Source organism: Dryobates pubescens, chromosome 1, assembly GCF_014839835.1.
Source record: "Dryobates pubescens isolate bDryPub1 chromosome 1, bDryPub1.pri, whole genome shotgun sequence".
NCBI lineage: Eukaryota > Metazoa > Chordata > Aves > Piciformes > Picidae > Dryobates > Dryobates pubescens.
Window position 1 is genome coordinate 46906614 of NC_071612.1, and position 117745 is coordinate 47024358.

Below are 117745 nucleotides of genomic sequence, written 5' to 3' on the forward strand. Positions count from 1 at the left end.
GAAACAAGGTTACCAGGATTGCACACTACGGCACTGCTGCCACCGCTTGTTGCTAGAGGGAACAGAAAACAAGAGCATTACAAAATAAGACAATGTTGGGAACTGGATCAGCAGGAAAAGAGCCAGGTTTGCTCCACACTAGGAAGGCGATGCTTGCTAGTGGGACTGTGCTACATGTTTCTTGCCAGGATTCAGCCTGTGACAGAGCGGTGTTGCACCCGAGACAGAACATTCCCTGTTTCTTACCATTCCCAAGACACCTGTTTCTCTTTGCAGTTCAGTTTCAGGGTGTACCCTGGTGACAAAAGCAGCCTGGCTGCATGGAGCTGCTCTGGCAATTACAAATACAATCGGAAATTGCAAGGGTCACACATTTTGACCCTCTTCTCTGTGACTACGGATGACAGAAGGGACTTGCTGCTTGGTTTAGACAAACCAGACTATTCTTATTATTATTAAAATAATACTAATTAATAAATAAATAAAAATCTCTGGATGGAGTCTATTTAAATATGTAATTAATGATTAAATGCATAAATAAAGCAAGGAAGGAAAGATATGGTTCAAGCAGGAGAGAGAATCATGCCCCAGGACAGGGAGGGAATACACCTTTTGGATTTCCTCTGTGTTCTTTTGTCTGAAACTGATCAGGAAGTTCTCATGCTGCTTCTGCCAGTGAATCATTTTAAAAGGTTGTGATTTATCAGCCAATCTTTTCAGAGAGCTTGTTTCTTTTAAAATGAGTTATTTGCTTTTCTGTGTGGGGTTTTTTTTGGTGTTCTTCGTTTGTTTGTTTGTTGGTTGGTTGTTTTGGGTTTGGTTTTTTTTGGTTGGACCATACAGAAATTTCTTTCTTAATCCATCTACCACCTTATTTCTGTATCCCATCCAAATTTCCCCTTGCATGCCTGGACTCCAAACCTTTGTTTCAACTTAACCTGCACTATGTAAAGCCTTTTGGTACAGGGAGGAGCAGTGTAGTCCTCTGGACAAAGCTAGGACTGTTTCAAAATCCTCTCTTTCCTTCACCTTGGTTTTGATATCTTCGCTGTTGCCAGCTGGTAGCAGAAGTACAAATCCAAGCCTCAAATGTTGTAAGCTCCTTTAAGCTGATTTTTAACTGCCCTGTGCATCCAGGGAAAGATGATGGAAGAAACAGTAGTGGAGGAAGGAGGAAGATATAATTATTCATGTTTCATAATGGATAAGCATATGGTACAACACTGCTTCCTCTTGTGTAACAATTATACCCAGCCATGTGTTGTGTTTGATACTGTAATGCAGCCTGGCTTCTGTGCATTAGTTCCAGTATTTTATTTTGGGAAAGGGTTGACAATATCACCAGACTTCTGCTGGAGCGCAGTTTGGTTTGTGTGTATTTTGTGCTCTCCTCTGCTTCATTCCCCTGTTGCATGATTTGTAAAGCTCAGCATCTGTGTTATCTGTTCAAGTCCTGTCATCTGTGCTGAGAAGAGGCAATCCCAGTCTGCTGGCACGGCAAGGCTGGGAAACCCCCATGACAGGGCTGCAGAGTGGGTGTTCCTTGTAATCAGGTCTCTGCACAGGGCAGAGATGCCATCCAGCATCCTCTGCTGCTGCCATCAGGCTCTGCGTGTGATTACTGCTGGAAAGGAGCAAGCTTGCAGCTCTGATGTCTGAGTGGCCTTTTCCCTCCTCTCAAAACCTCCCTGCCCCTTGCTCTTTTGGAAGGTAACCAGATCTGCATGTCAAATCTTGGTCAGGAAATCCAAGCCGAGGGCACGCCTGGAACTGGAGGGATCCCTGAGCTGATGTCCCAAGGCACATGTGTCTGCCGTGGTTCAGCATCAGGCTTTGCTGCCCGCCTCCATTCTTTGAGAAGTGCAATGCACACAGTCAGTGATGCTGGGGTCCTGCCGCAGCCCCAGCTGGGACCCCAATCTGTTAAGAAATGTGAAATTAAACATGTGGCTACTGCTCAAATAGGAAACACAGGAAAGATGAAGCATGCCCTGGCTGGAAATGCAATACAGGGCATGGGAAATGATCCATGTCTCTGTGCAGTGTTCTAGAGCCCCATACTGTTGTTTCTGTTTATTTGTTTGTTTTTTTTAATAAACCCACTGTTTTCAACTTTGACTTGTTTTAGGCAGGACTGTGGGAAGCATGTGGAAAGCCAGCTGGATAAAATTGTTTAGGATGGGAAAACTGGGCCATAGTGAACAGGAAGGGTTGCTTGAGTATACTGGCATGTTGCACGGAGGATGTTGAGTAATCGAAGTGTATTTAGAACCACCAGAATAATTTAGAGACCTGGAAATCCTGTCTTTTTAGGTTATTAGATTGAGAGAGCTGACTCTTGTGACCTGTTCTTTAGGCACTGGTACTGTTTCTAATGTCCTTTGGTGAAAAGGGCAAGGCAGAGAAGAGCCACCTGTACCCCTGCAGTCACACATGGTGGAAGAAACGCTAGGAAAGCAGGAGAAGCTCAGGTTAGCTATAAATCAGGATCCCACAGCCTGTCACAGGCACAAGCTGTTCAGCTCTTGGGGTGGAATTTTACTGAAATGGGAGAGTTTGACCCTAGCAAGTGTTTTCAGTATTTCTTTGGTAGAGTGGGTGGTATTTTAATCTGTACAGGCTGCAGCCAGAGCTTCAAGCAGCTCATAGGAAAAGAGTGAGATGTAAAGCAGAGATCTTTCCAGGCAATATTAGCCTACCCGATTGTAGCATCTGAAACAAGGGCAGGATGTCGCTTAAGCGGCAAACAATTTCTATTTCGGTGTGCCTGCTCAGGAACTGCATTTTACATAAGTCACAGCGGTGCGGAGAGGAAACGAGGCGCTCTGTGCATCTGACTTCACCGCCATGCTCAGCTCAGCAAAGGCAGCAGCCAGCGCTGTTGCTTGGAGGAATAGGTGTGGCTGTGTGCGGTGGACCTTGGACCTCTCCGAGCAAAGTCCCATCTCTCTCTGAGTGCGGGAATGGTAAGGCAGCTCTGCAGATTTGTGTTTAAGTGATGGGAAGAAGACAGAAATGCAACAGAAATGCACCAGCATTTCTTGGGGGAGGTTGGTGGGGGAGGAATATATTAGGGAACCTCTCGGCTGTGCGGATTGAGAGTGGCTCTCTTGCAAAATCTTCTTCTTTTCTTGTGGATTCAAACGCTTCCTTGATTCTCGACAGGTTAGGTTACCTTCATCGGTGTGCACCATGTGGATTTCCCGCCCCCCACCCCCCACAAATTACTAAAATTTTAATGTCTGAGAAAGTTATAGGATGAAGATATAGCTTTATAATGATTTTTAAAGGATTTAAGTCCAGTTGGTTGCTTTCAACAGCATTAATTGTAACAGAGCTAAAAACCTCTATGTGTGTGTCTCTCTCTCATTCTTTATTTCTTAACTGTGACCTGTGTGGTGTATTGTGAAGTTTTTTATATCGTCTCCAAGAGGCTTGCCGTGGTAAATTCATCACTGGTACAACGACTCTGAGTTATATGTGAGGTGGTTTTTAGAGCCTTATTTTCATCTGCCCCTGAGTATTTTTAGATCGAGGCTGCTCAGGCAAATGAGGAAGTCTGGCAGAAGTTTCTTCCGGGCTTCTCATACACTCTGCTCTCCATGTGGTAGTGTGGACATGAGAGTAAGTGCTTTGTCTGGATGGGGAACAAAACATTTCTCAATCTTTAAATAAAAATTGCTCATAGCATCTGCTGTACTTGGGAGTTTTGGAAGAGAAGGGATCCTCTGTGTGTGACCAGGGTGCCACAAGAAAACGGTTGTGCATGTCTTTTGTTTGTCTTTCTCAGTAGCCATTCAGCCGTCTGATTAGGAAACAATGGATACCTTCCAGCAAGATAGCTGGTGCAAGTCCTTTTTCTTTTTATTACACGTTTGCCACAAACCTTTTTGCATTCTTAATCAATGACACGTTGAATTTTATCAGCAGATTGGCAGTTTTACTTAAAAAATGTACACTGATAACCTTCATTTGCTGGCCAATAGTGAGTCTGAACTGGAGCAAAGCTAGCAGTGTTTGTGCTCTGGTGTGCTGCCTGATTTCAACAGTTTCTGTTGTTTTCAGGGGAGGGAAAAATGAAGAAAATGCAGGGGAAATTCTTTATCTTAGGAAAAAGTCCTGCTTGCCTAAAACTAATCACTTAAACTGTGACTTGGCAGGTTCTAAGCCCAGTTTATGGTTTATTTATTTATATTTTTAGATGGAAGCTGCAAGGAAAACTGTAAGATTACGTTAGAAGCTGCAGGGTAGGTCCTGAGTTTGGCAGATGCTTGTTTTCTGCAGAAGTGCTGCTTCTTTTGGAGAGAGTCAGTGGTTACTGTGATGCCCTGGGGAGCCGACAGCGACTATGGATTGACTCTTCTTATTCCTCTTCTGTGACGGAATTGGGTTCTGACACCTAGCCTCACCCTGTGTTTCTGTAAAATGGGAAGGGCGATGCCACTCCCTTCCCTTGAGAAAATTACTGAAGGCAAACACTGGTGGGTCCCCATTTCCCAGTGATGATGGCCAAGATGGGACATGTTCCAGGACCCGACATGTGCTAAGCAAAGGAGGCATATACTGGGGCTGCATGCTGTTGGCTCAGTGGTTCTCTCTCTGCACAAGCTCAGTTAGTTTGGCATCAGGGGCTGGCATGGGGGCTGTAAGCCTGTAACCTTCTAAGTGTTAGTGAGACACGATCCCCATGTGCCACAGAAAGAAGAAAAGCTCACAGGAATGAGGTGCTATGGCATGGTAGAAGGGTGCACAGTGTCTCTATGGATGGGCAGGGATCAAGCAAAGGCTGCTCTTGGCTTGCGTTTCCATGGACAAGTGCATGCAATGTATCCTTGGCTGTCTGTCTTCTGACTCTTCTTTTTCATTCTCTTTAGGAACGCTCTGAAAATGAACCCAAATAACACTGAGCTGGAGAGGGTCAGCAACAGCTCTGCTGAGAGCCTCAGCCCACCTTTCAGGAGTGTCCATGTCAGCTTCACAGCTGGCTCCAGTGACAGCCTTGACTCAGACACACAGACCGGCAGTGATGGCAGTAAGTGACCACTGGGTGTGGGAGAGGTAGCGCTGCCCTTTCTGCTGGGGCAGCATTTTCAGAGGAGGGATCGCAAGGGCCCAATCGCCTAGCTCCCCCAGCAACCCTTCATCTTTATTCTGCCTCTTGATGCACTTAAGATGAATGTGGCAGAGTCAGGCAAACATCATGGGCTTTTTTCTATTCCATTTGGCAAGTGCCAAAATCATTCATCCTGCAGCTCTCCTTTTGTCTGTATGAAACCTCCACCTGAAAGCAATTGTCCTTATCCTGCATGCACGTCATACACTGTGTGAGGTCACAGGTAGCCTTGACATAGAAAGTCCTCCATAGATTTGAGGAGTACCAGAAGGAGTCTCGTGCTGGAGGTGAGCTTTCTTTATCTTTGCATTCCCAGTTAATTCTTGAGGGGGGAAAAAAAATCTGCCTGCACTCGTTTAACTGAGATTAAAAAATACTTACTATGAAGTCACTATTTTTCACCAGTGCGTAACTTAGACATGCACTAACATGTTCAGCAGCTCAGAAAGTGTTTCTTTTGCAAAAGCAACTTTTGTGTAGTGGAAGTTCTGTCGTTCCAAGAGCAACAATGTGCAGCAATAAAATTAAGAGCCAGAGCTCTGGAAACTCCATTTTTCCACCTCTACCTTGGAGTTTGAGAGAGACCATGCCACAAAATTGTAGACAGGGAAGAAAAACCTTGCATAAGTTGGATCTTTACATGCTGGGCACAGAAGCAATTTGCTGTCAAAAATCATATGGGATGAGAGAATTTCTGTGCCTCCACTAACAGAAGCAATTGTTTCAACTCATCTCAGGAATTATGAGTTTTTAAATTAATATCCTGAATGTATTTCTTCTTGCTCGTGCAAGGAAGAAGCTATGCAGTCAAGTCACCGAATGAGGTGAGCTCAGATTAGTTGGCTGTGCTGTCAGATGTTAAAATATTAAGTGAGGAGAAGCTTTTAAGTCCCTGACATCCAGAAGGACTGTTAGCTGAAGGTGCAGAGCACTGTTAGGAAAGTTGTGGAAAGGTTTAATTCATTACTTTGTGCTTGGGGCAGAGCTCAGGAGCACGTTTAAAAATGCTAAGAGCAGTTTGGCATTAGTGGACTAGGTGTGTGGACTGGTTGCCAAAACTTCCAGCACTGACATTTGTTCTGTCAAGTAAATCTTGTCTCAAAACAGGGATTCAGTTGCATGTTCTGGCAGAGGTGACTCTGCTGCATTGCTTTTGGGCTGCATGATGAGGAATGTCTCTTGGCTGTGTCCTCTGTTAAAGCACCTTGGACTGGAAGTGGCAGGCAATGCCACACTGAACGATCCCTGCCTGTGGATTTTGACAGGGTTTTAACAGAAGGAATCTTTCCTGTGGACCTAGCAGGGTGTGACACAGATGTCTGGGTTTTAATTAAGGCTTTGGGACATGCATCTCTGTTGAGCCATTGGCTCCAGAGCTAACTGCACAGCTGCAGAACAGCTGAGACTGGAGAACAGTCAATCGCTCAGCAGCTGGGTATACAATGCAGGGAGACACCTGGAGCAAGGGCCCAATAGGTGATAGCTCAGCACCCAAGAACTGGGGCAAAAGAGATGTGCACTGCTTCACAATACAGAGCAGTTTCTGAGCATGTGTTCAGCAATAGGGTGCTGAAACCATCTTGCACAGGAGGCTCAACTTCTACAGAAGCTGAAATTGGTGCTGCTCATTCATGGGGTGTCTCTCGATGCTGTGATTAGGGATGGGGTGTATTGCAATGGGGACATACAGGCAGCACTGGCACTGAAGGAGGACAAATGAAAACTGATGTCATAGAATCATAGAATTGTTAGGGTTGGAAGGGACCTCAGGGATTATCTAGTTCCAACCTCCCTGCCATGGGCAGGGACACCTCACACTAGATCAGGTTGCTCAGAGCCACATCCAGCCTGGCCTTAAAATCCTCCAGGGATGAGGCTTCCACCACCTCCCTGGGCAACCTGTTCCAGTGTCTCACCACCCTTACGGTGAAGAACATCCAGCCTGGCCTTAAAAACTTCCAGGGATGAGGCTTCTACCACCTCCCTGGGCAACCTGTTCCAGTATCTCACCACCCTTACGGTGAAGAACTTCTTCCTAACATCCAGTCTGAATCTACCCATTTCTATTTTTGTCATGGTACCAAACTCTGGTTGGGAGGAGGGTCAGGAACAGAGCATGTCAGCATCCACTGTGGTAACTGACAACTAGAGGACCTGCCTTCACTTTGTTCAGTCTCAGGTGGTGAGCACCTAACAGGGATTGCTGTTCTGGCACAACTGGTGTGTCTTTGAGCCTGCAGGTGACATGCCACAACAGGTTGGGAGCTCAAGCCCCTGCCCTTGGAAGTTTTGCGTCAGAGCTGGTGAGTCACTAGGGCTGTGACAGAGACAAGTGCCTGCTGCAGGCTGACATGAAACTGCCCCCAGGGTGTTCCTGTGGAACAAGCAGAATGCTATTGCGAGGAAGTGCCTGCTGGCCACTGAGCCCTCACCAGCAGCCTTGCAAAAAGGATTGATGGCAGCTTTGGAAGCTGGGTTCAAAGAAAGAAATAGATCCCAGTACCTGTTGAGCTTGCTTGTAGTAAAACCCCACCAAGCACCTTTCAAGGTTTACACTTGCATGCAAGGTGTTAGCAGAGGTCAAGTTTATCGAGGGTGCTGCCTGTCATTCAAGTGGTGCAGAAAATTCTTTGAAATAATTGTTGCAGCTTTTACTTTCCCCTGCAGACCCCTTCACTCCTCATTCGTTATGTCTCCATGACCTGAAATTACTACTCTCTATTTCAATCTCAACTAATCTTTTTTCTTTGTTTTTAACCCCTTCCCCCTCCTCCATGACATGCACCTGTATTACCTGTCTCCAGTGTGGCTAGAGTAGGAGAACAGCTGCTACAGCTGCCCAAAATGAGCCAGCCATTCCAACCCATCCTATGTGTTGATTTCATGTGGAGCTGCTTGAAGTTTAGGGTTTTGTAGTGGGGACAGGCAGAAGTGGGGAGGCCAGATTTTTTTCAGAAGGATGGAAATTGACAAAATTTTAGGTCTGGCCCAGTAATCCTTATTGATTGTGAGACAAAGTGACAGGTTCAATACACTTCATGGGCTGCTCTGGTACAGTCAGAGGTCTGGAGCTGTGTAGAGTGAGTCACTCCTTATCATGCTGTGCTGCTGAAGCACTGGGTGGCAGCTCCCAGGTGAAACAGGCTGTGTTTGAGTTGTCCTGTCCCTAGTGCTTCATTCTCACCTCCCCGTGGATGAAATCACAGTTTAAATATTTACCCTCCACTAGCCTTTCACACTGTGTATGCAGTTCATAGGTTTTGGGGGGTGGGAGGCATTTTTCTAGAAGGCTGGTTGCAGCCTGCTTTGCAAGCCTGCTGTATTAGATGGTATGAAATCCCTAACTCCTTCAGTTGTGAATAGGTGTGTACCATGCAGAGGGTTCTCATGTAACTGTAACCCTGAGGGGGTGGCAGGGACATAGAGAGGGACCTGCACTTCCAGCCTGCAAGGGCCATTCATGGCATCTTCTTATGTGTTGTTGTCTCCTAGGGCATTCATCTGAGCCAAACCATTCGCCCCCTCCATCTGAGAGCCAAGTCTTTCCCTCTGTCCCTTTCCTTCCCGACTCTGGTGATGACAGTCCCTCCTCTGCTCCCAGCTGCCCACCCCCTCTGCCTCAGAAGAAGACAGTGAGCAGAACTGTGTCCTCCCCAGATGGCTTTTTTGGAGGACAGGTGTCTTCAGGCAGAGCAGCTGATACTGCCAGCCCCAGGCTGAATGTCAGCCACTCTGAGAGCAATGTCTGCCTCCGAGAGGAGCCTCCCTTCATCCACCCGGCCAGCCTGGGGGGCCGTCCCAGCGCCTTTTCTTCTTCTGAGTCCTTGGAGAAAGGCTCCAAAGGAAATGGCTACTGGGGCTCAGCCACTGGTAAGAGCACAGGGGCTTGTGCCCCCAGCAGAAACCTCCAGAACCTTTCCTCCTCTCAGCTCAGTGTGTCCAGCCAGGTGTCATCAGGCTCTAGCCTCCAACTCCACAACCTCCTGAGCAACATCGACAGCAAGGAGGGGGTGTACGCCAAGCTGGGGGCCCTCTACGCCGAGTCTCTGCGCCGCCTGGTTGCCAAATGTGAGGACTGCTTCATGAGGGAGCAGAAGAATGAGCTGCGCTTCAGTGAGAACAACTGGTCACTGTTCAAGCTGGCATGTAACAAGCCCTGCTGTGATTCAGGAGATGCAATATATTACTGTGCCACCTGCTCCAAGGACCCTTCTACCACCTATGCTGTAAAGGTAAGCCCACGCCTGGGAAGTATCCAGGCTTATCTTCAAGGTGGGAGGATGAGGCAGAGTTGCAGGGTCCAAAGCTGCATGGGGGTCTAGAGTTGAGCTGGGGCTGAAAGTTTAAGGTTCTTTTACACCCTTTCTGGTGTACAGATTTGAATTAAAGTGTGGGAAGCAGACTTAGTGGTATACCTCTGAGAAGCACTGTCAGCACAGAATGGCCTGTTTTCTCAGCTTGTCTTTCTCACAGGTGAAGCTTGCCACTTTTCCTCTACCACTTGAAAAGGTTAATTTAGAGAAGCAGTTTTTGTTGTAACAAATGCCAGTCAGATGCTTATTGCTGCAGACTAGTAGGGTGTGAAACTCAATGAGTTTCTCTCTAAAAAGTCTTTGTGCAAATACTGTGTTGTAAACTCAGAGGCATTTGCCCCTGGTGGCACAAGCTGATGAAAGGCTGTTCAAAAGACAGCATTTTTGCTTCTGTCTGCCTTTTAAGTGGAAGGCCTGACCCAGAAACCGTGTGAGTGCTTATATGATCTTGAAGCTACAGGCATTAAGATATTGCAGATCTCAGTTAAACAATGTGAGGCTGACCCAGACATGCTGTGTAAGGTCAGGTCTAACATATTTTCTGATAACTCCATGGAATCCATGTTTGAAATGGAAACTTGGGGTGTGATAGTTCAGCTCTTTGAAACCTGGATAAGTGAGCTTATCCAACCTGTTCCATAGACATCCCATGGATTTTGTGTTGAATAGAGAGCCTTTCTGTTCTGACTTAACCCTAAGGGCATCTCATTGCTGCTTACTTTTCAGGTTGTTTTCAAAATCTAAAATGATTCCCAAGGAAGCACTGTCAGAGATGCATTAAGCAAGAAAAAAACAACCCCCAAAAAACCTCTGCTGAATCGTTTCCACCTTATGAACCCCAAGGGGATATTTTAGTGAAGTGATAGTTTTAATGCCAGCTCATATTCTAAAGGAGGAACAGACTACTCAACAGGGAGGCTGTAAATAACCAGAATGGAGCTGGATGACATCTTGTACCAATACCCCTAGTCACTCAGAGCTGCATCTTCTCTTTGTGTGTTATATCTAAATCCACTGCAACTTTACTCCTGAAACCTGAGAGCTGTGTGGTGAACTGGTGTGCTCCTGTTCAGTCTGCGGTTCCCTGTGGCATGCACACACCTTTGCTATTGCCTGCCGTGTTAGGTGGGGTTCAGAGGCTTAGCTCTATGGCTGTAGTGCATGAATTCTTGCCAAGGCAGAAACAGGATGTTTCAAACTCTTAACGGGACTGCACTTGTGTCCCTGTGTGTGATGTGGGCTTACTCTGTGCCCTTGGTATGCTGCAGAGTGCCTTAACAAAGCCAAACCCACTCCACCAGGGCTGTGCTCTGTGCCAGTGTAAAGTGAAGTTATGTATCTGTTTACATATGTGCATGCTCACACCTTCCTTTTGGCAGCTAAGTGGAGAATCATTGTGAAACTTCACAACTGGCTGATTCCTAGCTGCCACTTCTGGTACAGATTTTCTGACATGAAAGAGATCAAGAGTTAAAATTAGACTTGAAGACTTGAAGCTTAAAATGGGCAGGGGATCTGACTTGAGTCAAGGAGCCTTCTAAGGAGTAGGAGCCAGAGTTTGGGCTGTTAGAAGGAGCCAGGGTTATATAAAATGGCATTAGAGGAATTAAGCCAAGATATGGTCTACGCCTTGGCTTCTTTCTTCACTTAAAGATGTGTGACTAAGCCAGACCCAGGCTCTTACTTGGAGCTTGCTGTGTGGAGGGTGTCTTTGGTGCAGCCAAAGTCACTAAGGCCAGGAAAGTTGCAATTGTTCTTGCTGAGACTCCTCTTTCACAGGAGTTCCTCAACTTTTCCTAAGCGCTGCACATCTTCCCTGTGGTGGGAGGAACAAGCAGGCTTGTTGGGCACAGGGCTGGAAGGCCTTCCCTGCCTTTGGGGACCTTCTGTGTCTTTCTGCAACCCGCTGTGTTAATCTGCAGTCTGCCTAGCCCTCCAAAGCTTGTCTTTCCACAAAATAAGCATGCAGCCACAGCAGGGTATTTTTGTTTAGAAAAGAGAGGACAATAGGGATTTGAAATGCCCCATCTCCACAGTATTGTCTCATCTGAGTGGATTACCTGCAAATGCCTAGATTCAGACCCTTGCTAGAGCAATACAAAAGAAGCAGCCCACTTCTCCAGCTTCTCTCTATTCTTGCACTTATTTTAACTCGGAGGCAAAATTGATTTCTTGTCCGATTTTGCACGCATGCTGTGGCTGGCAGTGGCATGCTCCAGGGTTTGAAACCTTTTATGCTGAGTTTCAGCCTGTTGCTGATTCCTGTGGGTGAGATCTAAATACATTGCTAGATAAAAGAAAAAAAAAAAAAAAAGAAGAAAAAAAAAGTGTATAATAGAAATGCCAGAAGGCCCTATGAGCTAATGGGTACTCCTATAATAAACCCGGGTTTGAGTTTATTTAGTTTTTAACGCAGTTGTAAAGCTAAAATCCAGAACAATGAAGATGAAAGTCATGTGAGTTTAAGAGAATCCAGATCATAAAATGTCCCTTGAGTTTGCTGCACTCTCATTTATTTCTAAGCCTGTTGTTAGCTCCTGCTTTCTCCTGTTTATTCCCTATGTTGACATCTACAGCTTATTGCTGGCTTCTTACTTCTTCTAAGCTTGTTGATTAGCCATTGATCAGGGCATTGAGAGTAGCTGCTGACACAAGGAAGTAGAGTGGTTGAGGAGGATATGAAAGTGACTCCAGGACTTAGGACCAGGAAAGGATTGGGTGGGAAGGAAGTGCTGGAGATCCACTCCGCACTCTAAACGTGGCCATGTTTGCAACCACATCATGTCACGTGAAACTTCATCTAGGTAAGGGTTAACCATCTTCAGAGATGGAGGCAGCATGTCTTTCTGCCACAGGCTTTGTTTTTCCCTCTACAGAATGTCTCCTGGGTTACAAGGGAGTCATCAATTACATCTGCAATCTAAAAGCTAGGTGCTTCTGTTAGGAATGAATCAAAATCTGCAGAAGTTACTCATGGGAGGACTACCCTCCTCCTTTTCTGTAAATACTGGGCTTATCCTGGCAAAGGATGCGTGCCCAGAAATGTGACCCAGACATCTGGCTGATCAGGAGGGGGTGTTACAGGACAAGAAAGATCCTCAAGCCAGGAAACAGTACTAAAGGTACCAATGCGCATTCCGCTTCTACTCATTTCTTCCGTAGCATCTGCAAATCTCAACTTAGGAACTCATCTCTGAACTTCTGGTCTCTGCCCTGTCTCTGTCACTAACTGATGAGACTTTTCTTTTGGTCTTTCCTCACAGATTTGTAAAACCCAAGAGTCCAAGGTGGCTGCTTCATATAGCAGCCCTGCAGTGCCAGTCCACTTTAACATCCAGCAGGACTGTGGCCATTTTGTGGCCTCTGTCCCCTCCAGCATGCTGCTGGCCTCAAATGTGGGGAAAAGCATGGCCGGAGATGGCCTCCATCCTACCCGCACTGCCAGTGAGCACGACTGTGTGGTGGTCATTACCCGGGAGGTGCCGAGCCAGACCACTGCCGATTTTGTGAGGGACTCGGTGACACTGCACCAAGCCAAGCCTGAGCTGTATGAACGTCGTGTTTGCTTCTTGCTCCTCCAACTCTGCAATGGCCTGGAGCATCTCAAGGAGCATGGCATCATCCATCGTGACCTGTGCCTGGAGAACCTCCTGCTTGTTCCCTGCAAGCCCCCCATGATCTGTGTGAAAGCCAAAGATGACAAACACTTACCCCGCCTCATCATCAGCAATTTTTTGAAAGCCAAACAGAAGCCAGGAAATGGAGACTCCAAACTGAAGAAGAGTCAGGCCCGGCTGGCTCCAGAGATTGTGTCAGCTTCTCAGTACAAGAAATTCGATGAGTTTCAGACTGGTATTCTCATCTATGAGCTGCTGCACCAGCCCAACCCCTTTGAGGAGAAGGTTCATCTCAAGGAGCGGGAGTACAGCCCTGAGGACCTCCCTGCTCTGCCCAGCCTGTCCATCTACTCCCGGGGGCTCCAGCAGCTGGCCCACCTGCTACTGGAAGCAGATCCCATCAAACGTGTGCGGATCACTGAGGCCAAGAGGATGCTGCAGTGTCTCCTTTGGGGGCCCCGGAAAGACCTCACTGAGCAGCCCTTCAGCCACGAGGAAGCCCTCTGCCGGGTGCTTCAGAACTGGGTGGACATGAAGCGTGCCCTGCTCATGATGAAGTTTGCAGAGAGGGCTGTGGACACGGAGCGGAGCATTGAACTGGAGGACTGGCTGTGCTGCCAGTACCTAGCGTCTGCTGAGCCAGCCTCCCTCTCGCACACACTAAAACTGCTGCAGCTGCTCTGATCTTGGCTGTGTCTTGGAGGCAGCTGAGGGCTCCTGGTTTCTGCAGTGAAAGGTGCACAGCCCCTTTATACATGAGAGGCTTGAATCTCGTCTGGAAATGCACATCCAGCTCCTGCTCCACACTTCAATCCAAGGGCATCACACGTTTGGTACCCTCAGCACTGCTGATTTGCGAGCAGGCAAAACTGGGAACCTCCTCCTCTTTGGGGGGATTTTTTTTTTGGTGTGGTAAGTCTGTGGACTAATAAACTGTGTGTGTGCATGTTTCTAATGAACTCGGTGTACTTCAGTTGATTCCTCCCTCCGTGGGACAGTCCTCTGATCCCCACTCTCTTCAAGCATCAGAGCTTTTGTGCCTGGGAACACAACTGCTCTCCAGAGTGGGATGAACGATTGGCTGCTTCTCTTGAGGAGCAAGAGCAATTCATGCAATGCTCCTTTGCAAAGGAGAAGCAGGAGAAGCTTTCAAATTCACATCTTTTGTGATTTTTTTTGGCATCCATTTTGCTTTTCACTTTAAAAACAAACATTACTGCCTGTTTCTGTGTTTCCGCTGTATTTTCTGCTGGGGGCAATTCAGCGTTTCAGCTGTATTTTCCACTGTGGGCAATTCAATATCAGCTGCCTATTACTTTCATTAGATACTAATACAGCATGGCTTTCCTGTCCAGTGGTGCAGCCCCATGGGCTGCTGATTGTGAAAGGGCGAGAGAGCCCAGGATGGGTCTGTTCATGAGGATGATGCTACATGCTGGGAATTACCCCTTGTAAAGTTAATGAAATGGAAAACCCCCAATTCATATCCAAGGCCTTGGGGGAAGTGAGGGCTAGGTCTGGGAGGGTCTTGTTGCTGATGGTGCCTGAATTAGAAATGCATAGTGCTGTGTGCACTGCGAACATGCTCCGCTAATGGATGTGATGCAGAGGAAGGAGTTGGCCTGACTCCCTCCAGCCACTTTCCCTCTATCCAGACGTATAGCAGCCACTTAGCTTGGCAGAGAGGCCATACTGCTACTCAGAAAACCTTGATTTTCCAAGAGGTTGTGGGCTGCTTTTATACTTCCACCCCAGTGTGAAGCAGAGATGAGCTGCCTTGTTCCTGGCACCAGTTCTGCCGTCCTTGGAGAAGGGATAAGTCTGGGACATATGGAGAGAGCCCAGTGTCAGCTTAGCTGAGACATGATGTCATTAACTGAGCTACCCCTCTCCACCTTCAAAATAGGGAGAAATTAATGAGTGCTTTCCTCCAGCCTTGATTCACCTCCAGATCCAACCTGCTCTCTCAGAAGAATTTTAATTCCCCAGGGTTTTTTGACACTTCATACACTTTCTGTGAATCTTTTCCAGGCTTCTCACCTGGATTTTTTTATTATTTTTTTTTCAGTCTGGCTATGCTTGCTGCTAATGGGAGGGGATAGTTCTTTGGCTGGGCACCCATTTGCAATGAATTTCCCCTGATCCCCTCAGGGAAGAGGCCATGCACGTCTCTGCCTGCTGAAAGAATGTGGGATGGCTCCAATTCCATCTGTCAGGGATTTTTTTTTATATATATATATACACTGGCTTTCTTATGTCTGACTCTTGGGTCCATTTCTGCAAACCATCCTGGACACATTGCCCTGGAAAGTCTGGCCCTGGCTTGCTCCATGTGGTCTCACATGAGCCAGTGGAGTGATGAAACAGCTGGAGAACCTGCCTGAAGGAGCTTGGCATGTTTTTCAGAGATAAGATGAAGAGATGAGTCAGTTTCCAAGCATGGACATAGAGGATAATTTGGAGGTAGTTCTGCAGGACAGCACTGAAGGAAACAGAGCCTGCCCATGAAAAATCCAAGCTGTGTTAGCAATGGGGACATTATATGTGGAGTAAGTGGCCTACAATGCTTGGGCTGGGTACTCAGTGGCACTCAAGAAGTAGCCAAACGTCCAACTAACCCACATGAAATCAAGGTTAGATCCATTTTGCTTGTTTAGTTTCAGTCTAGTGACAAACACTGGTACAAATATTGGAACGAGACCTGCACAGTTTGGGATGTTAACCTAATCAAAACTTTTTCCCTTAAGTTGGAGCACTTCAGACTGATATTGGTCCTGGTGCCTTGCCACCCAGCAAATCAGAGGCCAACAGTAGTTTAGTGGCATTTTCAGCTACCTTGAAATTTGGTAGGTGGCTTCTTGTTCTCACATAAACAGAAACAATGCTTTCTTGATACCTTCCCTTGTGGTAGCTCGTGCTTCTTCTCCAATCCAAACAGTCGTACGTTTTTGGGTCCTTGGCCAGTGCATGAACTGGAGAAGAGCTGTGTATCTGTAGGGAAAGTGACACCTTATCCTGGTTTGAATGCCATGGCCAAGTCTAAGGACTTTGCTGACTTAGTCCCCCTTGCCCATGCTGCCCTCAGCACACCACATGCAGTAACCCCCATTCCCTTTTTCTAGCAGGCACTCCTGCCCCAGGTTCCTCTGGTGGAGGGAGTGGGTCATCCCCGTGTGGCAGGGAACACAACTGACCCTGTGCCCTGAGATTGAAGCATGTCACCCATTTGGTGGGGTGCAGATGCTGCAAAAGACATCTAATTGGGAACAAAGTTTGGAATCTACATGCCATAGGGACAGTGCTGAGGAGCAATTGTTGGAAGACAACCACAGACCTGTGCATCTTGGTAGTACTGCTAGGTGGGGAATGGGGTGTTTCTTGACTTGTGCTGCCCCCAGACAGACTGCCAGCCCCTTTCCCTGTGCTCTGGCTCCCAGTGGTCCATGCACACAAGAAAGGTGGCAGGGCAGCTCTCTGCCAGTGCCTGCTATTGCCATGGAGGATAGATCCCCACAAGCTGGTCACAGTTGCTGACTAGTGCATCTGTAGCACAGATGAGTTTGGAGAGGAGGTTGTGTGCTTCCTATGTGAGATGAGGCTGAGACCCAAAGCACCAAGACAAAACACTTGGCAGGCGGTGCTGCTAGAAGCCCTCATGCTTTGAGACCTTGCCTACTTGCTTCAGAGCATTCCTCATAGCTGGGGGATATTCCAGGAGCAAAATCAAATCTGGTTCCCTGGAGGCACTTTTACATGAGATTGGTTGGCCAATAGCAGTTCTCACCTTGCATGCTCATGTGTGCAAAGGATGTGCACCACCAGCCACACAAATGAATCCAGGACCAGCTCAGTTCTGTGTTGGCTTCTTGGCAAGCAGGAATAGCACACAGCCACAGGATATGGAAAGGATGCTGCTGCAGTAAGTCCAGAGCAGGCAGAGTATGGAGAAGCTCTTGGTCTCTACAGTCACCAGGATGAAGGCAATGATGAGCTGAGCAATGACCCAGTTTTCACCATGGTGGAGGAGCTTCACAGCCTGAGTGCAGAGGAAGGGATGGATGCAGTAGTCATCTTCAACCATGAAAGCCCAGCACAGGAAACCAAAGACCTGCCTGAGTCCGAGACCATGCCAGCAGGTGGAGAAGATGAAGGTGGCAGGGAGTGGCTGGGCCAGGCAGCACTGGAAGACAAGTCTCCTCAACCAGTGGAACGTCTCTTGTTCCAGGTTCTAGTGAAGATGCCCAGACAAAGGCTGTTCTCCAACATCCACAAGTTGTAGGCAGGTCTCTCTGGCCTGCCTTTGGCCCAAAGCCTGCCAGGTCCAGGAGGGCCTCATCCAGCACCCAGTACAAATAGCAGGGCAGGCACAGGACCCACACCCAGACATGAGGCAGGCAGCCCATGGACAGCCCTCTGAGCAGCCCCCACCAGGCCAGCACACTGAGGCAGCATTGGCTGGAGTCCCTCAGGGGAGAACACCACAAGACTGTCTAGGACTGAAACCTACTGAAGGAGCACAGGGGACCTCCCAGCAGGGCCGGGATAAAGTGCAGGTAGCATGATGTTGGAAAGCTTACTACAATGTTTGAATGGGTTGTTTGGTTATAAGAAGGTGGGAGACCAAACCCCCAGTGGAAAAGTTGTTAGAGCAAATGCTGCATAGAAATCAGCCGTATTTTGCTGTATTTGTGCAGGGTATATTTTCAGAATGAGTGACAGCACTGAAGAGAAGCTTTGTCCATGTCAGTTTTGACATGCATGGCATGCAGCAACAGCCTGATTGCACAGGACCCATTCTGCCAAACCCATGGGATCCAGTATTGACTCTGCTGAGTAAATATTTTTGAAGGCTCTTTGCAGCTCAAGCGATTCCCTGCTATGGTTCTGCAAAAATGCCATTGTTTTTCAAGGAGCAGAAATGAATTTTCATAGCAGCACTGGAAATGTTAACACACTGCTCATACCTCTCATTTTATAGTGTCTGGGTAGTGGAAGTGTGATCGTAGCCTGGGAGCTGCATTGAAGAATGTGAAAGAGCATTATTTACCACATTTGCATCTACTAAGCAAGTAAAAGCCTGGCTTCTGGTGAAGGAATGAATTGTTTGGTAATGCAGCAGGTGAGGAGGCTGACCACTGTCAGAGCAAACTCTGAACATGAAATTTGAGGAGCTATGGCTTAGATACTAGCTTTGAGCTAACATCTAGAAAACATACAGTTGCTTTCTTGGTGCTGTTTCGGGACCATTTTTGGTCACCTGTTGTAATGCAGCCTATACTGATCTGCTGCAGGACACACTACAAAGTGAAAGGCATGCATTGAGAGCAAGTATTTCTTTTAAAGGAAAAACCAGTCTGACAATACTTCTCTCCAGGGAAAAGCATGTAAATGGGAACCAAGGCCGCTAAGTAGGGTTCAGGAGGCCTGAACGGAGCTCTTCTTGTCTGCAGCCAGCAGGTGGAGTGAGGTGATCCTGCTTCTCTGCTCAGCCATACTGACACGCCTGGAAATGCAGGACTCGGTGATAGACTTCTCAGTACAAGAGAGACATGGATACATACTGGAGAGAGTCCAACAAAGGAGTGATGATGGTGAAGAAGGGACTGCAGCACCTCTGATAAGAGGAAAAGCTGTCGCTGTTCATCCTGGACAAGAGGAGGCTTAGGCAGGTGGAACTTAGCAGTGTACCAATAAGGAATGAGGACAAGGGAGCCATGTTCTTCTTAGCAGTACTCAATAACAGGACAAGAGGTAAAGAAACAAGCCAGAAGACATGAAATCCCACCCAAACAAAAGAAAAGACTTGTTTGTGTGTGCCTGTGCACGTGCTGTGAGTGGTGCTTGTGTGTTGTGTCTGCGCTGTGTGCATTCATGCTGTGAGCAGGGTGTGTGGTTCTGTGCTGGTCTGGAGGGTCTTGTCTGTGTGTGTGTGCATCTGTTGCATTCTCACATGTGCTCAGTGTGCATGGGGTGGTGCTTCAGGGCTCTGTGTGGCACCAGCCAGTGCTTGGATCCATGGTGGTGCCAAGGGGTCTCAAGAGCAGCCTCGGCCCCAGAGAAGTGTTAAATGGGGTTGAAGGCATGTGGGACTGTGGGGCACATCAGGGTTTATGGGGCAGGAATGGAGGAAGATGAGGGTACCCAGGGGGTTGGGAGGCATGTGGAAGGTTGGGAGATGCTGTGGGAGCTCTGGGGCAGCCAGGAAAGCAATGTGATACTCAGAGGGTCACAATACTGGGAGAGAGAGTTGAGTGTACATCCAGGGCATCAGGAGAACCTTGGTGGGGGTTATGGGGCATAGGAGTGGTCAGTGGGCTGTGGAACACCCAGGAGGCTGGAAAAACCCAGAGGTTTCTGAGGCACAGGGGGAGGCCAGGTTACACCTTGGACAGGGTTGGGAGCACCCAAGGGGGATCACAGGCACACAGAGAGGGGTAGGATCACAGAGTTCCATGAGCTGATGCCAGAGCCCAGGCCTTTGGCACCTCCTTTATTGTGGGTCCTAATGGGGGCCCCAGAGGGAGGGAGAATCCACATTCCCACCTGCAGCTCCACCACATCAAGCCTCACTAAACTGCGGGCGCATTGGTGCCAGCAAGGTGCACGGGCAGCCCGTTAAGGCAGGCAACGCGCACGTGGTGCTGGACCTGCCGGGCCCGGTAGGCGCAAGGGGGCCGGGTGTCTCCCCCACGCAGGCGGCAGGCTGTGAGGTCCATGGGTACCGAGGTGCTGTGGAACCCTGCCGCGTCAGGCGTCTGCGTGCAGGCAGCCACCAGGTCCTCTGCTGGAGCATGCACAAAGGTGTTGGAGGGCTTGCAGGGCCGGCCTGGGGCTGTCACTCGCCGGCGGGCCAGCATGGTCTCGCAGTAGCGGTGTGCCGCCATCGTGGGTGTCCGGGGGTAGTCCACATGCTGCCGCAGGAACTTCTCATAGCGGCTTTCGCCCTCTGCCCCTGCCAGAGCTGCCAGCAGCAGGGCCACGCATAGGGCCCAGCCTGCCATGGGCACCTATAGAAAGAGGGGTCAAGGCCATCTAGACTTTTGGGCTCCCAATATTAACTCCCATCCTGGGCACATGGGGCACTCACAAATCCTCTCAAAATGCATGATGCCCTCCCCCACCCCGACAGCTGGGCCATCTCTGGATCCCACCTAGATGCCTGGGTTCCCTACAAAACACCCATGAACACCTGGCTCCCCTACAGTTCTGCACTCTCCAAAAGCCTGGGTCCCCTGTGGAACACCTTCCCCTGGACCCCCAGATCCCCTATAGATCCACCCTCTGCCCCAACACCTGGATCCCCTACATATCCTCCCTTCTCCCTGGATACATGGGTTCCTCAAAGTCCCCTCCTGCAAACAGTTTGATCCCCTACCCAGCCCTCACCTGTGTGTATGCCTCAGTTTTCCTTATGGCCTCGGGGTCTCCAGGGATCCCTCCCACTCCTCCTTGCTGCTTTTATAGTGGCCCCAGCTGGGCCAAATGGGCAAGGATCCAGGAGGAGGGGCAGAGCAAAGAGCAAAGTCCAGATTTGTGTGGGGGAGACAGGTGTCCAGGAGATCCCACTCCCCCTTGTGGTCCCCTCAAGGTCATTAGGTAGTCATTAACGAGCCACATGACTGTCTGTTCATGTCCTCTCAGGTGCCTCCTGCCCATGCTGTCTTGGATCATAAATTCTGGCCTTGGCCATGTATCCCATGGTGGGAAGAACACCTAGGACCCCTTGGGTGGCAGGGCAAGACTCCTAGTTACCTGGTGAGAGCATCACCTCTGGGGCAGCTAACAGACACTTCTGTCTATCTTGGACAATGTGGTGTGTCCATGGCTGCATCACATTGCTTCAGGAGCTACGTGTCCCTTCCCTTTGTGCCCCCTTGCAGGCAATTTAATACACCTGGGAAATTCCAGGATACATTTTGCCCTGCTGTTACCTCACATGCTCCTGGCTGCTCCATGAAGATGAGACAAGCAAAGAGCCAGGGGCCACCTGAACTCATCACAAACTCAACCCTCTGCCTCAACCATCAAGGAGAACCTGATGCAGTCTCAGGGAGACTGTGTCCCTTCCAGAGGGAAGGACATGCAGCACACAGGAGAGGCTGTCACAACCAGGTGACGGGTAAGTGATCTCCACCTTCTGCTTCAAAGACATGACAGAGACTAGGATGAAAAGCAGCAAATCAAAGATAAGGAAGAAAGTGGACAGGAATCCTCACCTGACTGTGGTGGGTTGAGAGAGGGCTTAGCTCTCCCTCCTCCACAGAGTAAGAAACCACAACTAGCCCAATCGAAGAGCAAGCTATATATTTACAAGCATATATGGAAAGCAGGTTATATATGACACAATATATACAGGTATTTACAATATATACACAGAAATACACAGCAAAGAGAAATAACACAACAAAAATCCCTCCCTGAGGGAGGGATCCCCTCCTTGGAACCCCCTCTCTCCCCCACTACCTCCCTTTTTCTCCAAAAAGGGGTTAGAGAGAGAGAAAGGCAAGTTACTAAGGAAAAGAGTTGTTAGTAAGCTTCAAAAGCCCATGCAGGATTAGTGTTTGCTTATCTGAAGGCCAACTCCAGCAGTTCGCAGAAGAAGCAGGCAGGGAGAACAGGCTGAAAACCTCCAACTCCCCCAACTCCCAAACCAAACTGAACTGAGGAAAAAAAAAATTCCAACTGCTTCACAATCTAAAGCTGCATTTTTGTTTATCAACCAATGAAATTCATTTAGAATATCAGAATGTTTTGGTTCTAGTACCGAAAACATTAGCCAGTGTGTTCCAGCAGTGTTTGTTCTTAAAGGCACAGCCTCAAACGACCACACTGACCTTCTGCATAAGCAAACAAGTTTGACTCCACCACTGATTGAAGGAGGACAATGATACTAGATGTGGACATTCCATGAGTGGGCCTCAGCACTTGGGTTGTGCGCTGCTGGAGAGATGCACCCTTTGTGCGTGTGTCACCATCAAACGTGATACACTTGTCCTCAAGAACAGCACAGAGCTGTCTGTTCCAGGCCCACCATGTCTTTCAGCTTGGAGCAGGCTCGTTCCCAGCCACCACTTTCCCCAAAAGAGCTGGAAAAGGTCTAAGACTGGCCACGATGAAAGTGCAGAGTGCCCTGCCCTTGGCTGTGGGTGGCATCTCTACAGCTCTACAGGCCTCTCAAGAGTTCTTCCTTAAAGTCATACAGTGGGAACAGCTCAGGCACCTAGGCAAAATCTTGCGGACATGTCTAGATTTAATGGGAGCTGTGGCCTATTGGCTGCTCAGAATCCGCAGGAGATGGCACCTGCCTTTTGTGCTGTTGCTCTGTTTGAGCAGATCCAGAGCAGCAAACCCCATCCCAGGGTGCTCTGCCTACTGGGGACCCACATCTGCACAAGCTTGACAGCCAGTGTCATCCCTGGCTATCTGCAGGACAGCTGTAATCCCCAGGTGTCTCCCATCCCCACACTGTGCTTTCACTGAGTACCCATGAGTTCAACCAAGGGGCTTGCAGAGCAGCAACCTGTGTGTTCTGAACACCAAGCACCTTGCTGGCTCCCTGGGGACCCAGGGATATACTGGAAGGCAGAAGAAGGAGGTTGAGTGTCCCAGAAAGGAGCTCTGAGGGACATGGGGCATTGTGTGGTGGGGTAAGGAAGAGAGAGAAGCAGTGCAGGGCTCTTTCCAGATCTCAGCGAAATAGGTCTGGCAAACAAATAGCTTAAGAAGAGAAATACTTTAATAATAGTAATAGTAATAGTAATAATAATAATAATAATAATAGTGGTAGTGAGCAAGCTTTAATAGCTCATGGAAATCATAGATGTAGCAAGAAAAGGTGTGCTGAAAAGCAACCCTTTGGGAAGAACAATGGGCAAGGAGAAATACTGATTACACCAAGGTAGAGTGTTTCCAGAGAAGGTGGCTACTATGAACAAACTACTAAGTTTGTTTCATTCAGCTTGCCCAAGAAACAAGAAAGTGCACACACAGGCCCAAAATGGGTGAAAATACCTCTTTCTGAGCTAGTCAATTAATAATATTTTACTACTGCCTTTTGTTCTAAAGTTTATTGCCTTACCATATTGCCTCTGGCAATTGAGAGGATTACCTGTTACCTGACCCTCCTCCCACCACTAGTTTCAATAGGTTTAAACAATCATCCCCAAATCTGATCAGTGTGGGATGCAGAGTGTGGCCTCTGCATGGCCTCTCTCTTCCCCTTCAGCCTGCACCTATCCCGCCAGGGCCACGTGAGAAAGGACACTGACCTTTGTCCCAGCTGGGCTGTGTCATGCTGCACTGGGACCAGTGTTGATTTATATCTTCATCAATGACAACCCTCAGCAAGTTTTCAGATGACACCAAGTTGAGTGGTGCAACTGACGTGCCAGAGGGACATGATGCTGTCCAGAGGGAGCTGGACAAACAAGGGAAGTGGGTCTGTGTGAACCTCATGAGGATAAACAAGGCCAAGTGGAAGGCCGTGCACCTGGGTTGGAGATAGTATCCATATAGGATGAAGGGATTGAGAGCAGCCCTGTGGTGAAGGACCTGGGAGTACGGGGCTAAAAAACTGGACACGAGTTGGCAATGTGCACTTGCAACCCATAAAGCCAACCATATCTGCTGGTGGAGGGAGGAGATTCTGCCCCTCCAATATGATGAGACCCCACTCAGAGTACTGTGTCCAGCTCTGGAGTCTTCAGCATAAGGACCTGTCGGTGTGGGTCTAGAGGAGGCCACAAAACTGATCAGAGGGCTGAAACTCCTCTCCCATGGGGACAGCCTGAGAGTTAGGGTTCAGCCTGGAGAAACCTCCAGAGAGGCTTATTGTGACCTTTCAGTACTTAAAGGAGACTTGCAATATAGGGACAGACATTTGAGCAAGGCCTGTTGTGATAGGACAAAGGGTAATAGCTGTGAACTAAGGGGGTAGATTCAGACTCGATGTAAGTAAGAAATTTTTTATGAGGGCAATGAAACACTGGAAAACGTTTGCACGAAGTGGTCGAAGCCCCATACGGGGAAACAAAGTCAGGTTGGATGGGGCTCTGAGTGACTTGATCTAGTTGAAGATGTCCTTGCTTGCTTCAGGGGGGGTGCACTAGATGAACTCTAAAGCCCAAATCATTCTATGAGTCGAGGACGGGTTTATGTTTTTTATTGCCATTCCCCTCACAGAGAGCTTGGTCTGGTCCTCTGCTGCCTGCTCACCGAAGGCCTTTCCCGCACTAGACCGGGGGGAGGGGCCGGCCTCGACACGGTGGCTGGTGCCTTGGGTGGGCTGCGTACTGGGAACATTAGGCCCTGATTTTGGGGGCTTTAATTTTTTTACAAGGTTTCATTCCTTCCTTCGCTCCTTAAACCCTGCCGCTAACTCAGCCGCTCCCCGCTTGTGCCCGCAGCTCCGCCCCACCGCAGCTGGCTCCGCCCCCTCTGCTACGCCTCCAGGGGGCATCCGCCCCACCCTCAGAGCCGTGGTATCGCTCTCGCGGGATGTCTGCAACCTCTCGCAGATCTCGCGCGAGCCTCACTTTCGTATAATCTCGCGCGATTGCCGCTTCCGGTCTTTTCGTCGGTGGGGCGGGACCATGGCGGTCGGCAAGAATAAGCGTCTCACCAAGGGAGGCAAGAAAGGCGCCAAGAAGAAAGTGTAAGGGGCTGGCAGAGGAGGGCAGCGGGTCTAGGGATGTCGGGCGGGGCGCCGCGGTGGCAGGATGCCGTGGATGCGAGGCGGATGGGGCTGCGGAGAGCAGGCCGCTGCTGTCATGGCGCCGGCCGGCCGCGGGCCTCGCCTGGACACGGGGCGAGCTGCGTGGCGCCGGGAGGGGGTGCCGCGGAAACATCTCAGGGAGCCGCTGTCTGAGCCTGGGTGCCTGCCGAGTTCGGCTCTCTGCATCCCAGCCATGTGACCTGCTGTGGGGAGCACTCCGCGGCTTGCGGTGGGGCCGGGCCCGCGTCAGCCGGAGTGTTCCAGTGCGGTGGAGGCCCGGGCCTGGCGCAGTTTGCTTGGTGTGGAATCCGGGCTTCTCGGGTGGTGGTAAAAGTGCATCGCTTGTATCGCTCCTGAGCGATAACCGGGACTGTAACGTAGTTTGAATTTTTGTCATAGGAGTTTTTAGGATGTCTCTGCAGTTGACTTGTACCTTTCTGAAGTAAATTGCAGTAAATGTCTGTCTCTGTGCAATGGGTAGTGGCCACCGTCTGTGTTCACAAACTTAGCAATCTGTCCACGTTAAACTTGAGAGCGCAGTATGTTAACATTTGCATTTCCGTTCTGCCGAGCACATGGGGAGGTTCAGTCTGAGAAAATCAATAAAAGTCTTTTGTGCTTTATTTAAGGGTTGATCCTTTCTCCAAAAAGGACTGGTACGATGTCAAAGCACCAGCAATGTTTAATATCCGAAACATCGGGAAGACACTTGTCACCAGGACTCAAGGAACTAGTGAGTAGTGGGGCTTTATGCAGTAAAGGGAGGGGTATTTGTTCCGTGTGTTAGGTCCAAATTGAGGCTTGCTCAAAGAACTGCTAACAGCTACTTTTTGCTCATTCTGAACAAAACACCCCTAAGTTAATTATTTCGTTTGAGTGACTTTATAAAATTGGCTGAATTGTTTAAATGAATGGGCTTAGAATCACAGAATTGTTTGGGCTGGAAAATTTAAGATTGAGTCCAGCTGTCAAGCCAACACCACCCCTGCCCACTAAACCATGTCCCAAAGTGCTATGTCTACACATCTTTTTTTAACACTTCCAGTGATAGTCATTCCTACAACCTCCCTGGGCAGCTTGTTCTAATGCTTGACCACTTACAGTAAAGCAGTTTTTCCTGATACCAAATCTGGAGTCCTCTGGTGCAACTTGAAGTAATTTCCTTTTGTCCAATCATTGGCTGCTTGGGATAAAAGACATGATTTACAACCTCCTTTCAGGTAGTTGTAGAGAGTGATAATGTTTGTTCTCAGCCTTCTCTTCAGACTAAACAATCTCGGTTCCCTCAGCTGCTCCTCTTAAGACTTCAAGGCCCTTCTCCAGCTTCACTGCCCTTCTCTGGACATGCTCCAGCAACTCACTGTCTTTGTTATAACAAGGGCCCCAAAACTCAAGGTGCAGCCACACCAGTGCCAAGTACAGAGGCATAAGTGCTTCACTGCTTTTGCTGGCTACACTTCCTGATCCAGGCCAGGATGCTGTTGACCTTCTTGGCCACCTGAGCATTCTGCTGGTTTGTGTTCAGACATCTGTCAGCCAGTACCCCAGGTCCTTTTCTGTTGGCCTGCTTTCCCACCACCCTTCACCAAGCCTTTAGTGTTGCATGGGATTATTGGGACCCAAATGCAGGACCTGGAACTTGGCCTTGTTAAATGTAGTACAAAGGACCTTGGCCTGTTGATCCAGTCTGCCCAGGTCCTTCTGTAGAGCCTTTCTACCCTCAAGGAGATCAGTTGTCCTGCCCAATTTATTGTCATTGCAAACTGTCTGAGGATGCACTCAAATCTCCTCCTGTAGATAACTGATAAGGAGTGGCCCCAGGCAACACCATGTGTGATTGGGTGCCAACTGAATTTAACTCCACCACAACTCTGGGCTCAGCTGTCCAGCTGTTTTTTACCCAGTAAAGAGTACACCTGTGTAAGCCATGAGCTGACAGTTTCTTCAGGAGGAGTCTGGGGGAGGTGGTGTCAAAGGCTTTAAAACATCCATAGCCTTTCCCTCATCCGGTAGGTGGATCATCTGGTCACAGAAGGAGATCAGGTTGGTCAAGCAGGACCTGCCTTCCCTGAACTCATGCTTACTTGCAGGGGAATTAATATAGTCTGGTCTTGGTGCAAGAGTACAAAGTCACGGGTATGATGTGAAGGACATGCCTGAAGCTTCTGATCAACTGCTGTGGTAACCTGATGAGTCTGAGGAAAAGAAAGAATTAAAGAGTTAGTCTGGTGGTCAGAGGGAGACTGCTACAGGAAATTTTGGTCATAATAGGGTCTCAAAGACCATTGTGTTAGGCTGAAGTTTGAGGCTTTCAGGTAAAGAGACCTCTCTGTTGGGAGAATTGCCAACTCAATGGGTACAAATGTAGGTGTATCACTGAAGGGTAAAGGTTTCTTACATACTCTGTCGCCTTACTAGAAGGAAGCCTCTTAGGGATCTGGAGAGAGGCAGAGTATTTTTGGAAAGTTGGCTGTGTAGAATATCTCAATAGTTGCACTATGCTTTTGGGCTTGCACAAGTTAGGAAGTTGGGCAGCATTTTGAACTGTGTGTGTATGAAAGAAGTAAAATAATGGTCACTGTAAACCAAGTACAAGAAAGCCAATGTTAAAACAGTTACTCGTTAGAGTTTCTGTGAATTGGCTGTGCTAGGGGGTGTGTTGGTGCTTTTTTATCTCTGATGTGGCTTTTTATCTTTTCATTGTTGTTCATGATTTCCCAGTCCTTTTTAACCTTTTCCACTCCAAAACGAGTTCTGCTGGAGTCTGTGGTGTAGTGGTATTTGTATTAAGATTCAACCAAATACGACACTTGGTTCTGTGAGTTGATTTGTTTGTGTGAAGCCAGTAGCATCACCTTCTATGGGAAAACAGCAGATAGAAATCCAGTGTCTGAATTGAGCAATACTTTTCTAATGTTAATAAAAGGTGTTTTGTTTTGTTTCATAATACAGAAATTGCCTCTGATGGACTGAAGGGCCGTGTATTTGAAGTGAGTCTGGCTGACCTGCAGAACGATGAGGTTGCATTCCGTAAATTTAAACTGATAACTGAGGATGTTCAGGGCAAAAATTGTCTGACAAACTTCCATGGGATGGACCTCACCCGGGATAAAATGTGCTCCATGGTCAAAAAATGGCAGGTGTGTAAAGAGCAAGGTCTGCATTGCTGCTACTGCATTTAGGAAAGGAGGTGGCCACTGATGCATTGTGAAGCTGTGTTCGAAGTGGCATCAGCAGGTATCCATGACTGTCAGGTGCATGGTTTGAGGAACCCATCTGTTGAATTGATAAATCACTTTCTTTTTCAGACAATGATTGAGGCCCATGTAGATGTCAAAACTACTGATGGTTACCTACTGCGCCTCTTCTGCGTGGGTTTTACCAAGAAGCGTAACAACCAAATACGCAAGACCTCCTATGCCCAGCACCAGCAGGTGCGACAGATTCGCAGGAAGATGATGGAGATCATGACCCGCGAGGTCCAAACCAACGACCTGAAAGAAGTTGTCAATAAGCTGTAAGCTTTGCCTGTGTTTGTTTCCCTCCCCCTCCCCTTCTGCAGTTCAAATAGTTTTGTTCTTCAGTTGTTACTGAGTACTTGAGGAACACTGGTGCCTCACATACTGTTCAGCAGAGACCAGGCAAGGTGCCTGTCGTGTGGAAAAGCTAATGTGTCATTTTCTTAGAACACACTCTTCATCTCTGTCATACTTTACTCCCATCAACTGTTATGTTTGCATAGATGTAAAGTCAGGCTCTCCAGAGGGTTTTGATTATCATGTTTCTGCATGAATCTGTTGGGGTCACAAATGTTCTGTCTTTTGCTGATAGAAGGAAGTATTGTGTGCTTGCTTCTGAAAGTTCAATTGCAGGTCTGCTTTCAAAATGGGCACACTTTCACCCAACCTCTTTAGAGCATTGCAAGGAAAATGCCTTTGAATCTAAACATACTTGAAGAAAATTGTCAAAGCTAGTACTGATGCAGATTTCTGTGGAATGTTACCATTCCTAAGTTTTTTTAAGCCTGTGTTTGTGAAGAAGCAGTAGGCACAGTGTTCAGCATTCTGGTACTGATGGTGTTCTCTGATATCTCAGGATCCCAGACAGCATTGGCAAAGACATAGAGAAGGCATGTCAGTCCATTTACCCTCTTCATGATGTCTATGTCCGCAAGGTTAAGATGCTGAAGAAGCCCAAGTTTGAATGTAAGTCAGTTACTGCAATCACACTGTTCTTAGGGCGGGGTGTGGGAAGTTGCTAGTATAAATGTGTTTGCTTTCAGTTAAAAAAGTATCAAAGCAGCATCATAAGCTTGTAGCTGTGGTAGGGAAAAGGCTTGTCCTTCTAGTCCTGTGTTTGGCTTTCAGCCTCAAAAGCTGAGCAGTGATCCTTCAGGTCATGGCAATTTTGAATTCTTGCCTGAGCCTGCTGCTGAACATTCAAAAGCTTTGCCTTGGGAATGAGTGATGACAACTTGTTTCGGTCCCAGATGACATGGAGTGATTATATTTTCCCTATTTTCTGACATTCCCATACAAGGCAGTAGTAGGTTTTTGACTTCTTTTTTTCAAAAAAGCCTTAATTTGCACTTTCACTGCTTGTTGCTGTCTGTCTGGCAGTCAGCATCTCCTTGCATGAGATTTGGGGATGGACTTGGTCGTGTCCATATTACATGTGCTGGTGGTTTAATTTGTGTGTGATGAACAATTCAGTAATTTAAAACTGTTGCAAATGGGTGCATCTCTCATACAATACTTCTTCTTTTTAGTGGGCAAGCTGATGGAACTGCATGGCGAAGGTGGTGGTGCTGGAAAGCCTTCTGGGGATGAGGCAGGCACAAAAGTAGAGCGAGCTGATGGATATGAGCCACCTGTGCAAGAGTCTGTCTGAAACTAAAAATCAGTGGAAAATAAAAGTTTTAATATACAGAGCTAATGTTTGTTTGCCTGTTGCTGCTAGACAATATCAGTGTCACATATGTGAATGGGTTTTGAGGAAGGTAAACTTACTGCTGTGGTTTGAAAAAAGAAAGAAAAGGCCGAAGTATTTAGTTTGGAGATCTGATTTTTGTGGTGGGTGTTGTGAGATGGGCAGAAGAAACTGGGGTGTCCTTTTTGAAAGGTGGAAAGGTCACCACCATGGACTTTGTACACCTGTCTTTCCTGGTAACTTTCATCCTCACAAATGAAGTATTTTGGCTGTGTGCAGTGGTTACCTTGGTGAAAGGTGTTTCAAAGAGGAGCATTGTACAGGGCAACTTGGGCCGTGCTGGGAGACTCCCTGTCTCAGAATTGTTTATTATAGGGAAGGCTTGGGGGTTTATCCAGGCTACGTAGTTCAGAATTGCGTGTGTGTAGGTTTAAGTTTCTCTCTGGTGATTTGATGCAACTTGCGGGATAGATCTAGTCTCTTGTTGTCAAAAAGTGTTGAAAGCTCTTTAGTCTTGGAAGCAGCGTAGAAATGCAGAATATGCTCAAGTGTGGGGTTGCATGTAGTTATTCAGCCTGTCAGAACTGAGGGTAGAACTAATAATCACATTGGAAAAAACGAGCTTCAGGGAGAAAAGAAGGCAGTGGTCTGTGTTCTGAAGACATCTGCTGACTGTGTTTTTTCCATCATCTGATAGCATTTTTGCCACTTGTTTAGCTTACGCCAGCTTAAAAATTGAAGAGTGTGTTTTTCTGGCTAAGATGTGCATTACTTTATCAGCATGTTTTGTAAGCGCTTAGCACAAACCTACACTTACTAATTTGTTGGCAAGTTTGTGATTAAAGCTTGAGAACAAAATGGCACAGACCCATTCGGTGAGGTTGCTCAGGTAGTGGTGACTTGAAGTGAGCTGGGAAATGGCTTAGAATGAGAAGTGAAGGAAAGAAGAAAGTTCCTGTTGCAACAGAGATACTGGAAAAAGTAGAGGGATGCTCCTGTGGGGGCCAGGGATTTTTTACCTTTTCCTAGTTGGTAATTCTGATTTGGAGGAAGTGATAATGCAAAATGAAAAGAATGTATTCTAATTCATTGAGAAGATGACAGGTGATGTGATTTCATGGTGTGATTCCAAGTTTCTGTTTTAATAGGAGGGATGATACTGAGAGTAGTGCATGACTTAATGTTCAGGTAGCCATCTGCACTGGGTTGTAAATACAGGCCTGCTTGTTCTGCCTTTTCTAGCCTGCAGTGGAAGGGTAGCAAGTGTCTGAAAACTGCCACCATGCTGGAACAGGAATAAGGAATAGTGCCGCTTTTATCTTCTCCTCTGCTCACTCATACTGTTGAAGCAGGGTGTCATTGTTCTCCGAGTCCCAGACAGTCCTATTTTTGAGGCTATAAATTGCAACAAATACCTCTTTACTTTTGTAGCAAAAATGAGAAGTTTTCATGGGAATTAAAAAAACAAACTTGATTTATTTAGTGGTAAGTATGGTGAGGCTGAAAATCCCTGAACCTACTACAGTAAGTAATGTACATGTGTACATATGTATGAATACATTGAAGCTCTGCATTAGAATGGTGGGGGTTGAAAGTCACCTGGAGATCATCTAATTCGAGTTAGCATTAGAGTAAGATCTGTCAGAGTTTTCTGGTAATGTGTGTTAGCTGCTCTGATTAGCAGCAGTTCCCTCAAACCACAAGGGGCTGCAACTGGCCTGCCTGTACTCCATAGAGTAGGAGAGTTAGAAACTCTAAGGTGCTTTTGTTACTGCAAACTCCTCATTCATACTTTCACTTTTTCCTTCAGCTGTACTTCTGAGGAGTGTATGTTTCAAAAAGGCTTTTTTCAGTTGCAGTTCACTTGGGTTTTTAAGCAGTAGAGGGTTGGCATTAGCACACAGGGGCTCTGGGTAGATGTATGCTTTATAAAACTATTTCACATGGGGGGAAGAGTAAGCAGGAGGGCAAACCTTGAGTGTTCTCTGTAGAGATCTTGGCTGAAAAGCCACAGTGTATGGATAGCAGCAAATAGCTGAGAGTAGGTTCAGAATTGATGAGCTCAGGGTCAGACCAAGTCTTCATCCCAAGTAATCTTGCCGCAGCCAGGGTAGTCTGCACCTTGTGCGATTGCCTGCAATGAGTGTGGTTGCTGCCGGTAGCAAGTGTCACAGATTCTGCAGGGGACAAGTGTGACGTACCTGAGGCTGAAGACTTCCCACTGCTTACAGCTGCCAGGATTCTGGGCAGGGGCTGGACTGCTTGCTCAGGGATGCCACACTGCTGCATTTGTCTGCAGGTGGGTAGAGGTTACTTGCTGTTGGGTTGAATAGGTAAGCAGAACTAGACCATGAAATTGTCAAGTGGAAAGCTTAAGCCATCATGACTTAATTACAAAAAAATTTATTGGTTAAATACATTCTTAATTTACAGAGGTACCATAAACTTACTGGACTTAACAAAGGTTTTATTTAGGACACCATTAATTGTACACAGGACAAAGATGCCTTCCTGAAGGGATTTCCAGCGGGGGGGGAGGAGGGAGGGGAGGGGAAAGAACAGATCACGTTTTCATAAATGAGGCTTTCATTTTCACATGAATGCGTGGGGGTCTAGCTGAATTTCAAATTACAGCTGAAATTTGCAGTTAGGATTTGTACTCCACCTCATTCTCAGGGTTTGGGGTTTTTTAATTATGTATACTGTACACCTTACGAATGTCACGTTCTGCTCTGTATGAAGTTTCATGGTGGTATTAGGCATATCATGTATTAAGAAAATCCCTTCCTGTAAAAGCCAAGCCTCTAACTTGTTCCAGTTGTAGTAAGTGTACTGCTTTAGCTGCCTGCAGTAATGCAAGCAGCCTTCAGATGGCACTCCTTGCTCTGAATATAAGGCTTTGCTACTCTTCCTGCCCTGCTTAACAGGGCGGAGGCGATTAAGAGTGGTCTTCGCTACTGACAGGCACTGACTTTAAACATTCAGTGGAGGTTACAAAAACAACTGCTCAATACACAGTTATAAAAATGAGAAAGAGGAAGTTGAAAAAAATTATAAAAACTCAGTTCTACTTTTGAGAATTGTATCAAAATCTTAGAAAACTGCCAGACGAACAGTAAGTAAACATCATACACTTAAGCCTCACTTGCTACCACAGCAATGTGGTATGTGGGTATTGTGTTTGTTGGTGTGGGCTCTGCTTGGTTTTGCTGTCCCCCCCTCCTGTGCCCCCTGGAGGTTCAGGAGTTGTTGGCACAGGTCGTGGGGGAAGAAGCCTGGTTTAAAAGGGTGATCCACTGGAAGTTCATAGCTGAAAGTCTTTGCATGGGCTTGCAGGAGTCAGGAAAGCTAGCTAGCTATGTATTTGTGTTGTCAGATTTCTCCAGGAGGAGGTATCTGCATTACTGGAATAAAAACTGAGCTGTTGGAATCTCCTGGCAGGAGGGCTTGGAGAGTGGGAAGGGTTGTCCTCTGAGGTGGACTTGCATTAAGGTTTCATTCCACAGGAGTTCTGGATAGGCATATTTGGGATAGCAAAACTGAGTACAAGCTGTGAAGATTGTCACGTTTCCATCTCTAGAATGGCATATAACTTACTGTTTTTATAACATTAATTGCCTTAATGAAAGTAGAAATCCAGTTCTCAGCTCATTAAACCTGTGTGATCTTCCTCCCCTGGTGACGGGACTGGTGCTGGCATACTTTAAATACTATTTCATGGAGCTTCTTGAGGAAAAAAAAATAGAGGGCTAAGGCCTGTGTCTGTATTTGCATGTACTGAGGCATAACAGTGACTGTGGAGTAAAATCATGCTGCAGGTTCCTCAGGCTTGTTTCATGTGAGCTCAAGTCTGCTACCAAGACTGGATGCTTGTGTCATGTCGGGGGGAGTCCTTCAGTTCACTTTTGCCTGACCCATAGTGCAGTACATGGGGAGGGGAAGGCTACCCTTACCAATTTGGATGCACCTTGATCTTTTCACAGTATCACCAAGGTTGAAAGAGACCTCAAAGATCGAGTCCAACCCATCACCACAGACCTCACGAGTAGACCATGGCACCAAGTGCCACGTCCAGTCTCCTCCTGAACACCTCCAGGGATGGTGACTCCACCACCTCCCTGGGCAGCCCATTCCAATGGCAAACAACTCTCAGTGAAGAACTTTCTCCTCACCTCGAGCCTAAACTTCCCCTGGTGCAGCTTGAGACTGTGTCGCCTTGTTCTGGTGCTGGTTGCTAGAGAGAAGAGACCAACCCCTTCCTGCCTACAACCACCTTTCAGGTAGTTGTAGAGAGCAATGAGGTCACCCCTGAGCCTCCTCCTCTCCAGGCTAAACAATCCCAGCTCCCTCAGCCTCTCCTTATAGGGCTTATGCTCAAGGCCTCTCCCCAGCCTTGTTGCCCTTCTCTGGACACGTTCAAGTGTCTCAATGTCCTTCTTAAATAAGGGGCCCAGAACTGGACACAGTACTCAAGGTGTGGCCTAAACAATGCAGAGTACAGAGGCACAATGACTTCCTTGCTCCTGCTGGCCACACTATTCCTAATGCAGGCCAGGATGCTGTTTGCCTTCTTGGCCACCTGCAGTAGGTATTTGTTGCTGTAACACTTAAGACTTCCTACTGGTAAAGCTGTAGGCAGGCACATAACTAAGTCAAAACTCAGAATGTCAGTCATGATTCTAGTTTCTAGTCTTCAGCTGCCACTCAGCTGTTGGCCTTATCACAACTTAAACTCACAGACCCACAAAGAAAAATCTTGAAAAATCAAGGGTATCATGGTGCCTGATGACCTGCATCTCTCTGAAGTAATGACTCATGCTAGCAGCTTAATACTTGCTTTTGCTAAATAGTACAACTGATGGAATACTGTTAGGAGTGAAAGAGCCAGCTGCACAGCCTAATTTTTCTTCTATTCCAGACTGATGAAATTAGCAGTTAATCAAGATACATTTAACTATTTTGTCAGAAGTTGAGAGTTGCAATATACTGCCAGGAGCTCCTATAATGTGAAGCTACCTCAGTCATGTCTGTGTTAGTTTGTTGTTCAAGTCATGCTGCTGCTTTTGGAACTTCTTGAAGTAACCTCTTGCTGGGCGTCTTTTCCTTAAGGGCTCGACAGACCCCTTACAACAATGCTCAGTATAGTTGGTGTGTGGCTGAAAGCTAAAGCCAGGGCTGTATAATACCCTTCATGTTAAGGATACGAATAGTGTTGCTGAACTATGCTCCAGTGCATGAGGGATAAATGACACGCAGGCTGAGTGAAGACTGGCTTTCCACTTACATGAAGGGGGTGGAGGGGGCAAATAGTTGGAATAATGCAGCTACTGCATGGAGGGGGTCTGAGAAAGCTCAGTAAATGCTGTCTGTTACAACTAACTTCAGCTGAGAAAGAAGGGTGTGACTGATGACACTCAAAGGACAGTGTGCAGCAGAAAAATCTAAACCTCTATCTGGAAAGGGTTTGGGAGCAAGGGAGGAAGGTCTTCAGATGATTCATACCAATTCATGAAGAGGCAAAATACTTTAAAAGTTTTACTTTTGTGATCTTCCCCTATGAGAGAAGAACACCACACCAGTATTTGCTTCTGAGTTTTCCCTCTTACCAGTATTAGGTTTGATATTTTTCTACTATGAAATAGCAGTTATCTTCCTTATCCTCTACATCAGACACCAAGTGGGTTCTACTGCTAATGTGGAAGTTGAGCAGTAATGAAACCTGAATATCAAACTTGATCTACATACTGAATGCTGTATTTATATCTTTGAAACTATTTTTTTTTAAATTTTAAAGTTTTTAAAGACCAAAGAACCTTACTTTCTGTGGCTTTGTGCATGATAAATGTAACACCAGATAGTAAACATACTAGAATGCTATTTAAGTTAAAATGGTGTTGCACCACAGTATTTCCCTAGCTGGAAACCACTGAGAATCCTGCTTGTATTTGCTCTTGGAGCATTCATGAAGCATGACTACATACACTGTCACAGAAGACTTAACATGTTCTTATTTGACTTCAAGATACTAGTATGACTGTCTAGAAAAAGTAGTGCAAAACATAGCCAAAACAGGTTGATGTTTTTGCTGTGCCTTTAGGGTAGGAAACATTCTCTCCCATGTGCAGGGAGTACGAAGAGAGGCAACACTTCATGGCGTTTTTAAAATGTGAACGAAGTTCTTGGGAAATATCCCAGACTTTCCTTGTATCTCTCCACTCATCCAGTCTTCATCTACAGATTCCAGCTCTGTTATTGTATCACCTGCCTGTAAGAGAAGGAGTTAAGTGAGTCACTGCAGCTTAGCTTGCAATGTTCATGCATACATAGCTGATTTTATTCAGAAGCAATTAACATCAATCAAATGGAAGTAGGACATGGCCAGTCTCTCCTGTTGTTCACATCTCTTTGAGGTTGTTTGCCAAAACCAGCTGAAGCTTTTTTGCCTATGCTGAAAAATCACCTTTGGGAAGGAAAAACTAGCAGTGCTGTGTAACTTCCTGCATTGCCTAAGCTGTCCAGGGTGGTGGGTAAGTAAGAGAGCAGGCCTGCGGCCCCCCTGCCTTTCCTGTGATGTTTTGCTCTGTTATAAGGGTTTCTTAACACTTTTGGCTTTTTTTCAGTTTAGTCCCAATATTTTCTAGCACTTAGAAACTTTTCCTTTGGAAAATTTCATTTCCCCAAAAGGAGAGCAATTGTCTAAGTAGCTCAGTGGTGCCTGTTTCAAATAAACTGCAGCCTCCTACGTTTGATCCTTGTTTCTTTTTCTGTTCCATGTCCTCCCTTATCTGAAGTACTATCATGGCCCTGACCATTCTTCCAGTACCTCTGTTCCTCTTTTCTGCTTTAAAGCAGCATCCATCCTTTCAGCATTGCAAGCTGCTAATGCTGAAACTAATTATGTGGCTAGTTTTAGAAGAGGACATAGAGTATTTCAGCTGTTAAATGCTATTTTTGGCCTGCTGTGAAAGTCTGCTCTGTCTCAGAAACTTCCTTTTGGGGACAGTTACCTAAATCGTGACTTTGAATCTACAAGGGCATGCTGCTTCTTGTTCATGCTTCATAATATTATCTGGGCATCCAATGAGCATTTAATTTCTCCTCTTGTTCCCATGGCAATTATGTATTGTGCTGCCAGACTTGGTAGATTGTGCTGCGATAGGTGTCCCTTATAGGCACTGCTGCTCCAGCACTGCCAATCTTTACTATTATCCTCCTTGTTGGTGTTTTTCTAGTGAAAAAAAGAGGCTCTCTTGACCATATCAGCTGATCAATATCCTCCCAATTGAGGTAGGTTTGTCTTGAGTTTACTATATCAGAGAAGCTGGAGTAACTCTGCAGCTTCTGACCTCTTTTTCGGTGTCTCCAGCAAAGACTTTGGCAATATGAAACAGAAGCAGTAAGGGCAAAAATCCTTTTTTTTTTTTAGAGACCATTTATCGAATGTGTTACTATCTGTGCCTGTTCTGTGCTTCATTCCTTCTGGTTCCAAGCTGAAAATAGGCTCAGAACATTTTTTTTAAAGCAATCTTTAGAAGTATAAGAGCTTTTGTAAAACGGGGCCAAGAGAAATACTTACTTTGAAGGAAAGCTCATCTTCATTTTCTCCATGAAAATCATAAAGAGCTTTGGCTTTTCCTTTCTTCACTCCTACAGCTTGTGACAGATCTGCCCTGGCTGCAGAACAGACAAGGCAAGTTATTTGGATTGGAGTGACACAAATCTGGTTTTGGAGAAGCTTCCTGATATTCTTGTATTTTCTCCCCACTGGAGTCCAGATGTTATTGCTACTGCTACTTAGTAAATTCACTGTCCTACTGGAATAAAAATTTACTGACACCAGTTCATTTGACAGTGTTAACACATTTTCATGGTTCCACTTCTAAGAGGACTAAATTTAAACTTCACTTACTTGAACTTTCAAATGATGACATCTAACAAAAGCCATCTTTTCCTCTCTGGACTTGGAGATGAGGTGACACTTGCTGTGTGCTATGTGCCAGGTAGGTGGAATTTATTTCCTGTCAATTTCACTGATGGCTTTACTTGCAAAAACAAGGGGAAGTTTTTTTAAGTTTTGTTTTTCCCTCTCCTGAGCCTTCTGTGAAGGTTTTGACTGCACTGATTTGGGGATCAAACAGAAGCCTGAGGAGAGGCAAGTGTTCATTCTTTACTTCACCAAGGGGATTAAAATAGTGCTGTGCCAAGAGGCAGCAGGTGTAGTTAGTCACAGCTCTTTGCCTGTGCTGCAGTGTTTGTCCTCAGCTGAATGAAAACCTGGCCCCTCTGCATTTTCTGACTCAATTGCTACACTATAGGCAGCTCTGTGGTCCTGTTTTGTTTCTGCCCAACCCACACTTCAAACCATCCCAGAATCTCTATCACCTCCCAGATTATCTACTGTTTATTGCCATTATTAGAAAGAGTGGATCAACAACTAGCTTTAGGATGTAAAGGACTGTTGTGTGTGTTTTGTTAGTGTGATTGGGTTCTCCTAGAACTCATCACAGCTGTCACAACCCAAGGGATAATGAATTCCCATCTAGCTGGGGCCATGTACCTGAACAGGTCTGGACAAAAACTGCTGGGAAAATCCCCTCCTTTTCGTTCAGTCTTCCTCTATACCACTGCAAATCTACTTGTTCCAGTATTTGGATGTAGTCTCCCTTTTTAAAGGATAAATCATCTTTGGTTTCTGCTGTAAAATCATGAAGTGCTTCACACCACTCTGCAGAGCATCTGTTGTTCTATTAAAGTGAACAGAAGAAATGCATTAATTTTAGAAGCATGAATGGAGCCCATAAGATGATGGATACCGGTGAAAGCAGCTGTAGAGCACACAGGTGCCCTGACTGTCTCTCACGCAGTAGTGTCACTGCAGATGTAGACTAGAATGGCATTTCAGCAATTACCCCAGAATTTTGTCAAGGCTCAGACAGTCCTTTTTATCATTGCTGTCAGGGGACAGGATTAATAAATTCAAAATTAGACCACTGTAGCAATACTTAAAATAGAGATAACAAGAATTTGCTTAAGCACAAAGGATGAAAATTTACTGATGTTATTTTCCCAGAAGCTATGAATTCAATCAATGTAGGCCAGCTGTCAGAATTCAAGACATGAGTAGCACTGTGTGCTCTATTCAGCTATAAAGCTGTGCAGCTGACCTGACCCTGCCATAGAAAGCTTGCACCACGCAAATTCTGCGCTCACCTGTAACATTTTATTACCTGAGGAAGGGAAGAAGCAGCCTCCACCTTGTTCTTCAGTGCTGCTCCTGTACCTATGTAAGTAAAGCACAACTTAGAATAGCAGCAATGCTTATATGCATGCAACACAAAACCATGCTAACAAAGATCTTTGCAAACATATTCATACCTGTTCCAGGCAGATCTTCAATTACTTCCACGAAGTTCAAGGGGAAAATTCCAGATGTGCCTCTGAGCTCTCCTTTAGCCCATTCTTCATTGACATATTCTTTAAGGATAATAGTTTCACCTTCTGAAAAACTGAGCTCATCTTTCTGATCTCCAATATACTCAAATCGTGCTATGCATCTTGGGCCTCTACACAGACAAAAGAGAAACTTACTTTGCTTGTTATTATCTACTTAACAAGGCAGCTTTGTGCAAAATTCAGATTGATATCTTTAAAATGATGGACTGTGCTGAAGATAAAACAGTCAGAGAATTGAGGTCTAGCTCTGCCTCTCATCTCTGCTTTCTGAGGAGGATGAATATGGAGTCTGGAGGAGCTGGAAGCCACTTCTGCATCCCAGGTCATGGCTGTTACAATATTTTGCATAAGAGTCTATTTCTCTTCTGAACATCAACAACCACCACCATATCATTTTGGTCTGGGGCTACCTCTCCCACTCTGTGTTTTCACCTATATCCAAGTAAGGGTGTTGACACTTTGTTAAGGATTTGCTGGTTTCTTGAGCTAGCATCCAATTTAAATGCAATCAAACTTGCCAATTTAAATACAATCAAACTTGGGTGAGGGCAAGTGTTGTGTATTTGTCCCAAATCCCAAATAGATGGGGATGCCACAGGGGGAAGCTAGTGTTTGTCTATTTTCCCAGGCATGGGGAAATACCCATTGAAGAAAGAAACATCACTGCATCTGATACCAAATTCTGTAATACTGAAAAATGGTTTATTCCCCGCCCCCCCTTATTAAATCTATTTCAGAAATTACTCAAAGTTTTTGATTTATCAGAAATAACATGCCAGGAAAAAAGTTACAAAAAGCATTGCTATAGCATCATAGCATACAACCAGTGTAAGCTTGATTCCACCCCCATGCCTCACTCATATGCTAGTGAAAGCTTCAGGACAGAGCTAGCGCTTTGTGTCTTTCGTAGTTGTAGAAGCAGCTTTTAAAAATAAAGTTTCACTTAAGATAAACCAAACTCATTGTGAAGAACAAGCTGAATGACCCCATTGATACTTGTAGTTCCTGAATTTGCTCTCATTGCTGCAATTTAATAAATCATCACTGAGTGAAAACACCATGCAAAGTTGTTCCCTGCTTCCAAATGTTAGTACAAGTTGGTTTTGAATCAGAAGTTAAAGTGCTTGAAGTGCGTTTGGTAATTTGATCTGGGGTACTTTAGATTCACTTGTACAGTCAGACACCTTATGGTTTAGATAGATCTCTGTAAAGTACAGTGATATCCTGTCCCATTTGATCTTGTTCTTTCAAATAAGTAGGAGCCGTACCACGTTACATCTTATGAGGACACTGGAAGAAAGTACCAAGGCCAGGAGTAGAGAGGAGATTGTGATGCTGCTGAGGTTAATCAGATTGGGTCAGTTTCTGTAACCAATTTTCATGAAAACTGATGGGAAATGCTGTTCTAATACAGCTTGTAAGAGGAAGGAAAGTAAGTGCACGGGATTGCATCTACAGAATCATTTATTACAAAGATAAAAGGTATCTACCAACTTTTTTTTTAAACCATGAAGTGAGTTTTTAGGCCTTTTTTTTTTTTTTGCCCCAATATGAGTCTTAATAAAAGATCAAACTTTCAGTTTTGAAAGCTTCATTTAAAAAAAAAAAATTTATTTCAGGGGAGAAACTGTTAACCACATTACCCTCAGCACATACGACACATGCTTCAAAGTTATCTTTTTACTTCCTAGCTGAGAAAGAAAATAAGACTTATCTGACTTACTTAACATATTGTGGTGAACAGAGTATTTTCTTCTTTCTGCCTTCTTCTGGAACATCAGTCTAGTAAAGAAAAAAAAAAAGGTCTTCAATGTCAGAATTAGGATTGCTATAAATTTGATCCAGTTTTTGATGCAGTGAACCATTTTGTATCTTTTTTTACAGATAAGGCACTGAACTAATAGCTATTGGGCTCCAAAACAGCACCTGTCTTGCCTTCTGTTTATTGTCAAGTGTCACATTCAGTAACAGGATTGCTTTAAGATGCTCATTTGCAACAACAGAATCTCCCTGTGCTGTGCCAGTACAACATTTGTGTAGCACTTAGTAAGCCACTTAGGTGAACTGATCCAGCTGGAAAAAAATATTTGAGGAACAAAAAGCCTCCTGTTTTGTTGGGCCAAACTGCTATTCTGACCCAGTTTACTGTATGGCTATAAAAGTGGTCATTTCAGCACAATCCAAGGGTCAAGAAAATGAGAGAAGCTGGGGGGTTGGAGGAGGTGCAAATAGCAACCACCTTACTGGGTGTTGATTCTTACAAGCACCTGTGAAAAATAATCTGCTCTGTATACCCTGAGAAACTACTCAGGTTAACAAAGAGAATCTGGTAAGGGCCATGATTTTCTCACTTGGCTCCAAATTAACAGCAAAATAATCCCCATAGCACAAGTTGGTTGTGCCAAATCAAGCATCGTTCTAATACCATACAAACAAGTCAGTATGTCTTCTGTGCTGCCAGAGGGAAAAGAGATTATCTGAATACAGAATGGAGTTTAACATACAGGAGCTGTAGTAAAATAGAACCAGAAAATAACTGCAATAGGACCCTATGCAGCAACGCATACAAAGCCCACATACAACTACTTTAACGAAGCTGGCAGGAAAGATCCCTGTGCGATTCCCACATCTTCCTCTGTACCACTCGCTATCGATTTTTTCCAAAAGACAAACAGTGTCTCCAGAATGAAGGTCCAAGTCATCAGCATGCTCTGTAAGACAGCATCGTTTCAGTTACTGCACTCACACTCAAGGATTCTGTCTAAGAAAAAAAATCTTAATCCAAATCCCAGACAAAGCTGGAATGCGTTTTCAAAACAAGTTTTCTTAATTATACTTGATCAGCCAGTTTGCTTGAACCAAAAGACTGGCCCAGCTAGAGCTAACCCCATGGATTTGAGCAACTCTACAGGCAGACCTTACAGGCTGAGCTTCCTCATAGCTTTTAAGTTCTAAAAACTAAGAAAATTCCCATTTGAAAAATCTCTGAGTAAAGCAAGCTTCCGGGATATTCACGTTTACTTACCCGCAGGAAAATCATGCAGGACTACAGCGTGAGGTGCACTTGGGTCAGAAACCTTTGGAGGGTAGTTTGAATCCTGACAACAACAAATAAATCCAAGTACTTTATAAATCATCAAAGATACTAACATATTCTCTGATGGGTACTGTGAAAGAATTTTCTGGCTTTGGAAACAGTGTTGTTCTGGTATCGGAGAATCACCTCTGGAAGTAACAGTTAGTACTGGTCACAGAGCGAAGGATCTGAATCCCTTTGCCACTGTAGACCAGAATGCATTTCACTAAATTCTGCTTTGAGCTCATGAAAGAAAGGGAAGACATGAAACTTTTCCTGGTATAGGCAAAGCCTCAGCTACCTTTGTGGGTCAGAAATCTGGAGCACTGATAGCAATTCTCGTTGCAAGAGTTGTGGGCAAATTTTGCACTGCTGCTCTATACTGCATGCCACCACTTGCTCCTCCTTGCTGAGGAAAAACAATCCAGCCCAACTCTCCCCAACACATTCAGCATCAGCACATCTGCTGACTGCCAAGCGGTTCAGAGGAGTGAGGAAACCACTAGGGCTTTGCTTACAGGAAGATAATGCTGAGGAGAAATGACAATTTTGTTATGAGATCTTTGTAAAGGGAAATTATATTCAAAATGCTGAGCCTTCCTCTATATCCCACCCACTAGGACCTTTTAGACTGCTTTCATGACAATCACTGTGCATGAATTACATTCAAAGTAATTCATTGCTACAAAAAGCCCAACCGAAAAATCCAATGTGGACAAAGATAAGGCCAGAATAATATGAATGACAACAGATAGCAACAGATTGCATAGAAATTTATTTCAGCCATGTAGGTTTCTGATCAGCAAGGCCACTGAGTGATATAACTGATACTAGCTGTTTCATATGCATGCAGTCATGCCATAGAACCTGGTTAGGCTCTGCAGAAGCAAAGAGAGGAAACCACTTTGAAATCTGTATGTCAAAGCCAAGTTCACGGATACATCATGTGCAGCACTTCCTACAACTGCTTGCTTATCTTTTGCCCACTTTTTGGATACTCAGCCAAGGGAGTGATTATCTTCCTATGAGACAGAGGAACATTACCAGTTTCCTCTCCCTTCTGGCACTCAAAGTAATTACAGTTGCTCTACCTCATAAGCAGAATGTCCCTGTGCTAGAAGGCAAATCAACATTATTGGGTTTTGTTTTGGTAGTCATTTTATTTTTATTAAAGAAGCTCTAGGATTTAATAAACCACTATTACATTTGTCAGTGTAACTTTTAAAGCCTAGAGCTCTTGATAATTTAATGTAACAGGAGTCTTGCTCATTGTAATATTTATCAGCAGGGAAAAATGTCTTACCTTACAGGACAGTTCTCCAGTATTCCTGGGAAGACAATCTTCCTTGGCAGCTCCATGAGGCACAGGTAGCTTGTATAAAAACAGAGGCAAATAGGAAAGCTTGCTTCACATCAAAGCACCTGAAATTCCTACTGCCATTGAAAATGGTCAGATGATGGAACTATTAAAACCACCTACTACAGGAAACTAATTTAGGAGTCAAGTGACAAGGACAAGCTCCTTGGCATTCAGAATGGACTGTTGTTGATAGGAACTGCCATTTAGAGAAACCCAGGTGTTATCATCTGCTTTAAAAGTATCTTAGCTACCTAACTGGTATCACACTGTACAGGACATGACATTCAGAAGCACACTGACAGAGAAATGTACTCATTTGTCATGGAGGGCACCGCAAGAAGCCTGGGAGGAAAATGTCATTGTAGCACTTGAGGGCAGGGAATTACTAGTGTTCTGCTCCTGAAAAAAAAAAAGTGTTACCTACAAAAATATGTCAACACTTTCCTTATGTTGACAAAAATATGTCAACACTTTCCTTACATATGGTGTGTCTACACCAGAGAGGAAGCAACACGCTTTCCTTTATCTCAAAGCTGTTCCTATTATCAGCTTGGGTACATCTTTCTCTCTCTTGTTCTTCTTCTCCATCAAGGAGCTAAATGCAAGAGTGAAAATCAACAAGAAGGCAACAGAAACCCGCTACTTCATGCTGGATGCCAATGTTGTTCGTGCTATGGTTGCGAAGGTGCCTTTTTTGACAACAGTACTGGTTCAAGCAGTCATTAGCTCTGATCACTGACCAGTTTCAAGTATCTGGGGAAACACTCTCTGCTTTTTATCTATAATGTTGATCTATTTATATTTAATGCTCCTTAACAACATGCAATGCCAAAATAAAACACATTTATAATGAAAAAGGATAGCACCAGTAAGATGAAAATGTAAGACAAGTGATGTTACATTCATCACTCCTTGCAGACTTGATGAGCAAGGTAAACTACTTTTTAAGTTCTAATGCTTCCCCAATTTTCTTTAGCATTTTGACATACATAGCAAAAAGCAATATACAAACACAATTGTTTAGCATAAATTTACATGATATAATAGAATTCAGAAATGGTGACTGTAAAAAGAACCCCCAACCCCAAAGCTATCCATAATTTTTATATATGTATGTATATACACACAAGGCCACACATGTGTCTGTAGTTTGCATATTGCTTTCTCCAGTATTACCTTACAGTACTTATTACCATTTATCTATCTATTCATATTTTCTAAGGAAGATTATGATGACAAATGCCCTTTGAAAGCCACACCACAGTAACCCACACAACTACCTTTTCACTACTATCTTAACCAGCACTGTTATATAAACAACAGTCTCAGACAGAATTTCTCGTCTCTCACCATGTATTTATTGTAGAGAGGATGACCTGGTTTAGGTCTAGGAGGTAATGCTGGATCTGGATTTTTGAAGACTTGGCTTTTTGCTCTCTTGGGTCCCAGTTTGAACTTGCTGGATTTTTTATCAGAAGCAATGTCAGAAATAGATCGTGACAGAGCATCCTTCTTGGAGGAGGTCTTGGCTGCAGAGAGTTTTGGGGGAGGTGGCCTTCCAGGAACACCTTTAGGTGGGGGAGGTCGAGCAGGTATAATTTTTCCATTCACAGGCCTAAAAATTGAGCAAACCATCAGAGAAATCCACATATTAGAAAGCTTCTGCCACAGCTCTAGCTAGAGAGTATGCAATAAAGAAATGTGACTCATGCTGTAGAGTGTGCAGTATTTGAAGCTCTCCAGGAATACATGAACTCTTCAGATACTGGGCCTGGATGATCAAGTCCTTATACCATTTGAATACTGAGTTTCAAGTCTGCTCACCACTTATGCTTATCAATAGCACGCCAGCTTCCTTGGGAACCCACTACATAAGCAGGATTTCTGTCAGCAATCTGCCTTTAGAAAGAGCTTTTTCTGAAGCTGCCTCAGGATGGAGTTCTTCTAGTGGAAAGCTTCAGTGAAAGACCTGACAAGCTCTGCTGGTATTCAGGTATCAGCCTAGCTCATTCCCTGGGATGTCACTTAACATGAAGTGACTTTTGGGCCTCTGCTGAAACTCAAGACCATATGACAGCATTTTGCACAATGGCAGCAATAGCAGAATTTACCATTTGTATGCCACAGATGTCTACCACAGAAGTAAAACACCACTGAAAATACTCAAGTTTTCCAGCAGTACAGAAGGTGCCACACTCTCATTAGTGTACCAGTAGTTTAGAAACCAAAATCAGAGAATAGTGACAGAGTTAATAAAAAACCACCCACCCTCTTGCTAAGCACTGATAAAAAACCCCTCCTCCTCCACACCTGCCTATACAGCTAATTAAAAGACACCTTTGTTAAAAACTACCAATATCCAAAAAAACCACCCACAAAACCCAAACAAAACAAAAAACCCAAACCAAACCAACAACAATTAAAAAAACCCAACCAACCAAAAAAACCCCAACCCCCCGAACAATATTGTTTGATTGCTACTGGGAAATCTTTGGCCAGTTACTACAAGTTACCGCTACAATTGTCCCTCTTTTTTCAAGCGTTGTAATTCAGCATAATTATTTAGTCTCTTGAACTCCTCAAGGGTCTGTAAAAATTATCAACCACAACAAATGTGCATTAGGGTTCTTTGGAGTATGCTTCTGACACATTTTTTGAGTGTCACCACCACTTGAGAAGGTAACAGTGTTCTACTAATGCTCCTGATAAGAGTTCTGTATTACTGTTTGAGTATGAAATAGTTTTTTAAATTAAAAAAAAAAAAAATTAATGTCAAATTCCTCCTTTGCCATTTCTTGGCCTCATCCTAAATTAAGCATTTTAGTATTAACAAAAGGGGAAATTCCGAGTTAGTCTGCATTAAATCTGGAAACAAACTAACCCACACGTTTGTAAGGCAACTCAAGTAAACAAGAAAAATGTAGGAAGCTATTAAGAGAATTATTACTGCTTACTTACAAAGAAATAATCCATTTGAGCAGAAGAATGAAAGGACAAAATGTTTACTGCCCTTCCAGAAACCCAGGATGCTGTTCTGCTAAAGATGGGGGAAAGCAACAAGCCCCTAGGGGGCAATAATGCAGCGTTTCCTCGTGGCTGCACCAACGTCCTTTACTATTAATGAATGCTCATTACTGTCAGTAAATTAAGTTTAATAACAGAATCATTCTCTTGTCCTGACACAACAGATCAAACTCTTGTGTTTGAACCCACAGATTCAGAGCACAGATGCTGAAATAGTCACACTGGGCTAGCTGACTCATGCTTTTATCTTCCTCCAGCTTGTCAAGAGCATTTAATGGACCTCAGCTCAAAGCTGGTCCAGTTACTTCTGTCTCTACAGACCTCCTTCCTTGTCAGTTAAAAGAAAACAAAGAAGAAAAAAAAATGTTGTGGTTGTAACTGAATCTTCAATTCCACAAGCATTTCAGGTCTGAAGTTAGTGGTATAAACTAGCCAGAAAGGTGCCAGTCCAGTATTTGCCTTTCCAGGGTGGCAGCATCTGCCACTTCCATTCCTTCAACACTCAATCCCAGCCACAAGTGCAAGTGCTGTTGAACAAAAGGTCATCAGCATGCAGAAGGGGATGTTCTACGTTCAGCTGTGGGTGAAGAGGTTAAAGATGCAGAAAGGAATGACTGTCAACACTGTATGTTAGCTGAAGAGCCAAACAGCTGTCCTCCTATAATACTCCTGCTCATACTGATAATGGACAAACAAGTCCTAATCAACTGGCAACTTGCTCCTGGCTATTTATGAGTGAGTATACTAACTACCTAAGCCTGTTGCATTAAGACTGTCTACACTGAGACTAACTAGGCAAACTAACCCTGAAACACCACTTTTAAGTGAGCCACTGCAGAATTGCACTTACCTTGGGAGCAGTACAGGTTCTAACTGAGGCACTCCACCTTGTTCTGAATGATCCAACTCCTACAAAGATTCAAAAGAAAAGCCTTTTCTTTAAGTTTAAGAAACAAAAATTATCTTGTTTAAATCATGCATTTCTTACATTAATTATATCCTATAGACAGAAAACACTAGAGTTTCTGGAGGCCTGGGAATAAAGTAATAAACATTCTGGTGTGGTCTAGCATTTCAGAGGGAGACACAAATAATCTGCCTAACTGAATCCCAGACTAGATTTTCCGTTAGGTATGATCCAGCCATCTTCTCCTTCTACATGATAGTCAAGACTTAAAAGACAAATTCAAGACAGTCACAGAAATGTACAATTTCACTACCAACAGGATTCCAACTGCTCCAGTCACATTATCAATTTTTATGTAAATTTGACAGATAGAAGACTTTGAACAGGATAAAGCAGAAAACATGACATTGATGCAACTCACAGAAGACAGTGTCCCTTGCAAATAACATTATCCCTCATTAAAGAAGGGATGCAAGTACGTTTCCTAGAGATCTAACAGAAAACCCTGAAGAAACTTATTTTGGCAGATTAAGGAATCACTCCTCCCAGCTGTCTATCCTGGCCCTGCCAGATATTAATACCCTTTAGCAGAGTCTGCAGAGGGAAACATGTGCCATGTCTGAAGGGCTTGGACCACAATAATGAAGTAACAAGTTACCATCCTTTCTGCCTCCTGCTGTTCATTTTCCTGCCAGTGCCAGAAGGTCCTGCCAGCACAGCTGCTTGTGTGGTAAATCAGAGTGCTGAATCTGGGTTTTTCAACCAGTAATTTCAAATAGGTCTGAACAGACTGGTTTACTTAATTAGGGACACACGTACTTGAAACAGGTAAGCAATTTCTGTTTGGAGGTTTGGGGGTTTTTTTTAACCTCCCATCTAGAAAATACCTAAATGTATTTTGTGTCAAAATTTTGACCTTTGATTAAGTCCCCAAGTGAATGTTCCTGATTAAATGATTCTGATTAGAAAGAAAACAATCTACCACTTTCAGGTGGGGATGTTATCCTCATACAAAAAAATTTCACATTCCATGTGAAAAAGAAATGCCAACTACTGCTTATGGTCAAGAACTTTTACTGTTCATGGCTAGTCACTTCCACTAACAAACAATGCCAGTTTTAGAAACATAGGAGTTCTTATCTTTCCAAAACCAAGATTTAAATATTTCTCTGGATCTTAGGGGAAAAAAAAAAAAAGAATAAGAATCCTCTGAAGCTTACACATGCCTGTCAAAGTAACCTGGATGACACGGTAAAGGCTTTGGGGTTGCGCTGATTAAAATGTTATTTAACATCTTGTATTGGAAAGAATTTTTTCAACATTATCCAGAAAAGATGGGACCTCTATGAATATTGTCTTTAGTCATGACATTTAAAACCCCTTCATCTTATTAGCAGAGTAGCCTCAAAGACATTTGTTGGCAGCTGCCCATCTAAGTGAGGGCTTTTGATTTTACTTCATGTGATCTTTTTACTGCCTGTGGTTTCCACAAGATGCTGTGCCATTTCTGCCATCATAACACTCAATATTTGGAATTTTACTGTAATTTTCTAGTGTAGTTTGTTTCTCTTTTGTAAATCTGTGTCAAAGGGCATACAGGATATTACAGCTACAATATCTACCATCAATATGTGCTTAGGAATGAGGAGCAGAGCCTCACTTTACAAAATAAATGGTTCTACTCAGGCTCTGACAGAGCCACTGGAAAACAACTAGAAGAAAAGAGCTGAAGAAAGCAAGCTTCATTCATCTACAGAAAAGTTTTCTCTGCCTGGAAATTAGCAGAGACACCAAGAGGTGCTGTGTGTATATGAAAGCAACCCCCCACATTTGTGAAGAACTTTGACAATATTTCACTATGTAAATTCATTGTACTTTGAACCACTGTGCAGTGCTTTTGAAACTAAATTGTAGAATATCCTCATTCCAGCTGCTAAACACAGAAAATTGAAGACAGATGTGATCAAAGTTTAGTAAAATCAACAAGGTGCTTTTCAGAACAGACAGCAGTATAAATTGCCTAATTAGAGAAGACAATTAAAAGAAAAAAGCCTTATAGTTTTGAGTAGTCCTTTTAATCCTTTAGTCCTTCAGACAGTTTACTATACCAAAGCTTGAGAGTTACTACAGGTCTGTTAACCAAAGCAGAAAAAGGAACATGGGAAAATAGTTCTAACTTACCACTCTTTTTACTAGGTCACCACTGTTGGGTTTTCCCACTGTGATATCAGAGGTGTTCCCAATGGGCTTTTCAGCAGGAAGTGGTGGAGGACTATGCATGACTTCATTTAAAGCTGTAAAAAACCCACAAGTTCCCAAATGAAAGTCTAATTAAGAGCTTCTTTACATGAACCAACAATAGGTAAGGGAATCCACCTTGATTTGGGGCATTTTTGTGTGAATGCAAATTCCTTCCTCAAAGCCAAGCCTCCAGTTGGCAGGACCACTTAAGGACTAGTGAAAAGAAAAGGGACATGAAGGGAACACTGCAACTCTGAAGCTAATTTCAGTTCTTTCCATGCTGTATAACAGATCTTCACTTTAGACTCAGGACACCAGCAAGTTATTCTAGGGTTTCAGCTGCAATACTTGTTGATACAATATTAGATAAGTAGAAGAGTTTCTTATCCTTGGGAATGTCAGACTCATTACTGGACACCTGAAACACCATCACCATCTCAGCCACATTTCTAAACTGGCCCACTTTTTTCGGCTGTCAGCTGCTGGTATATCCTTCAGGCTGGACAACAGCTGAAGGTTATTTCAAGTAACCCTGAAAGATCAGAAGGCTTGAATGGCAGAATCTCCAGAAAGGTAAAGGCAAGAAAAGAAACCACTGCCTGCTACAAAATTCAGGAAGCTCCCTGGTAGTCTTTAAGGAGATAAGCACATTTAGGCCATAGAAGATAAAACAGCACAGCTCTTACTAGGGAAGAGAATGATGTCCTCAGTCTCAATAAAGACCATGAGAACCTGCTAATTATATGAGATTTTCTTTGTATGTCTCTGCCATTGAAACCTGGGAAGCACTTAGACAGGTTTTGCCAGTATATTTACCAATAATTTTGTCTTTATATAGTGGGACCCTGACATCTATTTTACAGCATACTTGTATACCATGCAAATTCATTTTCATAGAAAGAACTTTAGACACTTAAGCTTTCTGACTTCCAGCCAGTCTTGGAATTATGTAAACATATGTGTAGACAGCCTGGACATTTACAGACTCATGACAAAAAAAAGAGAAGTGATTCTATCCAAATGAAAAATTTCAGTTGCCCATTTAATGAAAAATATGCTGAACAAAGAAGCAACACATAGGAAGGAGAAGTCTTTGGTATTAACACCTCAGCTGCATTACTATGATCAGAAACACTATGTGATGTTTAAAAATGGATCAGTTCAAGGATAAATCCCTTATTCTTAGGAGCAGGTCACAGTTACCATACTGGCAGTGACCAAGCACTGGACAGTTCTTCATACCTCTAAGCTCTTATGATGGATGAAAAGTAAAGACAATACCTGCCAGTAATTGTAAAAGAAATCCTCTTTTATCATACCTTACTGATATATAAAACAGCATGAGAGATTCATTTATTCACACCACTTCAAATCTTAATATATACACAGATGGCCTATTTTCCTCATCTTTACTCTTTGTAAAACCAAAGTTAAAGGAAATTAAAGGAACAAACCATCCTTCCCCCAGAACTAGAAGGCAGGTGCTAGTGTCAGTGATTTCCAAGTATAATCACTGAAGTGGAAGTTTAATGCTTCCTTTCTAATCACATCTCAATAAATGCTAATGTTAAATGAGTACTTTACTGCAGTTCAAATTCTTGAGAATTTGAGTGGTTTGGTTTATTTTGTTTATTGGGATTTTGGGTTTGTGCTGGTTCCTGACAGAATTAATCTCTCTCCATAGCCACAATGGTGAAAGACCCTTTGTACCGAGAATATGTGACCCTCTTACAAGGTAAACCCTGCTATATCCATACATCTTGGGCCAGTTGTATTTTTCTCATCTTTCAACAGATCACATTTTTGCAGCAGCTCCTATCTGACAAAAGACTACTTTGCTTTTTAGAACTTAATTCTGCTTTTCTACATTCCACGAACCTTCCAGCCAGAGCCTCCCATCAAGCAGTCCTTCACACCTCCCCGACAATTGTAGCGAAGTACTATATGACCAGCAGTCTCCAGTGGAAAGTACAATTGCCACTAGAGAGCAGCAAGGGACCAGTTGTCTACAAGCTCACAACTGAATCCAGATCAGTTCTTTTTCTTGGCGTTTGTTTGTTTGAAGGGTATTTACAATTTCCTTCATGGAGTAGAATTATGTCAGCTGGAATATATTATTCCAACTGAAAAAAAACCAAACCACTTTTATTTATGACCAGGTAATAACAGAAAGACTTCCCATCATAGCTTTATCTTCAGTCTTCTCTGTGTTTTTAATGATTTCCAGTGCATTTCTCACATATGCAGAGGAAAAGAAAATCTAATATTTTAGTACTGGGGTGGTGGTGGTGAGGAGAAAGGAACTTGGGAAATAAAGAGAGACAAACTCAGAATAAAAGTCACCTGGACATTTAGTTGCTACAAGCTGGCTCTACACCCACTCAATGCAGTAAAACATGATTTTGAAATATGAGTTTTAAGAGCCATCTTGTAATATTTCTCCCTAAACTTTGAGAATAAACATGAGACTAAATAGAAACCAGTGCACACTATTGCATACAAAGATCAACAGAACCTTGTGCTCTGATAAATTTCCACTCTTGGATACTGTCAGTGTTATTTGTAAAGCTGTAAAGGACCAGAGATGGAAGACTTTAAGGATATGGTAACTGTCAGAAAACTATTGTCAAGACCTTGACAAAATTAAACACATCAGGGTTTTGCATACAAGTTCTTACATGCTTTTTTAATTCCTTCAACTGCCAGGAAAATGCTGTTGCTGAAATGGCCACAGATATAAAACCTAGCAAGGATCAAGGGAATTTTTTGATGTAAGCTGTAAAACTAGGCTTACAACCCAATTCAGCTGTGTTTGAAGCAATGTTTAATACATTAATGATGGTCCTTTGACAATGTGGGCCCTCTTCCCAGAAAGCTCAGGAGCAGCATTAAAATATCCTCAGCTGATGTCATAACAGAAGTCAATCTGACCAGAGGTACAATTCAGTGATATGGTTTAGCTGATGAAACAAACTTGCTTCTCCTGAAAAGGTCTCCTCTAGCTCTTTCCTGACATCCTTTAGATCCTCTTTAGACCCCTCTTAGTGCAAGGGAGGGAGCCAGATGAGGTAGCTAGGAGGCAAGGAGGAGAAAGGCACATGACAACAAGCTATTTCTCCATCCCACCATAGCCCTTAGGTCAGCTCGTCTGTCTTGTCAGACTGTACCACGAGATTTCTTTGGCAGCTAATATAGCAAGTAAACAGCAACTGTATTAGTAAATAGCAAGTCCCAGTAAACATTATTTTCTGACAAAGATTTCTCAGACTATTTGGGAGAAGAACTTACATTTCCCAGGTTTGGCTGGGATTCGGATTACAGTGGGTTTTCGGGCTAAAGCTGGTTGAGCTGTCTGTTCCTTTGCAGGTTCACTTTTGGTGAGGAACTGAAATGGATCTAAAGGGAAAAAAACAAAACAAAACAAACATACCATATTTAATACTTACTTGTTGAGCACAAATCTCACTTCCATTATTAAGAACATTCATATTTCACACCCAAGAAAATCATTAAAAAATAGCTAAACAAGGCTGATGCAAATAGTGTACTCAGCTCTTTGTAAATAATGTCTTTTCTGTACATCTGCATTCATAGCTGACTTAACATAAACATGCTCCAGATGCCTTCTAGGATTATATAAGCTACAGACAAGAGGAACTGAATTGCTTGGTAATGGAGACCTAAACTCAGATGGCTTTAGGGAAACACTTTCAAAGCAGTTGCTCTAGCATGCAGGCATAGCTGTGAACACACTCACTTAAAAGTTATAGTCAATAAAATCTTGCCAAAGCTAAACAATCAGCAATGCAGCAGATAAAATGCCTACAGAAACAAAACAAAACAATGCAAAGCATTTAAATAATCATTATTACAAAATGTATTTTCTGTAGAACTGGAAGACTATGCATCGTCTTGTTGATTATAGATGTGGTGTCATGGGGAAGACTGGCTCAGACCAAGGGCTGGGAGTCATGCCTGAACTCTGCCCCTGCCCGTATCACTCATTGCTCCCGTCTTTCCAATGGACAGGCTGGTAGAGGAAAGTTTTCTGTGCTTAATAAACATAAGCACTGGCCTCTTATGAATAGGCATGGGGACACACATGCATGCAGAAAGCAGCTGTAAAAATACTTGTACAGAAATAAAATCCAAATCCACTGGGTTCTTTCTCAAGTACACCTGCATGTCAGAGAGCAATAACTGGTATCTTTTTCTCTGACATTACCAAAACCTGCAGTAAAATGGCAATACTTAATCATATAGTAAACATGTAAAATAGAAACGGGACAAGCACTCCAGACAATAAATTCTCCATGACACATATTCATAACCTCAACAACCAAGTGTGGTCTCCTCTGGTAGGCTATAGCTCAATGAGATGTTATTTATGGGGTGTCAGAGTCTCAGAGAAGAAGTATGCTGGGTGTATCCTTAAATTCCTCAGGACTTTTTATTAAAAAAACCCTTTCCCAAAACTACCACCACATGGACCTTCTAAGAAAATTTTATCTTTAACACTTTTTAAAAAACAGTTTAAAAAATTATGTATTATTAAGCCATGCTTTCTTACAGATAATTTTGGACAGCATAACACAATGCAGTTAACCAGGACACCAGAAATTTGTGTCTGGGAATACACATAAGAAAACTCCAGAAATACACTATTAATTTATGAAGCACTTCATTTAAATCTTTTTAGCATTTTAATTACAAAAGCCTTGGCATTTTTAGAGAGAGAGGAAGAAGACCAAGTACATCGAGCTCTGTTTGTTGGGGTGTTTTTAATAAAAAACAGGCCCAAAGTCATTTCAGAAAGAGAAAACCCTGGGTAATAACAAGCTGCTGAATTAGATAATGAACTGCTCTCCCACAGGCACACAACTTGTTTGCTGCAGTTCCCCCAGCCTCGGCTGCTGCTCCTCCTTGCTGGGTGATTCTGCATGCAGCCAGCCCCCTCTGCCAACGTCCCTGGCTCTCCTCTGCTCCTGTTGCCAGAGTACAGCTGTAGCAGCAGCAGAGGCAACATGCTGCAGGGCCTGTGCACACTCATCCCTGCTGAGATCTCCATCTCCTGCTATCCTCTTGCTTAAGACTGTTGCTTCAGGTAGAAGGGATCATGACAGGTCAATGATATGTCTGCAGCTAAAGATATAAGCATTTGGGCAGTACAGTCATTACAAGAAACAAAAATCTCACTCTTAGGTCAAGCCTGCAGTCACTTTTTTCTTTTTTTTTTTTTTTTTAATTCATTCTTTTATACCTATGTCTGTTAGCTACAATGCTAGCACTTGAACTGCACTTAAAGAAAGATTTGTCTAGTCTTACAGTCTGAACACTGGCATAAAAGTTCATTAGTGGAGCTGAAAAAAATCAAAACTGAAAGTGGGCCTTATTTTTCAGTGATCTGGCAACTCTACAATAGATTGAGGAATAACCCTGGCCAGGTAGCAGGACCTCAAAGCTGCACTGACCCACTGGCTGAGCAGAGGGAAGGTGAGCCGGGCTAAGTCATGGGCTCTTGACACACCCAGAACATAGGGAACACGGTGGCATGCAGAGCACATCTCTAGGTAAGTTTCTGCAGAGGTTAAGGAAGATTCTGCATTAACAATGAGGAAACAATTTTCCAAAGTCTCCATCTTATAAAAATATAGACATCATGAGAACAAGTGGTAATGCTCTGAACACCCAAAATAATCACAGATCTATATTCTTGCGAATCTGCAGGAGATTTAAAATTGTACAAAATGACTGCTTGTCAATTGTTAATCATTGCTGTGCATAGAAGTGCTTTTCTTGACCATTCAACAGTCAGCAGAGGTCTCTAAATCAATAAATTTGAGAAGTAACAATGAAGTCCAAGGAAAGTAATTTCTAGGGCTGACAAAACCACTCGGTGAATCTTAGTTTTCCACTCATTATCTAATGTTCAATTATACTGTTGTCACCTCATTATTAGTTTAAAACTCATTACCTTGCTCGTGTTATTCCATTCCCCCCGTTTTGAGTTTGCAGCAGAAATTGGCTGTGCTGCTTTGTGCAATGGGACTGACAACACATCAAATTTTTATGTTGTTTAACAACAATTGGGCATCATCCGAGCATATTTCAATAGAGGTGTGAAAACAGAATTGCTAATATACTCATTTAAAGCTTCTCAGCTCAAGGAAATGAATCTGCAAGGCATTTGCCACAACATATCAACAGACTTCAGTCGATTATTTTTTTTGTATCACACTTTACAGGGATGCTTAAAGCCTGTCTTTTCCATAATCTTGCTTCCTACAGTTTTTGTTTCAAAGGCTTATGGGTAACATATTACTGTGCTTGTTCACAGGGAAGACAAATGAAAGCTGTGTATTCAAATACAGCACATACCATCTCTTTCTTGCATTAGTTTAGGAGAAATGGTTTTTTTTGCCCTACTCTCATTTCTACCCTTTTGTTTAAAACAAAATTTAGGAGGTTACAGATGGCTATCTTCCTGAAATATGTAATGGTAGTCTTTAAATAAGTGGTAGTAAGATTGTAACAGATACCTTAGCAGCAGTAAGGGAAGTCTCCAAACAACACACTGGGAGGGCTAAAAGCACACAGCGGTAATACCTGCTGTGAAGATGCTCAGTCCAGCAAAAAGTACTCTCAGTGCAAAAGTAGTACAAAAGTTGCTGATGCTGACATTACAACACTTGCCATTACAGAGGTATGCAACTGTGTGTACTTTCAATGCTTAATTAAAAAACTTCTACATCATCTGTTAAAGGCAAGGTTTGAACATTCTCTTCACACAGAACAGTACTCTTATTGGGGTCTTCCAGGAACAGAGAATAGAGCCAAACCTCATCAATAAATGGCTTTATTATAACCCAGCCCCATATCCTGGTTGGAGTCTGTTATAGACCACCCAACCAGGAGGATGATGTCGACGAAGCATTCTATAGACAGCTTAAGGCTGTCTCAAGATCTCCTGACCTTGTCCTTATGGGCGACTTCAACCTGCCTGACATCTGCTGGGATCTCAACACAGCAGAGAGGAGGCAGTCTAGGAGGTTCTTAGACTGCATGGAGGACAGCTTCTTATCCCAGGTGCTGCGTGAGCCTACCAGGGGCAAGGCTATGCTTGACCTCCTCTTCACCAACAGGGAAGGGCTGGTGGGTGATGTGGTGGTCGGAGGCTGTTTAGGGGCCAGTGACCATGAAATAATAGAATTTTCAGTATTCAGTCAAGCTAAGAGGGCCAGCAAGAAGACCTCCACTCTGGACTTCCGGAGGGCGGACTTCAGGTTGCTCAAGGAAATAATTCAGATGGTTCCTTGGGAGAAAGCCCTTAAAAATAAAGGGGTCCAGGAGGGCTGGACCTGCTTCAAGAAAGAGCTGATGAAGGCTCAGGAGCAGGCTGTGCCAATGTGCCGGAAGAGGAGCCGCCGGGGCAGACGGCCAGCCTGGCTGTGTAATGAACTTTTAATAGAACTAAGGGAAAAAAAGAGGGTGTATAATCTGTGGAAGAAAGGTGAGGCAACCCATGGAATGTTTAAAGAGGTTGCTAGGGCATGTAGGAGGAAAATTAGGGAGGCAAAAGCATATTTGGAACTTAAACTGGCCTCTGATGTGAAGGACAACAAAAAGTCCTTCTATAAATATATTAATAGCAAGAGGAAGGGCAGGGACAACCTCCACTCCTTGGTTGACATGGAAGGAAATGTTGTAACACAGGATGAGGAAAAGGCAGAGGTACTTAACACCTTCTTTACCTCAGTTTTTACTAGCTGGAAAGAATGTCTACCAGACAGCTGGCCTGCAGAACTGGCAGAGGGAGCCAGGGAGCTGCATGGTTTCCCTGTGTTCCATGAGCAAGTGATAGGAGCTCTCCTCAGCAGCTTGGACCCCCACAAGTCCATGGGACCAGATGGGATCCATCCTAGGGTGCTGAGAGAGCTGGCAGATGAGCTGGCCAAGCCACTCTCCATTATTTTTCATCAGTCCTGGCTCACTGGAGAGATCCCAGCTGACTGGAAGCTGGCCAACGTGGTACCCATCCACAAGAAGGGCCGGTTGGATGAGCCAGGGAATTACAGGCCTGTCAGCCTGACCTCAGTGCCAGGAAAGATTATGGAGCAGGTCATCCTGAGTGCAATCACGCAACACTTAGAGGATGGCCAAGGGATCAGGCCCAGCCAGCATGGGTTTAGGAAGGGCAGGTCCTGCCTGACCAACCTGATCTCCTTCTATGATCAGGTGACCCGCCTGGTGGATGTGGGGAGGCCTGTGGATGTAGTCTACCTGGACCTCAGCAAGGCATTTGACACCGTTCCCCATAGCAAACTCCTGGCCAAGCTGTCAGCCCATGGCTTGGATGGGAGCACACTGAGATGGGTTAGGAACTGGCTGGAGGGCCGAGCCCAGAGAGTGGTAGTGAATGGTGCCACATCCAGCTGGCAGCCAGTCACCAGTGGTGTGCCCCAGGGATCAGTGCTGGGCCCCATGCTCTTTAACATCTTTATTGATGATCTGGACGAGGGCATCGAGTCCATCATCAGTAAATTTGCTGATGACACCAAGCTGGGGGCAGGAGTTGATCTGCTGGAGGGTAGAGAGGCTCTGCAGAGGGACCTCGACAGGCTGGGCAGATGGGCAGAGTCCAACAGCATGAGATTTAACACATCCAAGTGCCGGGTTCTGCACATTGGCCACAGCAACCCCATGCAGAGCTACAGGCTGGGGTCAGAGTGGCTGGAGAGCAGTCAGGCTGAGAGGGACCTGGGGGTGCTGGTCGACGGTAGACTGAACATGAGCCTGCAGTGTGCCCAGGCAGCTAAGAGGGCCAATGGCATCCTGGCCTGCATCAGGAACAGTGTGGCCACCAGGAGCAGGGAGGTCATTCTGCCCCTGTACACTGCACTGGTTAGGCCGCACCTCGAGTACTGTGTCCAGTTCTGGGCCCCTCAGTTTAGGAAGGATGTTGACTTGCTGGAACGAGTCCAGAGAAGAGCAACAAAGTTGGTGAGGGGTTTGGAACATAAGCCCTACGAGGAGAGGCTGAGGGAGCTGGGGTTGCTTAACCTGGAGAAGAGGAGACTCAGGGGTGACCTTATTACTCTCTACAACTACCTGAAGGGAGGTTGTAGACAGACGGATGTTGGTCTCTTCTCCCAGGCAAGCAGTACCAGAACAAGAGGACACAGTCTCAGGCTGCGCCAGGGGAGATACAGGCTGGATGTTAGAAAAAAGTTCTATACAGAAAGAGTGATTGCACATTGGAATGGGCTGCCTGGGGAGGTGGTGGAGTCACCATCACTGGAGGTTTTTAGGAGAAGACTTGACGGGGTGCTTGGTGCCGTGGGTTAGTTGCTTGGGCAGAGTTGGATTGGTTGATGGGTTGGACGCGATGATCTTGAAGGTCTCTTCCAACCTGGTTTATTCTATGTATTCTATGTATTCTCTGTTGTTTGTGGAAGTATCCTTAACCCGTACTTGGGGAAAGATTTTCAGCAACAGGCCCCTCTAGTAATACAGCTCAAAATTCAATGGAAACTTGACAGATAACATCCCAAAGAGGAACAGGGCTCATACTCAAGAAACACTGTGAAATGCTATATCCAAAAGTCTGATATTCCCTCAGACATTCTAAATCTCAATCTATTTAGAACTGTAAATAGACACTTTAGACAGATATCCTACCTAAATTTCAGCATCAGTGATTTTCCTAATCTCAGTTGCCCCCGGTATTTTTATTCACTGAAATTAAGAGGTCACATTTCTTGCAAATGACTGAGATGTAACAATATGGACTACACCACCTTTCTCAAAACACACAATTTGCAGCTCTTTCACCATGGGAAACTGGCATGATGTGGTCAAGATCATATCTCTTAGAAGATTGGGAATTTGAAAGAAAAAAAAATAAATTAGGGAGAATGGGGTTCAGACTGTTTCAGGATGTAACCTGTGCATAACCTGAAAATAAGCTCAGGTGAAACTCAAGCTTCTCAGCATTTTCCAAACACAAGGAGAGTAGACCACCAGCTCACTCAAATCCAAGAAATAAACTCTTCAGGAGTAGACTTAGTATGGCTTCATACTTCAAATTGGAGCAGAGACAGACAAATTTGCTACCATAATGTTCTAGGATTTCTTTCTCCCCAGTCAACGGACAGTTTTTTCATGACCTGCCCAGTTATTCTGGTAGAGGCTATGAATGGACTGTGTGGTCCTGCTTCATTCAAAGATCAGGCCAAGGAGCATTACTTTAAGCAATATGGCACATTCAGCCAAACAGGTACTTGAGTGGGCATAAAAGTTTGTTATATGTAATAACCTTAACATATCTATAGCTTTTCCAATGTGGGTCTCAAAGCATTATTTTTTTCCTGTGCCTGCTTGTGCTCTTGTATCCAAAGCACACAATGCTGGAGCAAACACACAGTAATTTCAGGAAGTTTTATCTCAAGGATTATTTTTCCTCCCAGAAACATTATGTCCAGAAACCTCAAACTTCTCACACATTAACAAGATTTATTTTTTTTAAGTGTGTGCAGAGACTTTAGGACAGGAAAAAAAATATGCAGCAACAATTATTGCTACTCTGAGCAGTGAACTGCTTGCTCCCTGTTCACTGCTGACATCTGATAGATTACCACAAAAAAGCAAGGTAACTCAAGGCCAGTTTTTGAGGAATGAGTCCAATCTAAAGAATGAATGATGGTTACAGGATACATATGGAGCTTGCAGAAGGAAGTTAGCCATCAACATGACAAAAGTGCACAGTCAAAGGACTATGCAGAGTTTGATACTCTCTGGAATGTGCTGAAAAGTAAATTGCTGAGATAAACAACAGAAGATCCAATCAAAATGTACTTGTTGCAAATGCAAGATGTCCTTAACTGAGCAATGAAATATCTCTTCCAGAGCATTAGAAAGTTGGAGAGTAAGTAAAATCTACCACTAGAATAGCACAATTTCTTGGGCTATTGTAACACTTAGTGGCACACAAGTACTTAGGGGACTGAAAACTACAGTGCTTCATCACACACTGAGATAGATATAAATGGGCCCTTTCCAAGATCTCAGCACTTCTCTCTCAAGCTGCAGAAATGCCCATACTTTTACTATCTGTGTATATCTAAAAGCACAACTGTCAGGTGCATTGCTAGCCAGTCCATACTAGTAAGGTGATAGCAATTACTGTGCCTTTGACTCAATGACTACTTACACCAGCACGAGCTTTTATGAGAGAGTAAATCTATTAATCTATTTTGCTAGTTGAAGGAATATATTTTGCTAGGATAAATGAGAATTTGAGCCTTCAGGAAGTCTCTAATTCAACCTCCTTCCAGAACAGGCCATGACATTGTGTTCTTAGAAGTTAGTTGCATAGCCTAGTTTGACTTAAAAAATGGGATGCTGAGGGTATTTGGACATACAACGAGTTAAAAAAAACCCAAACCTGCGATTATCCTGAAGACAAAGAAACAGCCTTGTCCATTCTTGCCAGGTGAATGAACGCTCATTTGTTGGCAAGAGATTCAGGACAGAGCACAGACCTGTACCTCCACTACTCCACCCAACAGTAGCATGTCTTCAAGTAAATCTGGTTCTGTCAGGAGCTTAAGATAAACAACAGATTCAAATGGATAAGTTTGCTCACTCTTTCCTGAGGACAATCCTTTTGGCAGAATGTAGAAAAAGGAGACAGGTAACTGAAATGACCACAACAAGAGCCATCAGAAGTAACATAGCAGAATCCTGAACAAATGCTGCATTATTTTAACATGTGTCCTGGACTAATCTATCAGTTAGAAATATTTTGCTTCCTTTTTTTCTTTTCCTTCCTGAGGAAGCAATTAAAACCAAGCAGCTGGGCAATATCCCCACAGCAGGCATATTTGGAGTTACTCAAGAAGCAGTTTTTGTGAACTGACAACAGTATTACACAAACTCCACCATCAACACCACAGGAAGGAATAATGCATATAAATAATAATAAACCAGGTTGGAAGAGACCTTCAAGATCATCGCATCCAACCCCTCAACCAATCCAACCCACCTAAACAACTAAACCATGGCACCAAGCACCCCATCAAGTCTCCTCCTGAACACCTCCAATGATGATGGCTCCACCACCTCCCTGGGCAGCCCATTCCAATGGGCAATATCTCTCTCTGTATAGAACTTCTTCCTAACATCTAACCTAAACCTCCCCTGGTGCAGCCTGAGACTGTGTCCTCTTGTTCTGGTGCTGGCTGCCTGGGAGAAGAGACCAACCTCCGCCTGTCTACAGCCTCCCTTCAGGTAGTTGTAGAGAGTAATAAGGTCACCCCTGAGTGTCCTCCTCTCCAGGCTAAGCAACCCCAGCTCCCTCAGTCTCTCCTCATAGGGCTTGTGTTCCAAACCCCTCACCAACTTTGTTGCCCTTCTCTGGACTCGCTCCAGCAAGTCAACATCCTTCCTAAACTGAGGGGCCCAGAACTGGACACAGTACTCGAGGTGCGGCCTAACCAGTGCAGTGTACAGGGGCAGAATGACCTCCCTGTTCCTGCTGGCCACACTGTTCCTGATACAGGCCAGGATGCCACTGGCCTTCTTGGCTGCCTGGGCACACTGCAGGCTCATGTTCAGCCTACCATCCACCAGTACCCCCAGGTCCCTCTCTGCCTGGCTGCTCTCCAGCCACTCTGACCCCAGCCTGTAGCTCTGCATGGGGTTGTTGTGGCCAATGTGCAGAACCCGGCACTTGGATGTGTTAAATCTCATGCCGTTGGACTCTGCATGGATAGCAGCACTGGTTTGGTTGGCTTGTTTGTTCTTGGTTGTTGTTTTCATTTCATAATGTGATGGGAGTAGGTAGGTAGATAGATGGACAGACGGGTGGATAGACAGCTAAAATAATTAAGAAATGCAGTAGCCATATTACTGTTATGATTTAAATACACTAATATGAAAATATAAAGAGAGAGCTGTCTCCAGCTGGCAAGGTAAGGCTCTCTCTGAATTACTTTTCAAAGCATTTGGTTTAAATCAAGATCTGGGGTATCAGACAGAGAGCAATCAGTGAATCATAGGCTGTTTTAGAGAGGGAAAATGAGAGAGAGGAATAACTCTCCACAAGCAAAAAGGAATTAAAACATTCCAGCAAGAATGTAATTTAAGCGTGTGCTTTAAATGCACTCTAACCTTATTTTCTTTGTCCAAAATATACACTCTCAGAACATTTAGCAAGCAGGCACACTTTAAAACATGCTTTAACACAGAAACTAATACAAACTGTCATGGATCTTCTGAATCCATGGAATTTACACTCAGTTCAACTTGCACTGGAATTCATTTCCATGCCTTTGTAAAAATAGGTCAGTGAGAAGAGTCCAGCTGACAGATTACCAAAACTTTTAACCTTCAAGAACTGCACAAATGCCTGTCAGAAGCTGTAAGAGAAATGCAAAAAATATCCAAGGTGAGCCAAAATATCACAACTGTCATCAAAGCATCAACACTTCAGGATTTAGAGTCCCAAAGAGATGCCTTTGCATTCTAAATGACTGACTTGAACAGGAGTAATTTCATTAGGATACAGATTACTCTGAACATTATCTCTAACCTTTGAGTCCAAAATTATGGCACTTAAAATTGGCATCAGCGTTGGCTGCTCATGAAAGGTGCAGTTCTACAGATCTGTCATTCCTGACTTCTCCTTCCTGGCACTTCTCTTGGGCCAGCATCAGACATGGGTTGGATGCAAGGTTCTGCCACAGTCTTCCTCTGAATCTCAGAGCTGTTGAACTTCCAAAGCTCCTACAGACTTCAACTGGCCAACTGGATCATTAATGTTTGGATAAGGCCAAGTTCACTCTACTAACAGCTGTGCTGTTGGAGATGCTGTCAAACACTGATGAGACCTATGGGATTGCCTGAGGTAGACTTGAAAGAATATCATCCAGACACCTTTGGTAGTTAAACTGCCAGTTAAACACTGACAGTCAAACTGGTGGAACTATAAACCGGTTTGTTGCCAACGCTGCTGATCTTAGCAGACAGATAATATTCAAATATCTTTCCTTCTGTGGAGATGGCAGACTTCTGATACAGAATCACAGAATTGTCAGGGTTGGAAGGGACCTCATCAAGTTCCAACCACCCTGCCAAGGGCAGGGACACTTTCCACTTGATTGGGTTGCCCAGAGCCACATCCAGCCTGGCCTTAAAAACAGTTAGAGGAAGCTGATGTCTTATGTCAGTCAAATAAATTGCTGTGAAGACTCTGTATTTGTTTTGCCTGTTTTACCTTTTCAGTCATATGACCACCTCAACCTCTCTGCCCTCCCCATCACCAGAAGGTGAAGGATGCTTCTCCTTCTTACTTTTGCCTCAGGTGTAAGCCCTCGCAGCAGCCATTGATCTCTCCATCTCTACATATATCTATACATCTGAGTACCAGATGTGTTTGTGCTGTGTCACAAAAAAAATAAGTATTCTGAATGGTGTAACACTGCTCTTTGACAATCAAGCTAGTGGCACTTCGTTTCAAATACCACTGCATAAAAGCCTTCTTCCTTTCCTAGGGTTGACATAACAACAAGCAGAGTGCTGTCATTTTGGTAAGTAATGACAATGACAAATAGGTAAGAAATTCAAAGGTCTGGAGAACTGGAAACAAGAGCTTCCCTTCCTAATTTTATAAAACATTTTTCCTGTGGATTGATCTTGCAAATCCTAAGCTGCTCCTATGGGAACACGAGAAATAGCTAGAGTTAGTGCTCCACCTTGCCTCATTTTTCAGAAAGCCAGTGCTCTTCTTGTGGATGCTTTGTCAGGACATAGCACAGCATTAATAATCGTAACTACAGGATACGATCTTGAGCCTACAAATGTCTGCAAAACACTGGCATGAATCCTAATTTTACAATGTAATAAAGTGATAATGCTGTCAGGAGTTTTTCTCTTTAGTATGAAAGAAAGAGTTGCAGCAAAGATGCTATTTTATTGAATCAATAAAATCACAGGTAACTTAATAAGTCAGGAAACTATTATCTGAATAATTCTTCTGTTAGCCATGAGAATGGAAAATATTTTCTTCTTAATTAAATCCAAAATAAAACCTAGGACACCAACCAGAATGATGAAGACTGATATTCATACCATTTCATGATGAAAGCTGTATGGGTTTGTTTCAGGCCACTTTTGTTTGAGATCACTCAGCCTCTGATCTAAGAGTAGTATTAATGGTATTTATTTTCTCCAAGCTGGGAGAAAGGCTTTTTTTTTTTTGTGTATATAGCAAAACTCTACTCTGCTCTTGTGAGACTCCACCTGGAGTACTGTGTCCAGTTCTGGTGCTCCCAGCCTAAGAGGGACAATGAACTGCTGGAGAGGATCAAGAAGGAGCCCACAAAGATGATCAGAGGGCTGGAACACCTCCCCTGTGGGGACAGGCTGAGAGAGTTGGGGCTGTTCAGCCTGAAGAAAAGATGGCTCCTGTGAGACCTTATAGCAGCCTTCCAGTATGTGAAGGGGGCCTACAAGAAAGCAGGGAAGAGACTTCTTACAACCTCTTGTCGTGATAAGACAAGAGGAAACAGCTTTAACTTGAGGAGGGCAGATTTAGGCTGGGTATCAGGATGAAATTCTTTAGTGAGGGTGGTGAGACACTGGAACAATTTGCGCAGGGAGGTTGTGAATGCTACCTCCCTAGAAGGCCTTGAGCAACCTGGTCTAGTGGAAGGTGTCTTTGCCTGTGGCAGGGAGGTGGGAACTAGGTGATCTTTGAGGTCCATTCCAACCTAAATTATTCTATGAAACCATCATTTTTGGTTTTATGTACTTCAAGTATGTAAGTATTCTCTTTTGCGTACTACTTAGAGCAGTTACATTTCCCCTCTGTGTGTTGTACCTATTCATTAACACCAAATTACTGAAATGACAAGTTTTACCCTAAATGCACAGAAAACCAGTTATCTTTGTGCTTCTAACTTTCTTTTAAAACCATCACATGCACAGTGGCCGTCCCACGACTCCAGTCTCCAGACACGATGATCATGACTTTGCTCCCAGCTAGACACTGTCAGCCATGCACTTCCTTGACATATGAACAAAATGCCTCTCCAGTCACCCTATACACCTGCCTTCTTCCAGGCTTGGTACAGCTTCTGCAGTGTTCCTGAAATCAATCAGTCCAAGAGAAAACGGGCTTGTATCCACATTGACCTAACCACCTCTCCTGCAGGATCTGCTGTTGCCTTCTTTCACTGCTTTCATAAGCCCCCCTGAGATCTGTAGGTTCAAGCATACCAGTATTAACAGTTTATGGCTTTAAGGGAGTTTCTGTATCTGTCTTGGGTTTTTATGCCAGTACAGAGGAGAAACAACAACAAATCAGAACTTCATCTAACGATGTGAAGAAATCACATTTGTTAACAATCATTAACAGTGATTTACTGTGACAACTACACGGTAACTATGCTTCTCTTTTCAGAAAGATGGGATGTTTCATACTAAATGAGGTCAAAAAAAAAAAGAAAGATTAAAAATCATAGTTAGTGCTTTAAACAAGCATTTTGTATGACACCACATCTGCTTTAAAGCAGGACTCTCCCTAAACTGTAATGCAGCTGCTAAGTTAAATCAGGACATACATGAATTCTAAGAGGGAAAATCCTATTGCTATAAAATTTGGTGATAGCTCCACACTCATCTATGTCTTTAAAGAAAACAGCATTAAAAAAGATGAGCACAAGTGCTTAATGGAATCAAACAAGGTTTATGAAAGGAGTGTAGCTGTAGTAATTAATTTGTCAATATGAAATAATTAGCTTATTAGGAAAAAAAATGAAGTTGTATAACAAGCACATAGGTGCATGACAAGACAAGACAAAGACAGGAAAGATAAAGTAAGTAGGCACTGGTGAGATAGCCACAGTACTCCAGTATGTCTGATCACAAGTTTCCTTACATGCAGCAAACATTGCTGCCTCTCTAGATGACAGAATCATAGAATAGTTAAGGTAGAACATTGCCAAGTCTACCACTAAACCATGTCTTTAAGCATGACATCCCCATGGGGTTTTCTGGACACTTCCAGGCATGATGATACCACCATTTCTCTGGGTAGCCTGTTCCAACGCTTAACCACTCTTTCAGTTAAGAAATTTCTCCTAACATCCATTATAAAGCTTCCCTGTCACAGCTTGAGGCCATTTCCTCTCATCATTTGTTACCTAGGAGAAGAGACTGACCCCCACCTTGACTCCTACCTCTCTACAACCTCCTTTCAGGTAGTCATAGAGATAGAGATAATGTCTCTCCCCTTACTAGGTCTCCACTACAGAAATTCAGGCACTCAAATAAATTAGTTAGAAAGAATGGCAAGAGATAAGTGCCCCAGGTTCCCCAGGGAGAACTGTGATACACACTGCAGGTGACATCTAGCGCATAACATCATCTTTTATCGTTATTTTAGTAATCACACAATACATCCATCAGACAAGTTCTGAGATTTATATAGCACTGAAACCTCCTGAGTCTCAAAATCCAAGTACTTTCATAGTGAACTTGACACAATAGAAACCCAAGAACATAATATGCACACATAAAGCCCCTCAAGACAGGTAGACGTAACTCACACAGGATCACACACCTGCAAAGAGTAACCACAGCAACAGTTTAAAAGAATTTCTGCTTACCTGCTGCTGCTTCAGAACTGATGCTATCTTTAACTGCACAAGCTGGACTTAGGGGCAAAACATCATCATCAAAACTGATTAGATCTCCCTCCATATCAAGTTTATTTTGCGAAGCAGGTACTGAAGAGTTGGCTGAGGATGATGACTCCCCAGGAGACTTGAAACCCTTTTCCTGGGCAGATACAGAAGCTCGTGGGGGAGCAGCAATTGGTTTTAGTGAGGCCAAAGAAAGGACAGGATTCTCTGTGTAACATGACTTTTTGGGAACAAGAGGCCTTGGAGTGGGAACAGGATATTTCTTTTGTCCGTCGCTGTTCTCTGCAACTGATCCACTCCTTGCATCAAGAAAATCAGGACTGTTACTTTCAGCAAGGCCAGGTTTTGGCTTCTTTGGCAGTTCAGGTTTGGTTACAACACTGCTCCCAGCTACTTCAGGTTGAGGCTGCAGTTCCTTGGAAGGTAATGATTTGCTTTCTGTCCATGCATCCCAGTCTCCTGAAATTCTGCTTACATCTGGCTTTGGAGCAACCTCTGGTTTCTTTGCAGTAACAGGTCTTGGAGGGAACAAACGAGGGGCAATTTCTGGCTTTTTTGATAATCCTGAGGTATCATTAGTTCCTTGGGATTCAAAAACTTTGATCCTTGAAACAACACTATTTTGGCTCTTTTCTATACTCATGCTGTCCATTGCCAACTGATTGTCTGGCAAGCTATCGTCCAAGAGAGGCGACTGCTGAACTGAAGGTTGCTGCCTTTTTGTTGTAGACTCTTCTACATTGTCTGTCTTACTTTCAATATTTTTGACCACAGGTCTGAGATTGCTTCTTGATCTTGGCTTTGGCACAGGACGTATCACAGCGTTGGGATTTTCTTCACACCTCTGACCTTCAGAAGTTTCAAAGACTATTAAGGGATTCTCATTTTCTGAAGGAGACCTATTCAGGAGAGATGCAGAGGGCCTAGGAGGCTTAAGAGGACTTCGCCCTATTAACAAAAAAGAAGTAGTTTTGGTTATCTATTCCAGAACAATTTAATTATGTTATTTGTTTTCATCCATCAGGACGGTAAACATGATGGTTCTCATTCCAAAGTTACTGCTGCAATTAGGTCTTTAAAAAGATGAATGAAAAAATACATGAACTCTAGGAGGAAGCTGAAGATTGCTGAAATTAATGGTATCTATACATTCTGAGTTCAAAACTACTTGTTAGCTTGCAGCATGAAGGGCATGCAAGTAACATTTAGACCAAAGAATAATACAGTAACTTCCCTAAGTGTGTTTGGTTTGCATGCTTTTCAGTCTGAACATGTAATACTGCTGCTGTTCTGATCGGACACCTGAGCTACCCTGCCCTCAAAGCAATGGCCATTATGGCTGAATTGAGCAGAACTTTCAAGATTTAATTACAGTCTGATGGTGAATGCAATGGCAGTCATTCAGAACAGAGGACTGTTACAGAAATTTACGGCTGTAATCACTCACAGAAATGTAACTGTTATTCATACTGAATGCCCCACAGGCCATCTTCAGGAGTCAGAGCAAGGTTTTCATTAATGAGAAATCCAAAACAACCTCACCTGGATAGCCTGCAGGTTCCCAGTGTGTAGGCACACTAGTTTCTACATTACTTCCTGGCAAATGGCTGATGAGTTCCTGCGGAAAGTCAGTTTGTGTTGCAGAAGTAGTGGTATGTCTAGGAGCAGCAGCATTATTGTTATTTGTTGTATTGACTTGCACTTGGTTGATTTCTTTTATCACCTGCTCGTATGATGGTGGAAGCTACAAAACAGAGATATAAATATCAGTCTACATCCATATGTGATCCTTTAAGTAAAGAGGGGGAAAAAAACCCACCCATTAAAAAACACTAAAGGGACTTATGCAGAGGACATGAACACTGTCATATACCTTTATTCAGTGTGTGAAAGCCCAAGCAAGCAAAAACTCCGTTTCTCTTTAACTTAATGTGATTTTTACCTTTGCAAATCAAACACATCTCACACAAATTCATGCTCACCTCAGCTGGAATACGCTCATTTCTCCTCCACTGAGCATGAGTCGAAGCAGAAGGGAATCCTAATCCATGAGGAGTGACAGAGCTTGCACCTGGAAACCAGGAGGAAGGCCGGAGGGGTTCAGCAGCAACAATTGTAATTTCAGGGCGCCTGGAAATGAAGGCAAAGGGGAATAATTACCTTAAACCTATACATAAAAGACCAAGATTTCCACAGCATGGGAGATCAAAACAGCTCAAGTCTTTTTTATTTTACTAAAGATGTTTTTCCATGATTTCAGAGTAACTTACCTGACCTTTCTAACAAGCATCGAGCCTTCCATTCAGAGCACCTAATTAAATGCCTAAGCCAAAAAGTAGGTTTATTGGCTTCAGTGAAATAATTTACATGCTTAAAGTACTTAAACACAAGTGTAACTCAATTAGATGGAAGAAGTCTTAATCCTTATGGGATAATGAGAACTATTCATGTGTTTGCCCTCAGCCTGCTGCAATGTGAAAACAGTAGGATAGTTAAAACTGCTCCTGGCTGGCTACCTAAAAGTTGTCTATCCTCAGACCTCTAGGGAAACCTCCCACTGTGCTAAAGCAGGGCAGAATGAGCCTCATGAGGCCTTTGGGACAGGGCCTGCTTTGCTTACAGCATCTAGTACAACAGGGATTTTGATGCCAGTCAAGGACCCATAGGCACTACCCCTGTTTTATCACTGTAACAACTGCTTTAGAGCATAAGCTGCAGTGATGGCCCCCAGTCCCAGACCATGGCCCCCAGAGAACCACTGTTCAGTCCAGAGTTATCACAAGATACAATTCAAGAAGTGAGTTTTCTGAGCAGATGAAGCATCTGCTACAGAAGCCTCTGTCTGGTGACAGCAAAAAAGCTGTAAAAGCTTAACTTCTACAACTAAACTATTACAAAAAGAATTTTTAAAAGAGGGCTACAGTTGCTTCACACCTGAAATAATGTCAGACTCAGTTCACCATCTATCCAGGTTGGTGACCTCTTTTCTCAACATGCTTTGAAAAATGGAAAGAGGCCTGAAGTGTGTTTATTTTCATTGTGAAGTGATCCTGTAAATAGATGTCAGAAAAATAAAACTGTTCTGCACAGGTTTGATGGTGGGTTGCATTTATATTTTTTTATTTTGAGGAGATAAACAAAAACCTCCTCAAATTCATAACTTACCCTGTGCTTAAGAGTCAAATTATTTTTAGCTTATTTCAAGTCTAATTTATTCTTAAACAAACTAAGGACAGACAGAAGGGTCAAAAAACAAACTAGAGAAGGCTCCAAGAAGTAACATTGTGACAGTCTAAGAAGATTTCCGGTAACATCCAGTTGTAATATAACAAAGAACATCTCATACCTTCTATCTCTTTGCTGCTCACTATGGCTAGAGGTCCGAGAAGCTATTTAAAGAAAAGAAACAACATTTTGAAGAGGTTACAATATATTGTCACAGCAGTAAGATGAGGATAACAGCAGAGCCTTTACCAATCTGCTACCAATGAAATGGAGAACATACAGCACATGATTATAAATTCCAGATTTTAAGGGTGGCCAAGTTACTTAAAAAATTATTTGTATTACATGGGAGAAGTTTTAAAAGATGCAGTTCAAGTCACTTTATGCCCAAATTACCACCAACAGAGATGGTCCTGTCTCCTTTCTTTTTCCTCACCATATGTTCCTGCATTCTACGCTGACACTGCAGCTGAAACTTCCTTTTGTTTTTCTTTAGTTAAAACAATGCATTAATAAAGCAAAAGGACATGTTAAACATGTCTGGCTTTGCTTTTCATGGCTGGTTTCTGAGATGTGTTATTTAACCTGTTTTGCAGTCCCTCTTTTAGTTTGTTTTAGAGAAGTGAAAGGTACCAAGGCACAAAATCTAAGAAGGTTTTTCACTCCCTTTATGTAAAATTAAAAAAATTAAATATTCCAGCTAGAAAACACTTAAAATTTAATCACTTGTGGATTAAAAGTCAGACATTTTTTTTTCCCAAGCCATGTGTTTTAAATTACCTAAAATAAGGTAATTCTGACCTCTTCATTTTTCTATTTTTGCCATATTTACATTCAAATAATTTTTTTTTCAATGGCCACATTATATACTCATTTTGATTTCATTAGAGAGAAAAGGAAATTAACCAAGGGACAAATTTTTGCATAACAAGCACAATTTAGGAACTAGTAGAGTGTTATTGTGCCAAAGGTGACAATCAAGCCGTTCCTCTGCCATCACAGAATCATTAGCTGAAATCAGCAAGGCATACTTGATTCCAGAGTCACACAGAGTTGTGTCAGACATACCTCTTCGACAGGGCATTTTTGATGTGCACTATTCATGAGTGCTAGAGGGAAAAAAGAAGGGGTTACAGAAGAGGAAGAAGAGGTGAAGGAGAACAAACCAAGTCTTCAGAGTGCCAGAAATCATGATCAAACAGGTTAGTCATGCAATAATAGCACATTTGCCAGTACTGTACAACTACAACTTTAATGTCTGTTCACAATACAGTGTCTTAAAAATAAAATAGAAGCAAATTTTATTTCTAGTGTCATGCTGACTTTAACAATGGCTGTTTAGAAATTTCCTTTTCAGTAAATGAGCCAAGAAGACTATAACTGAATACAGAAATGTCCACTGTGTGGCTCAACAAAGAGCCTTTGTAGGAAAAAGGAGAGTGAAGTTAACCACTTTGAATGTTTTCTTTAGGTTAAAATCACGGTTTATCTGGGTCTGCACTTTTTCTCTTCTAAAACTAGTGGGTTATAAATATCTCATTCACCATCCTTCCACAAAATAATGAGGTGGTCAACAGAGCATGCAGCCAGTCCTAGCTCACCAAAGTACAGGGATGTGTGTGCAGCTGATGAATGACCAATTAAATCACCAACTTGCTCAAAGAAATATGCAGGTGTATTCTCTCGCACCTTCTTAGAAGCTTGGTTTTTCTGACAGTTTGCTCTTCCAAATCCCCACATGTTGAAAAAAACCTGTTGGAACCAGTACAGCTGGAAGCTGCTACCTTTCTCGGAGCTTCCAGGTAAGCACACTGCCATCTTTTGAACAGGAGATCAGCTGCCTTTTTGGAAGCTTCTCAGTGTGCAGTACAGAGGAGCTGCAGAGCTGATACAGGTGCAAAGAATCTGGGATCCTTTAATATATACTCTCCTCTATCAAAGAGGTATGGGCAGGCAGGTTGATCCTAATAAGAGGTGCATCTCAGAGTTTTGGGCATGATTCTGCATCTTCTAAAGCAGTTCTGTAAAAATTGTTCGGCTAAAATAAGTAAACAAAAATCTCCTACACCTCACCTTCACTTTATTCTTCAGGAATTTTAACACAGCATTGTTCTAATGCACACATTGAAGTAAAAAGCAAAAGCAAAACAAAACAAACAACAACAACCAAAATCACAAAACCCAAGAAACAACAAACTCACTCCAACCAATTGCAAGATTACTTTTGCAAAAAGGATAGAAGGAAGAATTCATTTGGTACATGTAATTCAGCATGCCTGTTTGTGATATAGCCGAATTACAATGACAAGAGCTTTTATTTCTAATGCTAAATAATGAGGGATGTCAAACTGAATTGGTAAGCCTGTCAAATTCTTTCATTCTTTCTTTATTTCTAGGTAAATTCTACATGCTGTTTTCTCCTGTGAGATTTAAGTGTACTTCCATTTATTAACATTATAGAAACAAAAAAGAAAAATCTGAAACTCTAAAAGATCTTTTTCCTTTCTTGACATAGGCCAAAAAAATCTTTGGTGAGCTGTCTATGTAATCCCTGAAATTCTGAATTTCAAGTAACCTCACCTGAGAACAATGCATTTAAAATATTTATATAAAAATAACTTTACTGGTAGATAGATGTCTCTTCAAAAGAGCTAATATCCAAGCCATCATACACATGTGCTTATTCTGTTCAAAAAATGATACAAAAATAATTTTCCAGGCATTTATAGAGTCAAACCACTTGTACACAAAGATGTAATATAAACATTTCTTGTTTAAGGACCTTGACAAAGCTCTTCTCTCCTTCCATCAGTCACTCTCTTTGTTGTCATGGTTTTGTTACAACCACACTTTTAGAACATGTTTTGTTTTGGAAGCTCTTAGACACACTGTAGGAGCAGAGATGAAAACTACTGCATCTTTTGCTCTCACCTATTTCTTGGAGTTCCACAAATGCTAGGGAAAAGAAAATACAAATTTTCTAAATAATCCTTGCCTCAAGACTTGCAGAGCTTGTATTCCTTTACCATTTCAAGCAAATTGATTTAAATTAGTAAGTGTATGACAGAAGACATGGATTGTTAAAATAGAGTGCACACCTGATTTAAAAACAAAAGAAAAAAACCCTGCAGATATTTTCCTGTCCTTGTGGCCTTTTGACCCTGTAGGTGTATTCTTTGTTGTCTTTGCATGTTCCCTTGAAAAAACATATTATTAATTTTCCCTCCCCATTTCAGATTATGACAGACCCAGTTTGTGCTGCATACTTCTGTTTGGAATGGCTTTCCTCTACTGTTTCTTCTCTGTTATCTACTTTTCAAGTGCACTGAGTAAGTCATTTGTATTTGAAACACATACAGGGGGCATTTTCAACTGTGAGATCAAGATGCCTGTGTAGGTACAATCACCATCATACCACAAACTCAAACTGCAATGCTACAGACAAGCTGGTAGCAAGATAAGTCTGACATGCACTTTGCGTCTTTGGAAGAGAGCTGGGCTAGAATTTACAGACTTTCAGACAATCTTTTAAGGCAATACAGAAGCAGCTATGAAGTTCATTCAAGGATCTGCTCAGAGATACCATTGCATAGATACCATCCTGCTGTGAGAATCGAGCACTACCACAATATAGGCACTGCATAAAAATGTTCATATGTTTCCATTACCAAATCTGTATGAAATTCTGAACAGTTTTGTCATTGCAGTGTTTTAAAAGCAAGTTTCATTTTTTTTTCTGCTAAAGATTGGAACCATAGCCTCAAATAGCCCAAGCCTTGTGGGAAATTAAGATCCAGCTGTAAGTAAACACAATCCTACCAACTGACTAGTTCAGTTAATTCATATTAACCATTATGAATGGGTTTTTAAGTAATAATATTACTTTATACAACTGGGACCTGTGCCAATATTTAAAGACACATCTTCTTTCAATGTTTCTCTAACACTGAGGTAGACATTTATGCCAACAATCCTATGAACTATGTAGACTATTAGATTGAGAAGTTATTCTTTTCCCTATATGGCTGCCTAGGAAGAAAGATTATCATGATAGCATCTCAAGGAGAGCCTCAAGACTGAGAAAACACTCCCTTAGCTATAATGTGATACACCAGAGGAGCTGACAGAATGGTCCCATGCAAGAGGCCATGCCTTGCAATACTACCAAGAATTACATGACTGCAGAGATCCTTCCTCAGGGAACACTAAGAGGAATAGGTAATCCTCAAGTCAAAACAAGAAAAAAACCTCTATTTTCACCCAAGATCTGGTTAGACTATTTCTGTAGAAATACAGGTTCAAATTAGTTGGACATTTTAATGTATCTCTGAAGAGTTGAAGCTTTTCTCCTGAACCGTTTCTTGGCACAAGGGGGAGGTCTTGCTCTTTTTCTTCTAGTTCTGTTTCCAGGTGCCTCGGGGAAGTTTTAGGTGATTTGACATTAGAGCTGGGCAGACTTAATGCTTGAATATAGTTAGATGGTAATACCCAAATCCTCTGCCAAACATGGACTTTTGTCCTCTCTTGACTGAACATTAGCACTGATATCACCCCGCAGTTTTCTGTGCAGATTTTGTCCATTTTGTCTCTTTAAATCTGCTCACCTTGGGCTTAGACCACCAGCAGCACAGGGGAAGGAATATGCCATCCCCAAGAGCAGTCTCTGTTTCCTGCCTCCACATCCTTGGCTCCATTTCTTCTATGTGCAACTTTACAGAGGGAACTGTTCAAAAATAATCTAGAGGAATAACAAGGGTTCCTCTTCCCACCTCCAGTGAGGTCAAATACCCTTTTTACAGCTCCACAAGCTGCAGGCCTCCTTAGAGGCTGACATTACTGCCAAAAAAAAAAAAAAAATTAAAAATCTGCAAAACTACACCCTTCCATTAAGCCTCCAGTTTCACTTACATTTGACAATAATGATTTATTAAGGCACTTCAGTCCTTCCTACACCTTTCCTTGGGCTGCCTCTGCACCATTCCGTGTACTATGCCAGCCCAAATGTTTGTGCAGATGGGGAGAGAATGAGGTCATGGAATTGATCTGGTTGGGGAAAAAGTGGGAGCCAAAAGAACATAGGAAGCCCTCCAGCAAAACAAAACAAAACAAAAAACGAAAACCAAACAGAAACCACAGCCAAAACCAGCTTCAAAACTGCCAAATGGGAAGCCTCTGATTCAGCATACAAGCTGTTACATATCCTTCATTCACCTACGTATTTGCTTAGGACCGAATGAGAATGGAACAAGCTTGCAGGAACTTCCAGCATTTTAGAGCAGCAGACTTGCCTCTGTAGCCTTGCTTCTTAATGCTATCCTATTCTGAAAGAAGGGAAAAGCAAGTGAAAACGTCATTCCCCTGCAGCACTTGGCTTGCCTCTGTCTTTGAAATGTTGCTGCACTGGTGTCAATGGAAATAGTTTCACTGATTTCAGTGGGCGCTAGATTTAGTGGTGTGTCCTGGCCTGAGACCATCATTAAAAATCCAGTGTAACTTGTGAAGAGCTGAGATTAAAAAATTACTCCTAAGCATCTCATGTTCACATGCTTGCTTTCTTCAGGCATACTGGGCTCCTTTTTCTGTATTCTGCTGAGCTGTCAACAAACTGAAACAAAATGACACTTTCTACCCAGAGATCTAGGGTGACTGAAAGGAAAATAAACCCTCTTTGGCCATGAGAAAGCGAGACTTACCAGTACAAAGTCACATAAAGTGCTGCCCACAGGCTGGAAAGTTGAAATCCTGCACATACCTATCAAGTATCTTGAATATTAGAGATACATAGCCCACAGAAGCTGTGATGTAGAAGTAGATTTCTAACTTTGTTTTGGAAATTCACTTTTCCAGAGAGTACCATATGTTTTCCAGATTAATGGTGAGGGGAATTAGGGATTATTTAAAGTCTACTTTTAGTCTGGGTCCATCCACAGGTATGGTTACTTGCATACAAAGAACAATGTTTTCACATACAATGTTTTGATATAGGCATGGAGATACACTTATCCTCCGAATAATTCACATGTTATTTCATCATAGCTATTTACACATTAATGTTATTAAGTATAATAACATATGAAACAGGGCATCTTGACTTCATTTTGTCTTACTTCATTGTGCCTCAAAGTACCACTTGCTACTATATATAAATATATATATAAACATATGTATATAAACATAGATATCAATGGCTTAATATCTTTTAGATGGTTTCTCATTTAGAGGAGGCACTGAGGCTTAGGCAGTCTGAATCAATTTCTGACTCCACCACAAAGGCCCACTGTGATCTAGTACTCCCTCTTTTCCAGTTTCCTATCCATTGCAGCAGCACCACAAATAAAGCACTGCATTTTAACTACAGCATCATGCAGACTTTCTCTGAATAAAGCTTTCATGATCTCCTTTGACTGCCTCCAGCCTAATCCATACTAATGAGCCCCTGACTAATAGTTCCATGAGAAACAAATCAGTAGTACATGCACTAATTTATTTTCCCCCACAACAGAATCCTGAATGTTGTTTCATTAATGTGAAATTGAAATAGACTGAAAGGAAATAAAAATGAAAAGTGGGAGGAAGAAAAAATGTACTTTGGAAGATGAAGCTAAAGAAATAATCTGCCTGGAAACAGCATGAGCAGGGAAAGGTAAAGAGGAGTTAAATGATGAAATCTGGGAAGACGAGTTTCGACTTTCATTCAAGGTATATAAATGATTTTTGTTTTCCAAAAATGAGCCTGGTGCACGAGTCTAATCCAGTCCCTGGTACAGTCAATAAGCAGTTGCTGCAGATTTCTACTAAAATAGAACAATCTTCTGTTTTGTCAAGCGAACAAAAAATCGGGCATGTGTAACTCAAGTGTTTCAGAGATGGATCACATCTGTGCACAAATGCATTACCGCATAAATAAGAAAACGTTAGTAATTGGCGAGAAGGAACAGCTCATCAGCAAAGCTAAAAGATGGTCTCAGGTGAAGTAAAAAAGAAAAGGAGAATACAGCTCCACAAAAGCCTGCTAGCTACTTTGTTTTCAATTATAAAGTTAAACAATTGGTGAAGACAAAGATGTTGCAATCGTACAATATTATGGTTCTTAAAAAAGAAGAAAAGGAGACTTACATCTCTTGATTGCTGCTCTTATGGATGACAAGGGTCCTTGGCTTAATGAAGAAAAAATAAGTTATTACAATGTGGTTAATGTCTCAAAGAGGGGAAAAAAAAAAAATTGAAGTAACATCATGCAAAAATTTCCCAAATGTTGTAAAGGTTTGCCAAGAGCATTTTTTCCCTAGGCTATTTTACAGAAATGTAACCAAAACTCCTTCAGTACACAACTATACCCAACCCCTTCTAATGAAAATCAGGTTACAGGCTTAGCTACAAGACTCTGCAAAGACAGAAAGCCAATCATTAAAAGTATTTTTCCTCTTCATTCTGTGTGGAAGTTCTGAGACATTCTGTCTCATTTGAAGAGAAAACTTGGAGAAGAGCCCCTGTGGGTGTGTATATTCTCAGATTATAAGCATTTAATGACTTCACATTTTTGTAAATAAATAGACAGCCAAGTAAAAAATCTACAACCCCTTTGCTAACTATTTTAAACAATTACTTAACAACTTCTCTTGCCTTTCAGATGAGATTACATTTCTCAGTTATAACTCGGTGGGTGGGGTTAGACAGGAAGACAATACGACCAATAAAAATTGTTGATAAACAAGGACAGAAAAATGTTTTATTTTTCCAACCCATCTATTTTCTGACATCTCTTGTCTGAATGTATTATTTAAGAGATATAGCAGTCCAAACTGGTTTTGTAGGTAAAAATCAAAGCTATCTTGGGATTACAATTTTCAGAAACTGTTCCTAACTTGAAGAACGTGGTATTCATAGCCTGCCACTTGCCCAAAGCTGTAGAAGAGATTAGAAAAAACCAACACAAACTCTTTCTGAAAAGGACGTTTTGTATTTTTTTTCTTAAAAACCAAACCACAAAAACCCCAGCCCACAACAAACAAGCAAGCAAGCAGGCAAAACCAAAAAAACAACCAACCAACCAACCATATAACAGATGAAGAATACTCGTAGGCGTGAAGCCTCTGAAAGTGCTGAACAGTTTTTCTAGAGGCTGAAAATAAGCAGACTTCATCTGGCTGGTGAGAGGCTTCGAGCACAAGCCCCATGAGGAGAGGCTGAGGGAGCTGGGGTTGTTTAGCCTGGAGAAGAGGAGGCTCAGAGGAGACCTTATTGCTGTCTACAGCTACCTGAAGGGTGGTTGTAGACAGGTGGAGGTTGGTCTCTTCTCCCAGGCAACCAGCACCAGAAAAAGAGGACACAGTCTCAAGCTGTGCCAGGGGAAGTTTAGGCTCAAGGTGAGGAGAAAGCTCTTCACTGAGAAAGTTGTTAGCCATTGGAATGGGCTGCCCAGGAAGGTGGTGGATTCACCATCCCTGGAGGTGTTCAAGAGGGGATGGGATGTGGCACTTGGTGCCATGGTTTAGTCATGAGGTCTTGGGTGACAGGTTGGACTTGATGATCTTTGAGGTCTCTTCCAACCTTGGTGATTCTGTGATTCTGTAATACAATGTCTTAATTGCAACAGAAAGCTATACTAATCAAGTCTTTTTGGAAACCTCCCATCACAGCATCGGTGTAATAGCAGGAATGTTAGCACAAGGAGGGCATGGGCCCTGTAACACTGTTCTCACTCTGACTGCAGCAGGCATGCAGCACAGCAACTCTATTAGGGCTCAGTTTAGCACCACATGCACTCCCACTGCAATTGCTGATGGCTCCAATTACTCCAGTAGGATGAAGAATGGGGGGGATTTGGAGGAGAGAAGAAAAAGACAGTCAAAAAGGACGTGGATGAAAAATGTACTCCCTCTCCAGTCATTCTTACAAACTAATTAAAACGTTGCTCTGACCAAACTGTTTCTGAAATAGTTTGGCTAGTCTAGGATAAACAATTCCTATTTGTCTGGTTTCAGAAAGAGTTCAAATGTGGCTTGGCCTCTATCCACATGGCTAGCAAAGCTGCATTAGAAAACATTTCTATCAGTTATATTTTACTGTGCATGCTCAGCAGAAAAGGATTCTAATGTTCCTTCAAAATGTTCCATCATAATACAGCCTTATCTTCAAGAAACACTTTGAGTTTTATGTTCCTCACGTACTTCACATTCCTTTTTTTAAAATCCCTTGTAAAATCAAGTATCTTTCCTTTGGATGTTCATTTTTGAAGCTTTATTATTCTGCTCTCATTGCTGTGAATATACTACAAACTTTAGGGCTTTATTTTAATCTTATTTAGTATCAGATATGAAGGCAACTGAAGTCTAGCAACAGAAATCTGACATCTTCTAGAGTAGCAAAAACTTTTCATCTTAGAACTAAAATTTACTTAGGATTTACAGCAGGAAATTAGGAAATCTGTAAAGAATACATATTCAAGTATCTGCAAGAACTAAAAAGATTAAGTTATGTTCTTTCTTCTGCTGGCAAAATACCCACTGAGACATTGTAATTTGCTCCAGAATCTGGTGAGCACTTCCAGAAACAAGCAGGTGTTTGGGGCTAGAAATCATAGGAATCTTTATGTTGGCAAAAGTTCAAGTTCTCTGTGCAACATGAGGACCAAAAGGGTATAGACAAACATTTTAAAATCAAAGCGTAAAGAGCAAAGAAGCAAAATGTTTCACTAAATCAACCTAGTGCAGTTGAAGTATGGATTTATCAAGAGCAAGGCAGTTCAAGCATGCAACTATCAATGTAATTTAGAACCCTGGTTCAGATAGAAAATGTATGAGCTCACAGGCAAAACAAACTTGTTAGCACATAGTTTTTCATTTCAACTTTCCATTAACAGATCACCTATCAACCCCCCTTTGGCAAAGGATGACATTTCGTCCCCCAGGGAAAGTTTGATTCACATTTAGCTTACAATTATCCAAGCTCTTTAGAAACATGGAAATGGGAGTGGTTGTAGAAATTACTAATTTTTTTTTGGTGAAGCCATGTAAAGAACTGCTAATCACATAACTTTCTTATATTCTAAACTCCAGTAATTTAAATAAGATGCTGTTCTTGGGGCATTCTGCCCATATTTTATGCTGAGCTAACCCCTCCCTATCCCACAGGGAATTAGTTGTGGTCTGTTGTACTTTCATGCAGAGAGAAGTACTGACGTTATTAATATTCTCCTCTGCCCCATAGTTAATGACACATTTTTTTCTCAAGCTATCCAAATAATTAACATAACCAAATAGAATTTAATTCTTCTATTTGGTGAGCAGCAATTACTATACTGTGTGGAGACCCTGACTATTTCCCATCCCCCCCCCCCACCTTCTTGTCCATGAGACACAGCAATCACAGTATCACAGTATAACTAAGGTTGGAAGAGACCCTAAGGATCATCGAGTCCAACCTGTCTCCACAGACCTCATGACTAGACCATGGCACCAAGTGCCACGTCCAATCTCCTCTTGAACACCTCCAGGGACGGTGACTCCACCACCTCCCTGGGCAGCCCATTCCAATGACGAACGACTCGCTCAGTGAAGAACTTTCTCCTCACCTCAAGTCTAAACCTCCCCTGGCACAGCTTCAGACTGTGTCCCCTTGTTCTGCTGCTGCAATGAACCAGAGCACACACAAACCCCCACAAATGCACATGCCAAGGAAAAACAAAGGGAAGAAGTATAATCCATGTGGGACCTCTGATCCTGGTCCTAGTGTGATTCCCCCAGCAGTTACACCAGAACACTTGAGGGGACAAAGAGCTACCTGAGAGTAACTAGCCCCTAGTGGGTAGGGGATAGCAGTTCCTGTGTGCCTTGCTGGAAGAAGACAGTGCAGATAGGAGGAAGCCTCAGAGCATTAAAGACTCTATGGCACAAAATTAGCTCCAACACCACTCCTGTTTCCCTACCTAACATGGAGTAACTAAAGATGCAAACTGTTTCCCCTGCTCCCCCAATTTAGCTTGCAGGAGTAGACAACCAGAGCAACTTCTCTGACATCTGTATATTTATCCTAGACCTTGCTCTCTGTTAAAGCACAAATTTTGTTTCTATGGTTTTCAGCTAAGGCAGCAGCTTCACTGAGCTTTGCCTCTCAGTCCCTCAAAAGTGGGACCTAACCCACCTCTGTTGGGCCCCCTGAGCATCCAAGCAAACCCACTCAATAGATTCAGAGGGGATCTGTCTGCTGCTGTACCTCCTTATGCTGAAAGCAGTTGGAAAGCAGTTGGGTACTTTAAGTTGGCAGTACTATGAAAAAGGTCCCACAGGTCACCATTTCTGAAAGATAAAGAACCTGGAGTGGTGTGTTTAAAGTTGTAAAACACCTACTCAGTTTGTCTGGAAGGCTTTATTCTGGGTTTCAAGGAGAGGTTTCCTAAACATAAACACTTAAGGAAAATGCTTTGAAAGCATATTTTAGGTCTGTGGTTTGGGGAAATCAAACTGTCACAAACTAGAACAGGCAAAGAGCTGCAAACTGGGTAGCGGAGTGAGTGCGCTGGCTGTGTATAAACCATGGCCTCTTCCTCATTAGGGGCTCTACTCCAACAATTTCTGCTTGGGCTGAGGAGCGTCTCTCTTCAAACACAGCTTTGGTGTAACTACAGGGCTTTCTCAAAGGCCTTCTGCTGCAGGGTGACTCCTGACTCAACACAGCAACTGCGCAAGTATCAATCACCTGAACAATGCCTGCACTGCAGAGAAGGGGAGGTGCTATTCAAGTGGAATAAAGCTCCAATCACAGCATCTCTGAGTGAGCAGGCAGGGGTTTGTGTGCGTCTGGAGGAGGACAGCATTCAAGTCACATGTTGCATGAGCAAAAAGGCCACAGTATTCTGGCCTGCCTTTCACCCATATGTCTTTTAGCTCTTTCAGGTACAGCAGTGGCTCCAGCCAAGTGAAGGCACCTTGTGGACATGTTCCCACTAGCCAGCTGATGGTGAGCCAGCCCCCGCTGCAGAGTGCAAACAGGTAGAGGAGTGTTTGGGATGCATAAGACATCCAAAGCTACAGTCCCTGTCTCAGCAACACTCTTTCATCCACTTCACCAGTTTTCTCTTGGTTTGGATGGTATTCTCAGCAGGAATTAAGCAAGCTTGCACAAATTCCTGCTCCCTTTATCAGGACCTCTGTTTTCTTTATCTAAACTGACCTAACAATGAATACTCTAAAGCAAAACTGATTGTACTTTTTTCATACATCACTTTAGACATACACAAAAGCCCAGGGGGGGAGAATAAAAGAGAATGACCACTTGTTGTAAATATATATATCAAAGCATCTGCTGCAAAATCTCAAAATTTATCCTTCATGTAATGTTATATGAAGCTTTTTTAAAGTGTCAGCCCTCAGGTTCACACACCTCTGTAGAAGCTTCTAAACATATTTTTAATTATGATGTTTATTGACTCTGTCTTATACTCACAGGCAGAGTAAGAAAAGTAAAAATCTTGCTATTTTTTTATGTCTTGTGACTTCTTGGAATGTGAGCCGAGAATTTTTAAATAGCTGATGTTGAAATTACTGTGAGGCAAAAGACCAGTTTAATAAAAAGCATCATATATTTCTCTCAATTGCTTTAGAAATCAGACCATGTTTCTACAGCAAATGTACTACAGTGTAATATTTTAAAAACTTATTAAAACACATTATTCTAAACATAAAATGTTTTAAATGTCACCTAAATGATGTCACTACAGGCTAAATTACAGAAAAATGTCATTTTACAGTTAAATTAAGGGTGGTGCAAAAGACCAGATTTATCACTGCCTAAAGACAAACCTTTTAGTTCAATCAAAAAGATCCCAAAGTTAGATAGAAGAGTCACAGCTACCCCATCTTCATGATGTGGATGCAGTAGACAGAACTGTATTAATCCTGTGGATTAAGTGAAGCTACACTGACAATGTATCCAGAGTAATCAGACTCTTCAATGTTTCTACTGCAGGGGACTCCCAGTCCTCCATCTGATGTGTATGAATTAGAATAGAATACATAGAATAAACCAGGTTGGAAGAGACCTTCAAGATCATCGCGTCCAACCCATAGATCACAAGGCACAGAGACTCCAAGTGCAATTGGTCCGTTAGTGTAAGAGAAGATGAGACTTGTGCAGCTAGTAGTCCCACCTTCCCCTCATGGTCACCATTTCCACCAGCTCTCTTGTGACCTGGCCTGCTGGATCAGCCATGGAATTTTGCTAATAACAAATAATCCCATCTCAAGCATCCTGATTAGTTTTCAGCCAGACAAGCTGGCTGCGGAGCCACAAGAGCACCAGAATGACTCTGGAAAAGCAGTGGGATCAGACAGGCAGGGAAGCGGCAGCAGTCCTTGGGGTAAGCAGCTCAGCCTCTACTCACAAAACCAAACCTTAAATCCATGACTCTGCAGTTAATCTGAGACAGCAAATCACCAAATGCTGACTATGTCTTGGATCAGCTGTTCTTCTCACCCTTTAGTATCAGTAGATCCACTCTTCCCCCCTGCCCCCAACCTCCCTTAGTGCTGGTCACACAGATTGGCTCACTGGGAGATCAGACAAGCACCAGAAAATAGCAGCAGGCTGCCACCACAGTGGCTTCTCTGTAAAATGAAGACATCCTCTCATGTTCTCTGCTTATCCATGGGGTATTGTCTGGCCCTGTGGGTGCAGGAGGCTAATAAAGATGCAACCACCTAAAAAAATCACAAGGTCAGTAGTACAGATCCGGTCACCTAAACTCATCTTGGTACAACTTCACTACCTTCTTGGGTCCAGCCCCAAAAGCAAGTAATACTGAACAAACAATTAAGTCCCATGACAATTCAATCCTCATCACCATGCTGAGGATGTTTACTTCTGCATCACTCAATGAATGCCACAACTGCGACTTCCCACTGTCTGGACAAACGGGGATGTAGTTAAGAAGCAGCTAGAATCCAGCTGCTCAGCTAATTAAAACAGCTCACATCGATCAGTATAGGGAAATCCTTTCAGGAATTGCTCTCTAGCTGTTTCAGCTGCTTATTACATATTCATGCACTTGTCACTGTCATAGTTGGGGATCATATTTTAGCAACCAAACCTTCAATTTTAAGGCAGAACACACGCAGGAAGTCAAAGCAGATAATGGCAGCAGATTATAACATTTCACACTCCAATTCTCACAGCAAACTAGAAGTCATGAGGTTGCAACAGTTTCCACACTTAATAGCATCCAGTTTAGAGCTTGAAGCTGAAACGCTTCCCAAAGTTTTCGTGAATCTCAGTCAGTCAGCTCACGTGCACCCCAAATGAACCCTTTCCTGACCATGAGCTCCAGAAACACTAGCTAGATTTCCTCTAGCATTTTCTTTCAGAGAACAACCTGAGCTGAACTACACCTTGCCCCCAGTGATGCCTGTATAAGCACACCCAATCCAGAAAGGCAAAACCTTTGGAGCATGATTCAAGTTATTCCCAGTCTTCATTGCATATTGACTGATTTCACCTTCCAGTTAAGTATACATTACAAGAAGGGAGGTCTCTGCTTATCAAAGGGTTTGTCCCTCCTGTAATAGCTTCTTGTCTATGACATCTGCCAACGTATTTTTACTCACTCTTGTCATAAGACTGATAGTATGTTTTAAATTAATACATAGTATTTATATTTTAATGACAATTTAACATTTGTAGCAAATACTTCTAGCAGTAGAAAGCACCTATAATTTTAATAATAGTAATGTAGCACTGTAAATGTCACTGAATCGTCACAGTGATACTGACAGGATATTTGGGGCTGTTGCATGTAAACAAACCATACTATTTGTGCACCCTTTGCAGTCTAGCTGGTCTTCAGAGATTAAAAGGACTAGAGTATTCATCTCTTAAATTGATCCTTCACTAAATGCAGCAGGGCCCAGCCAGCAATATATTCAAACACAAAAGTAAAAGCTATAAAACTGAAGGAAAGCATCAGTTCTTTCAGGCAAAACAACTTTGTTGTAAACTGAAGCTTCTTCCAATGGAAATTCTGTACCACTAAAGTCTATGTAGCTTCTCCATGATGGGTAAAGATGACACTGTCCTGCTTCTACAGCTAAACAATATGAAACAGAGCTTATTTCTGAAGAATGGTTCTTTTGTTCAGTTATTTGCAGTAGCATTTCAGTCAGTAAAGCAAAGCCCTCTCTAGCCACTGACAGGACATTCTGCTGGCTTCATACATCACTGTACATCAGATGCAATCTGCTGGCTGAATGACTTCTAGAATCTTTGTGATTGGCATTGCAGATTAATAAAACCTGGTTTAATCAAGAAGGATGAGCAGGATGAAGGCATAAATAAAACCTGTAGTTCTGTATCCACAGGACTCAAGATATCATTACAGGGCTTTAAAGTAAAGTATGTATATTTAGTCTGTGTACTTCATAGAAGTATAGTGCTAAGGTTATCTTTAAAGTTTTGTAAAGGGGGAAAGTGGTGTGTGAATGTATTCATACGACTGGAAACATTAATAATGATTACAAACAAACAGAAAGCATTTTGCTTAAAGCAACCAGTATCTTAAATCTTTACTAAACCAGTTACCTGCAAATGGGCAAAGAGAAAAAAATAGGGGATGGAGGTGGAAATTATCCAAAGCAATGAAAAGACAAGTGTATTTCAGCTAGCCTTTTGAAAACATAGAGGCTGAGAAGCTTTGTCATAGAAACACAACAAAGCATGGCTCCAAAGAGGAAGGAACAAGCAAGAAGTAAAAGGTGTTCATGGTAAGGGCAAGGACTCAGCAGGACCCAGAGGATGCATGAGCTGGAGGTGAGGAATCTGGAATGAGAATGGTCAGGTGCTTGCAAGCATGCATACTTCAAAGACCTCAGAGCAGTAATCAAACCAAGGGAACAAGATATAGGTGTTTCTTATGTTTTTTGACCTGCTTCTTTCCTGTGTAAAAATAATCTGTAAAACATAGGCACATTTTCTTCAACTACTATCCATCCTCTGAGAAGAAAACCAGTTTAATGTGTGAGGAAGGAGTTCCTGAGGAATCTTGAGACATTTAAGGCCTCACCTCCAAGGGACAGCACCAAAGTCCTTCCACACTTAAGATAGTATCTGGATCCTGCCTAGTCACAGATTAACAGCACACAATTCCAGCTCTACAGTATAAAAGACAGCCATCTGGGAAGCATCCCAAATGTAAAGTACAGCCTAAGCCAGCGAAGTGAAATTATGAGAAGCGTTTGATAATGGTGTGACCTCAGTACCAAATAAAAAAAAATTTTAAAAAAAATCAGCTGAGCATCTTTGAGAAGTTGCACAATGACAGCCAATGCTCTTCAAGAGCAGAGACATTTCTTGTGAAGGGACAGCCTGTAAAATGGATGTACTAATACCAATGCATCAAATACAGAGAAGTCTTAACTCATCACTTAAGAGCAAAAGTAAAAAATCCTTCTAGACTGTAAATGTGAACCAACAGCCAAAAATGCGTGTAAGAATATTATAAAGTTATTTGCATAGACATATTGGCTTCAAAACAACTACTTATATTTATAACTAAATCATTTAGCAAGCAGCAGAAATACTCACTTTCAACCCTCCTATGTTAAAGCCTTACAAAAGTAAAATTATCTTCATGTGTGCTCACATCTTGTTCTCTGACTCACCCAGTTACACCCTACAGTACATGGGGTCCCTGAACTTCTAATGCTGACCTTTACAGAATACTCAGTGCACAGAAACTGTAAAATAAAAATCTCATAACCACACCCTTCACCAGACAAGTCTTTCCAGAAAGTGTCTGCATGCAGCTTAGTCAGAGAAGTGGCACGTTTGCCTATCCACTCTTCCCTTGCCCTTCCTCCAAAAGCACTGAAATATTGCCCTCTCTCTTATACTACAGATACTGACAGAGCTTTTGGTTACAAAATACAGAAAAATTCCTCAGGAATTTGCATGACATAACAACAGACCATACATTCATACACTGCAGGTCTACAGCATTTAACTCCAAGTTTAAATATGATGTTAAACTGCAGTCCTTTTTATTCAGTCACGATGATCCAGCAACTCTGAAATTAACACCAAACATTCCCCAAAAGATACACATTGAAGATTATTTTTCAGCTCTTGGAATTATGATTGTACACTTATGTAAGTAAGGTATAGGATACAGGTAAAGTTAATGTCTTTGTTACACCAAGCTGGGGTTTTAGATGCTCAAATTCTTTTCCCAAGGAGAAACATAAGCATTGGCCATTAGAGACAAACACATTTTTAAAATCATCCTTCCACCTACAAACCCTGCATCTATCCCAAACACACTGCAAAACCCTGACAGGAGGGCATGGCAATGGAACTGCTGTAAAAGCACACAAAATATCTACCTCAACAGCTGAGAGGGCTTGTAATTGTTGGGGACACTTCTCCAGTGAAACTGTTCTCATCTTTGAGCAAGCGACCATACAAACATACTACAAGTCAAGAAGAGTTTCCTCCACCCTAAATCATACACCCTGGCTGTCTTACAACATCATGAACCTCAAATTACATGGCAAACCAGTAAATACTGTAGCCTCTAATGGATGGTTATAGCTTGGAAGAAATAATCACTATCATCAGCTTTCCCCATTCAACTAAATTTAGCTTCAGCAACAAACACCTTATAGAACAGATCAATCCAGACCTTTCTGGAGCTACACTCATAAGAAATACCTTACCAAAACATTTCACAGCCATGGAAATCCATGCTCCTCCCCGGACTCAGTGTAAGAGTCCAAAAAACACACAAGTCTTGCAAATGCTCCTCTGTGCACCAGAATCATTGCACCATATGCCATTAGGTAAATTAGGCAGAGTAAATTAAGAACCACAAAGTGTCAGGTTCAGCTTACTCAGGTGACAGGAAGGACAAAAACCCCACCAATCAGTGGAGTTACCCTGCTCTCATAACAACCACTTGTCCTTGATCCCAAATATTTACAAAGACAGGTTTAGAAAATAGTTTTTGTTTGGGTTTATTTGTTTGAAATCTCCAGTGCAAATTAAAGGCTCTGGATTCAGATAACATCACAGGTAATTTCTCTAATCCGCAGTCTCAGCAATACCCTGTTCCTGTCCTGTTCAGTTTAGCCAACCTTACTGTCCTCTCCCCTTGCTAATGTGCTCACTGGGTCTCTAGAAGTAATAGCGGCCTTTTCTTTGAGACTCTCCAATTGATTAACACAACCTATTTAAACCCAGAAAAATGGCATTTCAAGCTTCTCAAGAAGCAGCAAAGCCATAGGGAATGACAGCTCAGTCTACAGGATGTAGAAACACCAAGTTCTAAAGAATCAAAGAGATGTTTCAGGAAGCAACATGAGGTCAAGCTGTGGCACTGATTGCCACAAAGCACTGTGGGTGTTAGAAGTTTATATGAATTTAAAAAAAAACACCAAATCAAACAAGTCATCCATTGAAGGCTATTCAACACCAAGCATCACCTCTCTCTGAGGCCCTGAGCCAAGCGGCTGAATGCTGACAGAACACATGGATACTTTCCAGTGCATGTTGGTTGTTTTCTCCTTACTGTCTTCCTTAGGCTTCTGCTTCGCACACAAAGACAGAATGAGAATACTGGAATAAGTGGACTTTTGCTCTGCTCCACAAAGGCCATTTTTACACCCTTAGCTGTCTTTCATGATGGAAGGACATCACCTATCTGAAAGCTTTGCCATTCTTTCCCGTTACTTCAGTTATTCTAACAAGATAAATGTTAAGGTAAGAGGACAACTCTTACTTTTTAAAGATATATTTTTCTAATGTGAAGAAAATCCTGGCAATTTCTATTTTACACCCTTCAAGAACATTAATGATTTGGTTTTATACTGCTGTTCAAGTATGTGTGTATAACACCAAGCAAAATAGCAATTCAGCACCTGCAGCAAGGCAGTTACCACACTAAGAAGTGCATTTTGTCAGCTCAAATACTAACAGACACTTTTTAAATGTACAAATTATAGTATAAAAGAGTAGTTAAAAAGGAAACACAGACAACTGTATCATCATTTCAGATCTGTCTGAGATGGGAAAAAAATAAAAGTCATTAACAGAAAGCACTGATAGTCTGTTCACACTGCAAATTGGCCATTTAACAGAACACATTTCCTTGTCAACAGCCTCAGAAGGAAGAAGCCAGATTGGGCTGTAATGCAAATAATCTCTGTCCTATACACTAGGAAGGTGTGGTGAGAAAGCCTCTCCTGCAGATTGTTCCATGGTACTGTCCTTTTTCTTCCCAGCTATCCAAATTTCAACTGTCAAGAGTGCTACATGCTTTTAGCTATTCATGGACCTAGTAATTCAGAAGAAGCAGTGTAAACAATATAATAAACAACACAAAAGGCTTAGAAGCAGTTGCCCAAAAGAAACTGTGAATTTGAGAGAGAAGGGAAACTTCCTGAAGCGATCCAATCATAAAACTATTTCAGGACTGTTTGAACTAACACTGTATTGATACTAGATGCTGGTGTGTGAGGAGATGGGAAAGCAGAAGCCCAGATGACATGGAATAGAAATTTGAGCAGCAAAATCAAAGCTATTTCTTTCCACTAAGCATTTATTCCAAACAAAAATATTGCTTAATATAGCATGAGATCAGTGATGCACTTCTTTTGCTTGAACTAGTTATTAGGTTGTAGATCAAAAGAGATATTTAACAAAGTACTCACTGTGGTTGGAACACCATAGTTATATTTACACCTTCTCTTTAATTAGAAGCCAACCTTTGCCTCAAGCCTCAGGAGATGGGAATGTCCACTATAGCCAGAACAGATGACAATCCTATTTTAATAACTCTCCCAAGATTAAAATGTGGCTCTGCATGCTTATAATGACTACACTTACCTGAATACTTTTGACATTTAGGGTTGTGTGGTCTAATTTCTCTGTAGCAGGGCACCTGTATGTGACCTGCCTTGGCTGCAGTTTTCAAAAGAAGAGGCTCCATGACTTTTTGTACCACTGAATCTTAGTTCTCCTTCCTAACCTGAAGCAGTTGGAAACACCATGCAATACCAGCTCATCCTGGTTTACACTAAGGGCAAGTACTAACTCAGCTGAGACTGCGCTTTGTCACAGGGAGCCAAAACTAGGACAAATTCTGCACATAAATATGGCCTCAATTCAAATGGTGAAACCTATACTGAGCAAAATGCTGCTTTTGAAAAGAGAGAGAAATTTTGTAGCAAAATCAGAAATGCAATGCCTCGCAAATGGCAGAATCAGAGCCTAAAGTATAGCTGTGCAAACTGCACAGCAAGCATTAGGCAGAAATTAGACAGTAAGAAGGAAGAAACTATCAAAATGACAGCCCTTACTAGGGATGTTTTTTCCCACCATGTTGTAGTGAGAATGCAACTGTAGCATGCTTTGAAAGACTACTTCAAAGACTACTTCAGCGTTCAACCTGCCAAATCAGATGCTATTTACTAGAATGATCATACTAGAATGGTCTGCAGGTACTAAATAACAACTTACAGTGAAATGACAAAGTAAGGGAGCAGTACAGAAAAAGGGAAGGGAAAAATGGATGAAGTTAACATTCTCTTCTCTCTTGTGCACATCATAGTAAGAGGCCATGGAAACCAATACAATATAACTGCAAACTGAACTCTCCCACTCAAATTCCAGAGGTGAAGGAAAATGTAGATACAGACCTGAGTCTAAACAGAAATCTATGCAAATCCTAAGGGAAATAAACCAGAGCTCAAATAACAGCTCCAGCTCTCTTATAATATCAATATGGAATTCAGAGAGAACTGAGCTGCTACTACTACTTCTAAGCTGGAAGTTTACAACCTGCTGACTCTGTCTCCTCAGCCCTGACACGTATCCTATCAGCCTTCCTTAGCAGCTCATCTTTTGTCTCTTTTGTCTGAAAGATTATTACAATTACCTTTGGAGAGAATTCTCTCCCAGTCCTCTTTCTCATCCACCAGACTGATTTCATTTGCTATTTGTCATCGAAATGTTTTGGCAAGAAAAAATAATAACCATAAGCAAGCAGAATTATAAGCATAACCGATTAGTTTGGCCCATCCCGTGTTACTTATAAACAGATAACTCCAGTTGTCCCCACACCTCCCATAAAACCTCAGAGCAGAGTTAAAAGCCAAAGCCATATGGCTGTTTTAAAGAGAATTATTATCATTTTATAAGGAAAAAATGAAATCTCAAAATGACCTTTACAAGGAAATCTCCATGACTAAATAAACCTGTGATGTGTAATTGTTTGCTTCCTGAAACTACCTTTGCTAGTACTAAGGTCTACCATGGCAGTTTATGGCACAGACAATTCTCCTAATGCACAAGAGAGTGGCCTTGTGTCTGGATGATCCTCAGTACCTTCCACAGGAGTGTGCTCTGAGAGATGATGGGACACTGAATCTTGTGTATACACAAGATGCCCAAAAAAGCAATGAAATTCTTTCAGTGAAGGAGGGTGAATTTTTTTCCCCCCTATTCTTTCAGTGAAGAAGGAGGGTGAACTTTTTTTCTTTATTCCTTCAACAACCATCTCATTATCAGCATTATTTTCCATTATGAATTAGCATAAGCACTGGAGAGTAGCCCAGATAACAGAAGAGGTTGTTCAGGACACCAAAGCAAACAGTCCTTCAAAATTCCCTTTGCAGAATCAGGAACAGAGCACTCTTTTATTAAAACAAAACCTTCTTCTCTGTTTAGGGATAAGGAATCTGGAAGGCTGTCTAGGATGTGCTCTTCACAATAACTCTTTGCCACTATGTGAGATGGATAGCCAAAAATTCCCAGCACAACAGAGATGAATTGACAGCATTAAAACAAACACCCACAGAAACAAGCTCTAGATACCCATATCATCCCTAATTGCCAACAAGTAAGCTGAACCCATCTGCCATTTATTCCTCTGATCTACCTGTATTTTTTTCTCCTCGTTTACAGGTAAGCATAAATTAAGCAGGGAAAATTAACATTGTAAAGAATAAATTAAACATAATGATTTATCATGGCAAAGAAGCTGTCAAAGAAATATGCTGCACAAAATTGCTCCAGCTTGTTCTTCTCCCAGGAGGAACATCTCTGATGTGCAAAGCACACACTGCTGACCAGAAACACATGATAAACAAAAGAGAGACACATAAGCAGATTCCAATCTCAAATTTCACCAGTTTGAATCCAGGCAGTGGGATTGCTCCGTGCTTTGAGCTCTTAGAACAACAACAATAAAAAACCCATAGTCACAAGATTCTACCTTTTAAATACCCACAACAAAACTCACAACACCAAGCCTCTGCTTCCAGTTCTGCCATTGATTTATTGTACGACTTGCAACAAATCATTCTGCTCCTTTCTGCAGACCTTCCTTCATCTATAAAGTGGAGACATAGCTATTTCACCCTCAGGATCAGATTTCTGATCCAACTAACCACGTAACAGCCCAAAGGAGGGAATGAAGCTACACCCCAAGGGTTTGGGAAGGTTACTAGATACTTCTTATGACATCAACTTCTGACCTAATGCAAGCGTGCAAAAGCAGGACATTCTTCTCTTCACATCCCTAAAGTATGCTTAGACTAAGAGTAACCTGCTACTCCCTAGCCCTGAAAATGTTAAAAGATCAATATAATGAATAAGAATGTAACACTAAACCAAGTGTCATCCCCCTACATTCATTCTTTTTTCCACATGCAACACTTCCCTTTCAGATGGAGTGTCAAAGAAGTTCAGACTTCCCATCTGTATTACAGCCTGTAACACAGGCTGGACGGGCAAAGGCCTGAAATCTTCCTGTGTGGAACAACTGCATTGACAATGTAATGCAGGTATTGCCAATGGACAGGGGACAATACAAGGCTTTTGAATGACAGCAATGCAAGACTATATTTCAAGATATTTGCAGGTATAAATCTGGTCCTTCCAGATATTAAGCAGTACAGTATCTGAACTAGATTTAGACTAGCTCTTTTGATACTGTTTCCCATAGCATTATAATTTGCAAACTGAGTTAGTATGAGACAGGTGAGCAGCTTTTAAATGGGCTGGAAATAACCGGGGAAAATCTCTCTCCTGGGAGGTTTTCAAGATTTAGCTAGAAAAAGACATCACTGGCCTGATCTAGTGTTAGCACCTTCCTGCTATGAATAAGCTGTTTGACTTCATGATATACAAAGGTCTCTTCCTGCCAACATTTTCACCATTCTGTGATTTCTCACTACAGAAGCTGCAGTGGCACTGTAAGTCTCCAAACTGCCTGTTTGACTCAGGCACAACACAGAAATCGAGGTCTTTGGCAGGGTTACAAGACCACCACTCTTTTCAATGCTCAATTTCAATACAGTACCCTGGATTTTAAACTCATGTAAAATACACAAAAACCTGTTATGTGCCCTACATAATTAGCAGTGAAATTACTCCAGAGAAGAAAATGACTCACGACTATTAGCAGCAATTTGTGAGGGGCTTCAATCTCCTCCCCAACTCCAGACTTTGGGGATTAGGAACTAGCAAGATTTCTGCAACACAAGGAAGGACTTTCAGATGCTTTTTCAGATATGCAAAGCTGGAATTGTTAAATGACCAACTTCAGATGAATTGTAATGGTTACAACATAGAAAATTCTGTTACGGTCTGTTTTCTCCAGACCTCAAAAGAACACTGATTTGTAAAAGCACATCAGTTTCACTATAAAATGAGGACAGTTCCACTACATTCTTGAGCTTGTGCCTTATGAATCCCTTCATGCTCTAAGAAAGGCTTAAGATATTAAAAAAGAGGTGTCTTTCAGGCTTCAAAGATAACTGAGGAAAACAGATCTTAAGATGTAGTCAGACCATTAGTGCAATATTTATTAAACACAATTTCACAAGATTAACACTGTATATCAGAGGAAACAGAAATGCAGAGCTTTCAGTAATGGAATTCTGCCACATAAAAAACCCCAAACTAAACCCAAAGCAAGATACAAAAAACCATTCATAAAAATGATAGCTTCATTTACCAGATCCTCACTAAAGGGATCTGTAGCCTCTTTGATCAGTCACTTCAAGTGCTTCTTTATGAGGGAACAAAAGAAGGGTTGTGTCTATTTGTATTGTTGACTTGATGTGTTCTAAATAAAACCCCCAATTTAGATCAAGCAAATGAAGGCAACCAGACGTAAAAGAAGTTTCACACATTACAATCAGCAGGCAGATTATATGCCAGTAAAACCTAGAATGTATTTCTAGAAATGAACTCATTATTTTCTCCCCCCTCTCCATTTTGAGGACAAGCTTTCACAGTAGGCTTCTAGATCTTAAAAATCAAAACCTTTTGCTTGACTTCAAGTGATCGATACACTAGTAAATCTCTCAATGAAATGTTGCAGGGTTTGGCTACCTTCATCTTCTCACCCCCAAGCTCAAAGCAACTACAATGAATTATATTATATCACAAGACTGTTTCAAGATATTTCAATCCATAATACTTACCCCAAATAAAGGAGGAAAAAAACCAAACAAACCCACCCCTCCCAAAACCCCACATAACATAAAAAAAATTAAACCAGGTCTTTCGATGAGCTTTACTCATGTTCAGGGATTAACTGCAAATATGTGAATGCCTGAAATATTATCTTCTGTTACTATCATTTTCATTTTGAAAATATTGAAAAGGGTCTTCTGTTACTATCATTTTCAGTTTGAAAATATTTAAAAGGGTCTGCTTCTTTTTTGACCTAATTGATCTCTGTTACAGCAGTGCATGACCTGAGGCTATGAGAATCAACAGTGCATGACCTGACAGCAAAATCAAGAAATAATGATAATTATATATCAATGTTGCCAACACAGACATATTTTTAATACTGTCTGAAATCTAACAATTGAGGAAGGATGGTTAATAGCAGGTCATGAAATTACATGTCTCTTGATAAAAATGTAACATAGCAATAGGTATTATTAGGATTCAGGGAACAGCTGTTCTGATCTTACTGATGTGCTAATACTTAACAAAAGTATCAGTACAGAGCGGTACGTGAAAGAGATCTCCACAGGCCCTGTTCTGCTACTCCCTCACTTTAGAAGTTTAGATAAAGAGAGTTATAAAAATGTGCATTAATACACTATTATTTAGTATCTGTCTCCCTCCTTTTAAACCATTACCTATGGTCTTTGACTCCGCCGCTCCCTGAATTTCTTCTCAGTGTCATGCTAGATCCCAGTGTCAGCACTCAGAATACTCCACCTTCCTATAGCCTCTCTCACATACTAAACATTTGACAGGCTAGTAACAAAGCCAGAATATTTGTCAGAGTTCCTGACACTATTAAATATGTTTCACCCCTCATTATCTAAATGGCATCATCCTATAATAAAAGGGTTTATATTTATATAAACCCTTTACTTATTTACTCTTCTGTCTAGAATAGTTTTTTGCATGTTCTTGTTGCAAATGAATTATGTCCAAGCTGTATTTTAAACTGTTACTGTTCCACTGTATATGAGCTCTTTGTCCCCAGTACTGTGAAGACTCAATCACAAGCTGATTTAGAAACACACAGAAACATATAAAAACATGGTGTCAGAAGAAACAAACTTAAGACCCCTGCAACCACAAGAAATATTGTTATGTTATCTTTCTATTAAGCTGAACATGTTCCAGACTAAAACTTTACCTTATGGAGCCTGAGGAGGAGTAGGTGATAGTGGTGTTTGGGCTTTGGGGTGTTTTCATCTCTCTTTATCTCAGTGTTCCACATTTCTGATTAGACTGGACAGACTTCTGAGCAAGATCTAGCTACAGCTTTGTAGGAAAGAAACTTCTCTGGTTCTCTTTTGCAAACATGTATACCCACTATTTCATCCCAGGATATCAAAGTTCATTGTATGTGTCTTCATCTGGTCTGCTAGTATCCCCATGTCCACCTCCATTATTTTATAGTAAGTGCAGAAATTCTTGTTATTAGACCTTGAGTCCAAGTGCAAAGACATGCAGATTGTGAGAGGAATGGTATCTTGTGGTTTTTCAAGATGCATCCCACAACATGCAGCTTAAGGAAAAAGCAGACAAGATGCCTTTGAGTCATACTATTTTCTCTTTCCCTTGTCGTAAGCTGTCCCCAGGGGAGAAAGTGTCCATGGGTATAGCAGCCCACCATAAAACGCCATAAACCATGGAACTTTTCCAGTGGAACTCAAACAGGTCTGAGATACAACTCATGTTACAGAAGAAGCATGCTTTGTACTTTAATTAAGTTTTGCATACTTCGCTATTTAGTTTCCCCTCACTTCTTACAACAGATGTGACATTTCCAGACTGGGGATAAGGATCTAACCCAGCAATTTATCACCACAGGATTATGCTTCCAACTATAATGAGAGATGAATCACAGAGTGTAGCACTATCAATTAACCAGAGTATGTCATCTAAGTAAGGCAGGCTGCACCTGCTCTAGCCTGGGAGCAGCAGCAAGGCATGCACAAAACCATGCTACTCTCTAAACAATAACTTTTTTCATCACAGCTCATCCTGAAAAGCAGAACTATCATGACATGATGACCATGAGATTGAGAAGGGGGAAGAAGACACACAGGTATGGTTAGAAAGCACAGGCATTACTGACAGGAATGAAAGACTATTGAAAGCTCCATTTTTCTTAACATTATGAGCAACCTACATTATACTGTTAATTTCTCCATGCTTTCCACATGAAAACTGGTAAACCAGGGAGCTTAGGGCAGTGTTAATTGTCAGTACTGGTCCACATGTGAAATTCCAATTCTATGGAAAAAAAATCTTAAATTTTACTTTGCTTTTGGTTCCATATTAGAACTTCTAAGATACACTTTGGAGCAAAAAGGTATTGATGGGAAGGACCAGCCAGAAATACAGAAACAGACTGAAACTGTTTCACCCTTAAACATTTTGATAAAATTAGATTTCCTTTGATAGTGATTTGGATTTATTTGACATTATTGTAATACAACATGATCTAATAAATGTTCAAACAAGGTGACTTTGCTCCATTTTAAGAAAAAAGTTACATAATTTTACTTATAAAACATCAATTACTTATTATTTCCTCTTAAGTAGATGTAAGTAACCAAAGCCAATACTCCCCTGCAACTTAAACACACTGCTGGAAACAGTTACAGTGCTGCTGCAGACATGTGAGAAGGGAAAAGCATGCTCCCTTTCACATCACATCATTCTGTTCTTCTAGTTATAAAAGCTACCCCATTGTACTGTAAAAATGTAATAACAACAATGAAAAAAAATGAGACTGTAAAAATAAAATTAAAAGGTCATGTCAGACAGTTGGGCACCAGGGGCAACTCTTGGAAAGGCTCTTCACGAAAGAGTGGGAAAGCCAGTGTTAGCTGTTCTACTCTATCAATTTGCTTCATTAGAATCCTATTATCCACCACAGGATATGGATGAGATTCCCTGGTGGAAAACTGAGACAGAAAGTTTGGAAATAAGGCAAAAGATTAGATTTTTTTTTAAGGAGAGTTACAGAATATTCAGAAGCTTAAGGGAAAATGTGGCCTTTCATATCAATAGCGTAGAAGTTCACGGCAATCACTAATGGAAATTCTAAATAAACACAAAATGTTTGTGTGTTTTGTTTCATTTTCTTCTGCCATTTATGTTTGCTTCTCTCATTTTTGAAACCTTAGGTATAATAGGATCAAAGTTAATGGTATAAGTAATAAAGCATTACTATTCTTGACTGAACAAAGAATTGTACTTTCCTTGCAGCAGAAGCAAAGAGCGCAAAGAAGGAAAAGTCATGAGGGCTTGCCTTAAACCACAGTTTTACCAAACAGCCTTGTTTGTGATGCAGAAACAAGCCTTTGGATTTTAAGAGCACAAAATTACAGTGTACTAAACCTAGTTAATTCCTTGGAAAATTTTGCCCCTAAGGAATATAAAACAATTACCTTTAACAGAAAGCTATTTTGGTATTTCATTACTGTTACCAAAACAGAGAAGTAGAAGAATGGTAATTTGCTGGCTAATTTCCTACTTCATCCCATAAAAAGAAAAGAAAATAAAATTTTTTTAAAAAAAGGAGAAGCAAGCAAGACTAAATACAGAAAAATGGTTCTTACCCTGAAGAGCGGCAGTCTGGTTTATTTCTTTCAGAGCGATCTGTGAAAGAGGAGGCAGAGTATCAGCACAAAAGTTGTTCTTTGGCAATACTACTACAGAAGTCTTAAAAGAACTGTGACACTGTATGACCAGCAAAAGCAAGAGCCGATTCTGTTTTGAAACAGTTTTCCTGCACTGAACTACTCTGCTTGAGACCAAGTAACATTACTGCAAGTTTAATGTTTGTCACAAGTCCTCTGCTCAAAACATAGTGTGTTTATGTTTTGTATTGAAACTTTGGAAGCTTCCCCTTTCTTTAGCTGAAATGAATAGGATTCAGTGTAGGGTAAAAGTAAGGGAGAAGGAAGAGGGAAAAAGTAAAACCACAGATTACTAAGCGCAAAAAAATCATTCCATGAATCACAGCTGGCAGAGTTCCCTGACAGGATGGGAGAAAAAAATCAGCAGTTGGTTGCAGCAACATCTGCAAATATACTGAATCCAGTGCAGCCCCATCATTAACTCTTTGATTTCTGAATGCTCTACACACCGAACCTTTCTGTGGTTTTAGAAAGGGACTTTGTTTATCCTGTGAGTATTTCAAGTAGCTTATTCACACTAATGAGATTTACCTGCAAATAAGAATCTACAAGGTAGTCGTATCAACTCAGGTAAACTTTTGCTGCAGCTTTTCAGATGCTAAAGCCATCTCTACATGCTTTTGATACCTTTGTGGTTAGGGGGAGGGGGGTGTTTATTGTTGGTTTTGGTGTTTTGTTTTTTTAATCACCAACATGCAAAGAAAGTATAAAATACCCTAAGAGTTAAGATTATCATATAAACATTACTACAAAACCACTGTGCTGTGTTATTAGTATCCACATATTACTTATTGTAAATCCCTGAATCTCTCACTGCATGACTTGAACTACCCAAAGGAAGCAATTGAGACCTGTACATATATATTCTGAAGTTAGAGGAGGGTCTAATCATTTACTAGAAAAAGATACACTAAGCAGTTAGAAGGATATTCTTACAGCTATATATAATCTCCACTGACCATGGCAAGTTTGCTTTTGATTCCAGTTTTGTGTATTTTAAACAGAAAAATATTTTTCCTGTTAGTAAACATGTTAGTGAAAAGCTTACCTATGCAGATGAGTAAGAGCTAGCCTAAAAAAAAAGTATTCATGGACTGTGTTTTTAACCTGAAAGCTCTGCACCTAAAATAAAATTTATTCTCTTAATACCACACATTTATTTGTGTAATTTTATCGCATGTACAGAAGAAATAAGTTCCTCATGTATATGTACTCATTTGATTATGTTTTCTTTAAAGAGATAAAAAATTATTGCATTTCAACAGTCCTCAAAGAAGTATCTAATGCTTTTCCCATCCATGGGTGCTCATACTGAGCTGTCATAGCCTCACTGTACATAATTTATTGTGTTTCTGACTCACAGAGATCTCCATTTCACCATGCTCTGTGCTACTCTGTTAGCCAGAAACAGCATGGTATAGCTCAAAGCAGAGCTGCAGCAACAGTTGTTCGAACAGAGAAAAGCTCTTTCTGTACAATTTGTTCATGCAACCTCCTTACCTGTGAGCACTGAAAAAAATAAGGCAGGACTCCCTACTGAAATCTACCAGCCATCAGTGTTACTTGTTATGTACACAGCCACAATCTAACAGCATTCAGAAAAAACCTTCCTACTTCTAAAAAGATCCTGTGAATAAAGCAGTGAAAAGGAGTCAGAGCAGATGTAAACAGTATCTGGCAGCTCTCCCTCACAACCCACGTCTAGTCAGCAGATCCACCACAGCCTGGCCACACCACCACAACCAGCTTATTCAGGAAACCAATGCAACTCCCTTTTCCCTTTTGTTTTAGTGAAATGTTGAAACAGAAAAAATTATTCTTGCTTTTCCACATTTTAATGATCGCTAAACTTAGTGAAAGCACACTCTCCATGTGTACACTGGTCGTACTAAAAGGAACAAAGCAAAAAGGAATCCTGCAAGCATGCAATTAGCATTTTAAAGAAGAAATAAAACCTGCACCTGTTTAAGGTTATTGTGAACTTGATATTTTAAAACTTATTTAGTATCCAGTATAATGAGAGAATCACAGTGCTGAATTAGTGCTTAAATTTTGAATTCTAAATGCTGGTTTGGCATTATGTATAAGCACCAGGTCACTATGTCACACACCTCTAAAATGAGAAAACCCAGAAGAAATAGGCAAGTTTTAATTATTATTAATACACACACACACACATATATATAAAATGAGAAAAGCCAGAAGAAATAGGCAAGTTTTAATTATTATTAATACACAGACATATATATATGTGTGTATGAGTTACACTTATACACATACATGCAGATCCTATTCCTGCATTTTGCAGGCAAAGCCTTGGCTTGAAAAAGTTGTGTCACAAAAGCACACACCCAGGGATGATTCTCTTTTACTCAGTACATTACCTCAACAACAGATAGATCTCTTTGTAATCTCTTCTAATAGAGATCAGCAAGAAGACCACATAGATGCAAAAATCTGGAAAACAAATCCTGCACCACAGATTTTCCTCTATATGGAAGACGTGGATTGCTATAAAACACTGCAAGACATGATGTCTTTCTAGCACAATACCATATATACTTTGATTCTAAACTCTGGAAGCCAATACTGCCTATCAGATTCCAACGCTTTATGGACCAGCATGCACAATGAACAAAGAGAGCAGTCTGCACTACAGCACATGACATTTCCAGGAAAAAACTCTGCTTCCAGTGACAGATACTACCTTCCAGACACCAGCTTCCACAGATGAGACACCAGCACTGCTGGTGCTGTCCTTGCATTGCTACAGTAGTACAATTTCTTACTGTGCATGTACCTGCAGTCAAATAGGCTAGGGATTCCTAACCAGCTAGTATGCACAAACTAGAGAACTGGGTTGTTTGATTCTAAGTATATTTTGATTTATAAACTGTTCTTGAAAATCATCTCCCTAACCTGATATTGCAAGGAGGACAGCATGCAGTTTAGGCTCTGTGCTAGCATGGCAGGTCTGTTACCAACTTACTGACAACTCCCTTAGAGGTGGTGCAGTGCTATCACCTCTCTAATGTTATTTACTATTGCAGATTTTTCCAGTACGACATACATAGAATACATAGAATACATAGAATAACCAGGTTGGAAGAGACCTTCAAGATCATCGCGTCCAACCCATCAACCAATCCAACACCGCCCAAGCAACTAACCCACGGCACCAAGCACCCCGTCAAGTCTTCTCCTAAAAACCTCCAGTGATGGCGACTCCACCACCTCCCCAGGCAGCCCATTCCAATGTGCAATCATAGAGTGGCTCTTCTTCCTGTCCTGCAATACACAATTAGCATAGGCAGAGACTTGCAGCATCACAGTCCATAAGAAGTGACCACCCTCCAACCTAGTTTCATACCACATAAACTTTGGTGCCCTTAAACAAATACAGCAAGTGTGGGAGAAATACACTATTCTTCTTCAGTAGTAGGATACAGTACAAGAAGTCAAAGAGATAGCAGGTGGAGCAGGAAGTCAGATTCCTGGCTGACAATGGGAAGATTGGCTCCAAGTTTTAAGCACTGTAGAAGAATCAAGGAAATCATCAGTATATAAAGACATTGGCATTCATACCACAACTGTTTGGCAAGTCTAGTGTTTATTTACAAAATCATGCTGTGCATATTTCATTAATACCATGGACACATTATGCCTTTTTTCATCATTCAAGTACTGAATGGCAGACAGAAACACCACCTTTCAGTTGCTTTTAGAAAGCTTTCTTTAACTGGTGATTCTCTTACTCTTCAAGTATGGGAAAATTCTCTTCTTTGTTTGCCTTTAATATGATAGAATAGATTTTCTTCTAAAAGAAAATACAAACACAACCATCAGAAGAAAAATAACTGACTCAACATTATTTCAGTTGCTCCATCAGACTCTAAATAGCTTAATTCTTTGCATAAAGACCACCAAAGCAGAAAACAAAAGTTTTTAAGGCATTCGCTCTTGTCTCTGGAAGACAAACAAAGAAAAGGAAAAAGACAAGTCACACCAAACAGAGACGTTGTTTTTTCTCTGTTTATTTTGCAAGCTTCTTCGAAGTGCCTTGTTGCTATGAGTGAGTTCAACTGAAAAGCATACTCACTGGAAAAAAATGTTAAGTATAAACACATAATGCCATTGAAAAGCAAGTGGAAAATTAACACACATTCTTCTGCTTCGCAAGTAGAAAGCTACTGGGGAACTTCCAACCTGAGGTAGGTAACTTCCTCCTCTTAACCCCACCCCAAAGCATGATCCCTTTTAAAAGCTGAATTGGCTGAAGGGAAAAATGTAGGGCAAACACCTGGGATGGGAAGTCCCTCTCTTCCCTAGGCATCCTGTTCCAGTGCTTTACAACACTTTCAGTGTTATTGTCCACTCAAAACTTTCCCTGGCACAACTTGAGGCTCTTTCCTAATCCTGTCACTTGTTAACATGGGAGAAGCCTTCCTGACACTCTTTAGGAAAGTGTAGTTAGAGCAATCAGCTGTCTCCATCTCTGTTGTTTTAGCTCCTGATGGCGCAGCAGTGGTTTCATACTGAAAAGTAGCATGAGATGTTTTTAACAATAATTCTGTAACAATGGAAAACCTCTAAATGAATCAAGCAACAGGAAGAGCGGCCTCTTAAGCAATGCTGGAAACCTCAAAATACACAGAGAAGTCATATTCTTAGAATAGGCAATTGTAGAAAGAGGCTATAGAACTTGCCCTAATGTGTGAATCCCCAGTGAGCACACTTCAGAAATCTAGATGCTAAGATCAATACAGCAGCTTTACAAGGCACCATGTAGAACTGCTACGGCTCCCACCCTTACTTTAGTAACATGTACCTTGACTGTTACCCAGGCAGTCATAGCTAAATGGTCCAAAAATCCCCATGAGCCAGACACAGCCAGTGCCTCAAATTTCCATTTTGAATTGCCAGTGTTGATGGGGCCCTCATTCAAATAAATCGCAGTTTTTCTGAGAAAGAGATCTGCATTTGTGCAGGATTTTCAGTGTAAGTTCCTTTATCTGCACCGAGATAAGCACTAAACGTCACTTTTTTGTCTTGCACTATGTTAAGGCACACCGGCTCACAGCAACTCTTCCTTCTCTTTAGCACTTCTCTCTGGTAAGGTTCTGAACAATGCAAATTAATCCCCCTGTACAGAATCTACTAGAAATCTCACTCAATTTTATCAGGAATTGCTACACAACAAAACTCAGAAAACCAAACATTTATTTACATGTTTTAGCATTGCAACAGCTGTTCCTTAGCAGTTGTTTAAAAGGCAGAAGGCTGAAGGAGAGATTCAGGAGAGACTTAGAAGAAACTTTTTTCATTTACTTTATGTAGTTTTCCCTGTATTTTAAAAAGCCACAAAACAGGACACACTCAAGGTTATAATGGTAAAGGCAGACAGTTTTTACACTGTCTAAAATTCTACAGTATGCTGCTGAATTTCAGAACAGTACATTGCAAGAAAAAAAAACAACCAACATTATACCCCACCAAAATGAAATGACAGTTTTAATACTAAACAGTAATGGAGTCCTGTAAGCACATATCATTCCTGCAGGTTCTTTATATTTGGAGTAATGCTTTTTACCCCCACTCTTAAGTATGATTGACATAGGGCTAGGGAGTGCATCCCAACATATAGCTAAGAACCTCTGTGTTTGAATATTAACCTTGGAACCTACTGATGACCATAAAGCTTCTACTCATCCAAAGAATATATTCTTTTAACTTGCCAAAGTGAAAACAATAAACTGAAGTCACCTTTAAAGCTCTTTTTGTATTTGTACGATACATAAGTGAAAAAGAATTTACTGGACAACAGAGGCCACATTCACCAGCGGTACATTTGCTGCTCATTTGTTTTCATGACTCTGAATTTCCACCTCCTCATTCTTGCTTCTGTGTTACTCCTGCACTGCAACCACCAAAGTGTGCATGCATCAGTGTGAACATATGTGCCAGCATAAGAGTGGGGCTGATACAGAAACCTGAGAAAGCAAACAGACTGTGTAAGCTCTCACTGCTTCTCAAAAAGGTCCAGGTTGTAGGAACCTAGACCACTGAGCAACTAGAAGTTTTCTGAATTTGCTTACCCAAAACAGTATGTTTTGATTGTTGGGACAGCAAGACTCAACAAGTACCTCCAGCGCAATCTTATGCATTATGCACTTGGAAATGTTATTTAATGGTGTGAGATATGGATTCACAAAATAGTGCTGAACAGCAGTATCAGCAGAAGATATTCACACTTCTGTATTACAAGAAACCAATTCAGCTTTAAGGCAAAAAAAAACCAAAAAACCAAACAACCAAACCACCAAGAAAAATCCTTTCTTGTTGATTTTATTCTGTGAAGCCACTGAGAGCAACATAGAGAGCAGTGTCATCTCTAAGAACTGGACATTATGGAGAGTTCAAGAACACAGGTCTGCATTTCAGGAGGAATTTGGAGACTAGGGGAAAGAAATGACACAGAGAGAACGAAAATTACTTATATGTATTACAATCTCTTTTTGAAAAATAAGAACCATAAAAAAACAACATCTATAAAAACATAAGAAATGTACCAGGAAAATAACAATATTTATTTCTCTTAAGATACCACTGAAATACTCAAGAGTTTGTTCTTGGCATACTTTGTGGTCTCTTGTCACTATTTATGATGAAAGAATCCCAAAATTGTTTACCCAGTCCACATAAAGACATCCAACAAGAAGATTCTTAAACCTCAGTGTTTTTTGTTGCAAGTGTTGATTTTCTACAGAAGTGCATTTAAAATCAGGCTATTAACAAAATATTTTCCTCCAGTGACATTGGTAATTCTTCCCAACAGCCAACCAGAAACACAAAACTCTGGGAAAGTAAAAGTAACAGCTTCTTGCATGCATTGGATTTTTCTTAAGCACCACAAAATGGATTATTCCCAAATGGGTTGCTTCCACTTTATTGTAAAACAAAGATTACAAGACCTAGAAACACCATAAAAGGGATTAATTCAAAGGTGTAAAAATTGACTTGTAGAAGAATGTTGGTATATGCCAGTAAACCGTTGCAACCTGAGATAACCCTCACCCATTAGCATAGTGCATGCTGAAAACTTGTGCAACTCTAAGCTAGTATCCCAGCACTTGTCTGTTCTTGAAACATGTCATATTTGTAATGCATACTATTTGATAACAAAGACAGCAGCACCCAAAATTAATTTTTTAAGATGTGAATCACCTAGTGTTCTGAAGACATTTTATTCAAGTGTCAGATGATTTATTCCCATCTACTCCAACATTTCGTGTTAAACATACACCAAATTCCCTTTAAGATACCTTAGACTCCTTCATTACTGGTGTAAAATGTGTGTGTATAAATCTGCACATGTCCATTGGTCCCTGAGGACCATCTTGCCCAGAAGTCACTGTGTACAGCTGGATTCCTTGCACTGTGATTTCACCCTGTGCAGAAGACACAGTATCACAGTAACTAAGGTTGGAAGAGACCCCAAGGATCATCAAGTCCAACCTGTTCCAACAGACCTCACAACTAGATCATGGCACCAGTAGCTCGGATCACTCTGTAGCTATGTCTTTTGCATCAGCCTAGTCCATGGGAGAAATGAAGATGTGCAGACTCATCTGGCCAATGCTAAATTAGTCTTACTTGGACTTGAGATAGGAAGTTGAAAAGGAAGTGTAGTTCAAACAGTGGAAGCACATCAGAAGTCCTCCTAATCAGTAAGAGTGCTGAAGAGCAGATGATTACTTTCACCTGTGGCTTCTGTACTTTAGGCAAAAGCTGACTGCACCTGTCTCCAGGGTCCTGTGAAATTACAGTATTTTGCAGTCTTCTCATCTGTTTCTCCATATTGTTAGCAATTGTAGTTCCTCCTCCTTAAGCCTCTCAAAAAATACATAATAAAAAAAGCAGCTATTATTAAAATATTTTTTTTTTTTAGCTGCTCCCAGCCTTGACATCAGGTTAGCACATCTTCTCATCAGTCTAAGTGCAAATTCTACCCATTCTGTTGCTACTCACTGTAACAGGGAGCAGTTTCCTTACTGTCCAAAGAGAGGCTTCAAAAACCCTAGGGAAGCTTTAAATGAACAAACAAAAGGATAGCAAAGCCATAAGCATCTGAAAACCCTCAAAACAAAGGGCCCTGTGTTTACTGCAGATAAGCCCATGATTCCTGGGAGCTCTGGTAATGCTGCCAGAGACTGTTCTGGTTCTTTGCTACCTTGGAGAAATACCAGTTCTCCCACCTGCTCCTAGACCTCTCCTCTTCCCACTCCTATGCACACACAACAAGGCCTACAGATCCTGTTGGAGGCATCCAACCTCTGTAAATATACTAATAAGTACTTCTATGTTGCTACAGTGCCAAGAGTAAAACACTATAATGATGCATGCCAATTAAATAGTTCGATAGTGGGTTCACCAAAATCAAGCTAGTGAACAGCAAATAGAGAAATGAAGCACGACTAATGACTAATATGTCACAGCAGCAGCTACTATACATTTCCCAGAGATTATATTGGTGATGTCTGCCAAGATTTACACACCAGAATGAAAAAAAAAATCGATTTTGTCATGATGAAGTTATGGCCATGAATGCTGGACACATGAGGTCTGCAAAATTATCCCATGTTATTAGTGATATCTGTCCCACACTGGCAGTGACAACCCTTCCAAGAACCATCTTACCATGCTTAAAGAAAGGAAGTCATAGATTACAGCAAGTGTCCCATTCTCAGATCAGCATCAGCATTCCAATATGGAGATCACTAAGTGTTTTGTCAGACATACTATACTTGCAGACATTGAGGAGCTTTTGACAAAGCTCAGAGCATTTGCCATCAGATGCACTGTGGCACCTGACAATGTTGTTTCCAAAGTAGTAAGCAGAAGGAAAGGTGTTTTCCAAAAATTTTGCTTTGATTCCAAGTCCTACATATCTGTTAGTTTCTGCACCCTAGATTTGCAATGCAGCTACAAAATTTTCAATGATGGAGCAAATTATTGTGAAAAAGTCATCAAAATGTTGACCTTGTTTCCAAGTGTTTATGTCCCATTGCTCCAACAGGATGAGCCAGCAGCATTTGAATAATGAATAACATCACAGCACACTGTACACTCAAAAATTCTTGTAAATGATTTAGAATACATAGAATAAACCAGGTTGGAAGAGACCTTCAAGATCATCGCATCCAACCCATCAACCAATCCAACACCACCTAAACAACTAACCCACGGCACCAAGCACCCCATCAAGTTTTCTCCTGAAAACCTCCAATGACAGCAACTCCACCACCTCCCCATTTAGTATAGACGTGCACATCTTGAATCATTTTCCATGCGCAGCAGATCTGTGATATTGAGTGCTCAGTATTTAATGTCAGACAGAGTGCATGATGAATACAAATTTATCACCTGCAGAAAATAATTTTAGCTTATCTCTTACAGAAGCAAAATACTGTAGCCAAATTTAAAAAAAAAAAAAAAACAAAAAAAACCCAAAGGGTTTGTTTCATACAGACAATATTCTCTCTAGAAAAATGGATTAGAAACCTCTTTGTAGGAAACACAGTGCTTGAAAATCTACCAAAGGTTTTAAGTGTATGCTAAAAGCCATATTGAAGGAATCAAAGCATAGATAAGAAATTTATCATCACAATTCAAGAACTAGTAAGTACCCAGTAAAAATACCAGTATGTAAAAGGTAGCAACTAATTCTTTTTTATAGTGAATAATTATGGTCCTTACTACCATGTCAGATTTGAAGATCAGAAGTACAGGTGAATTCAAAAAGGAATTCATGAAAGATAAATCCAGTGATTTAACAGAGCCTTTCATATACAGCCTCTGAGAAGCTGCAAACACACAGACTGAAGAGGGGAGGGAATCTCTCTTGGAAGCAAGAATTGAATCCTAGGAGATATATCTTGCATACTTTCCTAAAGACATTTGTAAGCAATTTTAATAAACAGGTTAACTGAGAAGGCCAAGCTTTTGGCTGATCCTGTGTGATGTTCCTAAGAAAGTGAAAATTATAGACGTGTTGTTCAATGTTTTTTTTAGTTTGCACATTGGAGTATACATGACCTACTATAATGGCTCTAAAGGCTGAGGCAGTACACCCTATTAGTTATAGGGGTGACAATGTCAATCATTTGATATCTTTTGCATATTTTGATCCCATTACATTTTCTCTGAAAGCCTGAACAAACTGACTGAAATGGTAACTCACAAAATCAATACAACCCCTTACAAAGCCGAGGGGAAAAAAGGCAGTGGTAAAGAAATTCTGCATAATATCTGTTGCATTCTGCTTCTACTAAAGTGTAGATACTTTCAGCCTTGCTTTCATGCAGCCCTTCAGGATGAACTCAAATACAGCTACATACAGCCATAGAAAGCAGGTATAGATTTGTTCAGTAACATAAGCAAGATTTCATAAACCAATTCATTTGAAGTATCTTATTTAGAATTTCGTTAAACCTTCTAAGAAGATCCCCAGTTGTCAAGAAAGAATGTCAAATTGATGTTTCCAGAATGACACATGCAATCCATACAAATCTCTGCTGACTTACACCATCTGAAAGAGTTAGTGTAATAGCACTACATCAGATGTTCAGTTTTAAAATATCAATAACCATAAATTCCTGTGTCTTTCAAAATTCATACAATGTAGAAGGAAAAAAAAAAAAAGAAAAAAAAAAAGGAAGCTTTCCTGATGTGTGCCAACCACCACTAAACCTCTGCTTTCCTGCAAAACTTATTTTTGTCCTTCACTTAAGGGAAGGATGCTTGCCAAGCATAAACCACAGATAAACAGATGATATATTGTCTCCCCAAGTCCACTGTTGGAATGCTTGAGTAACTTTGGTGCAAGCTGTTTTTCATGCAAAGAGTGAAAATGTTAACCAGCAACAAGGTCAGTGCTGCTCCCACTCCATTTTTATACAGTTTCAGAACAAGGCAGAGAGAAGGTTGAAGGGGCTGCACTTCTTCAGCCTGGCAAATATGAGGCAAAGGAGCTATGTAACAGCACCACACAACTACTTGAAGGGTAGCAACAAAGATCCAAACCACAAACTCCTCCTGATGTTAATGGACAATACTATAAGGGGCAACAGACACAACTGTGGCTTGGGAGGTTCAGGTTGAACATGAGGAAAAATTCTTTCAGTAGTAGGTAATGTGGTACTAGAGCAGGACGGCCACAGAGGCAGTAAATCTCTCTGTTTTGGGAGACTTTTCAAGACGCAGCTGAAAAATCTTTGGCTGAAAGGATCTAGCCTTAGCAACAGGCCTTCCTCAAGCAGGAGGCTAGACAAGGTGACTCCATAGCTCCCTTCCAGCCACACTTCCATGGCATAACCCACAAAATCATCAAAGTAAAGAAACTAAACTAGGCTAAAGGTAAAGCACTGTATTTTGCTATAGATAATAAGCACTGACAGAAGCAGCTGATGAAAAATGCCCTTAAGTGTTATCAAATGAAATTTCTTTTTGTACTGCACATATCGTATGAGATAATTAGTCAAACTACACACGCAGAACTACATCAACTTTTAATGCAAAGAGTGTCAACACCACTCCTCTGTTGTTTCCAGATTTTAAAGTAAGGCTATGCCTGGCAGAATTAAATATTGACAAACTTATTTACAAATATTACAGGTTTTTTCCATTTGTAAACAACAACCACTGTGGTAAAAGCTTCTTGCAATGAGGTTATGACTAATTCTGCCCTTTGCCATCTATCCCTATTCTTTGTGCAACAACCGTGATTTATCATGTTACCTTGACAGGAAATGATTGCTTGCAACAGAGTTACATCATGGTCTTTGGGCAATCCTAGCTCAATGGGTTGTTCTCCTTGGCTACAATCTTGCCACTTCTTATGCAATGACATATTTTTGTGCCTGCTTTGCCTATAACCTAAATGAAGAAGGTTCATTTCATCACTTAATAATAACAATACTCATTTGTCCTCCTACAATTTTCTTGGCTAGGGAATCATCCTGTTAACTATCAGAAGTTATTCAGTTATTTTCCTTACAGCAGCCTTTGTTTTTAGAAGGGTTGTTTCTTCAGAAGACACAACGTTCTCTGTGGCTCAGTCTACAATCTCAGGCAAGTAACTGCAAGCAGGTTTTTTTCTTGTCACTGACAGTACACTCGACTTTCAAGATATGTTGGTGAATTTCCAACTATAGGCTACATTTTTCAACTTCCACAAAAGCTTTAGCACCTTATATTTATCTGAAGCATGTAAATTCTGAGGCTATGACATTTAGAGGAAATGTGTGTAGTAAATTCAACCAGCTATTGAAAAGGTCTAATCAAGTAATCTTATTCATACAATACATCATATTAGCACCAGTTTGAGATTATCACAGAATTGTAGTATTTGTGCCTCCCCCACACACACCTTTTTTAATTTTTTATTTTTTTTAAATTTTTAAGTCTTTTACTGTGGTGTTGCCTCAAGCAATTCTTAAAACTGAAGCCCTGAACCCTGCATTGGGACTACAAAACCAAACCAGACTGAATCCCAGGAGAAAGAGGGAAGAGATGTCCATCTGGCAATCAATCCTACAACTTCCTGAACTTGTGAACCAAGTGATTACATAAATACATAAAATAAATACTCCTTCACATCTCCCCTCTCAGACCACTTTTTAAGGGCTTCTTGTGTACATGTAGACTGACTAGCAGACCATAGGTAGAACTTGTACTTATTCAGGATCTGCTCTTTCAAGACTTTTTTTTCTTCTCTGAATAAGAGATGGTAACGGTTATTCTCGTTATGGACAGGCAAAACAATTTCTAGATAGCACTGAAGGACACAGGCATGCAGACAAGTCTCTGGCTGAACAATGCTGACTTCTGTTCTGCAAGATGCAGACCTTTTAGCTTCTTAGTTAAGATTTTAAAAACATGGCAACTAAGGCTTTGAACCACCTTTTTTCTAATCATGCTTTCTCTCTGCTCCAGGATCACTGCAACCCCCTTGGGAAGCACTAAGGTAAAGCTGTTAATATTATCATTGCTGAACCCAAAAGGCTACTGTCACTTTGTCACTTCATCAGTCTCATACTTAAGAACTCCATGAAGAATCTCATACCATCTTTACCTCTTACTGCTGAACCCGTATTTTGCATTAACATGGGAACAATTACTAAGCATTCTTGTATCAAATTCTTCATTTAACTGTAAAAAGTCCATGATTCCAGCAAATTAATATTCACTGAATTTCATGAGACATACTGCATAAATGTACCCACATAATCTCTCAGCATGTTGAACAGTGAAATAGTCAACATAAACTTGTTATATTGGATGCAGCTTGTTGTTCTCAGCTTCCCAAACAAGTGGAGAACAGTTTGATGTGGGAGTTGTGGAAGTGTAAAGAATTGACCCAATTCTCAACTGGATCTTGTTTTAGCAAAACAAACAAACAAACAAAACAAAACACCACCTCAGAGTGCTCAGTCAATTGACCAACCAAAACTGTATTTATTTGGCACATAATCAAAAATGGGCCATGACAGTTGAAAAAGATCCAGAAGACATCTGAAATGCTATGGAGAAACAGAAATTGTGGGGTGAACTAAAAATCCAGAAATGTTTTAGCTAGCAGAGCAAAACTTGTGTGCAAAATGTGCAGTATCTGTGTGGGAACAAAGCACAGATAAGCATTTGTGATAAGTAAAACAGAGCAATATTAAATTTAGTCAAAGCCTTGCCTTGTATTATTGACCATCTGTATTTTTAACCACATATTAAAGTACAAATCACAATAGCTCTTCATTATGAGTTCAAATAGATTTCATAACTGACTTCTATATTTGGCCATTTTATTCTAATTTTAAGTAAAGAAACATCTACCACATCCATAACTGGCTGCCTTTCCCTCCCCTCCCCCCAAGGAACACTGACCAGCATTCAGAGTGAAATAATACAAATCAAAACAAATTTTAAAATGTCTTTTACACTTTGAAAAACATCAGAATACTGATGCAGTATACAATGCAGTTCATAACTAAGATTTACTATATTCAATGTAAACTTTCCTGCAAGTCCACTTATTTTAAGTCACAGAATAAAAAGCACACAAGATTAAGGCCCAAAGTTAGACTGGAGAGTGTCTGCAAGTATACAGAGAAACAGGATTTTTCTTTGTTGTTTTTTTTTTTTCATTGTTGCTGGTGAGTTGTTTCCACTTTGTGTAAAACTAAATAAAAACATTAATCTTCTAAACAAAGAAATCCAGTAAAAATGCAGTGTTCTCTATCACTTCCTAGAGAAATGATATGACAGAAATAGGCAACAAGGAAGGTAGACATTGATAGTGCCATTTTACTTATTTATAGTGCAGTAAAAAAGCCCTAAAGGTTTCCAGCAAGACTGGCTTCCTTTTCCACAGCAGGTGTCTAAATGAGTCAACTTGATTAACCTATGCAGCTACTTTTACTTTTATCAGTTTTTAATGCATTGTAGTTCTCCTCCCAATTATGTAAGAAGCCTCCATATATTTTATATACTTGTATAAAAATAAATAAAATAAAATTAATCAATTGGCATTTTCCCAATGGAAAATAAATTTCACTCTCAATTTGCTCTGCTTAATATCTTCTCATAGGTTTTCCATAACATGCTAATTAAAAACCTTTCTTGAGTTCAGAGAGACCAATTCCATCTTCATGACATACAGTAGGATAAAAACAGCCAGTTAGACAAGTTAGGTAAGCTATCTATGCCTACTCCATGGACAAGGATGGTTCTGCCTATCATCTGCTCATGTCTTCAAGGTTTTATTCCTTGCTTTAACATTAGCTCTAGAACTTGTCTAGAGCTTAAGCAAACCTCTTCAGACCATTAAACCAGCAAAACAGCTCCCAGGGCAATCCATTAAAAACCACCAATCAACCAAACCCCCAGCCAAATCATAAAAATACACATCAGTAGAACTCTAGCAGCTTTTGGGCTACAGTTTCACAGTAGCCCAAGCCAAACTAACTCCTGGACAGAGTACTCTCTCACCTCCTTCTGGTCGCATGTTTCTATTCTTTGGCTTGTGCCAGCTTCAACATTCATCAGAACTTGTACAAAACCATTCCAGCGAGCTGAATCAGCAGGCTCCTATCCACTGAAGAGAACAAGAAAAATAACTCTGCTTGGCCAACGCACTAGAACAGGTTGGTGCAAGTTCTAGGCTCCAAGACAGGCTTCATCAGCCACCAGGTAGATCAGCCCAGGTTGCCACCAAACCACAACTTTTGTGACTTCACTCACCAACAGGTCAGACGAGTAGAGCTGATACAAAAGAGAGCAGAAGTGCACATCCACGAAACAGATCATACCTCTAGCAGCAGCAAGCTGTTAGATTAGTTTAGCTGACTTCACCCCACAGTATCTGGCATAGCACAACTGTAACAGGTTCAAGAGGAAATACTTCTTTTTCTCTCCAGACTCCTACGTTCTGGTCCCCCAATAAAGCAGTGCTAATTACATGTCTGAGTGGTTAGTAAGTCATAAGCATTTGTGAACTTTCACCTTTCAACTACCACTTTGCATCCATGCCTTCCTGGTATGTGCAGGACAAAGGTGAGCAACCGCCCTTATGCATTTTCATTCATAAACTGAACATATCACAAATTTAAGTTGCTGACATTCTCAATTAGTTTAACTGACTGAACTGCTTAAACCAACTCCTCTAAGATGCAGCTTAAACCCTGTCCAAGTATCCAACAGGCTTATTTAATACCTATTTACATTTGGCATTGTAACTGCACATTACATGCAAAAAAAAAAAAAATATCCACTTATTTTCCAGAGGCTTCTCAATAAAGATATAAAAGAATTGTTAAATAAGGGAAGAACAGCAAACTCATCCATCTTGACTGATACTCAGATGCCTTAAGAATGCTCTGCTGGGAATCTTTGTGCTGTTTTCACTGTAGAGTCATCCAAACATGGAAAGAAGGTGAGACAGCTAATGCAGAACGCTTTACACTAGTAAAGTAAACAGTGTGGGGCCCATTTCAAAGGGCAGTTGTCTGGACAGAATAAAGATAAAAATTTTTAAATGGGCACAGCCCCTTTATTGTGGATTAGTAGCGGTGTGCCAAAGACAAACCCTAAGGACAAGATTTATTCCACAAGGAGATAAAGATTATGTATGTATAAAAACTGTAGAACAATCATGTTTTCCACAATAAAAATCTCCACAAGGAATACCTTTAAAAACCCAGACACCATAACTAGCAGCATGACACTTAGCTATTGAGGAAATCATAAAGGAAACAACACTTTCTGTTGGGTTTTTTTGTTTGTTTGTTTGTTTGTTCTGTTTTAGGTTCATTTGGGGGTTGGTTTGGTTGTATTTGCTGGGTTTGGGTGGGTTTTTTTGGGGGGGTGGGAGGGGTTGTGGTGGGTTTTTTTGGCAGGGGTTGGGTTTTTTTGAACCCTACCCTAAACAAGGCAAAACCCTGGACACATGCCAAGCCGCATCGTTTTCAATAGGATCCTGCTAATCCTGCACCTGCCCAGAAATGCAGTGACATTAACTAGGGTTACTACAAGCCACAAGGCCTGCCTGCTGCAATCCCTCAAATTCCTGTATTTTCATCTTTTAAGAGGGGACACCAAATTTCTAGATGGTCAAATGGGTGTAAATACTCATTAATTATGGAAGCTACTATATCAAGATTGCACCATTATTATTAAAAATCAGTATCTGGAATTCAACTTTAAATACACACTGTGGCCGAGATTCTCCCCAGAAACAGACTTTAGGAAAACGATTCATTCTGGAGGGGATTTTACACTGTCAAAGAAATGCCACATTCCCACCTCAGTAACTACACATTACTCCTCAATTAACAACGTCTGAATTCGCTTTCAGTTGCTGCCAGGGTCCACTCGATTCCATCACCTCAGATAAAAGCTTTGTTGAGGCCTCACGTCTCCTTGCAAAGATGCATGAATCTGCTTGCCCCCAGGCCTCCAAGTGTTCTTGAATATACCAGTATTTGCCTCCTGCTTGCCGAGGCCTGCTGTCCATGGCTGCACAGAAATGGTTACTAGTGGACGACTTTGACATCTAGATGTTCCTCCACACTAGTGTTTTCATGAAAAAAATAGGTATTTTATTTCCCAGTATGGTTCCTTTATCATCTGAATGTGTCACTGGTGGACGTGTTCCCCTGTTAGCATCGGCTCGGAGAAGACGCAGGCTCTGGGGCTGAGCCTCGGGGCACAGCGCCGCAGGGGGCAGGCCTGCGGCTCAGGCCGGTCCGTGGCCAGGTGCACCTGAGCCGAGCTGCTCTCAGGCGAGGCCAACACACGTTGAGAGGGCACTACCAATGCCGCCCTGTCCCTGACGGGAATTCAGACCCGGGGACCGGGACAGGGCTAGCTCAAAGCAAGCGACGCCACGGCCCGCCGCGCCCCCGCCCCTCACCTGCCGCCGAGCTCAGGGCGACCCTCCGGTGCCTCCTGCCCAGCTCCCGCAGCTCCTCCTCGTCCTCCTCCAGCCTCCAGGCTTCGGCCATCAGCGGCAGGGGAGCGGCTAACAGCATTCACGAAGCGGGGGCTGCCATGTCTGCCCGCAGCCAGCGCCCTCCCCTCAGCACAGCCCTTGTGATCCCCGGGCCTGCCCCGCACCTGCGCCCTCTCCACCCCGCTTTCCCGGTAAGCGCTCAGCCGGGGCAGCGCCGCCCTCCCGCCAGCGGGGCGAGCAGGGGCGAGGCGGAAGGCAACGGGCGGGTGGAGAGGCGGCGGCGGCCTTTCCTGCCCATCCGCAGCTCTCCGGCGTCAGCAGGAAACCCGGCGGCTGCCTGGCACCTCCACAAAAGGGGGCGGAGGAGGCGGCGGCGAGGGGAGGTACCTGACGACCGCCGCCGGGCACCCCGCGGCAACGGGCCAGGCCGGGCCGGACCGGACCAGGCTGGGCTCCGCTGTGGGTGAGCGGGTCACTGTCGAGGTCTTCCTCCCGTCACCATGAGGGCACTAAATGAAAAGAGCAGTTACTGTGGGCGGGCTGGAAGGCCGGCAGTACCAGGGGTTGCTGGCTGGGTAGGGCAGCAGCACAGCCCCGTCGGGATGGGTCCCAGGGGTGGCCCGGATTAGGGCTGAGGGAATGCAGCGTTCAAAAGGCTGCCGGCAGTAATTCGCGGCCAGGAGGATGTATTTCTTGGCATGAGGTTCGCTAGAGTGGCTTAAACTACTTGAGGAAAAGTAATCTTACGGAGGTACTTGAAGCCGGTGAGGTACATACTTCCAGCACAGAAGCGACATGAAAAATATGGCCACGTTTCAAGTTAGACACTTAGGCGTAGGTGGGTTGGTTTGTTTGTTTTCCCCTGAGCCTCAGTTGCTGATATCCAAATTTGAAATTATATTGCTTCCTCATGTGAAAAACGAGCTCACTACTAAATTTTAAATACAAACAGTTTATTATAAAATAAAGGCAAAACAGCGCTGGGCGCATAGCAGATTTGCTAGAGGCGCGCCATAACACCACGAGTTGAGCTTATATAGACGTCAAACATACATATTTATAAATATCTCCACAAATCCCTTTACACTTCCCAAGCACGCTCCCATCCCCCTCATTCCTAGCCCCGCCTGTTGCTGGCTGCAGTTCACACTCTTGACCGGGCCAGTCTTCAGACATCTCGACGCCTCAGCCTACCTCAATTTCTCTCCCAATACGCATCCTACACAACACAGACGACAACCAGCCAATCCACCCTAAGGATCGAACCCTGCGGACCCCAACAACGCCGGCACCCACCTTCCCCTTGCGAAAGCCAAATATAACAATTTCTCAGTCATCTCACATGGTAACGGTAAAACCAAGCCATACATGCTTTTACAGATAAC

General features: G+C 42.3%; 5 protein-coding genes and 1 non-coding gene across 7 annotated transcripts in view; 3 read left to right on the plus strand and 3 right to left on the minus strand.

Moving 5' to 3' along the window:
- Positions 1–14220, plus strand: part of PRAG1 (PEAK1 related, kinase-activating pseudokinase 1) — a 21218-nt gene extending 6998 nt beyond the window's left edge. The window contains exons 3-5 of the mRNA XM_054165156.1: positions 4875–5032; positions 8606–9345; positions 12690–14220. Coding sequence (XP_054021131.1) covers positions 4875–5032; positions 8606–9345; positions 12690–13727 — 1936 coding nt within the window. The 3' untranslated portion in view covers positions 13728–14220. The remainder of the gene's footprint in view (positions 1–4874; positions 5033–8605; positions 9346–12689) is intronic.
- Positions 14221–16890: 2670 nt separating this feature from the next.
- MBOAT4 (membrane bound O-acyltransferase domain containing 4) lies at positions 16891–17632 on the minus strand (the record flags this gene model as incomplete). The annotated part of the gene is given in 3 exon segments (XM_054175251.1): positions 16891–17249; positions 17252–17323; positions 17326–17632. Coding segments are annotated over 3 exon segments (738 nt in total), but the record flags the coding sequence as incomplete, so codon positions are not given.
- A 1980-nt stretch (positions 17633–19612) lies between these two features.
- On the minus strand, positions 19613–20080 carry LOC104298707 (ribonuclease CL2). Its single transcript, XM_009898803.2, has one exon. It carries the CDS (start codon positions 20042–20044, stop codon positions 19613–19615), a length of 432 nt encoding a protein of 143 aa, XP_009897105.1. The 5' UTR covers positions 20045–20080.
- A 4492-nt stretch (positions 20081–24572) lies between these two features.
- On the plus strand, positions 24573–29686 carry RPS3A (ribosomal protein S3A). The gene is made up of 6 exons (XM_009898215.2): positions 24573–24696; positions 25386–25489; positions 27709–27896; positions 28065–28273; positions 28852–28961; positions 29525–29686. The coding sequence occupies exons 1-6, from the start codon at positions 24635–24637 to the stop codon at positions 29644–29646; spliced, it is 795 nt and encodes a 264-aa protein (XP_009896517.1). The 5' UTR covers positions 24573–24634; the 3' UTR covers positions 29647–29686.
- Positions 29215–29285, plus strand: LOC128897853 (small nucleolar RNA SNORD73). The gene has a single exon (XR_008462616.1). It is a non-coding gene; the product is annotated as a small nucleolar RNA SNORD73 (small nucleolar RNA).
- Positions 29687–34846: 5160 nt separating the features above from the next.
- Positions 34847–116692, minus strand: SH3D19 (SH3 domain containing 19). Of its 2 annotated transcripts, XM_054165185.1 has the most exons (21): positions 116322–116692; positions 98777–98816; positions 77793–77833; positions 71745–71785; positions 70798–70840; positions 69434–69581; positions 68994–69195; positions 67416–68399; positions 53035–53142; positions 49687–49799; positions 47449–47507; positions 44925–45189; positions 43518–43586; positions 42164–42236; positions 41719–41849; positions 40862–40920; positions 39061–39248; positions 38913–38965; positions 38243–38429; positions 37262–37359; positions 34847–35950 (listed from the first exon to the last, which is right to left on the minus strand). In XM_054165185.1, the coding sequence occupies exons 4-21, from the start codon at positions 71758–71760 to the stop codon at positions 35834–35836; spliced, it is 2913 nt and encodes a 970-aa protein (XP_054021160.1). In that variant the 5' UTR covers positions 71761–71785; positions 77793–77833; positions 98777–98816; positions 116322–116692; the 3' UTR covers positions 34847–35833. The 2 variants fall into 2 exon arrangements, with proteins under 2 accessions (XP_054021160.1, XP_054021151.1); XM_054165176.1 differs by lacking the exon at positions 71745–71785.
- Between the last annotated feature and the right edge of the window lie 1053 nt (positions 116693–117745).

Coding starts and splice junctions, on each gene's coding strand:
- LOC104298707 (XM_009898803.2), bottom strand. CDS start 20,044: ATGGCAGGCTGGGCCCTATGCGTGGCCCTGCTGCTGGCAGCTCTGGCA.
- RPS3A (XM_009898215.2), top strand. CDS start 24,635: ATGGCGGTCGGCAAGAATAAGCGTCTCACCAAGGGAGGCAAGAAAGGC. Junction 24,697..25,385: donor AAAGGCGCCAAGAAGAAAGT/GTAAGGGGCTGG, acceptor GCTTTATTTAAG/GGTTGATCCTTTCTCCAAAA. Junction 28,274..28,851: donor AAAGAAGTTGTCAATAAGCT/GTAAGCTTTGCC, acceptor CTGATATCTCAG/GATCCCAGACAGCATTGGCA.
- SH3D19 (XM_054165176.1), bottom strand. CDS start 116,439: ATGCTGTTAGCCGCTCCCCTGCCGCTGATGGCCGAAGCCTGGAGGCTG. Junction 45,190..47,448: donor GAACCTGTACTGCTCCCAAG/GTAAGTGCAATT, acceptor CTCAATTTTTAG/GCCTGTGAATGGAAAAATTA. Junction 42,237..43,517: donor CTGGAGAACTGTCCTGTAAG/GTAAGACATTTT, acceptor TGTTGTTGTCAG/GATTCAAACTACCCTCCAAA.